General features: G+C 47.8%; 1 protein-coding gene across 1 annotated transcript; it reads right to left on the bottom strand.

The window, feature by feature from the left end:
• Window positions 1-22,133: 22,133 nt before the first annotated feature.
• C12H14orf132 (chromosome 12 C14orf132 homolog) lies at window positions 22,134-87,892 on the bottom strand. Its single transcript, XM_083167086.1, has 2 exons — window positions 87,385-87,892; window positions 22,134-26,408 (listed from the first exon to the last, which is right to left on the bottom strand). Exons 1-2 carry the CDS (start codon window positions 87,409-87,411, stop codon window positions 26,184-26,186), a joined length of 252 nt encoding a protein of 83 aa, XP_083023212.1. The 5' UTR covers window positions 87,412-87,892; the 3' UTR covers window positions 22,134-26,183.
• Window positions 87,893-142,517: the final 54,625 nt, after the last annotated feature.

The following is a 142,517-nucleotide window of genomic DNA, read 5'->3' as shown; positions in this document are numbered from 1 at the left end:
TAACATAAGCTATGGAATCTTAGTAAAAACATGGTGCATGAGAGAATGTGACCACAATAAGACTAATTTAAAAAATGAATCTAATAAACAATATATACACTTAACATCGGCACTCACCTTTCCTAGATTTGGGGTGCCCTATGGCTTGTGGAGCCAGTAAGTTAGGAAGCCGTTGTCCCCCCCCCCCCCCCTATTCCCCTCCTCCCGGCATAAAAGTTATTACTTATTTATATCCCACAAAATGTTTATGACTTGTCGTGTATAGGTAACTATTAATGTAACGATGATTGTGATCATTTGGGTAACATAAGAGGGAGGCAGGGTCAAACCTCATGCCCCAGAAAGATTATTAACACCTTCTCTGTCTACCGTGTCTCCATTTTGTTAAGCCCTAGGATTCTTACTGTATACGCAGCAGCTGAAATCCCGTTATATAGGCCTTCAATGGAAGAAATCCTTATCGCACATTAAAAGCAGAAGATGACAGAGCTGTGAATAATTGATGCTGTACCCAGTAGTAATGCATTCTGTCTGACTCATATCCCTGTTGTGTAGGTGATTAAAATAGAAATGTACATTTAATTCTCAGGAGAACTTCTTATGGTTGAATGAAGACTGTAAATAAACCTTTTAGCTGTTTTCTGACGTCAGGAGTTCAAAGGAGCAGAACGTGTCTTAAACGGTTACTGGTCCCGGGAAGTGATAAGGGAGTACAGAATGCAGCTCTTGGAACCAATAACGCAGAATTAGTGCAGGAGTTACAAAGCAGGACACATTAAGCAGCCCCAACAGGCTCTTCTCCTAATCAATATGTGACATGTGAGACAGCTGTGCACAAAGATATTATCACAGAGCAGATATCCAGCAATCGCGCAAATATCTGTGTCACCCTCTGCAGCACATCCACAGCACCGGGAAGTTTGATTATTTTATTTTGGAGAGAGTTGTCGCGAATCCCGGATTCGCCCAGGACTCTATAACCCCACTTGCACCCCCACCCGTAAACTCCTGAGGCACCATTGTTCTCTCTGCTGATGTGTACATCAGGCTTGCCTACGCTCCCGGAATGGCTGGGAGGCTCCCGAAATTCGGGTCCCCCTCCCAGCCCCCCGGGAAGGTGGGCAAGTCTCCCGCATCAACCACGCTGCCCCCCGCACCTCCCTTCCCTGTTGCACTACATACTGTTTTTCGTGGGAATGACGCAAATCGCATCATTTTGCACCATTTTAGCCCCTCCCCAATCCATGGACCCGTGAATTGCCTCCTTTGCCCGCTATGGGGGTGGGGCTTGGTGCCGTCGGTGTACATATTTAATCAAAGAAGTTATGTGGGCCCAATAACTTCACTGTCCTCATAAATGGGGGAGATCTGCTAAGCATTGGAGTGTGATAACGTAGAAAGAAAGAGATAAAGTACCAGTCAACCAGCTCCAAACTGCCACATGACAGGCTTTGTTTGAATAAATGACAGTTTGGAGCTGATTGGTTGGCACTTTATCTATCTCCACATTACCACTGTCTAAGGCTTAGTACATCTGCCCCAAAGATATACATTGGGGCCGATTCAGAGCTAATGGTAGGGATCTGCACATGCGTATTTTCGCTCATGCACATAAACAAGCCCCCAGAGAGAACGCCTTTGGCGAGCTCATCACTCGCCAGGGCATTTGCAAATGGAGTGACAGGCATTTCATGGGCGTGCCCACAGAAAGGGTGGGTGTGCCAATGGAAATGCTGGACGGACACCTGCAAACACGTGTGGCCCTGCCTGCTTGGGTCGGATGGATGATGTCACATGACATCAGAGCCCGCCCAGAATTCATCGGAAGCGTCCATCAGAAAAGTAAGTATAGGCTTACTGTGATTTTCATTACGAATAGAGGAAAACTCATCCAATGGTGACCATGGCGAGTGTAACTGATACAGTGCCCACGTCGACTTACGTAGACATTCGGTACAAAAAAAAACATGTAGACCTTTTGACCTTCGACCTTTCCATTATCGACCAAATGATTGTGTCGACCTTAGGCCTGTCAACATATTTCATGTGTCGACATAAGCACTGTCGACCTTTAGTAGTCAACCTAATGTATGTCGATCTTCATACTTTGGACCCTCTGACCCGTTAATAACTTCCTGAGATTGACATTCACGGTGATTTTTTTTTTTCCCGAGCAGCCATAACGATGAGTAAATGCATTATATTTTGGGATACTGTGTCATCATTAATCTCTGCAGATGAGGAAATCTCCAGGTGTCCTGTACATAGACTCATTTGTGCTATTGTCCCAATAATGTCACTTCCATGGAGAGATTGGTGAACGAGTTTGTTTTTATTTTTATTTTTTTTGTCAAACAATTTATTAGTAATGCACTCTATGGGACTTATTCTGGTTCACTCCTTCTGGCAAATTCCTTCTTAGATGGAGAAAACCATGTGCACTGCAGATGTAAAACTTGCAGTTCTTTTGTTTCTGTGCAGGGAAAATACTGACTGCTTTATTTTTACACTGCAATATAGATCCCACTTTGAAGTAAAACCCAACCCAAATCTAACTCTCTCTGCACATGTTACATCTACCCCAGCTGCAGTGCACATGGTTTTGTCCATCTAAGAAGAAATTTGCCGGAAGGAGTGAACCAAAATAACCAACCCCCCCCCCCCTAGGAGGTGAAGTACCGCCAGTGACCACTCGAGGCCACTCGACGGAGCAAATTACTCCTTTGTGTGCTCAAAGATTCATAACAGAAAGTAAAAGCAATTTTTGCAGGGACACTGATCTGTTACAAACTTGCTGAATATGGAGAGAGGGGACAGTGGAGACAGAGATTGGAGGTAGGAGGAGATAGGGACTGGGGGTGGAAGTGTCGCCAATAAAGCGTTCCAGTGGAAGTCTGTATTTGCACCGATGGTGAAAAACATGAGAAAAAGATTTTGCCCCAAAAACCCTCCAAAATATGTGCCGACAATTTTTGTGTTGACCCTTTTTTAGTCTGTTGACCCTTTTTCACCTTGTGTCCTTCACCTCTGTCGACCTTTCAACTTTTGACCTTTTGTACCCATGGACCAAATCAGGCCCTTATTAACCAATAGGGTCATCAACCAATGGAGCGCTGTGTGTGTGTGTTAGTAGGCACAGCACGATGGGGGAGGGGGGGGGCGTGTCCATGTGATGGCCATTTTAGAGAGGCCATTTTTGCAGATTCCATGCTGCAAAAGTGGCCTCTCAGAAATGGCCATCGCCCTCAAGGAGACAGATGCTCGAGTTCCTCCTAGATCTCTAGCCTCTAGTGTCTCTCTGGGTAAGGCAGTGTACCCGGCGTTACCCAGAAGTGCAGATTTCGAGAACACTGGTGTGCTCTGAGCAGTAACTCCCGGGCAACAAACATGTTTCCCCCTTGGCAACAAGCAAGAAATCTCAGGCAACGAGCATGTAACTCATGGCAACAAACAGAAATCCCTTGGCAATGAGCACATAACCTCTGGCAGGGGGAGAAGGGACACTTCTGTATTATCTTCTGGTGGCTGGAACCCTTAAACAGGCCCTGGACTGAATGCATGCGCACAGCATTTATTAAGAGCTGGGGGCATGGTCAGATGTTTACACAGCACTAGCCAGGGGTTAAAGTGAAGGGGGAACTGAGCACAAATTCCCTGGCAATAATCTAGGCTCTGCCTAATGAGGAATGGGGGGGGGAGGGGGGTTCTAGGGGAAAGGAGTTCCACCACCTCTCCAGGACCACTTTAAGCCCTGGCGCTAGCCATATGAACGCAAGAAGAGAGCTAATTGACTAATTGTCTTTTCACGAATTTTAGGAAAGAAAGAGAACTCCTCTTTTATGTGTACTCGATAAAGGTTGATGCTTTTATTGAGGGGTGCGGCCTTAGACATTTGGGTTAATGAGATACTTGTATCTCACAGTGCAAGCCATACCCTGTAGTGGCATCCACCTAAGACCACGCCCCTATGACATAGGCCACACCCCATTTTAGGGCACGCTCTCACCGATTTCTAAAAAGGAAATATTGGGAGGCCTGTAAAACTGTGCTGAAGTATTGTTCAGTATGTCACACACAATAAGCTGCCAAACTTTTACTAATGGATATTATTGGGCCCAATGGGTTTAGGTCAGGATCTCTTGGTTGAATGGTATTTGTAGGGGAAGCAGTGCATGGTGAATCTGGTCTCCTGGCAACATTACATAGATGATGTTTTTATGGTATGGAAGGGGGATGAAAGAACCCTTTTAACTTTTTTTAACAGTCTTAATCAAAATGATTTTAATCTGAATTTAACATTTGTCTGGAGCATGGAAAAAATTGTGTTTTTAGACCTGAATATTTATATTAAGGATAATGCCATTTGCACATCAAACCATATCAAGGCTACCGACTCTAACAGTTACATAGAGAGAAATAGCCAACACCACAGAAATTGGCTTGAAGGTATCCCTTACGGCCAATTTCTGAGGGTCAAACGTAACTGCACAGAAAATGTTGTTTATGAGAATCAGGTATCTGAAATGGCGAATCGTTTCCGTGTAAAAGGATACGATCAAAAAGAATTAATGGTTGCAAAAGAGAAAGCAGACACAATCAATAGAAAAGATCTCCTAGGAGAAAAAGTAAAAAAACCTAAAAAGAATACAGAATGGTCTTTTATCTCAGACTATAATCCTGAGCACAAAAAAGTTGAGGCTGTATTCAAAAAGAACTGGCATTTATTAAAAAGTGATCCAGTAATAGGTGCATCTTTACCATGCAATCCAGGCTTTATTTACAGAAAAGCACCATCACTAAAGGACAAGCTTGTTAAAAGTTGTCTTGATGTAATGCCCCGAACAAGTGACCGTACAAAGGGGTTCCACCGTTGTGGAATGTGCTTGATGTGTAGAACAGCTAAAGGCATAAGTAAAACCAAAGAATACACTTTAAATGGCACCAGTTTTAAAGTTAATGATTTTATCACATGTAGATCTAAAAATGTCATATATTTTTTACAATGTGATTGTGGCTTATTTTATGTGGGCAAAACCACAAGGAACCTAAAAACACGTCTAGCGGAGCATGTGTATAATATAAGAAAGGGCTTAGCAACCCACACAGTTCCTGCTCATTTTAAAAAGGTACACAACTCCAAAGAATGTTGTATCAAATCATTTGGTGGTCTCGAAATATTTACACCCACATGGCGTAACAAAAATATAGAAACTCGCCTAGCCCAATGTGAAATGAGGTGGATTTTTAAACTCAATACTCTGGTGCCAAATGGTCTTAACAGTGATTTTGAAATCAAATGGTTTTTATAAATTTTGCCTTTTAGCTGTCTTTTTAGTATCCATTTTATTACATGCTTTTATATATTTTTTTAATATTTTTTAACATATGATGCACAGTATTTTTTATAATGAATGGATCCTGTAAAATGTACCTGACTGCCCTCTATTTTCTCCCCCTCCTCCTTTTTTTGTCTTCTCTATATATGGACTAAGCAAAACAAGGACTATTTGAAAGGAGGAGGTTGTCTCCGTATGGAAATATGGACTATTGAAAAACTTTGGAGAGGATTATATTAAATTGTGTTTACAGATTGTATTACTGTTATGGGCAAATGTGCAATTATGTTATCCGTCTTATCCAGGAAGTCATGTTCCGTCCGTCTGGAACGCATGTGTAATAGAGATGCGTTCCATTCAAATGGGCAGTGTGCAATACGGAGTGTCCCGTACCGGAAGTGACGTTCCGCGACTATGGAACGCATGGGGAGCGCCAGGTGGAACGCAAATGACGGCGTTCTACTTCCGGTCGCGGCACTGATCACTTCCGCTTCCTGTATTGCGCCAGAAGCAGCGTGATCGCTGTTTTGGCGCCCTTTTTCACTACTTATATTCCTGCCAGCCACGGGAAACATTATGCTTCTGAAGAAGGACCCCAATGGTCCGAAATGCATTAAGCAGGTGTTCCCGTGGCTGGAAGATCCTACTGCTTAACTACTGTGTCTATTGGGACGGGACAACCCCTGGAGCTTCTACCCCAAGAGAAAAGGTGTCCGGAGCCTGGCTACTTTGGTGAAGTAATCCCTGGGTGTAACCTCCCACTTGTTATCACCGGCTGGTGATTATATGCTGTATTTAACTTGGAAATTGTGAGTGCATAATAAATTGTTCCCCCCCTTTATGAAAAAAGGTGTTGCACTATTCTTCCATTTCCTTTTTAGAACATATTTCAAAGTCTGTGGAGATTCTGGTTACCTATATGAAACACCTGTGGACCGGCTGAAACTTGAAAGAATTCCCATCACTTCTATGGACACTTGCATAGTCAATAGTGTAAGTTAAATCCTGGAAAGCGCCTTATGTACCAGTAATTTTACCTTTGTATTCCATATTTTTGAAAAGTTGATGAACTTTTCTCTTCTGGTGCTGGCTGCCTCCGGGCATTAGCGCAAATAATTGCACAATTCTTGTCTTTTGAATCTGTACTCAGCACATTGTTCCTGATTATGTCTTTCCCCTAATGAGATAAAAATACTAATTGAACAGCAGATGTTATCTGTATCCTCCCGCCCTGCTTCCTATTAATTCAATTTGCTTTACCAGCACGCCATCATTTCAATTACACCATGGCTCTGCTGCCCACGTCATCGCCCACATCATCGCCCATGTCATCACTGGCAGCAGAACACTGTATGTCTACAGTATAGCAGCCAGAAAGACACATCAGGAGTTTGTTACACTCTATAATAAAATAGTCATGTTCATATAAGGATCTGCTGGCTCACACAGTCATACAGTCATTCAATTCCAGACCGTTTTCTCATCCAAGGATTCAGCAATTCTAATTGCGATAATATAGGGTAGTGAGCTTGGTAGAGGGGTGTATTGGTGTAGGGTCTAAGGGCCAGATGTACTAAGATTGAAAAGTGATAAAATGGAGAGTGATAAACCACCAGCCAATCAGCTCCTACCTGCCGTGTCACAGACTGTGTTTGAAATAAGACAGGTAGGAGCTGATTGGTTGGTGGTTTAGAATTCTCCATTTTATCACTTTGTAATGCTTAGTACATCTCGACCTAAGTTGGAAATTCAATAAGATGGGATTTCTATTTCACATGGGATGTTGCTAAGGGCAACCAATCTACTTCTTATTTATTGAGCACCTTCTAGAAGATAATAGATAGTATCTATTTGGTTGCCTATAGCAACATCCCATCTGAAATAGAATTCCCGGTACTTGTTTAGTTTCACGGCGGCACTTCCCAGCAGATTGCATCGTATGCAAATCGTATGCAAATAGTGCATGCGATTTGCACGCGATTTGCATACGATTCGATCCGCAATGCCATTTAGCACACCCCCACTATCCCGCAAAGGGATGCGGTAAGTGTCCTCCCGACCTGTTCATACCCCCACTATCCACGTCAGCGTAGAGTTGATTTTATAAAGTGTGGCGAGCGCAGCAAGCCACCGAGCCCAAAGTGTGGCGAGCAGACACGGAAAACGAGCCCGAAGCGTGGAGAGCGCAGCGAGCTCCAGGAGGGGACATGGATTACTTGACGTGTATTCTGTGGCCCCTCGCCACACCTAGGGCTAATTTTAAGCGGACCCTCGCGGGGCTCGCTACGCTCCCCCCCGCTTCGGGCTCGGTGGCTCGCTGCGCTCATCACACTTTATAAAGTTAACTCCACGCCGATGTGGATAGTGGGGGTATGAACAGGTTGGGAGTATGCGTACCACGTCCCCTCACAGGGCACACTGCGCTCGCCACGCTTCAGGCTGGCGTGGATAGTGGGGGTGTGTTAAATCGCACCGCAGATCGAATTGTATGCAAATCATATGCAAATTGTATGCAAATATCGCATGCGATTTGCATACGATCTGCTGGGAAGTGCCGCCGTGAAACTAAACAATTACCGAATTCCCATCTTAGTCAATTTTATCCCTAGGTGCTAAATCAGGATCCACAGACAGCTTTTCCGGTGGCACTGAAAACCCCTATTAGGAATATAGCAACTATTGATAGCAGGAAACCACGTGGTTATACATCATAGATTGTTAAAAGTATTCTACATCGGCCATAGACCATCAATGGTTTGAAATCATCGATGAGTGGTGACCACGCTAGGCCAAGCTGGCTCAACTGAGAGCTTGACCCATGGTAGGAAAGGTGAAGGAGAAGGAGTGTGCATCATGGGTGATCTGCATGAGCCATCTCCGCATGACTGCGCCATCACTGACCTTTTCCTACATTAGATTGACACTTCCCTGCCCCATCCATCCAGTGATAAGGAGTCATATAAGGCAGATGCACTTTTACATTTGCGTCTTCTGAACATGCCAATCCACGCACGGTATGCCACGCAAACTGGCGCTTCACTCCGCTCCAGCCCTTAGTCTGTGTAGTGATAACAGCGTACAAACTGTATGATGTATACTAGACAGTGGTTTTAGATTCCACCAAAACTGTCATCAATTAAAGTATCTGCCCCAGGTCAACACCCCTTTCTCCTGCCTTTAATTAGGTTTCCTCTTTGGAACAGTTTGGAAGCAACTAATTGAAGTTCTAGGATCTACATTCCTCTACGACCACATTAAATATTGATTGTCCTTTGAGATCAAAGGCATAAGTGATCAATGAAACATTTAAGTTTAAAGCACAGCATCCAGCTTAATTAAAGCCTTGTAGCCCTATCCACAAAGAAGTATATGTATACTTTTATAGAAACATAGTAAGAAAAATCTAAATTTAAAGAGTCCTTGGAGCTTGGGGACCGTCAGAGGACCAGGTGAGTATGTTAAAAAAAAAATTTAAAATCCAAAATATTCCATTATTCAAAATGCTTGTGGTCCCGAGCATTTGGATAAGGGATACTCAACCTGTAGTTATTTGAATAAAGTTGTGTGTCACTATGCCTTTTCTTAAAATAATATATATAGTTTATTCCCTGTCCCAAAGCTTTGACAGTTGTTGTTAACGTTATGCCCAATAATATTTATTTATTGGGTCTTAGATTTATTGACAATGGATAAAAACAGCTAAAATCATGTGATTATTGCAATCCAAGACATGAAATTCCGATTTAAAATCAGAATTGTGAACTGGGATTCAGTTCGGATCAGATCTCCTCAAACCGGAATGTTTGGTTTGGTTGGGATTCTCAAAATTTGTGTGGGTTCAGATTTGTACAGAACCGAACCTCACATTGAGGTTGAATCAGGTTGGATTGCAAAAGTAAACTCCTTCTTTAATGGATAAAACCATGTGCACTGCAGGTGGGGCAGATGTAACATGTGCAGAGAGAGTGACATTTGGAGGAGTTATTTTGTTTATGTGCAGATTAAATACTGTTATTTTGTTTATGTGCAGATTAAATACTGGGGTGTTTGAACACACCCCACCCAAATCTAACTCACTCTCACATCTGCCCCACTTTCAGTGCAGCACAGTTTTGCCCATTCGAGAGAGATTTTGGTTTTGTGAACCAACCTGAATTAGACCCATTTATAGTTCTGCACACACACTAACTTAATCAGGACCGGAGAGAACTAACCTTATTTTTTTTTTTTTACCTTTCCCAGCCCTGATTGGACAGGACAACAACACACATAAATATGGTACACAATAACAAATGACCCTTCTGGGGTGTAACGATCAGATCAGGTGATCGATCAAATTAACGTATGCCTCCTGTTATGATTATCTGTGCAATCAATGTATGTCTGGTATGTTTGGTAAAATCATGCCGCCTGTGATTATTATGTGGGAGATCAGAACATGTCATGTATTATGTGTGTGGACTATTGGTGACCCAGGGAGTGTAGCCATCTGTGGACTCCTCTGGAGTTAGGATGTAAGATAAGATCTGAGACCCCTCATAAACCAGATTGGGGGGGAGAGCAATAGTGTCCAGCCAACCGGCCAAAGTGGCTCTGGCCCTGCACTAAATGACCTCTTATCACTTGAGGAATGTATAAGATCTACTTCAAAGCAGGGACAAATTCTTTATGGGAAAGATCTAGGGACCTTCACTAGGCTCAGCAAGGGAATGGTTAAAAATCCCAAGGGTGGGAGGGATGAGGGAGGCTGCAGATAAAACCTCTGTACCTTGGGATAGTCAGTGTCACTACCTGGGGGTCGAGCAAGCAGGCTGTAGGCGACGAGAGATTTCTTGTGGAGGACCCCCCCACTTCAGGATTGTAGGATACGGTTCTGTCTTTTTTTTCTTTTATTTTATTTCTGAAATTTGCATTTAAAACTTGTGTGTACTTTTAAAATCATTGTAAAATCTTGTAATTATTTTCTAAAGCTCTGTAGTATTTCTAGGAATAAATAATACATATTCCCAGTTCTGGTTCTGTGTTCCTAAGACTCATTAGCCTCGGAAGAGAACGGCTGAAAAACGTTACCATTGTTATCTTGTATTGTATGGTCAGGGGCGAGCCAAGCCGCCCCTTGCGCAGTTTCAGGCGCTAAAATCAGGTTTTGGCTGGTGGCAGTGTACCTCAAGGAAAGGACCCGAGTGTCCTGAGTGAACCCCAGTCACGGCCGGCGCTGCTCAGATTGACGTATCGGAGCAGGCGACCGGTGGGTCCGTGACATTTGGTGGCAAGCGGTGGGGTGGAGAATTCATTTTTCTCTTTAAGAACTTAAGTGAGTGTGGGTAGAATTTTGTGAGAAATACCCACATCACCAGAATCAGAACTCAGAGCTTTACTATAGTTTTAAAAGTCACACAGTGGATGCAATTTCTGTTCCCTCCCTTCTCTTGTTTTTCTTTCCTATCATTTTATTTGACAAGTGTGAGACTCAGGATGGCTGATTACCAGCAGATGAGGAGAGATGACCTGGCGGTCGTGTGTGTGCGGAGGAATATCCCTTGGTCTGGCCAGAGTAGAAAACGTATGATTCAGGCACTAGTGGATGCCGATCGGACTCTAGCTGCTGGAGGAAACCAGTCCATGGACAATCCTACCCCAGGGGCTCAGTCAGCACTGGACAGTACAAACGATTCCGCGCCAGGGTCAAACACTTCTGCTGGACCCAGCAAGTCTACACTGCCGAGCGACCTTCTAGCTGTTATCGGGCAAATTAAGAATGTGAACCCCGTATTCGCTTTGCAGCTGGTGCAGCACTGCCAAGGCATTGTCGACAGAGAGGCTGCGGAGCGCAAAGCCATTGTCAACAGAGAGGCTGCAGAGCGTCAGGCTGAGCGTGAATACCAGTTGGAACTGGTGAGGCTCAGAGGGCTGATCGCTGTTGGTGAACCAGTGGAGGATGATACAGGGCATCATGATGGCGAACCTTTACGTGAGACTTTATCTGCCGTGGCTACTGAGTTAGCAGGAGATGGGCTTCGTACTGAACTTTTACTGTCTGTGGAAGTAAATAATGTGTTGGATCATGATGTGGACTCTGTTATCAATCATGGGGAGCCTAACAAGGGACAGAGGTCCCAAATGACCGCTGACGCGAATTTCACCGGACCGCGTCATGCACAGTTCCCTGTCTTGGAAGCAGACAGAGGAAGCCAAGTGAGTGTCAGCTTGGTTGTGAGTAATGAGCTGGCCCTGGACACTACCACCGATGCTCAGAGGGGTGACATCTCTGCTAGTACCAGGGAGACTGTAGGATGTGTGGCAGTCAGGGAGACTGCAGAGTACCAATCCCCTACAGCACCAGAAGAGCCCAGTGAGTATTCTGACCCATATGGTGATGATTATCCGTTTAGGCTTATGAGCCCAGAAGAACTCACTACAGAATGTCAGCTGCAAGGTATCTCCTGCCCCAACAATTCCAGCTGGGAGATGATCAAGCGGCTCACCCGTGCACGAAATGATGAGCGCAATGTTTTCGGCATGTATCGCGGTGAGTTTCTAACCTGGGGTCCCGATGCGACTCCTTGGTTACTGCTGAGAGACCTGACGGACTGTTTTGAAATAGCGCAGCAATATGCTTATGATTGTAAAAAGCTCGATACTCCATGGTGGAAAGAGCAGTGCCGCTGGGCAGAGGCTGAAAGGAATCGCCTGGAACAGCTTCTATCACCAGCTATGGATCCAACGACACAGCCTACCGGGGTTTCCCTCATGGACATGGTACCCGGGCCTGCTACAATCGGTGTGGAACCTGTTCCAGAGACCTCACATCACAAGGTCAAGTTTAAACTGCTGGAAGATGTGAGCAGCATGTTCCCTCCCGTTGCTCCAGATTTGTTGCCGGAAGCGGCTGGCTGCATAGTGAAAGTATGCAGGGGAGAGACTATGTCGGAAATAGGAATGGGACTTTCTGACTGTATGCACACAAGTATGTGTGGGACTACTGATGTGGGACTTTTATTAACTCCACACATATCTGTCACTAACCCTTCTGAACCATATGATGCATCTCAGGTAGTATGTAACCATGCTGAACATTGCAATGTTGTTATTTTGTGTGAAGCCCCTGGGATGATCTGTGATAGTGCCGTACCTTTGGTACAGGTGGAGGGTGAGTTAGAGACAGGTATAGTGGGTACTCCTTGCCAGTTTGTGGGGTTAAATGAATGCCCTAATCTAGTTGGGAATGAGACACCCTCACTCACCAGTGGTAGGAGTGCTGCTGGTGATGTCATTAAGGTTGCTGTGCTAGAAGTTAACCCTGTTCTTCCAGTGATGTCTGGTTGTGACATGGTGCCAGGGGTCGCTAACTGCACGAATGGGACCGATCTGAGTTGGTTGCAGGCAGCGCATGTACCTGCCAATAAGTTACTGGTGACAACATGCTCAGATAACCCCATTCCTGCTCAGAGACAATGGGACCCAGATATAGAGTTTTTGCCCCGGTGCAATTGTAAGCCAGCAGGATGGGCCCCATGTGTTGTGGAAGATGCACAGGCTAATTTGCAGGTATTGCAGGATGTCTCCCCAGGTTATGATATTGATGTTACTGTTGATAATGTGATGTCTTGCGCTACTGTGGGAAATGTGGTACCAGGTATAATAAGTGACCTGGTGGGTCCTGTGTGCACTGTAGACCTGTCAGATAGGGAGAGAGTGTCCCTTACTGCAGCTTTCCCCTCAAACCCCCCCTCCTTCCTGTAGACACACAAACACATATACAGGAACACAGCAGGGGTTCCCTCCAGACACTGAGAATCCTCCAGAGAGTGCATTTTTCCAGCATCACTGGATAACGGATGCCTCTCCTGAGAACCTCAGTGGCACCACCCCAGGCACAGAACCTGCGGGTCTGGGAGGGAAGGTCAGGCTCAGGAAGGTGTCCTGGACTGACATGGAAAGCTTGGCTTTCCACGCAGAACTGAGAATCGACCCTGCACAGGCTGCCCCATACCTGGGAAGTGGGAAAGATACCCCTGGGTACAGTGAGAGGGTTGTGTCAGGAATAGAGCCAGTGGCTAGTAGGGAAGCTGCTGTGTGTAACCAGAAGGGTGGGAGGGCCCGTGAAGCACAGGTAAACTCAGCTCCATTAACCTCAGAAAAGCTGAGCTGGGATGTTCCCAAGACAGGGGACAATGACCTGCTGGTATTCCCCCTTGCAGAAACGTGCCCCCCTTCACAATTCACACACACAGACACAGAGGGCGAATCTCCTCACAAAAGGATGAGGTGTGAGGTGTTGAGTGAGTGGACCTTCCCCCCAGTGAAGGGGAGGGGGGGTCAGTCAGCTCAGGAGAGGTGCTGGGAAGACATGTTTAAGTCTGTATATAGTGCTGGGAGAATGCCCCACACCTGTGGTACAGTTAAACGTGCCGAGTTACGAGTCCCAGGGGGATGGCCGTTTGGGGTGTGGCGGAATGGTCTGGTACTGATCTCAGTGAGTAAGGCCAAACTGTCAGCTGCAGGGGAGAATCCGTGCCCAGGAGTCCGACGCCCAGCTGTGGTGGGCTGTGTCAATATCAGCCGGGATGGACACAGCTCCCACTATATCAGTGTGCTCACAGACTATGGGTTCGAGGACACCTGTGTGCTTTTAGTTTGCCATCTCCTGCGAGAGGGACAGGGACTATGCCCATTGCCCACCCTAGCCACGGCTATGGCGTCAGGTGGTGCCATGACAGACGTCAAGTATAGTGAAGTGTTAGTACAGATCCCGCAGAATCAGTGGCAGTCTGTCTCAGCACAGAGACCACTGCTACCTGTCCAGGTGATGTAGTTAATAGCGCACTGATGAGACGGTGACGTGGGTCACCGCCTCTGTGCGCCATTTTAAAAGGGGGAGGTGTAACGATCAGATCAGGTGATCGATCAAATTAACGTATGCCTCCTGTTATGATTATCTGTGCAATCAATGTATGTCTGGTATGTTTGGTAAAATCATGCCGCCTGTGATTATTATGTGGGAGATCAGAACATGTCATGTATTATGTGTGTGGACTATTGGTGACCCAGGGAGTGTAGCCATCTGTGGACTCCTCTGGAGTTAGGATGTAAGATAAGATCTGAGACCCCTCATAAACCAGATTGGGGGGGAGAGCAATAGTGTCCAGCCAACCGGCCAAAGTGGCTCTGGCCCTGCACTAAATGACCTCTTATCACTTGAGGAATGTATAAGATCTACTTCAAAGCAGGGACAAATTCTTTATGGGAAAGATCTAGGGACCTTCACTAGGCTCAGCAAGGGAATGGTTAAAAATCCCAAGGGTGGGAGGGATGAGGGAGGCTGCAGATAAAACCTCTGTACCTTGGGATAGTCAGTGTCACTACCTGGGGGTCGAGCAAGCAGGCTGTAGGCGACGAGAGATTTCTTGTGGAGGACCCCCCCACTTCAGGATTGTAGGATACGGTTCTGTCTTTTTTTTCTTTTATTTTATTTCTGAAATTTGCATTTAAAACTTGTGTGTACTTTTAAAATCATTGTAAAATCTTGTAATTATTTTCTAAAGCTCTGTAGTATTTCTAGGAATAAATAATACATATTCCCAGTTCTGGTTCTGTGTTCCTAAGACTCATTAGCCTCGGAAGAGAACGGCTGAAAAACGTTACCATTGTTATCTTGTATTGTATGGTCAGGGGCGAGCCAAGCCGCCCCTTGCGCAGTTTCAGGCGCTAAAATCAGGTTTTGGCTGGTGGCAGTGTACCTCAAGGAAAGGACCCGAGTGTCCTGAGTGAACCCCAGTCACGGCCGGCGCTGCTCAGATTGACGTATCGGAGCAGGCGACCGGTGGGTCCGTGACATTTGGTGGCAAGCGGTGGGGTGGAGAATTCATTTTTCTCTTTAAGAACTTAAGTGAGTGTGGGTAGAATTTTGTGAGAAATACCCACATCACCAGAATCAGAACTCAGAGCTTTACTATAGTTTTAAAAGTCACACAGTGGATGCAATTTCTGTTCCCTCCCTTCTCTTGTTTTTCTTTCCTATCATTTTATTTGACAAGTGTGAGACTCAGGATGGCTGATTACCAGCAGATGAGGAGAGATGACCTGGCGGTCGTGTGTGTGCGGAGGAATATCCCTTGGTCTGGCCAGAGTAGAAAACGTATGATTCAGGCACTAGTGGATGCCGATCGGACTCTAGCTGCTGGAGGAAACCAGTCCATGGACAATCCTACCCCAGGGGCTCAGTCAGCACTGGACAGTACAAACGATTCCGCGCCAGGGTCAAACACTTCTGCTGGACCCAGCAAGTCTACACTGCCGAGCGACCTTCTAGCTGTTATCGGGCAAATTAAGAATGTGAACCCCGTATTCGCTTTGCAGCTGGTGCAGCACTGCCAAGGCATTGTCGACAGAGAGGCTGCGGAGCGCAAAGCCATTGTCAACAGAGAGGCTGCAGAGCGTCAGGCTGAGCGTGAATACCAGTTGGAACTGGTGAGGCTCAGAGGGCTGATCGCTGTTGGTGAACCAGTGGAGGATGATACAGGGCATCATGATGGCGAACCTTTACGTGAGACTTTATCTGCCGTGGCTACTGAGTTAGCAGGAGATGGGCTTCGTACTGAACTTTTACTGTCTGTGGAAGTAAATAATGTGTTGGATCATGATGTGGACTCTGTTATCAATCATGGGGAGCCTAACAAGGGACAGAGGTCCCAAATGACCGCTGACGCGAATTTCACCGGACCGCGTCATGCACAGTTCCCTGTCTTGGAAGCAGACAGAGGAAGCCAAGTGAGTGTCAGCTTGGTTGTGAGTAATGAGCTGGCCCTGGACACTACCACCGATGCTCAGAGGGGTGACATCTCTGCTAGTACCAGGGAGACTGTAGGATGTGTGGCAGTCAGGGAGACTGCAGAGTACCAATCCCCTACAGCACCAGAAGAGCCCAGTGAGTATTCTGACCCATATGGTGATGATTATCCGTTTAGGCTTATGAGCCCAGAAGAACTCACTACAGAATGTCAGCTGCAAGGTATCTCCTGCCCCAACAATTCCAGCTGGGAGATGATCAAGCGGCTCACCCGTGCACGAAATGATGAGCGCAATGTTTTCGGCATGTATCGCGGTGAGTTTCTAACCTGGGGTCCCGATGCGACTCCTTGGTTACTGCTGAGAGACCTGACGGACTGTTTTGAAATAGCGCAGCAATATGCTTATGATTGTAAAAAGCTCGATACTCCATGGTGGAAAGAGCAGTGCCGCTGGGCAGAGGCTGAAAGGAATCGCCTGGAACAGCTTCTATCACCAGCTATGGATCCAACGACACAGCCTACCGGGGTTTCCCTCATGGACATGGTACCCGGGCCTGCTACAATCGGTGTGGAACCTGTTCCAGAGACCTCACATCACAAGGTCAAGTTTAAACTGCTGGAAGATGTGAGCAGCATGTTCCCTCCCGTTGCTCCAGATTTGTTGCCGGAAGCGGCTGGCTGCATAGTGAAAGTATGCAGGGGAGAGACTATGTCGGAAATAGGAATGGGACTTTCTGACTGTATGCACACAAGTATGTGTGGGACTACTGATGTGGGACTTTTATTAACTCCACACATATCTGTCACTAACCCTTCTGAACCATATGATGCATCTCAGGTAGTATGTAACCATGCTGAACATTGCAATGTTGTTATTTTGTGTGAAGCCCCTGGGATGATCTGTGATAGTGCCGTACCTTCGGTACAGGTGGAGGGTGAGTTAGAGACAGGTATAGTGGGTACTCCTTGCCAGTTTGTGGGGTTAAATGAATGCCCTAATCTAGTTGGGAATGAGACACCCTCACTCACCAGTGGTAGGAGTGCTGCTGGTGATGTCATTAAGGTTGCTGTGCTAGAAGTTAACCCTGTTCTTCCAGTGATGTCTGGTTGTGACATGGTGCCAGGGGTCGCTAACTGCACGAATGGGACCGATCTGAGTTGGTTGCAGGCAGCGCATGTACCTGCCAATAAGTTACTGGTGACAACATGCTCAGATAACCCCATTCCTGCTCAGAGACAATGGGACCCAGATATAGAGTTTTTGCCCCGGTGCAATTGTAAGCCAGCAGGATGGGCCCCATGTGTTGTGGAAGATGCACAGGCTAATTTGCAGGTATTGCAGGATGTCTCCCCAGGTTATGATATTGATGTTACTGTTGATAATGTGATGTCTTGCGCTACTGTGGGAAATGTGGTACCAGGTATAATAAGTGACCTGGTGGGTCCTGTGTGCACTGTAGACCTGTCAGATAGGGAGAGAGTGTCCCTTACTGCAGCTTTCCCCTCAAACCCCCCCTCCTTCCTGTAGACACACAAACACATATACAGGAACACAGCAGGGGTTCCCTCCAGACACTGAGAATCCTCCAGAGAGTGCATTTTTCCAGCATCACTGGATAACGGATGCCTCTCCTGAGAACCTCAGTGGCACCACCCCAGGCACAGAACCTGCGGGTCTGGGAGGGAAGGTCAGGCTCAGGAAGGTGTCCTGGACTGACATGGAAAGCTTGGCTTTCCACGCAGAACTGAGAATCGACCCTGCACAGGCTGCCCCATACCTGGGAAGTGGGAAAGATACCCCTGGGTACAGTGAGAGGGTTGTGTCAGGAATAGAGCCAGTGGCTAGTAGGGAAGCTGCTGTGTGTAACCAGAAGGGTGGGAGGGCCCGTGAAGCACAGGTAAACTCAGCTCCATTAACCTCAGAAAAGCTGAGCTGGGATGTTCCCAAGACAGGGGACAATGACCTGCTGGTATTCCCCCTTGCAGAAACGTGCCCCCCTTCACAATTCACACACACAGACACAGAGGGCGAATCTCCTCACAAAAGGATGAGGTGTGAGGTGTTGAGTGAGTGGACCTTCCCCCCAGTGAAGGGGAGGGGGGGTCAGTCAGCTCAGGAGAGGTGCTGGGAAGACATGTTTAAGTCTGTATATAGTGCTGGGAGAATGCCCCACACCTGTGGTACAGTTAAACGTGCCGAGTTACGAGTCCCAGGGGGATGGCCGTTTGGGGTGTGGCGGAATGGTCTGGTACTGATCTCAGTGAGTAAGGCCAAACTGTCAGCTGCAGGGGAGAATCCGTGCCCAGGAGTCCGACGCCCAGCTGTGGTGGGCTGTGTCAATATCAGCCGGGATGGACACAGCTCCCACTATATCAGTGTGCTCACAGACTATGGGTTCGAGGACACCTGTGTGCTTTTAGTTTGCCATCTCCTGCGAGAGGGACAGGGACTATGCCCATTGCCCACCCTAGCCACGGCTATGGCGTCAGGTGGTGCCATGACAGACGTCAAGTATAGTGAAGTGTTAGTACAGATCCCGCAGAATCAGTGGCAGTCTGTCTCAGCACAGAGACCACTGCTACCTGTCCAGGTGATGTAGTTAATAGCGCACTGATGAGACGGTGACGTGGGTCACCGCCTCTGTGCGCCATTTTAAAAGGGGGAGGTGTAACGATCAGATCAGGTGATCGATCAAATTAACGTATGCCTCCTGTTATGATTATCTGTGCAATCAATGTATGTCTGGTATGTTTGGTAAAATCATGCCGCCTGTGATTATTATGTGGGAGATCAGAACATGTCATGTATTATGTGTGTGGACTATTGGTGACCCAGGGAGTGTAGCCATCTGTGGACTCCTCTGGAGTTAGGATGTAAGATAAGATCTGAGACCCCTCATAAACCAGATTGGGGGGGAGAGCAATAGTGTCCAGCCAACCGGCCAAAGTGGCTCTGGCCCTGCACTAAATGACCTCTTATCACTTGAGGAATGTATAAGATCTACTTCAAAGCAGGGACAAATTCTTTATGGGAAAGATCTAGGGACCTTCACTAGGCTCAGCAAGGGAATGGTTAAAAATCCCAAGGGTGGGAGGGATGAGGGAGGCTGCAGATAAAACCTCTGTACCTTGGGATAGTCAGTGTCACTACCTGGGGGTCGAGCAAGCAGGCTGTAGGCGACGAGAGATTTCTTGTGGAGGACCCCCCCACTTCAGGATTGTAGGATACGGTTCTGTCTTTTTTTTCTTTTATTTTATTTCTGAAATTTGCATTTAAAACTTGTGTGTACTTTTAAAATCATTGTAAAATCTTGTAATTATTTTCTAAAGCTCTGTAGTATTTCTAGGAATAAATAATACATATTCCCAGTTCTGGTTCTGTGTTCCTAAGACTCATTAGCCTCGGAAGAGAACGGCTGAAAAACGTTACCATTGTTATCTTGTATTGTATGGTCAGGGGCGAGCCAAGCCGCCCCTTGCGCAGTTTCAGGCGCTAAAATCAGGTTTTGGCTGGTGGCAGTGTACCTCAAGGAAAGGACCCGAGTGTCCTGAGTGAACCCCAGTCACGGCCGGCGCTGCTCAGATTGACGTATCGGAGCAGGCGACCGGTGGGTCCGTGACATGGGGTATACTGATACAATGAGGACAGTAAAATCACAATTTATATAATCAAAAGCATTTATTAGAACTTCCAATATGATCTTGTACTGCGCAACACATTACAATGCATTTTATTTAATAAATACAGTACATTTACAAAGTACTTCTAGAAATGAAGAAAAAAGTCATTTGTGCAAGTTGTTTGTTATTCCTTCTGTTACTGGCCTGATTGGTTCTTGTACAGTAAGAAAACAACTGTTGCGTACAAGTTAAATACATAAGTATACAAATGTTTTCTAGGGGAATATTCATCATCACTTACTGCAAATGAAAGTACATTTTAATGCAGTCCTCACAACTTCTGCTTATCTGCCAGTCCCGATGCTGTCTGCACTGCAGTCCCTGTACACTAATATGGAAACCTGCCAGTGGCAGAACGTGTGGGTGTTGAGTCCAGGTACAAAAATATAATTTGGGCCTCCGTCCTCCACCCCCAACCCAAGTTCACAATAAGCAACATAGCAGAGGGTGACAGGGAGAGGCAGAGGGGGACAGGGAGAGGCAGAGAGGAACTGAGAGAGGCAGGGGGGACAGGAAGAGGCAGGGGGGACAGGAAGAGGCAGGGGGGACAGGGAGAGGCAGAGGGAGACAGGGAGAGGCAGAGAGGGACAGGGAGAGGCAGAAAGGAACTGGGAGAGGCAGAGGGGGACAGGGAGAGGCAGCGGGTGACAGGGAGAGGCAGAGAGGAACTGGAAGAGGCAGAGGGGGAAAAGGGAGAGGCAAAGAGGAACTGGGAGAGGCAGTGGGGAAAGGGAGAGGCAGGAGGGACAGAGAGTGACAGGCACAAGCAGTGGGTAACAGAAAGAGGAAGGTGGTGACAGGGAGAGGCAGAGTGTGACAAAGAAAACAGTGGGTGACAGAAAGAGGGTAACAGGGGCAGCAGTGGGCCCTTAGTTCCCAGGGGGCCCGGTGCACTGCACCTGCTGCAACAATGGTAGTTCCACCTCTGAAACCTACATTCATCAAACGCTGTAAACTTTCAGTTCTCAGAGTTTGATTGAAGGAACTTCAAGAGCCCCGTTCCTCCCTCTCATCGCTCCTCCCTCCCATCGCTCCTCCCTCCCATCGCTCCCACCCCCTGCGCTGCATGGTGTGAACTCAGGTCGAGCATGTGCACTAACACTGTCAGGTCAGATCTGGCAGCGTCAAATCATTCATTGGTGTGAACCGTAGGGACAGCTCCTTCTCACAGCCCTGGTAGGCACAGTGGGGGGAGGGTATTGGTCATTGCATGGCATAGGTGGACAGTGATGGATAATATGTGATCATTATGGCTCTGCCCCTCTGTACAATACCGAAATTACCAGCATTGGGTCATGGCTGCGATCATGCGATTCATTGCAAAACGCATCATCGGCCATCCGCAATGCCCACTTTTCTTAGGAAGTGGCTTGTGCTGGGCGACTGGTTGAGAGATACTCTTCACGGAGGCACCAGCCAAGTTTCAGATGCCACTCGGCCATTCCAGGGGAGCAGGCAAGTGATAATGATGCCAGCAATAAATCTAAGAGCTCAGGCAGGGGCACAGGTGACCCGGGCGGCCATCAGAAGTTGTGGGGCCCGGTACTGACAAAATAATCACTGGCCCTTTACCCCCTTTCGAACCCCCAGCATGGCTGGTGACACCCCTGGTATTCATAGCACAGCCTGCACTAATCCGTGGGATACACTAAAGATCGACAGGGCTTGAGTTGACACATGTAATAGGTTGACAAAGGAGAAGGTCGATAGTTAAAAAGTCGACATGAATTTTTCACATTTATTTTTTACAACATGTGGTATTTCATACCTTACCAGCCTCTAGGCCAGTACACTGATACGGCGTCCATGTTGACTTACGTCGAAGTTCGGAACAAAAGAATGTGAAAAACCCATGCCAACCTTTTGATTGTCGACCTTCCAACCCTGCTGACCTTAGCCATGTCGACCTATTTCATGTGTCAACCTAAGCCATGTTGACCTTTTTCGGTTGACTTCAGGTATGTCAACATTTATTGTGTCGACCCTGTACTCATTCTACCTCTACATTGCTTCAAGGGAAATGTGAGCTTCGTTTAGGACAAATGGTAGACTCTCGTTCTGGGCCCCTTTTCTGTTTGGGGCCCAGGACTGGAATCCTGTCAGTCTGCCCCTTCCCCCCCCCCCCCGATGGCAGCCCCACAGGTGACGCATAGATGACTGCACCCCAGCATACAGGGGATCACCTGCATCTTTCTTGCCTTCAATTGTGCAGTAGTCCTAAGGTTTCCAAGTCGGGTTCCTGTTCAGATAATTTAATGCCCAGTGTACAAATCGATGACAAACTTTCATTTTCTTGTAAAATAGAAAATGGTAACCAAAAGCGTACTGATCCTTTCAATATATATATATTTTTTTATTGGAGTATATATACATATATAATACACAAAAATACAGTAAAAAGTTTCGTAATCAATAGACGGCACTTAAAAAAAATTCACATGACCTGGAAATATTGTCACCCCACAAAGGCCGGGGATAGTCTTGCTGCAGCGGGAAAGGGAAATCTTGATCTACAGTAGTTTTATGGAAGTAATGACATCATTACAATTCTACGCTCATGCGGTTATGTCATACTGTAAATACCGCCACCGTATTTGGCTTTTGGTTCATTTGTCTGTCACTGTATTACCAGGCTTGTTGGCTTGTTGGCTTCGCTATCCTATTGATTAGGATCAGTTAGAAAAACGTTAGTTATCTATTAAATTCAATAATAAAAATAATTTCAATTCAAAATATTGTTCATCTTGAGTCAAACGTGTAGACTTTAAAAGTTTTGTTAACATGTTCAAACAGGAAAATATCAATTTTACTATATACATTTGAATGAGAACTTTTAAACGAAGATACGGACCCCCTCGCATACTGATTGTTCTTTACAGTAACTCAATTTATATTTTTCCTTTTGATCATCACAATATGATGCTGTCAGGAACCACTGTCAATTAATAATTCCTTGCATCACGCTTTAGGAAGGATGGAGACATGGACCCTTATTCAGATCTGATCGCAGTATAAAATGGGCAAAACCATGCTGCACTGCAGGTGGGGCAGATGTAACATGTGCAGAGAGAGAGAGTTAGATTTGTGTGGGTTATTTTGTTTCTGTGCAGGGTAAATACCGGCTGCATTATTTTTACACTGCCATTTAGATTTCAGTTTTAACCCACCCCACTCAAATCTAACTATCTCTGCACATGTTACATCTACCCCACCTGCAGTGCACATGGGCCCTTATTCTGATCAGTGCGGCCAGATCCGAATATGCGGCCAGCACCGTGCGTCCTAAACCCCGCCTTCCATACGGATCGCCAACTCCGTCCGTACGCGGTAAGAAGCTGTCCGAACGGACCGCACGTGTATTTCTCATGAATACACCTCCTCCATCTCAGGGAACCTCCCCCATCATTCGATGGTCGCAGAACATTGAATGCAGGGCCGAGTGGTCCGCCAGCTCCCGTAACCTCAGACCACTCGGGCATTTCTCGTGCAAAAGCAGGGATCTGGGCGGGCGGCTGACATCTGGCAATGTCATATGTCCGCCCCCTACACGTGCGTCACGGCCACATTACCATACGTACGCCCAGCGTTTGCATGGGAACGCCCATGAAACGCGGGGTGTAAACATATGGTAATGAGCCCAAACAGCCCTTCACACCCCTCTCCACCCCCTGTTCGTAGTGTACACATTTCATGCGGAATGTGGCCGTGCGTCCCGCTCACACATGCGCAGAGACGCCTCTGCACATGCGCGGACACAAAACATCGGCGGCACGAACGCACGTGGATATTACCGCACCAACCAGAATAAGGGCCATGGTTTTGCCCATTTTCAGAACAAATTTGTACTGCGATCAGATTTGAATAAGGGCCATGGTCACTGGGTCAACTCAAAATGTTGACATGAGTTTTTAAAGTTTTTTTTTTTGAGTCGACATGTGCTGACAGGCTTTAGCCATGTCAACCTATTTCAGGTGTCCACCTAAGCACTATTGACCCAATGCATGTCGACCTAAATATGTTCATCCCAATGACCCATACCTGTAATGCGCCTTCAGTCGTATGGCTTCAGATTTTTGGCTTTATTGGTCCCTGTGAATCAGTAATATTTGGAGGGAACAGTTCATTTCACACATTCGCCACTTTTTTTCTAAGGTCCCCCTAAATGTAATATCTAAATATGCGTAAGTGCAAATACTGTTTTGTCCCATCACGTGTCTAGTTTTGAATAAGTGCCCCGATTGTTACGGGATAGGACGGCAGCATCTACAAGCCAAGTTTTAGGTCTGTTCACGGGGTCATGTGTGTGAATCGGAGGGGTGCCTTTGTTATATGATATACAGCAGGAAGTTTTCTTTTTGCAAGCAGAAATTATTTAAATATGATCCAGAGGGAAGGGCATAGGCAAACGCATGGGGGGGGGGGGTTCCAGTTGCCCAGAATCCCTGCTGCACCACAGTCTGGCCAGCATGCACTACATCCAGTATAGAGGGCTGAATGGAGCTATGGCAAATGCCCGGTGGCAGCAGTCATCCTCATTATACACCTCATCCCAGAACATTCAGGAAGCTTCCAAAAATCATGTGGCACTCCCGACCCCACGACAATTAAGATAATTCTCCTGGAGCCAGCCGCACCCCGCCACTCAGCCACCTAATTGCAGACCAACTGTGCAGCTGCGCCCCCACCCACTGCCATTTTTGCGGCATCATGCCACTTTCCAGCCTCCGTTGACAAGCTACGTCGCTCCACATTGCCCGCTGCTGCGCTGTCCTCACTGCCCCCCTTTTGCTCATTTTGTGTGTTTGAATAGTATAGGATGATTACCTATTTCACCCATTTCAGAAGAAGTAGACTGAGTCTTGTTAGGAGGGGGGGGGGGACATATGTTGTGGCCTATCCCAAAAAATCAGGTAATGCCCCTTAGTCTGCTAAATGAAACCTTGTTACTGCGTGTGGTGGAATACTTATAGGTACCGCCACCTAGACCAGCAAACAACAAGTTCTGAGGATTAAAAAAACAGCATTTGCACTATACATTTGCATTCTTGCACTTTTATGAGTCAGTCTTGGGGTCCGATTCAGGCCTGGTGGCTAGGCTGTGTTTATTTGGATCCTAGCAAGCAGGTTAGCGCTCATGCCATGTGACATCATCCGCCCTCCCCGGAGCAGGCAGGGGAACGCCCGCAGTTTTTGTGCCCATAAAACGTCGGGTGCCCACCCTGAAAAGCCCCCTGCCTGTGAATCAGGCAGTGAGCGCCCGGCGATTGAAAATATCACCGAAGGTGCTTGCTGGGGGGTCTGCACATGCCCAACCATCAACAGAGGGGACAAATTCGCTTCCCTACGAGCAGGTGTGAATCGGCCCATTTAGTGACTAGTAGTATGTGATGGACACTGTCATAAATATGGCAGTAGACAGTGAGCAATTTCTGAATTTAATTTTCCGTAAACAGAGTTATTCTATTGCATGATAATTCAGGTCCATCCTTTTGGACAACACTTCAAACTATTGTCTCCTTTCAGGGAGGGGTTTCGTCTTAGTAAAAAAAAAAAAGCATGTTTAGATAGAGAATTCCATTATATAGCCTCAGTAATATTTGGCTTGTATACAATATATCCACAACATGTATTAAAAATAAGAACTATATTTTTATAAGTTTAAAAATTCCCTTAAAGTTGTTTTTTGTAAAATTACTAAAACAAACCGACCATCTCCGACATTCAGTGTAAACGTATTTTTCATACAAATATCAAAACAGCCCCAAAAAAAAAAGCGCTAGCACTGTTATACAGAGCCCTTGGTAAATGACACATATCTGTTAAAAAATAATAAACAAGTTTGGTTTAATTCGGGGATTGCGTTGTGCTGTTCCATTCGGCCTTTGTTTACTAGGTCACATTTCTGAGAGCCGGATAATTAGCTAATTAGACCACGACACATGTTTTGATATGTGTTTCCTATAGTGTACATCTGGAGACCCAGTTAAATTAAAATTCATTAAAGAATACCAAAAAAAAAAGAAATGAAAACTTTACAAAAAAAATGTTTTTGGAAGTATAGTTCTGCAAACACTGATGGAATACATGTCTATGAGAAACACATCAACGATCCTCTCACATTAATCTAATTTAGCATAGGAGGCTTCCAGTTCCGCTAGCGGCGTACCGGTACGGATCTTTAGGCTGCGGAATCAGGGTAACCCCAGAGCACTTAAGCCTGTTTACTCCGCACAATGAAATATCATTCTTTGAGTTAAATGTTTCATGAACTTTTCTTTTTTAGGCTTGGCAGGGTTTAAATAATGAAGAACGTACGAGCATCAATAAAAAATGCTGTTTGTGTCTCCAAGCGCCATTGTCTGCAATCTCAGTCTTCTTAGAAAGTGAAGGCGTAGACCACTCCTACGACCACGATATTTCCAATGGTGGCGATGATGGCGATCCATAATAATATGGCGTCGTTAGAGGAATTGGCCGGCTCTTCTGGTGGGCTTTGGGCGTAAGAGGCTGCGTGAACGTTGGCCGAAGAGTTAAATAAGGAATATTCCGTGCCAAATTCGTCGTTGGGCGAATCCATGAAGGCCCCTCCCATGACAGGGAGCTGCAGGATAAAATAAATAGAAAGCATCAAAATTGGTTCATCTGTAACCTCACTCTTACGGCTAGGATGCATTGAAGTCCAAGTTCGGCGAACATGCGGGATGCCGGTGGAATTCAGGGTTTTTTAAAAGCAGGGCTCATTCTCAAGGCAAAAACCATACAAAAACATCCCGGTTTGGCTGGTATCTTGCATGACGCCGAACTTGGACTTCCCAACATCCCACCTTACATGTTCAAAGTCGTCTGTATGGAAAACGACATTGTCATCTTTAAACTGGTTGCCCACATATTTTATAAATTAAAAAAAAATGTACAACGTAAAACCTGGAAAATCTGGTACTTGATTTAAAAAAAATAAAACACATTCCGAAGAGCAGTTGTGAACACCATTCCAAGAATCGCAATGGCCAAGTAGTGTCTAGTTGCGATGAGAAGACAGAGAAGAGCCTTTCTTAGAATCCCGCCCACCTGAAAATTAAATGAGTTAAACTAAGTGTGCTGCCATCTTTCTTTTTACACTGCTGCTGACTGTGGGCTCATTGCAACCATTAGGGGGAGATATGAGCAGTGCTCTGCAGCAGCATCAGTGTGCACGGCCCAGGAAGTACACAGCAAGGTCGTAACTACCATAGGTGCAGGGGGTGCAGCTGCTTTGGGGCCAGGAGCTGAGAGGGGCCCACTTTGCCTGTCAAAGTATCATGTACTATATACTTTTTCCAGCATTAGTTGATGAATAGGCTCCCTAACAAACTTTTGCTATGGGGCCCACATGTATCTAGTTACGCCACTACACAGCATATTAATAACAACTAACAAAACTTTATTAAACACCCACTGGGAGCTAGAAAACACATAAATCTGCCACCCCACACCCCTATCCAATAAATAAAACAACAAAGAACGCCATTCCCCCAGCCCCTCTGTCTCTGGGAATCGACGCTGTGCTCATGTGCACAGCGTCCATTCACCACTTCAGCACTGAGCAGGCAGGGCTACCAATTGCCCTACCACCCCCCACACACACACACCACGAGACACTGCCAGCTGCGGGCAGGATGCAGGACCGTCCCGCGATTATCAGGCCAGTTGGGAGGTATGCTCTTCAAGGCTTTGTACTTCTCCCTCTTTATCTACCTACACTTCTGCAAGCATTAATTAGTCTGCTCCTTTGTAGCAGAGATATTATAGACTTTCTCTGTTTGGTTATAAGTAAGGCACAGTGCCAGAATCCAATCAGTAGTGACAAAGAGAGATCATTTTGAGCTCAACACAGATCAATGAGACAAATAGATTTATACTTCTTAAAGCTTTATCATATCTGCATATAACACTCTGTTTTAGTACACTGAGATTCTTCATTGCTTACGGTGCCCAGAGGATGTATGAATAAAAATAAACAAGACCATCTTAAAGTATAATCAGGGGTGGCTCCAGAGGGGGTGGGGGCTGCTGCACAGTTCAACATTCAAATAGGAGAACCACACCAACTGCCACTGACTGCAAATCCAATCTGACTCACTGGCAGTGAGTGTTGCTCCCCTATTTGAATTTTGGGCTATGGTAGGGAGAACTGGAGCATTTATGCGCTGGAGGTCACAGCATACCAGATGAATTCCATAGGCAAGCGTAATTACAGGTACAGTAAGTAGGCTGCTGCCTGTAATTACGCTTGTCTATGGAATTCATCTGGTGTGCTGTGACCTCCCCATGTATGTGATCCTTGTCACAATTGTCACACGCTTATACCAATTTTGCAATGCCTCTAAAACCCAGCTTATTGCCGTGATAACCTGGGTCGGGGCTCAATGAAAAAGAGTCCCAAATAAACCCTGGGTCCTGTGATAATCCTTCCTGGGTAGTTACCAGGGTTGGTCTCAGTGTATACTGTCCCTTTACACCATGCCCTAAAAATGATTGGCGCTTAAAAAAAAAAAAAAGACATCCAAATTCGGCCAGGAACCTGCACCTCCAGCCAACTCGGACGTCATTATATCCAGCTCATTGTTGAACAGAATCCAAGGTGTCTCTGTGTCTGATGCGGAATTTCACACACCGGGCCGGGATGTGACAAATCCCACTGCCAGATACTATTAAAATTTCATGGCTCCGCTGATACCTTTCCACCTTCTCCGGAAATCGTGGGTCATGGGAAAATGACGGATAACTCATGACCTAACGCTCTTTCTTCTTAAGAAAGTATTTCCATAATTCCTTCAGAAAACAAAAAGATAACTGAACAGTTATCTTTTATCTGAACAGTTATCTTATCAGAACATTTTGATTCAAAGGTAAAAACATCTTCTTGGCATAACACGTGATATTCAAGGGAAGATATCTGCCTGACGTTATCCTCTCAACCACCACCCGGAGGGAGAAGATGCTGCGCCACCGCTGGTAAGTTATAGCAATTGGGGGGTGCCGACGTGCGAGGGGGGGTGCCGGCGCGCAAGGGAGTGCCGGCACATGATTGCCAGCGCGTGAGGGGGGGTGCCGGTGGGGGCCCGGGCTGAAGGTCAGACCCGGGCCCCAACATTACTAGTGGCGGCCCTGCCCCCATGCCTCGATTCTGGAGAATCACTGAAAGCTTAGTATCTAAGGATATATTCTACCCCTGTGGGTCTATGTTATACATAGTCTGCAAACTGCAGGCTTTAGTGGGTTCCTGGCGAGTCTAAAAGGCCTTTTAAATGAATGCTACATGAAAATATCGGGCATATTCTCTAGGTTCCAAGCAATGACTGTAGGTCGCAGGCTATTACATCTACCTCCATAGGACTGTGAATGCACAGTGAAGGATCAGAACCAGTGGCAGAATTTAACTAGGGGCTGTAGGCATTGTTGGACTAATGGCATGAAGGGCTCAGTAGGAGAAGTCAATGGTAGGGGTGATGCTTAGGTGGTATGGCCAGCAGCCATAGTGGATTGACTAACCACTATAGAGGACATAATGTGTAGACAAAATGGTTACTGCATTGTATGGGCTGTTCATCTATGTTCATACCTTCCAACTGTCCCAATTACCGCAGAACCGTCATAATTTTTCGTGACTCTCCCGCACCCCTCCCACGGTTTGGTTCAGTTGAGAGACTTCCCTGCCACAAGGGAGAATATTCACTGAAGGGAGAGAGACAGGGGGCATGGCCAGCAGCTCCTAGAGCACTGGCCATGCCCCCACAGCAGTAAAACAAGGGCATGGCTTAGCAGGAAGAGCAGTGCTCATAGACCACACCCCCTACTTGTGAGGCAATGCGCCCTAAAATCCGGGCATGCCTACGGCGCACACAAATTTCCCAACTGACAGGGGAAGAAGTTGGGAGGTATGAATGGTATGAATGTTCCTGTTCTAGCAGGTAACTTCCCAATAAAAGAGTAACAATTTATACTCAACTACACCGTCTGAAACTTACGTTAGAAGAGGAGACGGCCAGTCCTGCCCTGGCTCCAGGACTACAACCACATACAGGGACTTCCTAGCAGTGGCAGTGATTTTCCATTGGAAGCACTTCCTGCTGATCACAGCCTCACAGACAGTGCCCCTTTGGGGCTGCCAGTCTAGAATGCAATAGCATCGAGTTTCCCATGAAAAGCCACCCCCCTGTTATTATGGCAGCTCTAAGGGCTGCAGCCCAAGCAGTCCCTAGAAACCAGCCTGTTTGCAAATTAAGCCCCACCTTTGGATTTAGACTCCACCTCCCACTGCCGCCAGACTTAAGCTCCACCTCCCACTTGGCCAGACATGTGGTACCATAGTGCTGTACAGTGCAGTATAGCAGGCCCGAAAAAACTAAATAAACATATATAAACAGGCTGTGGCAACTTAATGAATATTAAAATTGTTTTACGACAAGTATCAGAAAGGCTTATTGTGTGAATTTTATTCAAATAGTTTGGTGGCTATAAGTAAGAAAGACGTAGGGGTTCATTTACTTATGAAGAGGGATGTTGCCCCTAGCAACCAATCAAATTCTATTATCTTGTAGAAGGTTCTAAAAAAGTAAGAAGTAGAATCTGATTGGTTGCGATCATCAACATTCCATCTTCAGTAGAACTCCCAACTTGGTCAATGTACTCTGTAGTGCTCAGATCAATAGTATAGAACGAGGTAACGTCTATCGCAAAACAAAGATCAATGGTACAAATGAAGCTCCTATCTCATTTGACACAATTTGTTGTTGAAAAAAAAAGGCTTAATTTGTGTAATCGATCCTTGGAAACACACACTAACAATAACATATGTCCACTGACTCTGAATGCTAAATTAGCTTAATTAGATTCAAAGGCGTTTCTTACTTTAACCCCTGTGAGTGGCAACGTTGCTGTAAGAGATGTGCAAAATATCCGCTAAGAATGCCCGGGTCAAAGTCGAGGAATATGAAACACTTTAGTTATTGTCGGCAAATGATCTGAAGTCAATTCATTGAAGTTTTGTTAACCATTTGAGTGCCGAGTGAATTGGTCAAACTAGGTGTGAAAATTGCCAAGCAAACATTTTTATTCATCATAAGGACCTGTAATATTCACCTTATATAGAAAATATCGGTACTTGTTTCCTAGCACGGCGCTCCCGATTCTGATCGAAGTGCATCGTATACAATCGCATCGCATACAATATAGCGGCATACGATGCATGCGATGCGATTCGATTTTTAATTGTACAAGCACCCTGATGGGTGCTTACAATGTTAAATGCACCCCCATTGTCAATGCCACCCCCACTATCAACGCCACCCCGAAGCGTGGTGAGCGCAGCGAGCCCATGAGGGGCGGCGGTACGCATCCTCCGACCTTTTCATACCCCCACTATCCACGTCAGCGTGGAGTTGATTTTAGATAGCCCGAAGCATGGCGAGCGCAGCGAGCCCCGCGAGAGGACACAGATTGCTTTACATGTATTCCGCGTCCCCTCGCGGGGCTCGCTTCGCTTGCCACGCTTCGGGCTCGTATTACGCGTCCCCACGCGGGGCTCGGTGCGCTCGCCACACTATCTAAAATCAACTCCACGTGGATAGTGGGGTATGAAAAGGTCGAAGAACGTGTTCCGCCACCCCTCGGGGGCTCGCTGCGCTCGGCTTGGCGTTGATAGTGGGGACAATGGGGGTGCATTTAACATTGTAAGCACCCATCAGGGTGCTTGTACAATTAAAAATCGCATTGCATGCCATTTTCTGGCATGCAATGCTTTGCGATATTTCATTACAAGCACTCCTGTTAATTTAAGGGGAATATCGCATCGCACACCACTACATATAAGTACATTATGCGATGGGCGCCATGCTAGGAAACAAGTACCGAAATATCTTTTTCTTTTTTTTTTACACATTTGTTCATTTGAATTTATATAACAAATTGGAGGGACGCTGGTATTTTTAGCGGATATTGTGCACATCCTCTCACAGATGTTGGCACTCCAAAGGGTTGAACATTGTACCGAAAAAAGAACAGTCGCTGTTATCACTGCCATTTTTTCAGCTGATATTTTGCACATCTCTCAAAGCAACGTTGGCACTCAAAGGGTTAATGAAACCTGAAAGAAATGAGCACTTTATTTAAAATGATAAAAGCAGCACATTGAAAAAATGTTTTAGAATAGCTCAACAAACCACATGCCATATTTACTTATCCTCCCCGAAATGGCCAGAGGGTACCCAAAAATGTCTGGGTGGCACTTGGCCATGCATTTTGATAATTACTGCCCTTACCCTGTTTACTCTGTGGGAGACCACACAGGTTTAGCGCTGCCTCTGATTAAAAACCCTCCCATGATGAGGCCGCTTCTGGTGCTGCCTGAGAAGCATGTGATGAGCTCCACCAATCAGAGCTCAGCACAATCCTCTCAGCCTCTGACTTCTTGTGCAGTCTCATGGGACAGTCTCAACTCCCTGTAATGCACTGCACACTTGTGCAGTCGGTGTACCGATGCTCAGCACTATTAATCATTGTCACATTGGCAGATGGGCGAAGCTGCAGCATTACCCCTCTCCCATGCACAAAATCTTGAGCTAAAAAAAAATGTAATTTTCTTTTTAAATTTATGCCAACCACAGAAGGGCCCTAGATAGAGGGGGTCTAGGGGTACTGACCCCCCTCAGGCCCTCCTTAATCTGGCCCTGCTCAGCTCTGATGTGTACACTAACACAACCCCTTGCGGTTGGCAGCACAGCAGCCGAAAAATTATTCAATGGTCGTTCTCCGTCAAATGATTTTTCTACAGTTCGCTAATAAAAGACATTCTAGATCAAGATTCTGGGTCCAAGCCGGCCTTGCGATCTGAAGGCGGTATTAGAGACCCCCAGGGTGGTGCAGAGAAGAACAGATACCTCCTGGCACCGCTTACCTCAAGTGGTTTTACTTCCACTGCGCAAGCTCCGTAACTGATCACACACAAGTGAAAGCGCTGCAGAGCTGCACGCGCTGAAGCTGTGTTGGCTTTTGACATAGACAACCTTTCGTCCATAAGCAAACGCATGGAGGGGGGGGGGGGCGGAGGTTTCTGGTTGCCTTAAATTATGACAATAGCACTGGTATATAATATGACAGTGACGTGCGGTGAGGTCATTGCCTGGGGAGGCAATAACCTCACCGCACGTCACTGCAGTGCCTGTGTGGTATACAGCACCAGTGTGATATACATCACCTGTGTGTATACAGTCAGGGCCGGTGTCAGCCCTGTCAGCGCCCCAGGCACCCCCCCGCTCGTGCGCCTCCCTCTCCCCTCCGCTCACCCACTCGGAGGGGGGAGGGAGGGTGCGGGCGCTCCCCGCAGGTTGCCGTGGATTGTCTGTCCAGCACATGGGGGATGGGGGCAGCGGGCGCCTGTAGCGAAGATTGCCGCTCTGACTGTCCAGCACGGGGCTCCAGGGGGTGTGGGTGCGAGCGCGGGGGACAGCGGGTTTAACACTGATGCCGGCAGAGAGGGGTGCGGACGCTCCCCGCAGGTTACCTCTCTGCGACATCACAGAGTGGGGATCAGCGGGTGGCTGCGTGGATTGCCGCCGGTACATGCGCCCCCCCCCCTCCCTCCCCTCCCACCACCCGGCGGACTCACCTGTCCTCGGCGGTGGCGGCGGCCAGTCCTTTCGGCGGTGAGACGGGTGAGTGACATCTGCTTTCTCCCTGCAGGTGCCGAACTCCCCGCTGCCCGCGCTGCTGCATCCCTCCAGGGCCCTGCATGTATGTGATTGGACAGCGGATCCAGCACTGGATCTGCTGGCCCAATCACATCTGGGGGCGTGCGTTTATACTGGTGCCGCTGTCATTGCGGCATCAGTATAAGTGCCGCTTCCCCATTCATTTTCAATGGGCTTTTACAGCCCATTGCTGCACCCTGCCCCCTGCCCTCCCCTACCCGCCCCCCGCTGCCCGGAGTTTTAATGTTAACAGCGGGAGGCACCTCTCCCGCTGCCTCCCACCCTCACATGCAGCAGTGCAAGAAGGTGGGAGGCAGGGGGAGAGGTAGAAATGATGAAAATAATAAAAGAAGATATATAAATATCTCCTTTTTATTATTTTCATCATTATGACAGGGGAGGCTCTGCCTCCCCTGCCTCCCCTGACTGCACGTGCCTGTAATATGATCAATAGAGCCGCCACCACATCATGCAATGTAAGGGACAGCGCAGAGCTGCTGCACATGCCCAGTGTACCAGCTTCTTCTACCATATTTACTGTATGTGTGGATCTAAGCCCTGAAACATTGCAGTGGACCAGAGAGCAGCTGCCAGGAGGAAGAGACAGGAGGCTTTCCATGTAGTGGGAGAGTGGGAGCTTAGAAAGTGCAATACTGTTTGTGTATTTATTTATTATATGTTTAATCTTTTCCTGACCACTTATCATATTTAAATGTTTGAAACAGCCTATACTATAGACCTGTACTGTTCAATATTAATACGGTATTCCATGCAGTATGTAGTGTCTAAAAATACCAATTTTCAGGGCTGTTACTGCTCCCCTAGACTTTCTCCAATGCACTGCATATTGGGATATTTTTATAAAAATCCTGCGTTTACCACTGCTTTCACCTTCTACAGAAAACACATATTGCTGTGACATATCTGAGTGACAGATCAGGCAGTGACATATCTGAGTGACAGATCGTGCAGTGACCTAATGCACTCTCTTTACAAGAAATGTGTTTGCAGAGTTCCTAAGTAGAGGAAACTGAGATGAATTTTGGAGGGGGAAGGCAGCCACATGACCGTAAGATAATGGGGCGTCCAGCAATGCTTTTGACAAACAGATTTTGTTATGTGAAATCTTTCACTCCACGGAGAATACTCTATCCCAGGAATGGTTCATGTGCTCAGTATCCAGACAAAGCGGTGGCACACTAGCAAAATAGTGTCATGGGGTGCAGGGCCGGTGTGAGGCTTCTTGTTATCCTAGGCAAACTACAAACTACTGCCACCCCCTACCTTAACCCCACACTTCAACCAATACCCATTTTCCAGCCCCACAAGTGAAAGTGTAAAAAAGACGTTTTAGACGTTCCACAGCCACCACCTACGTTAAGTACAATGAGGATGACTTCCTTATAGACAGTCTTCATTTTGTGGTAAGCAGACTTGGTGGTGCCACCCAGATCCCAGAGCTTTAGGAACCTGCAAGCAGCCTAATAGCAGAGCCAGTCTCATCTTCCATCAAAGGCTTTCTGGTTCTTCTTCTTATCCACCACTAACAGAAGAGAGCAGTGGGGGTTACAGACAAAGGGTGAACTACACATCCCAGCATGCCCTGCAGCAGATTTAGCATGGGCAAATAGCAAAACTGTAGCAGGGCATGGTGGGATGTGTAGTTCAACAACAGTGGGAGAGCTGAAGGTTCCCCATCCCTGGTTTCACAAATCAAACTTGATCTACATGCCGACTGGATGTTGCTACGCAGGTATCTCCAGTTAATCTTGCCAGGGTATCCCCCTTCCCCTAGTCCTGGTGAACTCCTCCTGAGGACCTCCTCTCTGGCAACCCCCACCCCATCATTTCATTAACTGTCTAGTAACTGGTATAACTACAGTATATTTACACTAGGCGGAGGAGGGGGTGGAGATTAGTGTACCAAATCCCAAATTCCCCCTTTTTCCTGGCTTTGGTAGAGAGCTCCCAATCTCACCTCTAACAGTACAGCAAATGAGAGAAAGAGAAGCACCACCTTTAGGGTCAGATGTATCAAGCTTCAAAAAGTGACCAAGTGGGGAGTGATAATCAGCCAGCCAATCAGCTCCTAGATGTGTTTGCATCAATACTGAACTCAACAAGGCCCCCATTGCCATTTCCCCAATCCAGGGATTGACCGTTGTGTTTACCGTGTATGGGGAACCTACAGCCTATATAGGAAGATGTGTGTTATTCCAATCCCTCTGACGGAATTGGAGTTGGGTAAATTTTACCCTGTAATCTCTTCCCACTTTGATTTTTCTCTCCATATAGTTATATTACCTCTTCCGTGCTCAGCCTGAGACAGTGTTCATAAATCATTCCTGTAACTAGTGTGACAATAACAGCACGTTCCCCTACATCCCCCATAATTACCTGGACCTAGATACAACGTACAGTAACTGGAGCATCCAGCAGCAGTCTCACATACAGATACAGTCTATAATAATACCAGCATGCAAGGATTCTGTAGATTGATATTGTGCAAGGTTGGGCACGCAGGTGGGCCAATGCCTGCTGGGGGCTGACATCACATGATATCAATGCCCGCCTCCTCTTCGGTGGACACTGACGGAAATAAAAGTCAGTTTGGACTGAGTTGTGTTCTTGTACCTCCCCTCGCATAGTACAGAGGGGATTCGGTGGTGGTGGTGGTGGGGGGGGGGGGGGGGGGGGGCGACGACATTCTGCAGGGTGCCGGGCAGTATTTCTGGGCTTGCTAAGCAGCTATAAACTGCCGCTGCCTAGTGAGCCTTACTGAATCAGACCCTCAGTGCATCGTACAGTCCATGTTTTAAGGATATCTCTATGCTTGCGCGCAAAGTTACAGTAAGAATAGTTGAGGCACTAATTACATCACCTGGGGCCAGATGCACTAAGCTTCAAAAATGATAAAAAGGAGAGTGATAAACAGCCAACCAATCAGCTCCTACCTGCCATGTCACAGACTGTGTTTGAAAATGTCAGGCAGGAGCTGATTGGCTGGCTGTTTATCGCTCTCCATTTTATCACTTTTGAAGCTTAGAGAATCTGGCCCCTGGTCTGAAGCTCGGACATCCAACAATGACTCAGGTGTAAATGTACTACAGCTTCTATAGACAAAAAGCGATATTGTTCCCAATAGCCACCAATCAAATTCTGTCTATCTATTGCGCCCTAGAAAATCATAGACAGAATCTGATTGGTTGTTATGGGCAACAATACCTCTTTTAATTTGTGGAAGCGTCTTAGAGTGTATTAAAGGCCTTTTTTGGGAAACACTGGTTTAAGGGAAAACCAGGTACCGGAACATGGGATCTCACGTCCGCAAAGCTACACACATTGGGCCTTATTCAGATCTGTTTGTTTGGACCCCTTCATTGCGAGAGGTCACTTCATTTTGCGCACGTGCAGATGCCGGGTGCGTGCGCCCATGGCGAACAGGGTGTTTGCCGTGCGCACGTAACCATGTACAGGGGATAAACCAGAATAACCCCCATTGGCTGTTGAGCTTCAAATATGAAACCCTACTCTGCTCAAGCTTCGCTCCGCCATCAGTGTGCATGCAACAGTGAGTACAGCTATACCTGCTTTCTATCAATAAAACAACACAGCTGTTTAAGCAACTAGGCTGCTCATATGATTCAATCATTGGTACGTGACTATATAGGTCAATATCAGCACAGACCCACAATTTCCAACAATTATAGTCAAATAGACAATAATTATTTGAATGGCTAAAATCGAATGTCCGGGACCGGGTGTTATCCTTCTAGTAATAGGCAGAAATCCTGGCTTCCAGCTAATGTGCAGTCCCAATAACAGCCAATGCTGTTATGATACATTTGGCTTCCTGCAAGGTATAATCTGTGGACCTGCAGGAATCAGACATAACGATGATTTCCCTTCATTCTGCGATTCTAAATGTAACTGTGTGTCTGTAAGTCATTGTTAATTGGTGCTCTCTTCCGACACAGCAACACCGTTTTCCCAGTTTGTTATTTGTGCAACACAGATAGCCCGATATAGCTGGGATTATTCTGCTAAGAAATCTAGAATCTTACGATTTTATATAAGAAATATAAATGTCCTTGTTTTGCTTCCATTCACTAGGTCCAATGATTATTTTGTATCTGGAGAATATCAGATAACAGAGCCTGATTTAGGACACGAGTCTGTGTTGGTGTAAAATGTTCTGAATTATGTATAAATGCTCCGAGGATCTTTTCACATTACATTAGATCAGCAATGGGAACGCTCAGATATTTTAGCGAGGGGTAGTAACTTGAATTTAATTTAATAAAACAGATGGCTGGTTCTGCATTTGAAGCCAGATTGAACATTCTCATTGGTTCACGTAAGTGGCTCTTTCCTGTCTGATGTTGCTCTGGCTTTAGACCACAAGCGCTGTGATCGCTTCTGTTTTTAGGTGGGTTGCTTGTAATAAACCTTCTGTAAATGAAACTCAGCACCAAATGACGTTCATTTGTTTTAGTGATCTGTATTACATGGTACGGCAGCACAGGAGTAGCGGCGGTACGGCAGCACATGAGTAGCGGTGGTACGGCAGCACAGGAGTAGCGGCGGTACGACAGAACACGAGAAGCAGTGGTATGGCAAATGATGAGTAGCGGTGGTATGGCAGCACATGAGTAGCGGTGGTATGGCAGCACATGAGTAGCAGTGGTATGGCAGCATATAAGTGGTGGTGGTATGGCAACACATGAGTGGTGATGGTATGGCAGCACATGAGTAGCGGTGGTATGGCAGTACATGAGTAGCGGTGGTATGGCAGCATACAGTATAAGTGGTGGTGGTACGGCAACACATGAGTGGTGATGGTATGGCAGCAAATGAGTAGCAGTGGTACGGCAACACATGAGTAGCGGTGGTACAGCAGAACATGAGTAGTGGTGGTACAGCAGCACATGAGGAGCGGTGGTACTGTATGGCAGCATACAGTATAAGTGCGGCAACATATGAGTGGTGATGGTATGGCAGTACATGAGTAGTAGTGGTACGGCAGTACATGAGTGGCAAATGGTACGGCAGCACATGAGTAGCGGTGGTACAGCAGCACATGAGTAGCGGTGCTTTGGTAGCACATGAGTAGCGGTGGTACAGAAGCATAGGTACTTGTGTATTATCACGGCGCCCATCGCATACCAGAGCGCGATTTAAGCCCCCTATATGATTTTAAATTGTATAAGCACCCTAATGGGTGTTTTTAAGCACCCTCATGGGTGCTTACAATGTTAAATGCACCCCCCACGCCACCCCCAGTATGAACGTGAACCCGAAGTGTGGCGAGCGCAGCGAGCCCTGCGAGGGGACGCGTATTACTTTACATGTATTCCACGTCCCCTCGCGGGGCTCACTGCTCTCGCCACACTTCGGGCTCGGTGGCTCGCTGCGCTCGCCACACTATGTAAATCAACTCCACGCCGACGTGGATAGTGGGGGTATGAAAAGGTCGGAGGACGCATACCACCGCCCCTCGCGGGCTCGCTTCGCTCGCCACGCTTCGGGTTCACGTTCATAGTGGGGGTGGCGTTTGGGTGCATTTAACATTGTAAGCCCCCATTAGGGTGCTTATACAATTTATAATCGCATTGCATCACAATGTATGGCATTGTATGCCATATACAATGCCATACAATTTTAACATTGTATGACATCGGGGGACATCGCGGAACATCGGGGAACATCGGGGAACATCGCATCGCATAGCATCGCATGCCTTATGGTCTGCGATGCGATGGGCGCCGTGATAATACACAAGTACCGAAGCATATAAATGGTGGTGTTACGGCAGCACATGAGTAGCAGTGGTATGGCAGCACCTAAGTGGCAGTGGTATGGCAGCACCTAAGTGGCAGTGGTATGGCAGCACATGAGTAGCAGTGGTACAGAAGCATATAAATGGTGATGTTAATGCTAAGTGGCGGAGGTGCGGCAGCACATGAGTAGCAGTGGTATGGCAGCACATGAGTAGCGGTGGTATGGCAGCACCTAAGTGGCAGTGGTACAGCAGCACCTAAGTGGCAGTGGTATGGCAGCACCTAAGTGGCGGTGGTACGGCAGCACATGAGTAGCAGTGGTATGGCAGCACATGAGTAGCGGTGGTATGGCAGCACCTAAGTGGCAGTGGTATGGCAGCACCTAAGTGGCGGTGGTACGGCAGCACATGAGTAGCAGTGGTATGGCAGCACATGAGTAGTGGTGGTATGGCAGCACCTAAGTGGCAGTGGTACGGCAGCACATAAGTGGCGGAGGTACAGCAAAGTACAGCCGGAACAGCACAGATCATGCTGTCTAATGGGGATATTTTTATCAACTTGGAAACATGGAAATTTTGCCCTAACTTGTCTTCGGGGATTACATGCGGATGGCCGGCGGTTATGGTATAACTGATCGGCGATGTCTAGATCACATGGTCAACCACTCATGGTCTAACGCATCTGGTTAGACACCTAAAATGGTTAGCAGTGTCTAGATCAACAGCGACAGAAGATTGACACAAGCAAAAGGACGACAGCAACGTGGTCAGCAGTGGTTGACACAGGTCATGTGACGTCAGCCGCCCAAACCGAACAGGCATTGACCCCCTTGTGGTACCAGGGAAACGCTCAGTGTTTTCATGGGGACACCCATGAAATGTCCCCTGCCCATGCGAACACCTCGGCCGGTGTGACACTCGCTGAAGGCGTCCGCACAGGGAGACTCGCACAGTCAGGACAGGGGCTGAATTTGTCCCCTCTGAATCAGGCCCTCTAAGCATTGGCGACAGGCTCCTCTAACAACCGTCTGAATACGTTTCCTCCCAGCTGTGTAAGTCTGCACCATGACCTACAGGCCATTGTATCTCCATAGACCAGGCATTAAGATTGTGCAAGGAATGAGATGCTCAGTGCGGGCCCCTATAGATGCTGCTATACTCCACAACATGCCTGTGATATCTATCCACACCAGGCAGACCATCTCTGTTTACTGGTTCAACATTCCCAGGAACGCTCCATACTTTTTCAAGACATTGCTGACAGTCTCCATAGCAACAGCTCCACTCTACATGAATTGGAATTTTTTTTCGGCAGCAAATATCACTCAACTCCTTGAACATGGGCGATGCATGCAACGATGAATCAGGCCCTATAAGAGCAGCCGGAGACAACAAAGTGACAGCTTACAGAATGCATTACTCTGAGATATCACATCCTAAACTGCCAGCAGAAGTAGGGCAGACAGGGCAGAGGGAACGGCTGCATGGACACTAGCCCTCAGGGTAAGAACATGCAGATCCTGGCTCTCGGGGCATGAGTAGAGGTATTTTACATATTTAGCCACCATGAGTTACTAATCTGGATGCCTGGTCTACATGACTGTGGGTTTTATACCTCTTCCTCTACACTTGTATTATTTGCTGGTAGTGATCTGCGTCTGTTATATGCATATAAAGGGCATGTTGGAAACACCAGCAGGGGGCAGTGTGACACGTTTGAGTGTTTGCCAGTGTAAGTACTGTATGTGGGAGGATGTTTCATTTTCATAACAGAAAAGTGTTTTTTTCAGAAACATTAACCCACATGTTCTCAAAGTCGGTCCTCAGGACCCTGCACAGTGCATGTTTTCCAGGTCTCCTCACAGAAGCATGTGAAATAATTAGTTTTACCTGTGGATCTTTTAAAATGTGTCAGTCAGTAATGAGTGCACCTGTCGGATGACCTGGGAAACGTGAACCGTGGGACTGAGTTTAAGAACCACTGCATTAACCCATACATTTGGATTATGAGTGCATACACCTGTAACCTGTGGATAATGAGGGTATACACCGGTAACCTGTGGATAATGAGGGTATACACCTGTAACCTTTGGATGATGAGTGTATACACCTGTAACTCTGGATGATGAGTGTATACCCCTGTAACTCTGGATGATGAGTGTATACACCTGTAACCTGTGGATAATGAGGGTATACACCTGTAACCTTTGGATGATGAGTGTATACACCTGTAACTCTGGATGATGAGTGTATACCCCTGTAACTCTGGATGATGAGTGTATACACCTGTAACTCTGGATGATGAGTGTATACCCCTGTAACTCTGGATGATGAGTGTATACACCTGTAACCTGTGGATAATGAGGGTATACACCTGTAACCTGTGGATAATGAGGGTATACACCTGTAACCTTTGGATGATGAGTGTATACACCTGTAACCTGTGGATGATGAGTGTATACACCTGTAACTCTGGATGATGAGTGTATACCCCTGTAACTCTGGATGATGAGTGTATACACCTGTAACTCTGGATGATGAGTGTATATACCTCGAACTCTGGATGATGTGTGTATACACCTCGAACTCTGGATGATGAGTGTATACACCTGTAACTCTGGATGATGAGTGTATACCCCTGGAACTCTGGATGATGAGTGTATACACCTGTAACCTGTGGATAATGAGGGTATACACCTGTAACCTGTGGATAATAAGGGTATACACCTGTAACCTTTGGATGATGAGTGTATACACCTGTAACCTGTGGATGATGAGTGTATACACCTGTAACTCTGGATGATGAGTGCATACCCCTGTAACTCTGGATGATGAGTGTATACACCTGCAACTCTGGATGATGAGTGTATATACCTCGAACTCTGGATGATGAGTGTATACACCTCGAACTCTGGATGATGAGTGTATACCCCTGTAACTCTGGATGATGAGTGTATACACCTGTAACTCTGGATGATGAGTGTATACACCTGGAACTCTGGATGATGAGTGTATACACCTGTAACCTGTGGAGGATGAGTGTATGCTCCTGGAACTCTGGATGATGAGTGTATATACCTGGAACTCTGGATGATGATGGTATAAGATGGTCCCGGAAATCGTGTCCCCTTCCTGGCCCCCAGAAAGGGAGGCAAGTCTCCTGGAATGTAGGCAGTCTCCCATGCCCCCCCCCCCCCCCCCCTCGGCAGGGGATCCCGTGGGACAAATGACATGAATAGCTTATTAGTAGCCCCACCACTGCTGTGCAATGTCTGAAATACTGGCATTGCACAGTGGGGGCATGGCCGGGTGCCGGACGGGGTCCTGACAGGCATTTACCCGACGCCGGGATCCCAACTGTCAAAACACCGACAGCTGGGTTCCCGACGGCCGTCGGCTATTTTCTCTTGTGGGGGTCCACGACCCCCATAGAGGGAGAACAGAATAGGTGTCTCGCGTACGAAGCCACCGTGCCCGCAGCGTGGCGAGCACAGCGAGCCCGCAAGGGGCTTAGTTGCGCTCACCATGCTGTCTGGGTCCGGCCAGTCGGGATCCCGACGTCGGGCTAATGACTGTCGGGATCCCGACTGTCGGACCCCTGTACCACACCGCGTGGCCATAAGGACACAATTGCACTGGTCACGCTCCCAAACTTGATGTTCCGTTGGCGGCCTCACCCCATCCCGTCCGTGAGTGGCTCCGTAAAGAACTTCTATCTTAGTATATTAACCCCTGAGAAAATGGACAAGATTTCTGAGGCACCTTAGGCAAGGATTGTACGTATTCTGGTCAGTAACATCGAGGAAGGAGGGGGTGGTGGTTACCTGGGCCCGGGTCTGCTGGAGGGGCCCGGGCCTGCTCCCCCCCCCCCCCCCCCCCACCAACTGCTCAGTGCCCTGTGCTGAGCTGAGGAAAGAGACAGCTGCGGCGGAAGCCTGTCCTTCCTCCCTATTGTTTATTTTTTCCCATGGGGGTGTGGCCCCTCCACTGTCAGCGACCCCTGATTCTGGTTATACTTTGAAGGTAGAGGTGACAGGACTGGATGTGAGAAACAAATCAGGGTTCTCTGTTATGTGTGAAGCCAAGGAAACAAGGACATTATAGGTGGTAAGGGAGAACTGAGGGCGCTAGTGATCTTGTGAGATGGGAATACAGGGAGTTTAGTTGATACAAAAGCAACGGTTGGATTCTGAACTGTGGCCCCTGATTTGGACCCTTGCAATTTTAATAAATCAAAATACACAATCATCCCAATGCCACCCACTAGGAATGTACATCATGTATTATTATACCGTGGGATTGGTAAGCGAGACTGCAGCTCCAGTGCTCCAGTTACACTGGAAGAAGCTCAGGTAATTATGGGGGATGTAGGAGAACATGCAGCTATTAGCTCGCACTATTTATGGGAATGATTTATGAGCACGGTCTCAGGCTGAGAAGGGACCTGCGCTGTGGACGCCACGCTGTATGAAAGCTGTGGGGAGGATACAATATACAGCTACAGTACAAGGAGAGGAAAATGAATAGGTGGAAGAGAATGTGGTTAATATTTAACCAGCTCTGCCTCAGTCAGAGAGATATAAATGACAAAAACTTTTCTCTACTGGATGTAGCCCTCTACATACCTGATACACACCTCTGTTACTGATACCTTTGAAACTCAGCGGAAAGGACACATCGGTTATTGTTTAGGGCTGCATGGGCAGGGGTGTAACTCCCAGAGACATTGGAGGCTCCAGCATCTAGGATCCAAGCCCTGAAGGGGGCACCTGCATGTAAAGCAGCACCTGTGTGGTTCACGGCAGGATACAAGTGTGACCGCTGCTATTGCAATGGAGCGCTGCGGTGCACCTGTAGTTAATTGGCTCTATACCAGAAGTCCTGCAAACACCTGCAATAGGGGACAGGATGGCTCCTGCCTGGCACTGCTCAGCTTGTGCTGCAGCAAGCAATGCTGCTGGACTCTGAGATGACACGCACAGTTGAATGTTGACATCCAACATATTTGGGTTTCGGGGGCGACTTACAGTAGGTGAACTTACACCGCTGAGCATGGGATCTCTCAGTTCCTACTTTTAGTATAATGGGGGGGGGGGGGGGGGACTGTTTATAGTAGGAATTTAATGCACAAAGTTTAATAATTACATTTCAGCAGATACAATAATTAGGCACAAAGACGATAAAAATACATGTGTGCAGTGCAATCACAGCATGTCGACAATTGTATACAACTCTGTATTATACTCATTGTAATATGAAGGGCACTATAATGTTACATAGTAAGAAATGGGGCACTGTGATGTGGCATTATATGAATCAGGGCACTGTAATGTGGCATTATATGAATAGGGGCACTGTAATGTGGCATTATATGAATCAGGGCACTGTGATGTGGCATTATATGAATCAGGGCACTGTGATGTGGCATTATATGAATCAGGGCACTGTAATGTGGCATTATATGAATCAGGGCACTGTAATGTGGCTTTATATGAATCAGGGCACTGTGATGTGGCATTATATGAATCAGGGCGCTGTAATGTGGCATTATATGAATCAGGGCACTGTAATGTGGCATTATATGAATCAGGGCACTGTAATGTGGCATTATATGAAACAGGGCACTGTAATGTGGCATTATATGAATCAGGGCACTGTAATGTGGCATTATATGAAACAGGGCACTGTGATGTGGCATTATATGAATCAGGGCACTGTAATGTGGCATTATATGAATCAGGGAACTGTAATCACATGACGTCAAAGCCCGCCCCAAATTTCGCGGATAGCGGGTCGGAATGAAAGACTGTCTAGACGCACTTTTATTACCGAAAGGGAAGAAAAATCATTCAGTGGTGAGCGTCCATCTAATGATTCTCTTAGTGAACACACCCACTCGCATGTTAGAGAGGAGATTTGCGCAGCGTGGGGGGAAGGGGGGAGTTTGGTCGTGTAGCGTGCAGTGTTACCTGTTCGCTAGGCTGTGAAAATATGCAGCCTAGAGAAAAAGGTCTGAATCAGGCCCAATATTCTGTGTGTACTGAATATTTTGCCTTTAATCTTTGTGACAAACATTGCCAGAAGCCAGAGGCGTAACTATAGTCCCGCAGCCCCCGCGGTGGCAGGGAGGCGCTGAGGGGGTGTGGGCGCCGGCGGGTCTGCGGGACTATTATTACTCACTGCTTTGCCTTCTGCTGCCAGCGCCTGTGCCGGGTCTGGCTCTCCCGGCTACTGCTGCAGTGCTGCTAATACAAAAAGTGACACTCGGAAAATGGCTGCCCCCATACTGCAGACAGTTTTCGTCTGCTGTATGGGGGCAGCCATTTTCCAAGTGTCACTTTTCATTAGCAGCAGTAGCCGGGAGAGATGGGAACAAGTGGAGACGGATCCCCTCCACTGGCAGCACAATCGCGGCCGCGGCTGAGGTAACGGCCACACGTGGGGTGGCGGGGGTGGGCGTGGGGGGTGTTTACCCTAAGGGGGGTACCCCCCTGCATTTTCGGCAGGGGGGCGCAGAATTATTAGTTACGCCACTGCCAGAAGCCACTATCATTTTCGTGTGCCTGCCCCCCACACACAATGATGTTATTCCCTTTCTGTCTTTATAAGGAGTTACTGGGGCTTGCCCATGAAACGCTGGGCATTACCATATGCTAATGAGCCAGCATGCCACCCCCGCCCTCTGTTCACAAGGGTGTGTGCACCCAGCAACCAGTTTGGTCGCCATGGACGCACACAGAAATGCGCATGCGCAATGCAAAAACATTGGCCCCGTGCGAACGCACGTGGGCTTGCAATCGGACCAGAATTAGGTCCATGGTCTGATCTGTCATTTTCACATGATTTAAATTTGCTGCAAAAGCTTGAAAGGTGTTAGCAGAGCCATGAAATTTTAATAGTATCAGGGGGTGAGATTCCTCACATTATGGCCTGGGGTGTGAAGAATCAGACGCATTTTATCGGGTGTGGATTGTATTGGCGAGAAAACTAGGTCAACAGGGTTCTAGGTCGACAGGGGTGGAGGTCGACAGGGGTTGAGGTCGACATTGGTTTAGGTTGACAAATGCGTTAGTTCGGCACGGGTTAGGTCGAAAGGTTGCGAGGTCGACGTGGGTTTTTTTTCACTGTTTTTTCACCCGAATGACGACACAGTCAACATGGACACAAGTCCACAAGTCCATAAGTAAACCGCAGCCCCTCGCTTCATTCGCAATGCTTCGAGCACGGTGCCTTGCTGCGCTCGGCACACTATTTTATTCTCCCACCACGCCCTAGTGGATAGTAGGGCATGAAATACTGCCTGTCGGCACATGTCGGGTCAAAAAACTGTGAAAAACCCATGTCGACCATTTGACCTAATGCAGTTGTCGACCTTCATCCATGTCAACCTAGAACCCAGTCGACCTTGTTGCCTGTCAACCCAACGGTGTCGACCTAATGACTGTCGACCTAAATCAGGTCGATAATACGACCATATCCCATTTTATTCTGTTATCCCGAAGCCTTTTAGACACAAACACGAGAATAACATGCAACAGAACGTTCATTCTCCTAATGGTATAATTCAGTTTATTCTTTTGAAAAATTGCAATGTTTCCACTAGCGCTAGCAGTAACGTCGTTTGGGGGTATCTTGCATGATTTCGGATTTTACGCCTGAGATCACAGCTTTTAGGCCACAAACTTAGCATTGTATTAGCATATCGTTAAGGCTGGAGAAATATGACTGGACAGACGGCGGTCTTGTGTTGGCCCCGCTTGCCGTATTTTTTTAAGATATGTCTTTATATACAGATGTTGCCATAAAATTAACATTATGGAGAACGTGCTTTTTTATTAAGGAAAAAATGACTGTATTTCATACTCTCGTTAGCATCTATGTTTAATGTTTGCATCCTTTGTATTGTTGCTTCATGCCTGGTGTGGTTGCATCTGTATAGGTATTAGCATCTTATTATGGACCTCAAACACATGGGCATAACTATAGATGTTACGGGGGGGGGGGGGGGGGGGGGGACTGTAATGTTGCATCATTGGAACTGGAGCCCACTGTACTGTGTCATAGAGAAACAAGAGGTTAGGTGTACACTGTATAGGGTGTTCACCTGGGGGTGCTCAATATGGGGCAGATGTATTAAACCTTAACAAGAGATAAATGCAAGAGATAAACGTCCAGCCAATCAGCTGCTTACTGCCATGGTACAGGCTGTGTTTGAAAAAAAGTCAGTAAGGAGCTGATTGGCTGGACGTTTATCTCTCCTTATCACCCTTGAATTTATCTCTTGTTAAGGCTTAATACATCTGCCCCAGTGTGTGGTTGATCACAGCAGCTGCACTAGCGGGCTAGTCAAACCCGATGGAAAACAAGGATCCTTGATAAAGCTGCACTCTGGGTAAGCAGCGAAACTTTAGTCCCGCAGCCCCCGCGGTGGTGGGGAGGCGCTGAGGGGGTGTGGGCGCCGGCGGGTCTGCGGGACTATTATTACTCACTGCTTTGCCTTCTGCTGCCAGCGCCTGTGCCGGGTCCCGGCTCTCCCGGCTACTGCTGCAGCGCTGCTAATACAAAAAGTAACACTCGGAAAATGGCTGCCCCCATACTGCAGACAGTTTTTCGTCTGCTGTATGGGGGCAGCCATTTTCCAAGTGTCACTTTTCATTAGCAGCAGTAGCCGGGAGAGATGGGAACAAGTGGAGACGGATCCCCTCCACTGGCAGCACAATCGCGGCCGCGGCTGAGGTAACGGCCGCACGTGGGGTGGCGGGGGTGGGCGGGGGGGGGGGGGGTGTTTACCCTAAGGGGGGCACCCCCCTGCATTTTCGGCAGGGGGGCGCAGAATTATTAGTTACACCACTGCCAGAAGCCACTATCATTTTCGTGTGCCTGCCCCCCACCCACAATGATGTTATTCCCTTTCTGTCTTTATAAGGAGTTACTGTATGGAAATCTAAAGAAGATAGAGTGTGAGGTCATGGGGGTTATTCTGGTTCATTCGCATCCTTGCGAGTGACCCAGATCCCACCTTGAGAATGGTGGTACGCCGGACGCGTACGTTCGCACTGACTGTGAATGGATGTTTTACATAAACATCTATCCGCATGCCACCGGGACCCTCCCACATCTTTCGATGGTCTGAGCAACCTTACGTATGTGTGTATGCTCGGGGGGAAGTGGGCGGGCAGCTGACATCCGGTGATGTCAGCTGCACTCCCCCCGCATGTCCGTCATGGCCTCATTAGCATGAGAATGACCATCGTTCTCATGGGATTGCCCATGAAACGCTGGGTATTACCATATGCTAATGAGCCAGCATGCCACCCCCGCCCTCTGTTCACAAGGGTGTGTGCACCCAGCAACCAGTTTGGTCGCCATGGACGCACACAGAAATGCGCATGCGCAATGCAAAAACATTGGCCTCGTGCGAACGCACGTGGGCTTGCAATCAGACCAGAATTAGGTCCATGGTCTGATCTGTCATTTCCACATGATTTAAATTTGCAGCAAAAGCTTGAAAGGTGTCAGCAGAGCCATGAAATTTTAATAGTATCAGGGGGTGAGATTCCTCACATTATGGCCTGGGGTGTGAAGAATCAGACGCATTTTATCGGGTGTGGATTGTATTGGTGAGACAACTAGGTCAACAGGGTTCTAGGTCGACAGGGGATGAGGTCGACATGGGTTTAGGTCGACAAATGTGTTAGTTCGGCACGGGTTAGTTTGAAAGGTTGCGAGGTCGACGTGGGTTTTTTTTTCACTGTTTTTTCACCCGAATGACGACACAGTCAACATGGACACAAGTCCATAAGTAAACCGCAGCCCCTCGCTTCATTCGCAATGCTTCGAGCACGGTGCCTCGCTGCGCTCGGCACACTATTTTATTCTCCCACCACGCGCTACTTGATAGTAGGGCATGAAATACTGCCTGTCGGCACGTCGGGTCAAAAAACTGTGAAAAACCCATGTCGACCATTTGACCTTATGCAGTTGTCGACCTTCATCCATGTCAACCTAGAACCCAGTCGACCTTGTTGCCTGTCAACCCAACGGTGTCGACCTAATGACTGTCGACCTAAATCAGGTCGATAATACGACCATATCCCATTTTATTCTGTTATCCCGAAGCCTTTTAGACACAAACACGAGAATAACATGCAACAGAACGTTAATTCTCCTAATGGTATAATTCAGTTTATTCTTTTGAAAAATTGCAATGTTTCCACTAGCGCTAGCAGTAACGTCGTTTGGGGGTATCTTGCATGATTTCGGATTTTACGCCTGAGATCACAGCTTTAGGCCACAAACTTAGCATTGTATTAGCATATCGTTAAGGCTGGAGAAATATGACTGGACAGACGGCGGTCTTGTGTTGGCCCCGCTTGCCGTATTTTTTTAAGATATGTCTTTATATACAGATGTTGCCATAAAATTAACATTATGGAGAACGTGCTTTTTTATTAAGGAAAAAATGACTGTATTTGATACTCTCGTTAGCATCTATGTTTAATGTTTGCATCCTTTGTATTGTTGCTTCATGCCTGGTGTGGTTGCATCTGTATAGGTATTAGCATCTTATTTTGGACCTCAAACACATGGGCATAACTATAGATGTTACGGGGGGGGGGGGGGGGGGGACTGTAATGTTGCATCATTGGAACTGGAGTCCCACTGTACTGTGTCATAGAGAAACACGAGGTTAGGTGTACACCGTATTGTAGGAGCCGGACTTGAGGCAAAGCCTAGGGGTAGGATCCCCTGACAGGGTTTGTAGGGAGCTGATTAGCAGGATAGTCATAGAAGGGGTGTCTAAGGAGAGGGTCATAGGGGGAGGGGCTTAACGGGGTGTTGTAAGGGTTTATAAGCAGGGTTCAGGCGGGAAATAGGGGTCACTGGGAGAATTTTTTCAACAGCTAAGCAGCCATGGCATCTCCCATGGCTTCCCCAGGCGACGCTGATGCGGAGGTATCCGCTGCGCTTGCTGCCCTTAGGGAGGCAGCGGGCACTAGAGGGGCTGAATGGCTGCAGCAGCAGATGTCCAGTTTGCTGGGGGACTTGGAGCAGCAATGCAAGAGGCTGCTTCAGCGGGCGCACGGCCTCGGAGGTCTAGGCCTCCGGAGCGCTTCAGCCCATCGGTGTCCCCCAGGGTTCAGCGCCGTTCACGGAGCCCCGTCAGGGACCCTCCAGGCCTGGCTGCGGGCCGAGCACCTTCCGCCCGCAGGACCAGGTCTGGGAGGAATCCAGTTAGCAGGCGGAACCCTCCGCGCGGGGGGGATCCCCCCCCCGTGCATGAAGATCCGGGCGGTGCGGGGTGCTGGACCTGGAACGGCGGGGCATGCTGCGCATGCCGCTGCCCAGCGCGGGGTGAGTCGTGCCAGGGGGGCAGACGTACGGGCTGAGGAACGCAGGCCTGGTACACGGAGCGAGCGGCGCTCATCTGGCTCCGCCTCCAGTGAGGTCATGCCGGCTGGCGCTGTACCTGAGGGTCGCGATGACAGGAGAAGGGAGATGCCGCCAGCAGCAGATGATGGAGAAGTACCTGGTCCTTCCACATTGACTGGGCCCGTCAGGACGCTGGATCTGCGGCTGCTGGGTTCACAGCCCCTAGGCAGCCTGGTGAGTCTGTCTCTATGTCTGTTAATGCTTTAGCGCAGAGTCAGGGGGGGGGAGGGTTAGCCCTCCAAGGGGAGATGAGCAGGGGTTTTACTGAATTGTTGAGTGGTTTTGCAGATTGGTTGGCTGTTTTGCGGCAGGGGGCGGGGCCGTCCCGGCGGCGGCGTGGGTGCCGCAGAATGCGGGCACACCGGCCAGCAGTAGCGTGGTAGTCAGCAGTAGTGTGCCGGTTAGCAGTGGGGTGTCGGCTAGCAGCGGGGTGCCGGCGGCCGGCAGTGGGCAAAGCAGCAGTAGTGCAGGGGCACAAGGGAGCAGTGGGGAGTCGCAGGAAGATAGTGGGAGGCTTAGTGACACTGCAAAAGGGGAGGTGTATGTCTGTTTTGAGGGGCCGTTAGGGGCCCACCTGAAGCAAGAAGTGAGGGAGAAGATTTGGAAAGGGGAATACGTGGATATATTTTCACTGCTCCCTTTGGAGCGTTTTAATCTGGATAGGCCCCGTAAAGAGGCCCCGTAAAGAAGAAGGAGGAGGAGGAGCGTCGGCGGTATCGGCTGATACCGCGGTCATTCACGAACTGGCTACAAGCATTTGCCATTTTAGCTAGTGTGATTGGGGAAAAGGCACCTGACAATTGTTCAGGTTTGTTTTGTTACATGGATGCGATAGGGGAGGCGCACCGGGTGTATGGGGGCCTGGCCTGGCTCCGGTATGATGAACAGTTTAGACAGAGGAAGGCGGTGCGCCCTAACATACGTTGGGACCATAAGGATATTGCTTTATGGTTAAAGGTGACGGCTCCCATGAAAAGCGGGCAGCCCTTTCGTGGGGACGGGGGGGGGCCGAGGGAGGCCACAAACGGGACGGCCATGCAGAAGGGACTCTGTTTTGCCTTCAACGACGGGTCATGCCGGTTTGAGGCAAAATGCAAATTCAAGCATGAATGTTCCTCGTGTGGAGGGACCCATGGTGCAAACAAATGCTTCAGGGGGAAGTCACGGGACGGTAATTCAAAAGGGGGAGACGCCGGTTCGACTGGTAAGGATGCTGGGCTATCTACATAGATATCCCGACCAGCAGACAGCCGCGTTGTTGGAGGAGGGGTTTAAGGAAGGTTTTAAGATACCTTCCGACGTGCGGGTTTCAGGGGTTTTTAGGAGGAATTTGAAGTCTGCAAGGGAACACCCAGACGTGGTTCGGGATAAATTGTTTAAGGAGGTACAGCTGGGTCGTATGGCGGGACCATTTGGGTCGCCACCATGGCCAGATTTGATAGTCTCACCATTGGGGGTGGTGCCAAAGAAGGAGGCGAACAAGTTTCGTCTTATACATCATTTATCTTTTCCAAAAGGGGCGTCGGTCAATGATGGCATTGACCCCGACATCTGCTCGGTGGTTTATACATCGTTTGACGCGGCTGTTCAGTGGGTGAAGCGGTTTGGGAAAGGGGCCCGGTTGGCAAAAACTGATATTGAATCGGCATTTCGTTTGCTGCCGGTTCACCCAGCTAGTTTGCGTTTGTTAGGATGTTGTTGGGACGGGGAGTTTTTTGTTGATCGATGTTTACCGATGGGTTGCTCCTTGTCGTGTGCTTATTTTGAGGCCTTTAGTTCCTTTCTGGAGTGGGTGGTTAGGGATGTCTCTGGGTGCAGTTCAGTTATTCATTACCTGGATGACTTCTTATGTATTGGTCCTGGGGGGACTGGGGTATGTGACTTGTTGTTGAGGACGGTTGAAAGGGTGGCGGCAGACTTTGGGGTCCCTCTTGCACCTGGCAAGACAGAGGGCCCTGCGACAGTGATCAGTTTTTTGGGTATTGTCATTGATACTGAGAATATGGAGTGCCGCTTGCCCGAGGAGAAATTGCTGGGTTTGAAGGCTGAGGTAGGGAGGGCATTGCTGGTGAAGAAAATTAGATTGCGGGACTTACAGTCCTTGCTGGGTAAATTGAACTTCGCGTGTCGCATTATGCCTATGGGCCGCATATTCAGCAGGAGGCTGGCAGCAGCGACGGCAGGGGTGGTTCTTCCTCATCATTTTGTCAGATTAGGTAGTGAATTGAAAGGAGACTTGCGGGTATGGGCAACATTTTTGGAGGCTTTTAACGGCAGAGCTTTGTGGATGTCGGACACATGCGTGGCCACGGAGCTAGACCTCTTCACAGACGCGGCCGGGAGTGGCGGTTTTGGGGCATATTGCCAGGGACATTGGTGTGTAGGCCGGTGGCCCGAGTCTTGGGTGCAGAGGGGCATGGTAAAGAACTTGGCATTGTTGGAGTTGTTTCCTATTTTGGTTGCAGTAGTGGTTTGGGGGGAGTTGTTCCGCAATAGGAAGATTTGTTTTCACTGCGATAATTTAGGGGTTGTCCTGGCCATTAACCAATTGTCGGCATCTTCACCGCCAGTGGTCACTATTTTGCAGCAGTTAGTATTGGAATGCCTGGCGTTGAATTTGTGGGTGGTGGCGAGGCACGTCCCCGGTGCCTCTAACGGTATTGCGGATTCTTTATCTCGTTCACAGTGCGTTTCCGGGAGTTGGCGCCAGAGGCGGACAGGGAGGGGACCGGGTTCCCGAGTCGGCTTTGGGATCTGCTGGACGGGTAGTTGACCAGCTCATCAGGGAATCTTTGGCCCCGAATACATGGTCGACGTATAATCAGGACTGGCGGAGCTGGTTGGAATGGCGTGAGGTAGTAGGTTTGAAGGAGGATGACGATGAGTTGGCCGTTTTGTTATATATAGGCCATTGTAAAGAGATTGGTTGGTCAGTGGCAAAAATCACGCGCTGCATGGCGGGCTTGGCTTTTGGGTTTCGTGCTGGCGGTAGGCCGGATGTCACTAAGAATTTCCTGATTGCGCAAGCATTGAAAGGTTGGAGGAGAGGCCATGTGGTTCAGGATCAGAGAAGGCCGGTTTCCTTTCAGTTGTTGCAGAATATGGGCTTGAAGTTAGGGGCGGTTTGTAGTTCCAATTTCGAGGAACGGTTGTTTGGAGTGGCCTTCTCGCTTGCCTTCTTCGGCGCATTGCGGATAGGTGAGCTCGTGAGTCCAAGTGTGTCGAGGCCAGGGTGCTTGTTGGCGGAGGATGTAGATTTATACTCGGATAGGGTGGAGCTATTGTTGAGGAGGTCAAAGACGGATCAGTTAGGGAGGGGGAAGAGGGTAGTTCTCTTCTCAGTACCAGGGTCGAATATGTGCCCGGTGACGCGGCTAAGGAGGTTTAAGGAAGTCAGAGTGGGCAGGGGAAGTGATCCTTTGTTGGTGCATGCTAATGTAGGAGCCGGACTGGAGGCAAAGCCTGGGGGTAGGCTCCCCTGACAGGGTTTGTAGGGAGCTGACTAGCTGGACAGTCATAGAAGGGGTGTCTAAGGAGAGGGTCATAGGGGGAGGGGCTTAACGGGGTGTAGTAAGGGTATATAAGCAGAGTGCAGGCAGGAAATAGGGGTCACTGGGAGATTTTTCTGAACAGCTAAGCAGCACTGCATCTCCCATGGCTTCCCCAAACGCTGATGCTGAGGTATCTGCAGCGCTGGCTGCCCTCAGGGAGGCAGCAGGCACCAGAGGGACAGAGTGGCTGCAGCAGCAGATGTCAGGTCTGCTGGGGGGACTGGGAGCAGCAACGCAGGAGGCTGCTCCAGCGGGCGCACGGCCTCGGAGGTCCAGGCCTCCGGAGCGCTTCAGCCCATCCGTGTCCCCCAGGGTTCAGCGCCGTTCTAGGAGCCCCGTCAGGGACCCTCCAGGCCAGGCTGCGGGCCGGGCACCTTCCGCCCGCAGGACCAGGTCTGGGAGGAATCCACCATGCAGGCGGAACCCTCCGCGCGGGGGGAACCCTCCCCACGTGCAAGAAGATCCGGCGTCACGTGGGTCTGGACCTGGAGCGGCGGGGCATGCGGGGCATGCTGCTGCCCAGCGCGGGGTGAGTCGTGCCAGGGGGGCAGAAGTACAGGCTGCGGACCGCAGGCCTGGTACACGGAGCGAGAGACGCACAGCTGGCTCCGCCTCCAACGCGGTCACGCCGGCTGGTGCTATACCTGAAGGTCGGGATGACAGGAGAAGAGAGATGGCAGCGTCAGCAGACGATGGAGAGATACCTGGTCCTTCTTTATCTGGGACCCGTCAGGACACTGGACCTGCGGCTGCTGGGTTCACAGCCCCCAGGCAGCCTGGTGAGTCTGTCTCTATGTCTATTACTGCTTTAGCACAAAGTCAGGGGGGGGGGGTTAGCCCCCCAGGGGGAAATGAGTAGGGGCTTTACCGAATTATTGAGTGGTTTTGCAGATTGGCTGGTGGGTTTGCGGCAGGGGGCGGGGCCGTCCCCGGCGGCAGCATGGGCACCGCAGAATTCGGGTACACCAGCTAGCATTAGTGTGCCGGTCAGTAATAGTGTGCCTGTTAGCAGTGGGGTGCCGGTTAGCAGTGGGGTGACGGTTAGCAGTGGGGTGCCGGTTAGCAGTGGGGTGCCGGGGAGCAGCGTGGTGCTGGTATCCGGCGGGGAGCAAAGCAGCAGCAGGGCAGGGGCTGAAGGGGGCAGTGCGGTGACGCAGGATGAGAGTGGGAGGCTTAGTGACACTGCGAAAGGGGAGGTGTATGTATGTTTTGAGGGGCCATTGGGGGCCCACCTGAAGCAGGAGGTGAGGGAGAAGATTTGGAAAGGGGAATATGTGGATATATTTTCATTACTACCCTTAGAGCGTTTTAACCTGGATAGGCCCCGCAAGGAGGAGAAAAAGGAGGAGGAGGAACGGCGGCGGTATCGGCTGATACCGCGGTCATTCACAAATTGGTTACAGACATTTGCTATTTTAGCTAGTGTGATTGGGGAGAAGGCACCTGACAATTGTTCAGGCCTATTCTGTTACATGGATGCGATAGGAGAGGCATACCGTGTGTACGGGGGCATGGCCTGGCTCAGGTATGATGAGCAGTTTAGGCAGAGGAAGGCGGTTCGCCCCAACATTCGTTGGGATCATAAGGATATTGCTTTATGGTTAAAGGTAACGGCCCCCATAAAAAGTGGGCAGCCCTTTCGTGGGGATGGGGGGGGGGGCCGAGAGAGGCCACAAGCGGGACGGCCATGCAGAAGGGACTCTGCTTTGCCTTCAACGACGGATCATGCCGGTTTGGAGCAAAATGCAAATTCAAGCATGAATGTTCATCATGTGGAGGGAACCATGGGGCAAATAAATGCTTCAGAGGGAAGTCCCGAGCCAGTAGTTCAAAAGGGGGCGACACCAGTTCGGCTGGAAAGGATGCTGGGTTATCTGCGTAGGTATCCTGACCAGCGGACAGCCGCCTTGTTGGAGGAGGGGTTTAAGGAAGGTTTTAAGATACCTTCTGACGTGCAGGTGTCAGGAAGTTTTAGGAGGAATTTGAAGTCTGCTAGGGAGCATCCTGAAGTGGTGCAGGAAAAACTGTTTAAGGAGGTGCAGCTGGGTCGTATGGCTGGACCGTTTAGGGCGGCACCGTGGCCAGATTTGATAGTCTCTCCGTTGGGGGTGGTGCCAAAAAAGGAGGCGAACAAGTTTCGTCTGATACACCATTTATCCTTCCCAAAAGGGGCGTCGGTCAATGATGGCATTGACCCCGACATCTGCTCGGTGGTTTATACATCCTTTGATGCGGCAGTTAAGTGGGTGAAGCGGTTTGGGAAAGGGGCCATGTTGGCAAAGACTGATATTGAATCGGCATTCCGGTTGCTGCCTGTTCATCCAACCAGTTTGCGCTTGTTGGGATGTTGTTGGGATGGGGAGTTTTTTGTTGATCGTTGTTTACCGATGGGGTGCTCCTTGTCGTGTGCTTATTTTGAGGCCTTTAGTTCCTTTTTGGAGTGGGTGGTTAAGGATGTCTCTAGGTGCAGTTCAGTTATTCATTACCTAGATGATTTTTTATGTATTGGTCCCGGGGGGACCGGTGTATGTGATTTATTGTTGAGGACTGTTGAAAGGGTGTCGGCAGACTTTGGGGTCCCGCTTGCTCCGGGAAAGACGGAGGGCCCTGCGACTGTGATCAGTTTTTTGGGTATTGTCATTGATACTGTGAATATGGAGTGTCGCTTGCCTGAAGAAAAGACGCTGGGTTTGAAGGCCGAGGTAGGGAGGGCGTTGCTGTTGAAGAAAATCAGATTGAGGGAATTACAGTCCTTGCTGGGTAAGTTGAATTTTGCGTGTCGCATTATGCCGATGGGCCGCATTTTCAGCAGGAGGCTGGCAGCAGCGACAGCAGGGGTGGTTCTTCCTCATCATTTTGTCAGATTAGGTAGTGAGTTGAAAGGGGACTTGCGGGTGTGGGCATCTTTTCTGGAAACCTTTAATGGCAGGGCGTTGTGGATGTCAGACACGTGCGTGGCTACAGAGCTAGACCTTTTCACAGACGCCGCTGGGAGTGGCGGTTTTGGGGCTTATTGCCAGGGACATTGGTGTGTGGGCCGGTGGCCGGAGTCCTGGGTGCAGAGAGGCTTGGTTAAAAATTTAGCATTGTTGGAATTGTTTCCTATTTTGGTTGCAGTTGTCGTTTGGGGTGAGCTGTTCCGCGATAGGAAGATTTGTTTTTACTGCGATAATTTGGGGGTGGTTATGGCTATTAATCAATTGTCGGCATCTTCACCTCCGGTGGTTACTATTTTGCAGCAGTTGGTATTGGAATGTCTGGCTTTGAATTTGTGGGTTGTGGCTAGGCACGTTCCCGGTGTCTCTAACGGCATTGCGGATTCTTTATCTCGTTCACAGTGGGAACGATTCCGGGAGTTGGCGCCAGAGGCGGACAGGGAGGGGACCGGGTTCCCGAGTCGGCTCTGGGCTCTGCTGGACGGGTAGTCGATCAGCTCATCAGGGAATCCTTGGCCCCAAATACATGGTCGGCATACAACCAGGAATGGCGGAGCTGGTTAGAATGGCGTGAGGTAGTAGGTTTGAAAGAGGATGATGACGAGTTGGCTGTCTTGCTATACATAGGCCATTGTAAGGAGATTGGTTGGTCAGTGGCTAAGATCACGCGCTGTATGGCGGGCTTAGCTTTTGGGTTTCGTGCAGGTGGGAGGCCTGATGTCACAAAGAATTTCCTGATTGCGCAGGCTTTAAAAGGCTGGAGAAAAGGACATGTAGTACAGGATCAGAGAAGGCCGGTGTCCTTCCAGTTGTTGCAGAATATGGGCAGGAAGTTGGGTGAGGTCTGTAGTTCCAATTTCGAGGAAAGGTTGTTCGGGGTAGCCTTTTCGCTTGCCTTCTTCGGGGCACTGCGGATTGGTGAACTCGTGAGTCCAAGCGTCTCCAGGCCGGGAGGTTTGTTAGGGGAGGATGTGGATTTATACTCGGATAGGGTGGAGCTAGTGGTGAGGAGGTCTAAGACGGATCAATTAGGGAGGGGGAAGAAGGTAGTTCTCTTCTCTGTACCGGGCTCAGATATGTGCCCGGTAGCACGGCTGAGGATATTTAAGGAAGTCAGAGTGGGCAGAGAAAGGGATCCTTTGCTGATGCATGCGAATGGGTCCTTTTTATCACGGTTCCAGTTCACAAGCGTGTTTAGAGCAGTCCTGCGGACGTTGGGCCTCAAGGGGGAGGAATACGCGGGTCACTCTTTCCGCATCGGGGCCGCAACTGAGGCTGCTAGGATGGGTTTGGGAGATGAGCTGATTAAGCGCATTGGGCGATGGGAATCGTCTCGTTTTCGTTCATATGTTCGTTTAGGGGATTGTTGAGGCTGATTGTGTTCTTTCTAATTTTAGGGCATCCCCCGTGCCTGATTTGGATTTTAGGACATTCATATGTCTTTTGGGGAGCTTTGCGGGCTGATGTCAGACCGAACGGCCGCCAGCTAGGTTTGGATAGAGAGGAGGCAGTGGTTCGATGGCTGGGGAAGCGCGGTATGGTATGGAGTGGAATGTTACAGGAATTTCACCGTTTTGTTCGGCTCGATAGGGCTCCCGACATATTAGTGTTGCACGTGGGAGGGAATGACCTTGGGAGCAGACCATTTAGGGAGTTGATACGGGATATCAAGTTTGATCTCCTACGTTTATGGGCAATGTTTCCAGAGGTGATCACAGTTTGGTCGGATATTGTGCCGCGCCGTTATTGGAGGGATGCAAGGTCGGCTGACAAGATCAATAAGGCACGGATAAAAGTCAACAGGGCAATTGGGCGTTTTATGGCTAGAAACGGCGCGGTGGTGGTGAGGCACAGGGAACTTGAGTCTGGTGCCAGTGCTTTTTGGAGAGGAGACGGTGTGCATTTGAACGCTGTAGGGATCGATGTTTGGTCCTTGGGACTACAGGAAGGGATAGAAACAGCGTTCCGGATGTGGGGGGTCGCCCGGGGTCAAGGGCTTAACCCCGTGCTTGGTGGCGGAGGGGGGTCCTCGAGGTTGGTGGCATTGAGGCTTAATTATGCGGCGGGGAGGGCCCCATGAGGGGGCTGGACTCCCCTGGGTGAGGCTAATTAATGAGCACTGGGTGTTGACAATTGGTGCCCTCGAGCCAATCGCTATCGGCTGGGGGTAACAACTCCTGGAAGTGCTTAGAGGTGTGGATTGATTTATTAAGGGCCTCGGGGACCACCTTCCGTGGGGAATGTTTTGATTATTGTTAATTTTGTATTGTTTCAATAAAGATGGCTGCTGTGGCCAATTTTATCCAACAAGAGAGTTATGTCATTTGTGGGGGGATAATTGGGCACAGCGATTAGACAATACCCTGTCATGTAGGAGCCGGACTGGAGGCAAAGCCTGGGGGTAGGCTCCCCTGACAGGGTTTGTAGGGAGCTGACTAGCTGGACAGTCATAGAAGGGGTGTCTAAGGAGAGGGTCATAGGGGGAGGGGCTTAACGGGGTGTAGTAAGGGTATATAAGCAGAGTGCAGGCAGGAAATAGGGGTCACTGGGAGATTTTTCTGAACAGCTCCCACCCACCCTCCCTAATTTTATAATTTTTAGGAAGAATTATTGATAGGTTGTCTTTTGTCACAGTGGCCTGTGCGGAGGGGGGTCCTCGAGGTTGGTGGCATTGAGGCTTAATTATGCGGCGGGGAGGGCCCCATGAGGGGGCTGGACTCCCCTGGGTGAGGCTAATTAATGAGCACTGGGTGTTGACAATTGGTGCCCTCGAGCCAATCGCTATCGGCTGGGGGTAACAACTCCTGGAAGTGCTTAGAGGTGTGGATTGATTTATTGAGGGCCTCGGGGACCACCTTCCGTGGGGAATGTTTTGATTATTGTTAATTTTGTATTGTTTCAATAAAGATGGCTGCTGTGGCCAATTTTATCCAACAAGAGAGTTATGTCATTTGTGGGGGGATAATTGGGCACAGCGATTAGACAATACCCTGTCATGGGTCTTTTTTGTCACGGTTCCAGTTCACGAGTGTGTTTAGAGCAGTCCTGCGGACGTTGGGCCTCAAGGGGGAGGAATATGCTGGTCACACTTTCCGTATTGGGGCCGCAACTGAGGCTGCTAGAATGGGGTTTGGTGATGAGTTAATTAAGCGTATTGGGCGGTGGGAATCGTCTCGTTTTCGTTCTTATGTTCGCTTAGGGGATTGTTGAGGTTGACTGCGTGTTTTTTCTGTTTTAGGGCAGTTTCCGTGCCTGATTTGGATTTTAGGACATTCATATGTCTTTTGGGGAGCTTTACGGGCGGATGTCAGACCGAACGGCCGTCAGCTGGGTTTGGATAGAGAGGAGGCATTGGTCCGCTGGCTGGGGAAGCGCGGTATGGTATGGAGTGGAGTGTTGCAGGAATTTCACCGTTTCGTTCGGCTCGATAGGGCTCCCGACATATTAGTGTTGCATGTAGGTGGTAACGACCTTGGGGGTAGACCATTCAGGGAGTTGATACGGGATATCAAGTTTGATCTCCTGCGTTTATGGGCGATGTTTCCGGGAGTGATCACGGTTTGGTCGGACATTGTGCCACGCCAATATTGGAGGGATGCAAGGTCGGCTGACAAGCTCAATAAGGCACGGATTAAAGTTAACAGGGCGATTGGGCGCTTTATGGCCAGAAACGGGGCTGTGGTGGTGAGGCACAGGGAAATGGAGTCTGGTTCCGGGGCATTTTGGAGAGGGGACGGTGTGCACCTGAATGCTGTTGGGATAGATATTTGGTCTTTGGGAATACAAGAAGGAGTTGAAACAGCGTTCCGGATGTGGGGGGGGGCGCACGGGGTTAAGGGTTTAATCCCGTGCTTGGTGGCGGAGGGGGGTCCTCGAGGTTAGTGGCATTGAGGCTTAATTATGCGGCGGGGAGGGCCCCATGAGGGGGCTGGACTCCCCTGGGTGAGGTTAAGTAATGAGCACTGGGTGTTGACAATTGGTGCCCTCGAGCCAATCGCTATCGGCTGGGGGTAAGAGCTCCTGGAAGTGCTTGAACGTGTGGATAGATTTATTGAGGGCCTCGGGGACCACCTCCGTGGGGAATGTTTTGGTTATTGTTAAACTTGTATTGTTTCAATAAAGATGGCCGCTGTGGCCAATTTTATCCAACAGGAGAGTTGTGTCATTTTTGGGTGGATATATGGGCACAGCGATTAGACAATACCCTGTCATGTAGGAGCCGGACTTGAGGCAAAGCCTAGGGGTAGGATCCCCTGACAGGGTTTGTAGGGAGCTGATTAGCAGGATAGTCATAGAAGGGGTGTCTAAGGAGAGGGTCATAGGGGGAGGGGCTTAACGGGGTGTTGTAAGGGTTTATAAGCAGGGTTCAGGCGGGAAATAGGGGTCACTGGGAGAATTTTTTCAACAGCTCCCACCCACCCTCCCTATTTTTAGACGATTTTAGGTAAAATAATTGATAGCATGTCTTTTTGTCACAGTGGCCTGTGCGGAGGGGGGTCCTCGAGGTTAGTGGCATTGAGGCTTAATTATGCGGCGGGGAGGGCCCCATGAGGGGGCTGGACTCCCCTGGGTGAGGTTAAGTAATGAGCACTGGGTGTTGACAATTGGTGCCCTCGAGCCAATCGCTATCGGCTGGGGGTAAGAACTCCTGGAAGTGCTTGAACGTGTGGATAGATTTATTGAGGGCCTCGGGGACCACCTCTGTGGGGAATGTTTTGGTTATTGTTAAACTTGTATTGTTTCAATAAAGATGGCCGCTGTGGCCAATTTTATCCAACAGGAGAGTTGTGTCATTTTTGGGTGGATATATGGGCACAGCGATTAGACAATACCCTGTCAAGGGTGTTCACCTGGGGGTGCTCAATATGGGGCAGATGTATTAAACCTTAACAAGAGATAAATGCAAGGGTGATAAGGAGAGATAAACGTCCAGCCAATCAGCTGCTTACTGCCAGGTGTTTGAAAAAAGTCAGTAAGGAGCTGATTGGCTGGACGTTTATCTCTCCATCACCCTTGAATTTATCTCTTGTTAAGGCTTAATACATCTGCCCCAGTGTGTGGTTGATCACAGCAGCTGCACTAGCGGGCTAGTCAAACCCGATGGAAAACAAGGATCCTTGATAAAGCTGCACTCTGGGTAAGCAGCGAAACTATAGTCCCGCAGCCCCCGCGGTGGTGGGGAGGCGCTGAGGGGGTGTGGGCGCCGGCGGGTCTGCGGGACTATTATTACTCACTGCTTTGCCTTCTGCTGCCAGCGCCTGTGCCGGGTCCCGGCTCTCCCGGCTACTGCTGCAGCGCTGCTAATACAAAAAGTGACACTCTGAAAATGGCTGCCCCCATACTGCAGACAGTTTTTCGTCTGCTGTATGGGGGCAGCCATTTTCCAAGTGTCACTTTTCATTAGCAGCAGTAGCCGGGAGAGATGGGAACAAGTGGAGACGGATCCCCTCCACTGGCAGCACAATCGCGGCCGCGGCTGAGGTAACGGTTTACCCTAAGGGGGGCACCCCCCTGCATTTTCGGCAGGGGGGCGCAGAATTATTAGTTACACCACTGCCAGAAGCCACTATCATTTTCGTGTGCCTGCCCCCCACCCACAATGATGTTATTCCCTTTCTGTCTTTATAAGGAGTTACTGTATGGAAATCTAAAGAAGATAGAGTGTGAGGTCATGGGGGGTTATTCTGGTTCATTCGCATCCTTGCGAGTGACCCAGATCCCACCTTGAGAATGGTGGTACGCCGGACGCGTACGTTCGCACTGACTGTGAATGGATGTTTTACATAAACATCTATCCGCATGCCACCGGGACCCTCCCACATCTTTCGATGGTCTGAGCAACCTTACGTATGTGTGTATGCTCGGGGGGAAGTGGGCGGGCAGCTGACATCCGGTGATGTCAGCTGCACTCCCCCCGCATGTCCGTCATGGCCTCATTAGCATGAGAATGACCATCGTTCTCATGGGATTGCCCATGAAACGCTGGGTATTACCATATGCTAATGAGCCAGCATGCCACCCCCGCCCTCTGTTCACAAGGGTGTGTGCACCCAGCAACCAGTTTGGTCGCCATGGACGCACACAGAAATGCGCATGCGCAATGCAAAAACATTGGCCTCGTGCGAACGCACGTGGGCTTGCAATCAGACCAGAATTAGGTCCATGGTCTGATCTGTCATTTCCACATGATTTAAATTTGCAGCAAAAGCTTGAAAGGTGTCAGCAGAGCCATGAAATTTTAATAGTATCAGGGGGTGAGATTCCTCACATTATGGCCTGGGGTGTGAAGAATCAGACGCATTTTATCGGGTGTGGATTGTATTGGCGAGACAACTAGGTCAACAGGGTTCTAGGTCGACAGGGGTGGAGGTCGACAAATGTGTTAGTTCGGCACGGGTTAGGTCGAAAGGTTGCGAGGTCGACGTGGGTTTTTTTCACTGTTTTTTCACCCGAAAGACGACACAGTCAACATGGACACAACTCCACAAGTCCATAAGTAAACCGCAGCCCCTCGCTTCATTCACAATGCTTCGAGCACGGTGCCTTGCTGCGCTCGGCACACTATTTTATTCTCCCACCTTACCATAGTGGATAGTAGGGCATGAAATACCGCCTGTCGGCACATGTCGGCTCAAAAAACAGTGAAAAAAACCCATGTCAACCATTCAACCTAATGCAGTTGTTGACCTTCATCCATGTCAGCCTAGAACCCAGTCGACCTTGTTGCCTGTCGACCCAACGGTGTCGACCTAATGACTGTCGACCTAAATCGGGTCGACAATACGACCGTATCCCATTTTATTCTGTTATCCCGAAGCCTTTTAGACACAAACACGAGAATAACATGCAACAGAACGTTCATTCTCCTAATGGTATAATTCAGTTTATTCTTTTGAAAAATTGCAATGTTTCCACTAGCGCTAGCAGTAACGTCGTTTGGGGGTATCTTGCATGATTTCGGATTTTACGCCTGAGATCACAGCTTTTAGGCCACAAACTTAGCATTGTATTAGCATATCATTAAGGCTGGAGAAATATGACTGGACAGACGGCGGTCTTGTGTTGGCCCCGCTTGCCGTATTTTTTTAAGATATGTCTTTATATACAGATGTTGCCATAAAATTAACATTATGGAGAACGTGCTTTTTTATTAAGGAAAAAATGACTGTATTTCATACTCTCGTTAGCATCTATGTTTAATGTTTGCATCCTTTGTATTGTTGCTTCATGCCCGGTGTGGTTGCATCTGTATAGGTATTAGCATCTTATTTTGGACCTCAAACACATGGTCATAACTATAGATGTTACGGGGGGGGGGGGACTGTAATGTTGCATCATTGGAACTGGAGCCCACTGTACTGTGTCATAGAGAAACACGAGGTTAGGTGTACACTGTATAGGGTGTTCACCTGGGGGTGCTCAATGTGGGGCAGATGTTTTAAACATTAACAAGAGATAAATGCAAGAGATAAACGTCCAGCCAATCAGCTGCTTACTGCCATGGTACAGGCTGTGTTTGAAAAAAGTCAGTAAGGAGCTGATTGGCTGGACGTTTATCTCTCCTTATCACCCTTGAATTTATCTCTTGTTAAGGCTTAATACATCTGCCCCAGTGTGTGGTTGATCACAGCAGCTGCACTAGCGGGCTAGTCAAACCCGATGGAAAACAAGGATCCTTGTTAAAGCTGCACTCTGGGTAAGCAGCGAAACGCGTTGGAACTCACCCCCACCCCCACTGCTGCCCCTGTTGGACACTGCATCGATCACCTGCGGATACAATATTTTCATATTGTACACAATACCACTCCATCATCTCCTTCAAACTGTTGGAAGCACAACTGGAAAACCTCCAGTGGCCGTGGAAATTGACAACTTCATTCCAAGGTCATCTTACTAGAGAGGATCCAGCATACAGAGTATATACCCTCCCAGCCCATTGGGGTAAACCTCCATCTCCGCAAACAACAAGGAGAAAATCCCCCACCCCCCCCCACCTCCATCCATTGGGGTAAACCATCAATCTCCACAATAACCAGGAGATCCAGTATTGGAAACCATTGGTCCATCCATACCCCACTCAGCCAACTGGCAGGAGGACTCTCAACATCAACTTCCCTACATCAGTTGCTTTGGAGTGGTAAATGTACCTATACAATACTAACTGTATTTCACCCATCCAACAGTTTTTCATCCCAGGACTTTATACACAGGTCCAACATGCAGAGTGTATCAATTGTCATTTGTACCAGTATGTTCTTTTAATGTATGTATTTTAATCATTACTGACATTTTTTAGTTTATTAAATTTTTGAATTTATTGTAATAGATCATCCAATCCTTTATCCATAACTCAATACACTTTTTTCACAACAATAATACACATCATCTTCAATAGCACATGCCATAGAACCTTGTGTTCGACCAATTTTCCTCTTTTGTACTGTGTCATAATCTGATGAGCTCATTGTAATGCGGAGGGCACTACAATTTTGAATAAAATAAACTAGGGCTCTGTAATGTGGCACAAAATTAAATGGGGGCACTATCATGTGGCGTAATGTGAACTGGGGCATTGAAAAATGGACTAATTTGAAATGGAGAGCACTATGGCACAATGTGAACACAGGACATGGTAATGTGGCATAATACAAAGTGGGGGAAACTGTTGTCATCATTTGAATTGGGGACACTGTGTGACATAATGTATACTGGGAGCTCTACATGGTAACAAGTAAACTAGGGTTCATATAATAAACCAGAGCAGTACTATGTGATATAATATTTACTAGGGCACTACAGGTTGAGTATCCCGTATCCAAAATGCTCGGGACCAGGAGAATTTTGGATAACGGATTATTCCGTATTTCGGAATATTTTAATATTTCAATGATGTATTTTGAAGTATCTTGCATTTATGCTGTATAAACACATAATATACACACAAATATATTTTATTACCACATAAAATACACACAAACATATTTTAATTGTTCAAAAAACAAGGTTTCAAAACGTGAAACAAAATGTGTGTACTATCTCAGCACTGAATTTGAATGCCAAGCAATCATTGTCTTGCACATATATAGTGCCAGTTACATATCATGTCCCCAGTGATGCTGTTACATATGTCCCCAGTGAGTTTTTAGCAAAAAAAAATTTTTTTCCCACTTTCTGGAATGTCCGTATTTCGGAATAATTCGGATAACGGATATTCGGATACGGGATACTCGACCTGTACTGTGGTTCAGAAAATTAAGTAATGCGCTATTATGGGTTGTAAAACAGGGGCCCCTTCAATATGCTGCTATGGGGCCTACAAAGTTCTGCTTACGCCCATGCTCATACAGTATAATAGTAATACTGACCTATTTTTGAAAAAGCATGTTAGGGAGAGTGTGGATGTGACACCTAGAGGCCCCAGGCAGACCTGGGCCCGCCCCCACCCCTCTGCACCACTGTTGACAGTAGCAATGTGCTGCACCACTGTAACATTGTAACAAGCGCACCTGGCTTTTGTAAGCTGGCTCTGCAGAATGACTGGTTTCCGGGGGCAGCTAGCATCTAAAGGACCCCCAAAGTCACTTTGGGGGTTCAGTCATAAAGCCACACCCCTTATTATCTTCATAGAATTTTAGGACCTGCACCAGGTGTCACATAACTAAGCCACGCCCCCTACCTCCAAGAACCCAGCCACAATGATACAGGAAGGTACAGATGGATATGATGAGTTTTATAGAGAGCAATTATTTGAGATAACCCAGTGTTGTAACCTGCAGAGAGAAACACTGCCCTGCGGCTAAGCACATGCAAATCCTGGGTCTCAGGGCATCAGAAGATGTGCTTTACATATTTAGCCACCATGGGGTTTTTCTAATCCAAAAAGCCTTGTGTCACTGTAGAATTTTAAATCTAGCAGCTGTTTTTAACTGTCAGCATTCTAACCATTGGGAATATGACTACCATGACTTTGTACCAGGCTGCAGCCCCCCAATAAAGTCCACACCTGTGGTGAGCCAGTTGTAGTCTGTGACAGCACTGGCTACACTGGGAATGTCAGTGAATTCTCATTGGAAGTCCTACCTGACAGTCATCCGCAGGGCAAGCAGTCCCATTGGGAGAGCAGGAGCTCTCCTCATCCGGGCTAGGCAGCCTGTCCGGGAGCAGCGCCCCTCCGACACAAAGGTCAAAGCCTCAGATGAAGGCAATTTCCATAGTAGGAAACACATTATATAGACTTAGGTAATTGGTGACCAGTAGCAGTCTTTAACCTATGGGCTGCAGCACTGCAGGCCCTCAGGTAAAATCAGTGACTCTCCTACCAGTGTGGAACTACAACTCCCAGTATGGCCCATGGCCACTGCTTACCCTATACTGTGCAACCATGAAATAATAGGGATAAAACTTTTAGATTTCTTTTTAACAGTTTGCTTATTTTAAAATTTGAACATTATGCAAACAAGGTAAGACACCACCATGCAGGGGCGGATTGGCCCACCGGGAGACGGGCCATTTCCCGGTGGGCCGATGCTGATTTGGCCGCTTTTCCCCTGTCTGGGCCACCGCTTTACCCTGGCTGGGCCACGGGCCTTGGACTGCACTACCACAGTGGTTAGTGCCCGCGGCCGCAGCAATCAACTGCCCAGTGCCCACAGTCAAAATGGCCGCCGCCGGCGCTTCCGGGTGCCGTCACCCTGGACTGAGCGGCTTCAGCGTGTGTGGCCTCCAGCAGTGTCTCACCGTAGCCAGGTAAGTGACGCCCCCCCCCCCGGCCGGCTCATTACCGTGATGAACCCTCCCCCCCGCTCATTACTGTGACACCCCCCGCTCATTACTGTGACACCCCCCGCTCATTACTGTGACCCCTCTCGCTCATTACCGTGACCCCCTCGCTCATTACCATGGCACCCTCCCTGTGGGCTGCTTGAGGTCCTTTCCCCGGGGCACGCAGGGGTGTGTTAAGGTAGGAGAGGGACTGTGTGCACAGTACATTTACTAAGGTGAGAGTTCTATTGCAGATGGGATGTTTCCCATAGCAACCAATCAGATACTACTACTTATTTATTTAGCACCTTCTAGAAGATAATAGATTGAATCTGATTGGTTGCTGTAGGCAACATTGCATCTTCAATAGAACTCCCATCTTAGTAGATTTACCCGCTTGCACCCATTATTGATACACCAATGTACTGCGAGGACTGGAGGATCTTGAAGGGTCCGGGGACAGGCAGCTAGCCTGGCACTTGTGGGCAGTGTCGTCGAGAGGGAGGAGTACTTTTTACCCGGGCCCGGTTCTGCTGGAGGGGCCCAGGTCCTGCATCCCCTTCCATCATTGCAGGGAGCCAGAGAGTGGGGTGAGAGTGACAGGCTGCATCTGCAGCACAGCCTCTCTCCCCAGCTCAGCACATGCTTCTCAGTGCCGTGTGCTAAGCTGGGGAGGGAGACAGCTGCAGCTTGTCCATTCTCTCCCCCTCTTGTTTATTTTTTTTCATGGGGAGCGTGGCCATGCCCCTCTTGGAGGCCCCGCCCAGTGGCCAAGCTCCTCCATGTTACCAAGGCCTGGCTGACCTGTCAGCGGCGCCCCTGCTCGTCAGCACCTGCCTCCTACAATGAATAAAGTTTTTCTTATTGAGACAAGGCACGTGTGAGGGCATGACATCCCAGGCTTTTTTTGTCAGTTCCATCCTCCACCGTTTCTGATGCCAGACCTGGGTACCACTAGGGTGGGTAATGTGTTAAACATATCATTGTAAGCAGGTCTTTAGAACTTCAAATGTCAGCAAGCCTAAATTAAATGATACATTGAGCCATGGCAGTTACAGCATGCTGGTGCTTGTAGTTCCATAAGCTTGAGCAGACTTTATCAACTTTTTATTCTGGTGTAGCTGACATCCTAAAATATACAGGTGTGCCCTCATTATCTGCCTGGGAAACGTCATTGGGATGGTCGGCAGTCATTAGGTCAACACCATTAGGTCTACATGTATTTAGGTTGACATGAGTATAGGTCGACGTGAGTCTAGGTCGACATGCAGGAAGGTCCACATGAGTCTAGGTCGACATGGGTTAGGTCGACAGGGTCTTTAGGTCAGCATGGTCATTAGGTCGATAGTCAAAAGGTCGACATGGGGGTTTTCACATTTTTTTTGAGCCGACGTGCCGACAGGCGGTATTTCCTGCGCTACCATCCACTAGGGCATGGTGGGAGAATAAAATAGTGTGCTGAGCACAGTTAGGCACCGAGCCCAAAGCATGGCGAGTGCAGGGGACACGATGCTACGTTTCAGTGTCCATGTTGACTGTGTCGAAATTCAGGGAAAAAAAGTGAAAAACCCATGTCAACCTTTTGACTTTCGACCTAATCCATGTTGACCTAATGACCCTTTCGACCTAATGACACTGTCGACCTAACCCATGTTGACCTAGAATCATGTTGACCTAAATGCATGTCGACCTAATGGTGTTGACCAACACTGTGGTGACCTAATGATCCATACCCCTCTGCCGTAGCTTCCAGCAATTCCATGTACATCTATGTTATTTAGTGCATAATAACTTGCGGAAGGTAAGAGACCCTTAATATTGATTTATCCATTTTCTTGCTTCATCCAAAACATATTCCCTATTTTTATTGTGCTGAATAAATAGCAGGTGCATGCTAGCTAGAGATATAGCTACTAACGCTAATGAGGACAGGCACTGAGCACATTGTTCTAATTAACGGACTAAGCTCGATTTCCAGAAACAATTCAAATGCTAAGAATTCATCTCCGGAAATGTTTGCTATTGACAAATGCCCCGTTTTAAATGTTGAAAAACTGTCCAATATCAGATTTCTTCATTTGCTTGCTTTGTGCAATTCTCAGAATCAGTGACGATGTTCCCAGTGAATACATATAGGTTGGTTCTATGCCTCGTATTTCCATTATCCCAGACTAGAGACATTGCAAATATTAGCCTGCAGGAGTTGCATACATTTGCATAGATATGGTTAGGTTATGCCCCCAGGCTGTGCCAAGGCTTCTCTGATATTGGTGGTTGCTACGGTTACATGTTCATACCACACCCTCTGGGTCATATTGGGGGTAATTCAATTACAGGAGAAAAAAAAAATCAGTAGTGAAAAATGTCAATTTGGTTGCTCAAATAAAAACAAGGCTGTTTTCGCTCATTACAGCTCATTCCAAACGTATTGGGCATAATTGAATAGCCCCATGGCAAATCAATTACTGTGCTATATTATAATAGCACATATTAAATTATATCTAACTAAATATAGATATTTCATTTTATCGATCAAGGGAGTGGGGTGCTGTGACTTGGGGGTAGGAGTGAAGGGGGAGCTTGTGGGAAAGAGGGGAGAATGAAACAGATGAAGTGGGAGGTGAGAAGAGCATAGGGTTGGTCCTAGAGAAGGGCCTGCCCACAGTAACTACCGACAGACTAGAGGAGGGGGATGCTATCAGTGGCGTAACTACTTTTTATGCGCCCCCCCACCGCAAAAAAAAAATCCCCCCCCCCACTCCCCCTCCCCTCGGCGCCCCGCCCATGCCCATACCTGCCCACTGTCTGCGGTAGGTACCTGCCTGCCGTGCCGTCATGGTCCCGTAGCGCTGGCGCTCCTGCTGCTAATAATGAAAAGTGACTCTTAGAAAATGGCTGCCCCCATACTGCAGACAGAAAACGGTCTGCAGTATGGGGGCAGACATTTTCTATGTGTCCGTTTCCATTATAGAAGCAGGAGCCAGCGCTAACAGAAACGGGACTGTGACGGCAGTCATGGCACGGCAGGCAGGTACCGCAGACAGCAGCGGGTAACTATAGCCCCGCGGGGGCTGCGGAGCTATAGTTACGCCACTGGATGCTATCACTGACCATGCTTGTAACAGCTGCACATGAGTGGTGGTATTTCTGTTACTCACATACCCCTTTTACACTGCAGAGCCGGGTCGCATCTGTGATTTTGTACCCAACTCCAACCCGGTTGGGACCCAGGTTTAGAACACTTTTGTGAGATCCCGGGGGTGGTTAGGTTCTTTTGGTCCAGGGGATTGGATGGCGGTAAATGAGCGCAACTTTGGGAGAACAAATTCAGTTAAACAAACATGGCTTTATTTTCTTCACTTTTTAGCAATAGGCATTACTAAAGCCTCAGACGAGCACATTACGGATACCAGAAGATCAGTGAGATAAGATACAGGAATAAACAGATGACGTTCAACTTATCATAAAACGCTTGTCACAATACTTTCTACAATACTAGTAACCCTAGATCAGAATCTGTTACTGCGCTATCAATAATATATCAATACTGATCCTAATGGATTTCACTTATACTCTAACGTGAGGCTACCTGGTACCGGTACCCAATTGTTGTCCAGAACCTGAGTTTACAATGCAGGGCAAATGTACCACTTTCCAGGGCATGTGCCTACAATGGACAACTCGGCCTTCCTACGAATCAATAGCCGCAATTAGCAGGAATTAGGCCTTCCTACGGATCAATAGCCTGAGTTACCATAAATTAGGCCTTCCTACGGATCAATAGCCTCGGTGACCGGGCTGCCGTGGAATTGCGACGGCGCCCGTCCTAACAGATGGGGAGACCCTCTCTACATGGGTATCCTGCCATGGGGCACTAGCCCTCCACTTGGGAGTAGAGAGGGAACAGGTGGAAATTCTTCTGTCCATTGGTATAGTGGGGGAAGGTAGGAATCCCTTCACCGGTAGGTATGGAGGGGACAGGTGGGTTTTGGGCTACCCCTGCCTCTCTTTCACCTGCCTTACCCTGGTCGGGCTCCACTCTCTCCCTCCTGACACTGAGGGGGTGCTGCACCACTGGGGTTTGGGCCACTGGGGCTGACTCACAGTTTTGTGGGTGGTTGCGTGGGGAGGACACAGCTCCTTCAACTGCCGTGTCCTGCCGGGATACACTGGCCGCGCTGATGCAGCGGCTCCAGGCCGTCTCTGCGTCTGCCCGCCAGCTGCGGAGATGATGATGGCACTGGGACGCACTCTGCTCCTCTCCTACGGGCGCAGCCGCTCTCCGGACCCCCGGGCGGTGTTCACGCGCCTCTCGGTGACCTCTCTCACCCCTCCTCTGCCCGACTCTGCTCTCCCTGATGCTCCGTCTGTGTCCGTGTCTGCTCGCTACCCGAGTTGAAATGCCTGGTCGCTTGACCTGGGTAATTTCCACTGGTTGCTTTTATACCCCTTTTATACCCCTTTCACAACTCCCACCCAGCAATTACCTGGCATTTTTGTCCCAAATGTCGACAATGGACACCGTCCATGCTTCGGGCACTATTTTATTCTCCCACCACGCCCTAGTGGAGGGTAGTAGTAGTAGTACGTTTATTTATAAGGCGCCGCAAAGTGTCCGCAGCGCCGTACATAGAAAAAAAAAACAGATTACAAGGTAACGTACAGGGTGTGTTGAAAAATACAGTAAAAATAGGGGTATAGCTGGTAGAACTAAAATCAGCATCAGTTCTGAAGTAGGTGTCAAAATTGTCGAGGAGACTGAAGATGAAGTAGAGGAAGGGAAGAACCGGGCAGGAGCACAGGTGAGGTAATGAGGTAGGGTGAGTACGTGAGGAAGGAGGACCCTACTCATAAGAGTTAACATACTAAAAATAGGTGGGTGGACGAACGAAAAACAACAGGATAAGTAGGAACGGAGGGGAACGGAGGCAGGATAGGAGGATCAAAAGAGGTTAGGAGGAGGGATAGCCTAGTCGAAAAAAGTGGGTTTTGAGGGAGCGCTTGAAGGAGGTAAGGGAATCAGAAAGCCTGATGAGTGGCGGGAGGTTGTTCCAGTGCAGGGGGGCAGCGCGAGAGAAGTCTTGGACACGGGAGTGGGAGGAGGTGATTAGGTGAGAGGTCAGTCGGCGGTCAGCGATGGAGCGAAGAGGACGGGAGGGAGTGTGGATAGAGATCAGTGAAGAGAGGTAAGGAGCGGTGGAGGAGGAGAGAGCCTTGTAGGTGGTGGTGAGGAGGGTAGGGTATGAAATATCGCCTGTCGGCACATGTCAGTGAAAAAAACATAAAAAAACTGATGCTGACCGTTTCATTGTCAACCTTCCCATTGTCGACCTAATGATTGTGTCGACCTTCCAACCCTGTCGACCTTAACCATGTAAGCCTATTTCATGTGTTAATCTAAGCCCTGTCGACCTTCAGTGGGCGACCGAAAGCATGTCGACCTTCATGTGGTTGACCTTGTACAGGGTTGCCTACCATCCCCGAGAGGCAGAGAGGCTCCCGAAAATCGGGTCCCCCTCCTGGCCCCCCGGAAGACTCCCTCCTGGATACCGCCGGACCCCCTGCATCTCCCCCGCAGCAGCATTACATTTTCCAAGATTGGTGGCTTTTTGGGGCTAAATATGCAAATTGTGTCAATTTAGCCCTGCCTCCTCCTCCTCCTCCTCCTCCTCGAAGACCCGCTAATTGCAGGATTTTCCCATACTGAGGGCGGGGCTTGATTACGTCTATATCTAGCCCCTCCCCCAGAAATGCTGCTGACAGTCTCCTCTCCGGTGTATGACTCAGTGACGGTAGACCCGATAGACAATAGTTGATCAGGTTAGGAAAGTGGTGTATTTCCTGCACACAAGTGATATACTGTACAGATGGAGCCAGCCTCTTCCTTCTATCGCCAGCCCCCGCCAGCAGCCGGCTCTCGCCAGGGGCGCGTGCACACGAGACGCTCCTGCGCACCCCATGGCCACGGAGCTGGCTCCACCGCCCGCTGCCTCCCCCGATGCACCTCGCCAGCCCGCTGTCCACCCTATCCCTGCCCGTCTCCATGGAGTGGAGACGGGCAGGGACCCGCAGCGGCGCCGTCCTGAAACTGGGATGCGCGTGCGTGTGAGACGCACGTGCGGCCCAGTCAGATGGAGCGCCTCTGTGCCGGCGATCACCAGCGGAGACATGCTGGCGATCCCCAGCCAAAGAAGAGAGGCACTCCATCTGTATAAGTGATTCTCTAGCAGCTGGGTGACCAGGCACCTCTTATTTACCGCATTCTATGTAGCGCACGTTCCCCTGTTGCTACGATGCAATCTGTTCCACTCTTCTGATCACTTAGTGCACTAACAGTTCATTTACTTTTGTGATAAAGAGCTGACAGTCCGAATCGGCATCACTGTAGCTCTTTCAGTTCATGCTGACACGTTCCTCTGTGCCCTACATTATGATGCACATTGGACAAGACACAGAGAGACTCAATGTCAGCAAAGGTCTTCAAAATATCTTAAAGGAAAATCTATGAAGCTGAACGTGGACGATATTTTTATGACCAGTTCTCTGTTTCTCAGTAAGTAATGAAGACCTTCTAATGCTCCTCTGTGTCTTCTATTTAACATTCTGTACATATAAATGTTCCATATGGAACATCGCTTTAAGCTTTTGGTTGTTCCCATTCTTTAACAGCGCTACCTCTTTACCTCGCTACTTTAAAAAGCCATTCACAAGTATCCGACATGAGAGCAGATGTACCAAGCTTTGGAGAGAACATTTTATCCAATCAATTCCTATCATTTCTCAAACAGTAAAGGAAAGAGCTGATTGGCTGATCTCTCTTTACTGTATCTCTCTCCACTGGTACATCTGCCTCATGGTCTTTCTGCACAACACACATTACATCGGGGCAGTACAGATGGCCTCCTCTAGCACCCTTAAAAACGGTCTGCTGTATGGGGGCAGCCATTTTCCGAGTGTCACTTTTTTGTATTAGCAGCGCTGCAGCAGTAGCCGGGAGAGCGGGGACCCAGCGCAGACAGAAGCACCGGCGGGAGAAGGCAGTGAGTGCTGTTTGTTTACCCTAGGGGGGCGCCCCCCTGCATTTTCAGCAGGGGGGCACAGAATTAATAGTTACTCCACTGTGGTGACCAGTAGGGAAATCATTTGATAGTTCCCATCTACTCACACAGCGCACAGACTGGTTCGCAAGGCTGGATTGCGCACTGTCGGTCAGGCCTGTAAAGTGGACGAAGATACGGTAAAGTGCCTGACATTGGCAATTAGGAGCTGATTGGCTGGTACGTTATTCCCATAAAAGATATGAGCAGCTTATCATATAAACTCCAAGATGAACAAGGCCCATAATCACCACATATCAGTGTAGCCCAGAGGACCATTCCCTATGAAATATTCATACTAATAAGCTTGATACCAGCAACATTTGTGTTTCTTCAATACAAAACCATGGCCCTTATTCTGATCGGTGCGGCCCGATCAGAATATGCGGCCGCAACCGTGCAGGCGAATCCCCGCCTTCCATACGGATTGCCACCTGCCGTCCGTATGCGGATATGTGGCGATCCGCATGAAATTGGACGGGGATACGCCTCCTCCGTCTTGGGAGCAGCCCCTGCATTCGATGGTCGCCGAACATCGAATGCAGGGCCGCACGCTCCACCAGGTCCCGCAACACAAGACCACACGGACACTTGTCCGTGTGAAATCATGTATGGGGGCGGGCAGCTGACATCCGGCGATGTCAGATGCCCGCCCCGTACCCACGCGTCACGGCCTCATTACCATGCATACGCCCCGCGTTTGCATGGGAACGCCCATGAAACGCGGGGCGTATGCATAGGGTAATGAGGCTAAGTAGCCCCTCACGCCCCTCTACGCCCCCTGTGCGGCGTATAAAGAATCCGTGCGGCGAAATCGCCTGCACATGCGCAGAGTGACCTCTGCACATGCGCAGACGATCAACATCGGCGGTCCGTCCGCATGCGGGAATTTCCGCACCGATCAGAATAAGGGCCCATGTTAGGACTGAATTGAGTGCCCGGCAACAGAATATAAATCATTTATATGCTCCAGAATATCATCAATTTCTTACCTTTCTGCTGTACACAAGTCACCACTGGAGCATACTTGCCTACCCTCCCGGAATGGCCGGGAGGGTCCCGCAAATTGGGTCCCCCTCCCGGTCCCCCGGGAAGGGGGGCAAGTCTCCCGCATTTCCCTACAGCCCCAGCTCCCCCTCTCCCCGCGGTCTAAAAACTATGACTTTTGCGGGTCCGCGGGGAGGGGGCGGTTCTAAATGACGCAATTTGCGTCATTTCGCGCCATTTTTAGCCCCTCCCCCCACCCACGGACCCGCAAATTGAGGCTTCAGCCCGTCATGGGGGCAGGGCTTGATGACATCACCCGTGCCCCGCCCCCAAAACGAAGCCTCTACCCGCCCCCTTTCACTCCTCTCTGGGCTTCTCCCAGATAGGAGTATGCCAAAGTCGGCAAGTATGCACTGGAGCCTGGTCATACACTGGCCCTCACTCTACTTGATCCACCCCATTGTGGATTCGCAACGGGGACGGATGTTGCAGATCGGCTCATGTCACTGCAGACACCCTTGGAGACTTGCATAGTCTTTGAGGTTGCTCGCAGCGGGGGTGTTGGAAACCGCTGGGCGTCCGCATGCAAATGGGGGCGGCTTCCTGCCTTCCGTGGGTGGGCAGCTGGTGTCACCGAATGTCAGCTGTCCGACCTGTTCACTGAGAAGGGTGCCGCTAATCTAAGTCACCAGAGAGTCACTCAGATTATCGAATGATTTTGGGTCCCCACGCAAAGATGCGAATAGATGTTTATGCAAAACATCCATTCGCAGGCCTGCGGGGACATTCGATGTCCAGCCGGGGGCGGCCGTACGTGCATGCGGTGGGCAGCGCTAGTTGGCTTTGCTGCTGTGCGAGTTAATCAGAATGAGGGCCACTGTGTAATTAAGTCCAATACTCAGGGGTCTTATGGGGCGTAAACACAGTTCAGTTTTACACATTTCCGATTTGATTTTGCTTCTAGAAGCAAAATTGGTTCAAAATCAAATCTAAATCAAACAGTGTTAACTGCCTTCAGTCCAGATTCGATGCCTGGCAAGTCGAAGGCAGTTGCATGCTGCTCCCTCCCCCCACGCGCCGTCCTTGTGCTTTCCCTCCCTCCTCTTCGATGCCGGCACCTACTGGGTCCCGGCGGCTGACGGTATCAAATTGGTATCAACGGCCATCACATCGAACCATGTGTACGCCCCATTACAGGTAATGACCGGCTTTATAATACCAGCGAAGACAGAGAGAATGCCATTGAAATGTTCTAAAGAAATCTCACTTTGGGGAGCATTGGTACCTCGCTCTGACATCACGTAACAGGTCATTTTGTCCCTCAAGTGGGGAGCAAGAGGATGGTGGAGAAGTCCAGCTCATTAACAATAAAAAAAATACTTAAGACTAATTCAGAATTCCTCTTGCCCACACACAGTAATGGGTACACACGAGCCAGATGCCACAGACATTAACTTGGGGGAGCAAGCTGGCGGTCCCGTTGCCGGCGCAGCTCCGGCGCCATGCTATCTTCCGGCGCCCGGAGCTTGTGCTCCACCAGCTCCGCCCTCACTACCCGTCTGGAAGGAGCTCACCTCCACTGGCTATCCTGCTGCCAGGATCTCCCCTTCACTGTCTCCTGTGTTCCACGGCTATTCTGTGTGTGGGAGGGGGGTTAAGTTTAAGCGGTGGGAACGCAGTGTGCATGTAATTACCCCCTGGGCAATGAGCATGTAATCACCGCATGGCAACAACACTGAAACCCCCTCATAGCAACAAGCATGAAACCCCCCATGGCAATGAGCATGTTATTCCCCTGGGCAATGAGCATGTAATACTCCCATGGCAACAAGCATGAAACCCCCATGGCAATATGCATGTTATCCCCCTGGGCTACGAGCATGTAATCCTCCCATGGCAACAAGCATGAAACCCCCCATGGCAACAAGTATGTTACCCCCCCCCCCCCCCGGGCAACAAGCATGAAACCCCCCATGGCAATGAGCATGTTAACCTCTCCTGGTCAACGAGCATGAAAGCTCCCATGGCAATGAGCATGAAATCCACCATGGCAACGAGTATGAAACTCCTGGCATTGAGCACGTAACTCCTAGCAACTAGCATGTAGGTAAGTGGCACTTATGTGGCATAATGTGTAATGGGCATTATGGTGCAGGGCATAATGTGAAATGGGTATTACGGTGTGCAGCGGAATGTGTAATGGGCATTATGGTGTGGGGCATAATGTGTAATGGGTATTAGGATGTGGGGAGTATTGTGTAATTGCCATCACAGTGTGTGGCATAATGGGCATTATGGTGTGCGGCATAATGTGTAATTGGCATTATGGGTAAACAGTGTATAATGATTTAAGAAGCCTTTAATTGTACTAGGGGGTTTATTCTTATTCCTTCGGTCCTCCGTGCATTCGCACGGAGGACCGATGCTGCGCGGAGAAGGACGGGGGTGTCGGGCTGCCCCATTACCATATGGGAACACCTAGCGTTCAAGGTGTGGGGCATAAGGTGTAATGGGCATCACTGTGTGGGGCGTATTGTTTAATTGGCATCATGGTGGGGGAATAATGTGTAATTGGCATCATGGTGTGGTGCGTTATGTGTAATTGGCATCACGGTGTGCAGCATAATGTGTAATTGGCATCACGGTGTGCAGCATACTGTGTAATTGGCATTACGGGTAAACAGTGTATAATGATTTAAGAAGCCTTTCATTGTTTGGGCTTGATTTGTAAGGCATACTAGGGGGGGTTATTCTTATTCCTTCGGTTATCCGTGCAACGGAGGACCGATGCTGTGCATCTGCGCATGCGCAGGCGCGTTCCGGCGCATGTGCAGACGTAGGGTGCATGCACCCACGGCAAACTTTTGGTTCGCCGGGTGCACGCACCCTAGATGGTGCGCGGGGGGCGGAGAAGGATGGGTGCGCCGGGCTGCCTCACGCTGGGCATTATCATGGTAATTAGGCGGTGACGCAGGTGCGGGGGGTGGCAGCTGACATCACCGGATGTCAGCTGCCCGCCCATATCCGACCCAGCGTGCACGCATATGGGAGTGACTTGAAAGCCACTATTATATGCGTGTACCTTCCACAACTTCCGATGGTCGGTGAAAGATGTGGGAGGTTACCTGCGGCATACGAATGGATGTTTATGCTAAACATCCATTCGCAGCCTGTGTGGGCGACCCCGCACTGCGAGGGAGGCTGGGGGGTCACTGTGTGGGTGTGTGGGCCTTTATGTTTATATGTCACTGTGTGGTCTTCAGCCAACCAACTGAAGCACGGGAGGACAACAACCATTCCTGCGGTAACCAATGTCTGGTCATGCAGGTTGCAAAAGTGAGGTGTAAGGAAATTATTTTCCTGCTAGAGCACAACACACCCATTATAACTAAGCCACGCCCCTTATATTAAACCACAACCATTTTGCGGTGTGCACGCCTCCGGCGGGTGCAATTTCTTCACTGACAAATTATGTATGGAGGGCGCATTTTTATTTATTTTTACACTGGTAGATAAATTGTTTAGGAATGGCCCTGCGGTTGTGCACAAGCTCAGGCATGTCCAAACTGTGGCCCTTCAGCTGTTGTAAAACTATCCATCCCAGCATGCCTTGCCATAGTTTTAGCATTCCCTAATAGGGCCATAGTTTGGACATGGCTGAGCTGGGTGGTCTGGAAATGTGACAGTTAGTAATGACTGCACCTGTGCACCAGCTAGGTGGTCTGGTAATGTGACAGTTAGTAATGGCTGCACCTGTGCACCAGCTAGGTGATCTGGGAAATGTGACAGTTAGTAATGACTGCACCTGTGCACCAGCTAGATGGTCTGGGAAATGTGACACTTAATAATGACTACACCTTGCGTACCAGCTGGGTGGTCTGGGAAATGTGAAAGTTAGTAATGACTGCACCTGTGCACCAAAAAGGACGTCTGGAAGTGTGACAGTTAGCAATGGCTGTACCTGTGCATCAGATAGGTGGTCTGGAAGTATGACAGTAATGATGACTGCACCTGTGCACCAGCTAGGGCAGTGGTTCTCAAACTCGGTCTTTAGGAACCCACACAGTTCACATTTTCCAGGTCACCTGACACGTGCACTCATTACTGACTGACACATTTTAAAAAATCCACAGGTGGAGCTACTTATTTCACTTGATTCTGCGAGGAGATCTGCAAAACATGCACTATGTGTGGTCCTGAGGACCGACTTTGAGAATCTGTGGGCTAGGAAGTCTGGGAAATGTGGCAGTTAGTAATGATGAATGCACCAGTGCACCAGTTAGGGGGTCTGGGGAATGTGAACTGTTGGTAGATCTTGAGGACCGGTTTGGCCACCCCTATACCACCAGAACTATATGTGTCACTTCCCTTTTATAATCCACTAAAACAAACTCTTGAAAACACATTAGGCCCACTCTGCTTAAACCACTAGTGTCTATGGGGACGTAGGCGGCCTTGTAGTATGCCACCCCCAAACAAGTGCTGACCCTAGGCACCTGCCTCAGCTGCCTAATGGAACATCCACTACTGGTAATAAGCAGATAATAATCTGCAATATACAATAGTAAGGTTTAGTTTGCTGATACTGTGACATTCTATATAAAAAATGTCCCATGATTTGATGTGTCAGACGTGTTGCCAAGGCAGACGTCCACCAGTGGATCCCCTGGTTCACGGCCGGACTGCAAAAGCCCTGAAAGCAGAATGTGACTGACAGCCCAGAGAGAAGTGAGATTTTTATGCCTTCTCAGTACTTATTTTATTTCTCACAGCATTAAATAACATACAGTTAGAAGCCCATCAAAATGACGGTTTCTGCAATGTACTTTCACTTTGAGATGTGACAGTTTTTTACTTTCACTTTGGGCTGTGACCATTTTTAAACTCTAGCTTCTATATCCTCTTTTTTGCTTTTAGAAAGTCAGAATTACATGTCAGGCCTTCTATAGTAATGCATACAAAGTTGACAACAGTACAGGACAAAGAATAAAGGAACAGCTGAACCCTGGGGCCGGTACAGCCGCCTGGTAGCAGCGTATAGACAATATCTTTTTTATGGAATGTTTACAGATTCATAGTTGGGGCAGCTGCTGCCGTAATGACAGGGTTGTTCTGGTAATGCTGCACCATGGCCGGCAAAGCTGCCCTGTGCAATACTATTGGCGCGGAAAGTGCGTTGGCAGATATGTCTCAATGGACAGGGCTTGTGAATCAATATTGGTCGGTGTAGTCCCAAGCCCAATAAAGCCATGTTGACATGTTACAGTACTTGTGTCGTTACTTTTTTCACTGTCAGACTAACGCATGTCTAATGTAGGGTACACGCCAGAATGATCAGGATTGTGAGCAGATAGGGAGATGATCGTACGATGGTTGCACGATCTGTATGGAGCACACGATCTGAACTCAATCTGCACACGATCTGTATCCATCAGAAGGGATCTTTTACAAATCCTGGCGGCAGCAGGAATGATCTCCAAAATGCCCAAAAGACTGGAGGGGACGGAATTGGATCTAAAACATGCTAAAACTTCCCCAATTTACGTACAATCGGTCGAGATTGTATCGAAATTGGGGGAGTTGAGGCCACATCGTTCTTGTGTGTACCCAGCATATCTTTTAATTATGTCTAACGAATGCATGTCTAACGTTTGTCAATGTCTAATTAATGCATGTCTAACTTTTGTAAATGTCTAACTCATGCATGTCTAACTTTTGTCAATGTCTAACTAATGCATGTCTAACTTTTGTCAATGTCTGACTAATGCATGTCTAACTTTTGTCAATGTCTGACTAATGCATGTCTAACTTTTGTCAATGTGTAACTAATGCATGTCTAACTTTTGTCAATGTCTGACTAATGCATATCTAACTTTTGTCAATGTCTAGCTAATGCATGTCTAACTTTTGTCAATGTCTAGCTAATGCATGTCTAACTTTTGTCAATTTCTAATACATGACTAACTTATGTCAGTGTCTAATGCATGTCTAACTTTTGTCAATGTCTGACTAATAGATGTCTAACTTATTTCCATGTCTGACTAATGCATGTCTAACTTTTGTCAATGTCTGACTAATACTTGTCTAACTTTTGTCAATGCCTAACTAATGCATGTCTAACTTTTGTCAATGTCTAGCTAATGCATGTCTAACTTTTGTCAATTTCTAATACATGACTAACTTATGTCAGTGACTAATGCATGTCTAACTTTTGTCAATGTCTGACTAATGCATGTCTAACTTTTGTCAATGCCTAACTAATGCATGTCTAACTTTTGTCAATGTCTGTCTAATGCATGTCTAACTTTGGTCAATGTCTGACTAATGCATGTATAACTTTTGTCAATGTCTGACTAATGCATGTCTAACTTTTGTCCATGTCTGACTAATGCATGTCTAACTTTTGTCCATGTCTGACTAATGCATGTCTAACTTTTGTCAATGTCTGACTAATGCATGTCTAACTTTTGTCAATGTCTGACTAATACTTGTCTAACTTTTGTCAATGTCTAACTAATGCATGTCTAACTTTTGTCAATGTCTGACTAATGCATGTCTAACTTTTGTCAATGTCTAACTGTTCTAAGGACAAGTTGGACCTAATTGTCCCGACATCTCCCCGGGAGGGGGTCACACGTGATAGGCTCTCCATGTGCCAAGTTTTGCATGTGATAAACCGGCATTTCAGGCACTGCACAGCGGGTGGCAGGGCTACAAAGACGCAATTCACGTCAATTGCTCCCATGGACCCCCCTGACGAGGAGATTGGCCACATTCCGGGAGGCTTGTCCCCCTTTCTGGGGGGCCAGAGGGGATCTCTATTTCCGGGACCCTCCCGGACATTCCGGGAGGGTAGGCAACCCTGAACTTGTGTCAATGTCTAACTAATGCATGTCTAACTTTTGGTGTCGACCTATTGACTGACAAACTAGACATTGTCAGCTGCCTAGAACCCATACAGGAAATACAGTTAAATCCAGAAAACTTGTTTTTTTTTTTATTGCATTTCCCTGTTAGTACATCTCACCCCTAATGTTTTATGTGCTTCAAACATTAATATATTGTTTTGAGTCAATACAGTAAATATGGTAGAAGAAGCTGGTACACTGGGCATGTGCAGCAGCTCTGTTCTGTCCCTTACACTGCATGGTGTGGTGGCAGCTCTACTGATCATATTATATACCAGTCCTATTGTTGTCACAATAGCACTTGCCATGAGGAGGGGGGTTTCCGGGCAACCAGAATCCCCCCTTGCATTTGCATATGGTTTCCCATACCAACCAATCAATCAGAATCTATCTAGAATCTGATTGATTAATATGCCACTTTATCTTTGTCCACTTTATCTCTCTCCCAAGCCTAGTAAATAGAACCTTAAATTACACATGTCATCGTTTTAAGTTTATGGGGAAGATGTATCAAACCTTTTAAAGAAAGAGCAGACAAGTTGCCCATAGCAACCTATCAGATTCTATCATTTTCTAGGATTCAATAGAGAAATGATAGGCAGAATCTGATTGGTTTCTATGGGCCACACCACCTCTTTGAATTTTTGGGAGCAGTAGTAAATGTACCCCTAAGGCTTAGTAAATCATCCCCTTGGGCCACTCTTATTTGCACAAGTTGCATTAGAGGATGCAGTATATAAAGACACTGCTATGTCTGCACTGGAGGCAGTGGCGGAACAATAGCCCAGCAGCCCCCCGCGGTCGCGGGGAGGCGCTGTGTAAGTGCGGGCGCAGGGGGGCTGCGGTGCTATTGTAATGCCCCCCATCCCATGCAGCTTTACCTGTATTCGCTGCGGTGGTCCCGGCTCCCCTCCCGGCTTCATTCTGATTCCATCATAAAATGTCCGCCCCCATATAGCAGACAGTTCTCTGAAACTGTCTGCTGTATGGAGGCGGACATTTTGTGATGGTCCGTTCTTCATAGCATCAGAATGAAGCCAGGAGGGGAGCTGGGACCACCGCAGAGAATACAGGCAAATCAGCGGGGGAAAGGGGGGGGGGGGCATGGGACATCCGGAACCCACCAGCAGCACTGACATCCCGCCCGCAGCGCTGACAGGCAGCCTGGCTCCCTCACGCAGCACTGACATTCTGCCTGGCTCCTACCCGAAGCTCTGACAGCCCAGCTCCTGCGGGTGGCGGGGGCACCAGAAACTTTTGGGGGGGGCATATTTCAAGTTACACCACTGACTGGAGGCTCCTTCACTGTGACAGGAGCCAGGTGCTGCATGTAATGTTACTGGCTCCTATCACTGAGCAGGAGCCTCCACTGAAGGCATCCAGGTAGCATGGGTGACTTCCAATACTGACGTCGCTGTTGTCGGGTGACTCTTATATGAACAACATACATGTTTCCATCAGGGCACGCAATCATACAAATGACCAACCACAGCACTTTCACAGAGAGATACAGTAACTGGGAAACAATAGAAAAATGACGTCATGCAGAGTGGCCGAATATACGAGTGACACGACCAATCAATAACCTCTGAATAATACATCTCCTCATATTACACCGCCCTCATGTTATTCTGCTGGATGAATTGCATGAAATCTAATTGACTTCAGCCACATGTCGTGGTTCTAGTACTACAGCATATACTGGGAAACAGCCGGGCCGATTGCATGTGGTATGCCATGGGGCAGAGGTACTAAGCAGCAGAGAGTGATAAAGTAGAGAGAGAGAGATAAAGTACCAGTGAGGAGACCACATGGAAATCTGGGAGGGATCCGATTTCGAAATGCAGTAAAAAAAAAACAAATCCTCCAACACGGTGACATGTGACTGAAATATATGAGGTAAATTTACTAAGATGGGATGTGATGTTGCTATGGACAACTAGCTACTTCTTATTTATATAGCACCTCCTAGAAGATAATAGATAGTGGGCCAGATTCTCTAAACTTCAAAAGTGATAAAATGGAGAGTGATAAACAGCCAGCCAATCAGCTCCTACCTGACATGTCACAGACTGTGTTTGAAAAATGTCAGGTAGGATCTGATTGGCTGGTTGTTTATCACTCTCCATTTTATCACTTTTGAAGCGTAGAGAATCTGGCCCAGTATCTGATTGGTTGCCCATAGCAACATCCCATGTAAAATAGAACTCCCATCTCAGGGAAATGTACTAAGATGGGAGTTCTATTGGCAATGGGATGTTTCCTATGGCAACCAATCAGATTCTACTTTTATTTTGCATCTTCTAGATTCTAGAAGATAAAAGATAGAGTCTGGTTGCTCTGGGCAACATCGCATCCTCAATAGAACTCCCATCCTAGTAAATTTACCCCTACGGACAGGTGTTAATAATTAGGTCCACGGTGTCTAGGTTGACAGTGATTAGGTCTACAACGAATGGTCGACGGTCAAGAGGTTGACACAAGCAATAGGTAGACAATAAAATGGTTGACTCTGGAAAAGTTTGACATGAGTTTTTCACGTTTTTTTTGCTTTGCTTCGCTCAGCACACTGTACCGTTCTCAACAGTACTTGACCGGGATCGTAAAGTACGAACAAGTTCTTTGAAAGAAAAAAATGGTGAAAAAACCATGTCGACCACTGGTATGTCGACATTTAGCATGCGTCAACATTTTTATCAATGTCTACCGAATGCATGTCGAACTTCTGCCTCTGGGTCAAAGTGTTTCCACCTATTGACTGTTAACTTACTGTAGCCCTAACAACCAGGGCCACTATGTACATGATGAGAGATAAAGTGCATGGAGATAAAGTTCCAAACAACCAGCTTCTAACTGCCATTTTCAAGCACAGCTTGGAATGTGACAGTTAGGAGCTGGCTGGCTGGTACTTTACCTTTCTCCACTATACCTCTCTACAAAGCTTACTAAATATACCCTTTATCTCACTAACAGGCACTTCATCTCTTTCCATTTTATCACTCTCCCCGATTGCCAGATGTACTAAGCCTTGGGGAGTGATACATTGGATAAAGTACCAACCAATCAGCTCCTGTAATTTTTCGATCACAGCCTACAACACAGCAGTTAGGAGCTGATTGGCTGATACTTTATCTCTCTCCAAAGCTTAGTACATCTCACCCACAGTCTGCCTTCCTATGTCTCTAGAGATTCCAGGACATTGATGCTACCACATTGATAAACAACCATTAAATGTACTTATTTTATGATCCAGATATACCAGCCAACCAGCTCCTAACTGCCATTACCCTGGCAGTTACAAGTAGGGTGGCCAATCCCGGGATCGGGATCGGCGGGATCCCGGGATTTGGCCCCTAAAACGCCGGGATTTCAATCCCGGGATTGGAGTTTCCAATCCCGGGATTTCGGGATTAGACTGCGCATGCGCAGTCTAATGCCGGGCAGCGTCTGAGCTAGTGCTCAGACGCTGCCCGGCTTCTCCCGTCCCGGGCAGCGCGGCTCTGCGCAGCGTGACGGCGTCAGAGGTCACGCTGCGCAGGCCACACAAACAGCCGCCTCATCCGTGCGCACCACGCTGACCTCCAGCCGCCTTGATGATACCGCCCACCCACCCACCCAGGCTGCCTGCACTGGCCTCTTACTGGACCCCGAAGCATCGCCCGACGAACCAGCCAGTCACCCACCCAGGCTGCATCCTCCTCCATGCCCAGCTCCATCGCCCACCGGCCCGGCCGCACCGCAATTGTAAGTAAATATACGGGCGGCCGGGGCGGGATTTTGAATAGGAAGCCAATCCCGGGAATCCCGGGATTGGGCATTTTTCAATCCCGAATCCCGGGATTGAAAAAATGCCCTGGGATTGGCTTCCCTAGTTACAAGCCAATTGGCTGGTTGTGTATCACTCTCCATTTGATCACAGTTTGAAGCTTGATACATCTGGCCCTAAATGAGCTCGTTGAAGCATTTAACCAGATGTAACAACAGGAACCATGAAGGTGAAGGCGGCTTCTAGACTGACCTTCTGGTAACCAGTTCTCATTTCCAGTGCGATGCTTTACAGCATGGATCCAACAATATAAGGCAGCGAGTCACCGAGAGGCGCCTGCAAATAATCCACTATCCCCAACACTTGGGATTGTAATCACGCAGGATGCACAAGTGGTTCATTCAGAATTGTAGCAATCACAAGAGATGACTTCATTAAGCACCATCTTAACCTAATTATTTAAAGGACTAGTTGGGTTTGTTCAACTACATTATTTGGCTGCTGTATGTAACCAGAGCAATAATCTGTTGCCACCATATATCATTTACACCAAGGATGATAAACACTTGCTAAGTAGGTTACACAGAAATGCAGGCAGAAGATACAACCACGGCACTTTCTACACAGCTTACCTGGGCTGCCATGAAGGAGAGGTCCATGTTTATTGTTTGGGGTGGAAGATGGATCTACAGAGTCTTCTCCAGATAGACCTCAGCTGATATCATCCTCCCAGTATCTTGCCAGCGTTGGATGGGAGTGTGCAAGTGACTGGTATGGGGACCAGTATCATCCAGGCTGACTGTTCTCACCAGATTACCGGTCAGCTCTGACCAAGCACAGTGTCTCTCGCTCACACAGTTTGGGTAGAGTAAGCCCCTTTGGTTAAGTGGCAGCATTACCATCCATGATTAACTCTTCGCCCGCCAACTTCATCGCACTGTAGGCAGATGAGCAGTCATCCAAAAGTGGGGAGGGGGTCACCAGGCGACGGGAGGGGACAGATGCATTGTTTAGATGTTCCTCTGTAGCAAGCTATTCCAGAGCGAAAGCCCTGGCATGGATTTGTGTTGTGTGGCAGAATATTGTGAAGCCGGCGCTGAACGGAGTTTCATTTCCAAAGTGATGTGATGGTTAACTGCGTTCCTATGGAAACAAAAGCTCCTTAGGGACGGAATGAACGAGCATCGCTACTGACAAGGGAAGTTCCGAGCAGATGCAGTCTGTGTTTGGAAGTTGGTGGCGATCGTCGTTTTGGTCCTCGCTACAGGGTCGTAATCCCATGTGTACGCTCATTAGGCACAGGGAATTCAGCGGGGATGCGGACAGGGGTAGGGGCATTAAGGGGTAAATGTGGGAATTCTATTGACGATGGGATGTTTCCCCTAGCAACCCATCAGATTCTAATTCTTATTTAGCACCTTCTAGAAGTTATTTGACAGAATCTGATGGGTTGCTAGGGGAAACATCCCATCGTCAATAGAATTCCCAATTTACCCCATTGTCAACTGATTGCAACATTTGCTTAAATTCAACTCCGGTTGGAACCTGTTTAATGTATTTGCAATGATATTGATGTATGAAAAGGAAAACAGAATCCTTTAGAAGCAGGTTCAACACAATGGTGAAAATAAAATCAATTTGTTTTATGCTTTAATAATGCCAGTTAGATGCTATTGATCCGCATCATTGAACAGCATCTTGGTATAATCTTATTGCTGGCTAAAAATGAGATTTAACCTGGTTTAAAATGGCAATAAATACAGTAATATAGTTTTTAACAGCAATCGGTATCTTAATTGTGATTGTAATGGTTAAACATGTAGCGTTTTAAAATACAATCGAATCGCTCTGGGGGGAGATTTATCAACGTTTGGAAGAGAGCTGGCGGGAAATTTACTAAGATGGGAGTTTTATTTTACATGGATAAATAGATCTGAGTGGTTGCCCATAGCAACATCCCATCTGAATTTGAATGGTTTCTCCTCCGTTGGTAAAGAAAAGTCAGCCTATACTTTTCTCATGGACAGTACCTGATGAATTTGGGGGTGGTGGGCGCTGTGGTCATGTGACATCATCCGCGTGCCCCAAGCAAGCAGGGGGCACGCCCGCATTCGCATGTGTCTGCCAAGCAATTGCATGGGCGCGACCACCATTTTTGTGGGCATGTCCATAAAATGCTAGGAGGATCCCAATGACCGCCAGTGTAAAATGCGCCGGTTGCGCTCGCTCCGGGGGTATGCACATGAGTGAATGTGCGCACCAGGGCCAAATTCGCTGCTCACCGAGCAAAGTACCTGCTTCTAACTGCCATGTTACTGGCTGTGTTTGAAAGATGACTGTTAGGCGCAGTGTGCAGCTGGGTACACACGATACGGTTTGTGGCACTGATAACAATATTGCCGGCTCTGCGGAAGAACAATATTGCAAATGAACCAGAATAAGGGCCTCAGTATGTTTGACTTACGGACGGGGTGTCAGAAGACCGACAGCATCATCCTACTGAACAGAATCCAGATGCAGTCTGGGTAACTATACTATTCTTACCCTTGAAAAATATTTTGGGTTCCTTATTACTTCTGATATTATTGGAGAATTACTATTCCATTTTTTATAAAGGGGGACAATCCAATTGAATGAATTGGGATTAGGGAATATCAAGTGTGGTGTATATATATATATATATATATATATATATATATATATATATATATATATATATATAGCCATGATTCACAATGTTTCAGCATAATACTTAACATGTTCTACATGTTTAACATAAATACCATATCACCTTACAGGGTGCCGACGTGTTAAATGTCAACATTCACAATGCTGCCATGTGTTCCGTCAGATTGTTCCGTCAGATTGTTCCCCTGCCTAATCCCAGTGTACTGCAAACCGCGCTTCCTCGTGTATGACCCGACCTGACTTTGGACTTCCTATTGCCTTATCCTTCGGTTCCTACTTTGCCTGTTTTGATCTCGTCCCGGCTAGATGACCACGAACTCTCTATATCCTGTTTTACGCAGTATACACCAGCTCTAAAGGGGAACCTGAGCAAGGGACCGCAAAAACCCAAATCCCGCTTGGAGGGGTCACTGGCAGAAAACCCCCGACACGGTAAAACTCTGCGCCTTTGTGTCAGGTCACACCAATCCCTGAGCCGTAGCTTCAGCTGCTCGTAGTTCATCATGTGGCGGTAGACTGCAGTCCTGGATAAGACTAGGGATAAACTGCAGTTAGGGTTAGGAGGAGAGATACTGTAGACTACAATTAGGGGTAGGATAAGGGGTAGGCTGTGGTTAGTGTCCTGATTAGGGATAGGCTGCAGTAAGGGTCAGGGGTAGGCTGTGATTAGGGTTCTGATTAGGGATGGGCTGAAGTAAGGGTCAGGGGTAGGTTGCGGTTAGTGTTCTGATTAGGGATAGGCTGCAGTAAGGGTCAGGGGTAGGCTGTGGTTAGTGTCCTGATTAGGGATGGGCTGCAGTAAGGGTCAGGGGTAGGCTGTGGTTAGTGTCCTGATTAGGGATGGGCTGCAGTAAGGGTCAGGGGTAGGCTGTGGTTAGTGTCCTGATTAGGGATTGGCTGCAGTAAGGGTCAGGGTAGGCTGTGGTTAGTGTCCTGATTAGGGATAGGCTGCAGTAAGGGTCAGGGGTAGGCTGTGATTAGGGTTCTGATTAGGGATGGGCTGAAGTAAGGGTCAGGGGTAGGTTGCGGTTAATGTTCTGATTAGGGATAGGCTTCAGTAAGGGTCAGAGGTAGGCTGCGGTTAGTGTTCTGATTAGGGATAGGCTGCAGTAAGGGTCAGGGGTAGGCTGCGGTTAGTGTTCTGATTAGGGATAGGCTGAAGTAAGGGTCAGGGGTAGACTGCGGTTAGTGTTCTGATTACGGATGGATGGGCTGCAGTAAGGGTCAGGGGTAGGCTGCGGTTAGTGTTCTGATTAGGGATAGGCTGCAGTAAGGGTCAGGGATAGGCTGTGGTTAGTGTTCTGATTAGGGATAGGCTGCAGTAAGGGTCAGGAGTAGACTGCGTTCAGTGTTCTGAATTAGGGATGGGCTGAAGTAAGGGTCAGGGGTAGGCTGCGATTAGTGTTCTGATTAGGGATAGGCTGCAGTAAGGGTCAGGGGTAGGCTGCGATTAGTGTTCTGATTAGGGATAGGCTGCATTAAGGGTCAGGGGTAGGCTGTGGTTAGTGTTCTGATTAGGGATAGGCTGAAGTAAGGGTCAGGGGTAGGCTGCGGTTAGTGTTCTGATTATGGATAGGCTGAAGTAAGGTCCAGGGGTAGGCTGCGGTTAGTGTTCTGATTAGGGATAGGCTGCAGTAAGGGTCAGGGATAGGCTGCGGTTAGTGTTCTGATTAGGGATAGGCTGCAGTAAGGGTCAGGGGTAGGCTGCGATTAGTGTTCTGATTAGGGATTGGCTGAAGTAAGGGTCAGGGGTAGGCTGCGGTTTGTGTTCTGATTAGGGATAGGCTGAAGTAAGGTCCAGGGGTAGGCTGCGGTTAGTGTTCTGATTAGGGATGGGATGAAGTAAGGGTCAGGGGTAGGCTGCGGTTAGTGTTCTGATTAGGGATAGGCTGCAGTAAGGGTCAGGGATAGGCTGTGGTTAGTGTTCTGATTAGGGATAGGCTGAAGTAAGGTCCAGGGGTAGGCTGCGGTTAGTGTTCTAATTAGGGATTGGCTGAAGTAAGGTCCAGGGGTAGGCTGTGGTTAGTGTTCTGATTAGGGATAGGTTGCAGTAAGGGTCAGGGGTAGGCTGCAGTTAGTGTTCTGATTAGGGATAGGCTGCAGTAAGGGTCAGGGGTAGGCTGCGACTAGTGTTCTGATTAGGGATTGGCTTAAGTAAGGGTCAGGGGTAGGCTGCGATTAGTGTTCTGATTAGGGATAGGCTGCAGTAAGGGTCAGGGGTAGGCTGCGATTAGTGTTCTGATTAGGGATAGGCTGCATTAAGGGTCAGGGGTAGGCTGTGGTTAGTGTTCTGATTAGGGATAGGCTGAAGTAAGGGTCAGGGGTAGGCTGCAGTTAGTGTTCAGATTATGGATAGGCTGAAGTAAGGTCCAGGGGTAGGCTGCGGTTAGTGTTCTGATTAGGGATAGGCTGCAGTAAGGGTCAGGGATAGGCTGCGGTTAGTGTTCTGATTAGGGATAGGCTGCAGTAAGGGTCAGGGGTAGGCTGCGATTAGTGTTCTGATTAGGGATTGGCTGAAGTAAGGGTCAGGGGTAGGCTGCGGTTTGTGTTCTGATTAGGGATAGGCTGAAGTAAGGTCCAGGGGTAGGCTGCGGTTAGTGTTCTGATTAGGGATGGGCTGAAGTAAGGGTCAGGGGTAGGCTGCGGTTAGTGTTCTGATTAGGGATAGGCTGCAGTAAGGGTCAGGGATAGGCTGCGGTTAGTGTTCTGATTAGGGATAGGCTGAAGTAAGGGTCAGGGGTAGGCTGCTGTTAGTGTTCTGATTAGGGATAGGCTGAAGTAAGGTCCAGGGGTAGGCTGCGGTTAGTGTTCTAATTAGGGATAGGCTGAAGTAAGGTCCAGGGGTAGGCTGCGGTTAGTGTTCTGATTGGGGATAGGCTGCAGTAAGGGTCAGGGATAGGCTGTGGTTAGTGTTCTGATTAGGGATAGGCTGCAGTAAGGGTCAGGGGTAGGCTGCGGTTAGTGTTCTGATTAGGGATAGGCTGCAGTAAGGGTCAGGGGTAGGCTGCGATTAGTGTTCTGATTAGGGATAGGCTGAAGTAAGGTTAAGGGGTAGGCTGCGACTAGTGTTCTGATTAGGGATAGGCTGCATTTAGTGTTAGGATAAGGGTATGTCTGCGTTAGTGTTAGTTAAGAGCCATATGGAAAACAATAGAGACTCCAGAAAATATTTATCGAAATGGATATATAAGGCGTCTATGAGCTGAGCATGGAATTATTTATGATACCACATGAATAATGGGCAGAGGGAAAATGAATAGCTCGGAACCCAGAGTGATCCTGTTCAAGGTGTACACTGCTTAGATGAAAGTGTGTGAATGTAACAGGTACATTGGTTATGTAACACATCATTCCTGTACCTTGCATGCAAACTCTGAGATCGCCCTGCAACTCTGTTACCATGGAAACCGAGTTAACAATCAGCGATCTGCAGGTAAAATATGGACTTGTTGTCACATCCTTTCCGCACTGATATGAATAAACCATTTGGCTGCCAACAAAATCTGCTCGCAAGAGAGAGAAAGAGACAGAGAGAGAGTAACACTTACTGTCTGGGGATTCATGATCTGAAAGGAACGAATACACTAATTACTGCACCCTATCATGTGACCATTGCCTCAATAGTGGTGGATCCAGGGGGGGCAATGAGTGCGCTCTTTCCCAACCCCCTTCACATAACACTTTGCTCTTTCCCACTACCGATGACCGCTATAACGCAGTGGCAAATCAAGGCCCGGATTAAGGGCCATGCGTGCCTGGGGATGAATATATTCAAGAGCCTATTGCACACCCATCAATGTGACCCGTCCCTTTAGGCACAAAATGCTATGTCCTGGACTTGCCTGTCAGTGGTGGCTCCAGAGGAAGGGCTGCACCACTGTCCAACACTCAAATAGGGGAGCCACACCCACTGCCAGTGAGTCCCAGGCAGTGATATTTCCGTTGGCAGTTGGTATGGCTCCCCTATTTGAGTTTTGGACTATGCTGCAGCCCCACCTGCATAACTCTCAACCTTTCAATCTGTATCGGTGGGACATATGCACACGCTGGAAATGAGGGGGCATGGCCTTATAGTTGGGGGTGTGGTCTATGATCATGGCACTTCCCACGAGACAACGCCCCCATTTACAACACATGGTCAGCGCACTATGAGCAGCTGGCCTTGCCCCCTGACCCTCTCTCCCAGGAAATAGACCCTCATTTCGGGTAAAGGCGCAGGCTTTTGTCCCTTTTTTTTGGGCTGAAAAGTTAGGCATTATGACCTAGTCACTGGTGCATGTTGACCTTTTGATATCAACCTACGAATTGTTGACCTGGACATTGTACATTGGGCCTTATTCTAGTTAACTCTTTCCGACAAAATCCTTCTTAGATGGACAAAACCATGTGCACTGCAGGTGGGGCAGATGTAACATGTGCAAAGAGAAATAGATTTGGGTGGGGTTTTACTTCAAAGTGAGATCTACAGATGGAGCCGGCCTTGTCCTTGCTGTGGATGGCGTTTCTACTGCCATCCACGCCGGCAGTCGGCTCCCACCAGGGGGTGCACGCGCGCCCCGTGGCAACGGAGCTCGGCGGGGGTCCCCAATGCCTCCCCTGCCGTCTTCACCGGTCCCTCTCGCCGCCCCCCCCCGAACTGGGCAGCATCTCCCCGAAGCGGAGACGGGCTGGGAGACGCTGCCCAGCCGCCGCAATTCTGGGACGCGCGTGCGCTGTACGCGCATCCCAGTCTCTATCCCTGGCGCCGCCAGCGCATGGGATCTGGTGAGCTCCGGGGATAGATAAGGCCAGCTCCATCTGTATATTGCAGTGTAAAAATAAAGCAGCCAGTATTTTCCCTGCACAGAAACAAAATAACTCACCCAAATCGAATTCTCTCTGCACATTTTACATCTGCCCCACCTGCAGTGCACATGGTTTTGTCCAGAAAGAGTGAACTAGAATAAGGCCCATTGTCCTGGTACCGCTGCAGCTGGCATGAAACCAATGAGGGGAATGACTTTCCACTTGAAAAGATCTCCACATTAGCCCTACAAAATATCACTTCTGCGTCACTCAGCTACATTCAACGGGCAACTCAGAATCAGAACCAAAATGTGTTACGTTAAACAACCGTTGTATTCTGTGCAGTATATGCAGCAGCTCATCGATCACTTATGTGAGTGCTGTCTCAGTAGAAAGTTGGGGCGGAAGCTGAATTTGTAGAGAGTAGAAACTGGAGCGAGAGGGGAGAAGGCTCCAATTAGCTAAATGTGTGTCCTCTTACTAAACTTTGGGCATCATTCAGACCCTTTCGCAGCCTAGCGAACAGAAGCCCACCGCCCGAGCAAACACCCCCCTTAACGAATCCTCTCACAAGCATGCGTGTTATTCTGTAACAGGCAAGTATGGAGTCTAGGAATACAATCTATTTTCAGCGATCAGCATTTTTTGGGGGGTAATTCAGACCTGATCGCTGCTCTGTAAAATTGCAGAGCCCTGCGATCGGACAGTTGCCTCCCCGGGACTATCTTTAAAAACCTGCCCTGTGCAAGTCTGCGTATGGCTTGTGAAAATCATGCCGATTGGTGGCTAACTGCGAATCCATTCGCAGGTCACTCACCAGTGCGCGCAGTCTGTGCCTATCCCAGGACATACTCAGCCGGTGCGATAGAAACAGGCTGATCGGGGCTGGAGCTGACGTCACACCCTGCCTGCAAGTACCTGGGCACGCCTGCGTTTCCCCGGACACGCCCAGTTTATGGCCAGGTGACACCCACAAATACGGGTGTGCCAATCAGATATTAGCTATTATCCTCTAGCAGGAGGTAGATAAATAAAAAGTAGTAGTGATTGGTTGCTATGGACAACAGATCTCACTTTTAAAAAAGTCACACGTTAGTACATTCACCCCTGTGTATTCGTACCAGGTTTCAGCACCGACCTTGTGGACAGCTCCGTACAAACTCCATACAGGAAGTGCTTTCCTGCAAGATACAGGCAGCCTGGAAATCTCCAGCGGTTCATGCCCATCAGAATCACCCGATTCACTGCCATCCCTGATGGTACTTGTAGTGCCAGGTCATCTGGCAAACTTTAGGCTGTCAGTTCTGCAGAGTGAGCAGCTTAAACATTTGAAAATGGGAAACGGTTACTATTTAGGTTGACATGCATTGAGTTGACAACTGAAGGTCAAAAAGGCTTAGATTGACAATGGGAAGGTTAACATTAGTTTTTTACGCTTTTTTGAGCCGATAGACCCGAACTAGCCATCTGGCACTTATGGCAAAAGCCAGAGGGGTCAATGGGCAGGTGGGCCGATTTGTCACTGAAAGGTGGAAACTTTGCCTCCCGATCGGTGCATATAGACTCACGGCGGGTTCGGTGGCTCTCTGTGCACCGAACGGGTCTAGGAGAGAGGGGGCATCACATGCGACTATTCCCCTCTCTCCTGCACGCCGCAATGAACAGCGCATGCATGCTGGGCGTGTGCGTGCGCATGCCCGGAATGTGCATGCTCGTGAGTTGCATTCGGCAGCCCAGTCTTTGTGGTATTTCATGCCTTACCATCCACTACGGTGTGGTGGGAGAATATAATAGAGTGCCGAGCGCAGCCAGGCATCCTACCCGAAGCATGTGAGGGTTTGCGGTACACGTAGATAATGCCCATGTCAACTATGTCGACAATTTGGACAAAAACGTGAAAAACTCATGTCGACCATTTGACTGTCGACCTTGCCATTGTTGGCCTAATGCTTGTGTTGACCTTCCAACACTATCGACCTCATCCATGTTGACCTATTTCAGCCCTGTTGACCTTCAATGGCCAACCCAATGCATGTCTACCTAAATTGGGTCGACACAATGACCCATACCATTGAATACAGCACAAAATAAATACAGACAGTCTTTATATTTTCTAAAGCAAAGGTAATTTTACTGTATTCCGTCTACATTCTGTAATATGGACCCTTTATATGGAGGGGATGTTAGTTTGTATAATGTCGTATGTACAGATGGAGCCCCTCTCATTCTTGCTCAGCTCTCGCCAGAACATCCCCACTGGCGAGAGCCGGCGGAGACGGACTCCATCAGACTCGTGTGCGTCTCACGGGCGTGCGCGTCCCAGTCTCTTGGCGGCTAGGTGGCGGGACCCTGCCCGTCTCCTCTTCAGGATTAGGGGGGGTGTCGGGGGAGCAGTGGGAAATGGCGATGGAGGTGGTGGACAGCAGCAGGGAGCTCCGTCTCCACAGGGCATGTGCGTGCACCACTTGGTGACGGCCTCTGCAAGAACGAGCAGTGCGCCATCTGTAGATCAATCTCTTCTTGTTACGTAAGACCATAAGTTTCCCTATATGTGATGCTTTGTTCAGATGTATGGCCGTGTCGTCAGTTTCTTTATGGTTTCATAATAATGCAGCCACTGGGCATACTATGCTATCTGTGGGTTCTCTTATCTGCAGAGAAACCAATAACTCAGCACATTGAAATAACTGTAATCCCATAAAGCCATTGAGTCTTGTAGCACATGGTTACACTGATGTTGGTTTAGACCTGGGCTGTTTGTCTGCTCTGACATGATATAAACCTAAGCCAAGCGTCTGGCATGGCCGAGCGTGTAGCTATATCGTATTCTGCTGTAGGTGGCTGATAGCAGTAATGGATGCAGTGTGTACAAATAACATTCTTTATGATGGACAGTTTAAACCCACAGGTTTTATTTATCACTTATGGGGCGGGATGTATTAGAATACATCGCCGCCCCTCGCCACACCGCCGCAGTGATATGTATTAGTGCATATGCCGCCAGAGGATGGGACTCGTCCTCGATATCCAGCTCACACGCTGACTGCATGCTTGCGCTGTGCTGCCTCGTAGTGCTGGATCCCCAGCCAGGGTAAACAGGCACCACATCGCTGCAATGGGAACCCCCAACTGCGGCTCTACACACACAGCTATCCCTTGCTGCTAGGAGCTCCCTCGGCAACTAGCATGAAACCCCCTGTGCCAACAAGCATGAAACTCATGGCATCGAGCAGGTAGCTCCTGGCAACTAGCATGTAGGTAAGTTGCACTTATGTGACATAATATGTAATAGGTGTGTGACATGGGAGGTTATTCAGGTTCACATGTAAAGCTTTGACATTTGCAGTTTTGCTGTGGTTTAAACACCGCCTTCCACCTGCATGAACGCCGCCCCCCCTTGCCGGTTGAGTTCCCACCACCCCACGCCCCCGCTCGCACTGCTAGGTGTGAACGGGATGGAGGATAAGCAATTTGCCATTCTTGCTCACGCCAAGCGGCTGCACATGCGCATAAATGCTTATGCGCAGTCACCAAACATCGCTCCCCTGTATGCGGGGCCAGCCAATGGACTTGAATAAGGTCCATAATGTAAAATGCGCATTATGGCATGTGTTATAATAAGTAATGGGCAAAACGGTGTGTGGTAGATATATGAAGTGGGCATTACGGTGTCGGACATAATGTGAAGTTGGCATTATGGTGTGGGGCAAAATGTGTAATGGGCATTACGGTGTGGGACATAATGTGTAATTAGCATTACGGCGTGTGCTATAATGTGTAATAAGCATTATGGCATGTACTATAATGTGTAAGGGGCATAATGGCGTGTGGTATGATGTGTAATGGGCATTATGGTTTGTGGCATAATGTGTAAGATTCATTACGGTGTGGCATAATGTGACCATGCCCCTATTGTCATCTAGCCACTCCTCTAGTTTTATATGACCACACCCCCTCGCAGCATGTGGCCATGCCCACTTTTGGTGCGCGCTTTTAGTAAAACTAAGAAATCATTTCTACATGTGCCACTGGGTACAGCATTCCCTTTGGAGGCCACAACCATATTTTATTAGGCCATACATCATTTTCAAGAAACTTGCTCACACAACGGCATTCACGTACCCTCCAACATGTTCCATTCCATTAGGTACAAAATGCTCTGCTTCTGGACTCCTTCCTTAATTTAGGATTGCCTTCACCTGTGCTGGAACACCGTTATCATCGCTTAACTAGTCCAACACAGGTGACTGCAATTATCAATTGAGAGGAAAGTCTAGGAACAGAGGAATTTTTTCCTGGATCCGCCCCTGCTGACATCATAGACCCTCCCCAAAAACATCTGGGCACACCTGAGGTCTTTTTTTAAACACCCCCAGAAAACGGCAGGTTTCCACCCAGAATTGCCAGCTTCCTGTCAATCGAACTGTGACTACATAGCGATCTGTAATTTTGTTGCTAATTGGGGCCACGCCTGCACCATGTGACCGTTCTATAATCAGCTGAATTGCGATGTCGCTGATTGGCGATCCATTCTGAATTAGGCCCCATGTGTGCAGACAAAGTGTGGCAGCAGGACCAAGCTTTGCATAAGACCCATATTTTGGGTGTAGAAAAAGTGACTCCTTTCAGGATGTTCATCTCTATGTCAGAGCAGTGATTGAGCTCTGCGATTGCATAACACATCCCCTGGGGCTGCTCAGTCTGTTTCTTATTCATTCATGAAAAGTGCAATAAAATGTTTATTAAAAAATTATGCGGTTCCGGAGCCTGCACAGCGCAAAACCACTCAATATAGGCTCTGTAAATGGACGTGGATTCATTTCTGTATCAGGGAGGTGGTTAATTAAGCTACAGTAACATTGTAACCCGACCAGCAAGAGGTCATCGAGTTTAAATTAAAATGCCTACACAGTACAATGCTTTAAGTAACATTTCTACTATGCTGGCATACTGTGCCCGACATTGCGCTGCCGACAGTGTGATTGATGACATTGCGACTGTCGGCTCAACTTACTGATTCCATGCGTCAGACCCTGTGTATTCATTACGAGATCCTGCACTCTGAGAATTCCTACAGGCTGAGAAATACGATGGGTTCTAGGTTCTTGTTTTCCCAGTCACACCTGGAACGTAACTGAAAAATAAATTTGCCTAATGTAAGTCATTGTTCAGATGGCGGCATCTCTCCTGTAACTTGAGATAAGATCTATTCCTGAAATTTCCTGGTTGAAACAGTCGTCATACAAGGGGTGATTCAGAACTGAGTGCAAATCTGCTTTACAGTACTCATACTTACCGACTTTCAAAGTGGCCTCTGCTGGATAAGCCCGGAGAGGAGACCCAATGCTGCACGTCAAAGGGCGGGAACAAGGCTGACGTCACAAAGCCCCACCCCCAATCCACACATACTCTGTGATTTGGGGGTCCGCGGGGCTAGCAAATTCCCGGAATTTGTTTCAGTGGCTCGGGGGTGCAGGGCTTTGGGGAGCATGCCGGAGACTTGGCCACTTGGCCTCCTGGCCATTCCAGGAGGGAAAACAAGTGTGGCTTACATGGTACTCATGGATCTTACACCAATTATACACAATTTTGGGGAACTAGCAAGATTAAAAGCTGTATGTGTTCCCAAAGTCCAGAGATTTTGGGCAGTTAGAAGGGGTGTAAGACCAGTGGGAATGGACAGGGCTCTGGGGGCAGAACCGACTGACAACACTGACAACAAGCATGTAACCCTTGGCAACAAGCAAGAAACCCCTGGCAATGAACATGTCACCCCTGGCAACGAGCCTGTAACCCCTGGCAATGAGCATGTCACCTCTGGTAATGAGCATGTAGCCCATTGCAACAAGCATGAAACCCCTAGCAAAGAGCTTGTAGCCCCTCTAGCAATGAGCAACAAACCCCTGGCAATGAGCATGTAACCACTGACAACGAGCATGTAACCCTTGGCAATGAGCATGTCACTCCTGGCAATTTCCTGTAACCCCCTAGCAATGAGCATGTCACCCGTGATAATGAGCATGTAGCCCATGGCAGCAAGCATGAAACCCCTGGTAATGAGCATGTAACCGCTGACAATGAGCATGTAACCCTTGGCAATGAGCATGTAGCCCCTGGCAACGAGCATAATGCCCCATTCAAACTCTGATAAACCCGCTGCCCATCTAGTGTAATGAAGCCAGACGGAGATGTGTGCATACCCGCTGCATGATGTGCTGCCATCACACCGCGATTCTATTACTGTGGATCTCCCAGCATGTCTTGCCACAGTTTTAGCATCCCCTAATAGAACAACTATAGAAAGGCATGCTGGGACTTGTAGTTTCATAACAGCTGGATAGCCACAGGTTGGACTGCTCGAGAATCTTGCTCTTGAAGAATCCATCAGTATCCACCTGATGCTAAAGGTTATATGTAATAAAGTGCAATGGGGCAGATGTATTAAGCCTTAACAAGAGATAAATGCAAGGGTGATAAAGAGAGATAAACGCCCAGCCAATCACCTGCTAACTGCCATGTTACAGGATGTGTTTAAAAAGTCAGTAAGGAGCTCATTGGCTGGACATTTATCTCTCTTAAAATACAGAAAACTCATGTAAAACAAGTTATTGTGGCTAAGGCTGGTCATATAAATTATTAATAACACAGAACGGAAATAATAATTAAATCATTTGTTTAATAAACACACAGGAAAAAAAACTTTACCCCAATTTATTTGCAAGCCACAGTGTGTGTTAACGTGTCAGAAATAATGACGGGATTCTTCAAGATAATATTTTTTGCCGACTCTAAATGGATGAGAAATGTCGGTCAACAGATGTGCCCAATCTCTGTAGATTTTGCAATGTGGACTCTATAAGGAATTCTCTTTTTTAGCAGTCTGTAGAAAACTGCGGTATGCGGAGATGTATTTCTTATGGTTTGGGAGAATACCCTTTGTGACCCAGCGAGATCAAAGAGAACAAGTGCTCAATAAGTAATGGTGTTTGAGTCTCACTAGAGAGACCTCAGGCTGCTGCCCACATACAGTACATACTAGCTCATGCTTAGATATCAGAGCGGAATGAAAAATTTCTTATTTTTTTCTTAGTACTATCTCCTTGGATACAACACTTATGCGGATTTAATTCTTACCTTGTTTCTGTTCCGAAAAAAGACAATTTTGAGAAAAAAATACAGAAGCTCAGTAGGAAATAAATAGCATTTTTCTTAGTAGGTTTTTAAGGATTTTGCGAATATTCAGTTCTCAAATAAAGCAATTTGTATAACATAAAAGTCAATATTAAGACCAATAAATGGTTTCAGTAAAATGGATATAATATCAGGGCCAGATTAAGCCTTCGGGGGGCCCGTGGTCAATTTAGACAGAGTAAATGCAGTATAAACTTAGTCAATAGGTAACGCTGAGGGGGGGGGGGTTTAATATAAACACACACACACACATATATATATATATATATATATATATATAAAATACCACATGAAAAATAAAAGGCCTGTGTACCTTACTCTGTAGGAACCCTGACAGGCTCAGCTCTGCCTCTAATTACAAACCCTCCCATGATGAGGCTGCTGCTGCTGTCCTCCATAGGCCTGAGAAGCTTATGATTAGCTCCACCAAGCAGAGCTCAGCACAAGCCTCTCAGCCTCTGATCTCTTGTGCAAAGTCTCATGGGACTTAGTCAACTCCCAATAATGCACTGCACACAATGTATATTGTATGTAATTATGTTTTTTATATATCATTTTTGTTATTATTGTTTAGGAGGATAGATAGGAAATAAACAATGTATGTTTAATGATTGAAATCATTTAAATTATTTTGGCAAGACAGCGCTTTCTAAAAAAATATTGGTACTCTTTACCTAGAACGGCGCCCGCGATTAGCATCGCGGGCGTCGGGGGTAAAAAATCGCGGGCATCGCGGTCATTGTATGCACATAAAAAAACGGGTGCGACGCGATGGCCGCGATGCCCGCGATTTTCCCATAGGGATCAATGTTAAAAGTCAGATTGGACGCGATTTTAGTGTTAAATGCCTCAATGGCCGCGATTTTTACATAGGAAACAATGTTAAATGGGCCACAGAGCCCTAATAGTCCCCCTGAAGTCTTAAATGGCCCCCACAATTTTTAATGCCACCCCACGATCAACGTGAACCCGAAGCGTGGCGAGCGCAGCGAGCCCGCGAGGGGCGGCGGTACGCGTCCTCCGACCTTTTCATACCCCCACTATCCACGTCGGCGTGGAGTTGAGAATAGAATAGTGTGGCGAGCGCAGCGAGCCACCGAGCCCGAAGCGTGGCGAGCGCAGCGAGCCCCGCGAGGGGACGCGGATACCTGTGAAGCCCGCGAAGGGACGCGTTTACCTGTGAAGGTATCCGCGTCCCCTCGCGGGGCTCGATGCGCTCGCCACGCTTCGGGCTCGGTGGCTCGCTGCGCTCGCCACACTATGCTATTCTCAACTCCACGCCGACGTGGATAGTGGGGGTATGAAAAGGTCGGAGGACGCGTACCGCCGCCCCTCGCGGGCTCGCTGCGCTCGCCACGCTTCGGGTTCACGTTGATCGTGGGGTGGCGTTAAAAATTGTGGGGGCCATTTAAGACTTCAGGGGGACTATTAGGGCTCTGTGGCCCATTTAACATTGTTTCCTATGGAAAAATCGCGGGCATTGAGGCATTGAACACTAAAATCGCGTCCAATCTGACTTTTAACATTGATCCCTATGGGAAATCGCGGCCATCGCGGGCATCGCATCGCACCCGTTTTTTAGTGCATACGATGGTCGCGATGGTCGCGATGGGCGCCGCTCTAGGTAAAGAGTACCAAAATATTTGGTACTTGTGTCTGGGCGCCTGATTTTTTCATTGCATGCCACTACTTAAGGCATGCGATGCAATTTGATGCAATTTGATGCAATTTTTCATTGAAAAGACCCAATTTTTCTTTGTATAGTCAGCCATGGGTGATTTCATACCCCCAGTATCCAACTACGCATGGAGTCGATTTTATATAGTGTGGCGAGCGCAGCAAGCCACCGAGCCCGATGCGTGGCGAGCGCAGCCGATAGAAGCCAGCTAGAGCTGCATGGTATGGCAGGGAGTGGCTTCCTACAGGAAGCCAGCTCTCTACCTATTGCAGCCTAGACTGGCAGTCCCAGATGGAGGGAACATCTCATAATGGGACTGACTTACTGTGGTTGACTTCCGATGGGAAGTCACTGCCAGTCACAGTGAAGCCAGTAGTCTCATGGACTGCATTTGGCTTCACTAAAGGTGAGCAGGGTGGCCAATTTTACTGGGGGGGGGGCTCCAGTTCTGCATCCCATAGGTAGCATCCGCCACTGTCTGGAAGGATGTTCCTGACTTAGAAGGTGGAACTATAGAACAGAAGAATATGCTTATTACACATCCACAAAGGTTGCAGAGATTGGGAACTGGAGTAAACTGTCAGTATAGATGTAGGTAGGTGGTGGCTAGCTTTTGCTGGCTGCTCACGAGGTGAATGACACCCTGTGGGTGTTTGGGGGCAGTAGCTCAGTGTTTTCTGGGAGTGCCCCAGAAAACGTTGGTGTTCCTTGTCCGTTGAGAGGGAGGGATGCAGACGTCATCAGCAGCCTCCTTCTCCCCAGGGCGCTGCGAGCAGGGGGAAAAAATCATTCAATGATGAGTGATTTCCCCCCTGCGTTCAAAGCTGTGCACAGGGGCAGGGGGTGGGAACTTGGCGGGTGGCATTTGCCTGCTCGCTAAGCTCTGAAAACTCTCAGCCCATTAAGCAGGTCCGAATCAGACCCAATGTGTCTCGTAAATGTCACAGTCGTGATACACTTGTAACTATCTATACTGACACCTTTGTTCTTAAATAGGCCAGTCCAAACTAGCTGCACATGGGCAAATCCACCATAGACAGCTCAATAAATCACCTGTGCAGCATATAAATCTGTCGCAGAAATGCTCTCTTATGTCAATTGAAATCCTCCTTTTTTCTTTCGTAATCAGATTGCATTTTCAATACTTATAAATAATGGGAAATGTGATCTGGCCAAATTTACTTAAATAAAATGTAAAAAAAAAAAAAACCACCACAGTGAGCCCTGTCATAATAACGCCAGATTCAGCTGCCGTTATTATCACAGGGCTCACTGCAAATCTTGGTTTTTGCACAGCTTTCTCTGTGGGATGCTGTCAACAGATTGACACTAATTAGGTTGACAGTCAATTGGTCGACCACTGTTGGTCGACAGGCCATAGATGGACACAGGAAAAAGGACAACATGGCATAGGTTGACAGGGTCAAGGGTCAACAGATACATTAGGTTGACATGGGAAATGTTGACATAAAAGGTCAACATGAGTTTTTTAACTATCCACGTGGACATAGAGGGAGAATATAATAGTGTGCTGAATGTAGCAAGCCACGCAGTACACTTATACAGTGTCCATGTCGATGTAAGACAACATGGACACCAAAAAATGTGAAAAACGTATGTCAACCTTTTTCATGTCGACATATTGCTTGTGTCAATATGTTAACCCAGTCGACCTAAGCCATGTCAACCTTTTTACTGTGTCGACTTATGACCTGTCGACCAATTGGTGTAAACTTATTGACCTACTTATTGTGCTCGCAAGCTTTGCGCCTGCATGTGATAATTGTTAAATTCATGCAATGTACAGTAAGCAATTATCGCATTGCGAATCTGGCTGATATGATCACAGCACGTGCAATGAATGCACCTGTGCACCTGCCGGATGATCTGGAAAACGTGAACTGTGTTGAGTCCAGAGGACCGAGTTTGAGAACCACTGTTTTATTGTTATGAGCCTCCTCTGCCTGGTCTGTGTTACTGCAGCCTGACTTCTGTATGTGCAGTCTCACCTGTCATAATCAGGCCATTAGCACTGTGCGCTTGGCTGTCCAGCTGCTGTGATTAGGGGGCTTGTTCTTCATGGTTATTTTCATTGAGAGTTGCTCCCTATATTACCCAGTCTGTCCTAAGCTCTGTGCTGGTTATACTGCTAGTTTCTAGTGCTATTGCTGGTCATACCTGATTACTCCTGTAGTCTCTGTACTGTATAATCTGTTTCTTTGCATGCACCTGTTATTGTGTATATCATGTTCTTTCCAGCCTGTATGGCTGTCCATACACGCTGCTTTGTTGGCGTGCTGTACTAGCACGGATCACATTGCATTGCATTGCATGTGCATCCGTTGTGCATGCAATGCGATGCAATGTGATGAATCCTAAGTACAAAAAGTATTGAGCACCCTAGAAGATAGTAGACAGGATCTGATTGGTTGCCTATAGCAACATCACATGTGAAGTAGAACACACATCTTAGTAAATTTCCCCCAAAGTCTCTTATAATGTCCTGTGTTTTTGTCATAATGGAGGAGATGGTATAAAGTTGCAGATATGGCACAATGGGGTAGATTTATTAAGCTTGGTTAAGTGAGAAAGTGTCTGTTTTTTATCACCAGCCAATCAGCTCCTAACTGTCATTTTTCTAACCAAGCCTGTAACTTCACAGGTAGGAGCTGATTGTCCGGTGATAAAAACCAGACACTTTGGGTGAAATTTACTAAGATGTGAAATACACTTCACAGGTCATGTTGCTATGGGCAACCAATCACATCCTGTCTACTATATTCTAGAGGGTGGTAAATAAATAAGAAGTAGCTTCTGAATGGTTACCCATAGCAACATGACCTGTGAGGTGTATTTCACATCTTAGTAAATTTCCCTCTATATCTCTTCACCAAGCTTAATAAATCTGCCCCAATGCGTGGTATGGATCACCTGTATCTGTCCTCGGTCCTTCCTCTTCTTACCCAGGTTAGCATCCCACTTTCCTACCTGACCCTCTCCATGAGGGAGAAAATAGGGATGGCCATTGACCATCGATGATTCAAAATGTCGAATATTTTTGCCATCGATGGGGGAGAACCAGATGGACAGAAACTAGAGTGAGGAAGATTCAGGGGAAATGTGAGGAAGAATTACTTCACAGAAAGAGTAGTAGATAAATGGAATAGCCTCCCATCAGAGGTGGTAGAGGCAAATACAGTAGTGCAATGTAAACATGCTTGGGACAGGCATATTGATATCCTTACAAAGAAATAAGGATCAAATATGGTTTGCGGTAACATGCTTAAAAAGGGGCAGACTAGATGGGCCAAGTGGTTCTTATTTGCCATCACATTCTATGTTTCTATGGGATGGGGGGAGGGGTTTGTAGGGAGGATGTTTTCCCAGAAACAGGGGCCCCATGGTTCAGCCTGGTTGTGACCACCAGGGTGCTGAGAAGGTGGGGGTGGGCCAGTTGGAGATGCTAGATGGGGGGCCGTGGCAGTTGCTTAATATTTTCATATATATGAGCGCATGGTCAGGCCTCTGAGTCCTGGCTATGCTTTTTGGGAACTGAGCCCACTTAGGGGCTCTTAATGGCCCTGCATACACCAATAGAATCAATCGTAAGAAAAAAATATGTTGGGCAACTTGTATAAATGTATCTGCTGAGAATTGGTGTTTGCTTCCTAGAAACTGTATTATGCACTAAAAACATAAGTACATGCTTGAATACAGAATAATAATATCCAGTGTCATGCAAGGATTAAAAAAAAACATTATATCAGATTGTATATAATATTGATATTGTCTACAGGGGGATATTCAATCCCGGGTCACGACTGTCGGGGCGTTCTGACAGCTGTGACCCTGTCCCGTTCTCGGCCTGCTCGACTGGTAATCAGCAGGCCGGATTCAATGTCCCTCCTGCCGAGCGCCACGAGAAACGGCCGTGGATCATCGAGATCTGTCCGTGAGCTCGACAATCCACATCCGGTCTCGTCAAAACAAGCGTCGACTGCTTTTGAAGTCGTGCTCCTTTTGCTGAGATGTCTGTCGGGAAAGACAGCATTGAATTGGCACCCGCCGCTATTTTCCCCGTCGGATTGAATACCCCCTTAGACTGTTCTAACGTAACAACAAACAATGAATATTGCGTTGGTCCATGGTGGCTGTGCCACTACCAATTCTTAAAGAACTGGTAACCCCATCGCCAAGGGGCCACGCCCGATAGCCATGCAATAACAGCCACGGGTGGGGGGGGAGGGGAAGGGGGAGTGGGATGGGATGGGTCTCTTTGTCTCAGGTTCCCAAGCCTGTATGTGGGTCTCTTTGGTCTCAGGTTCCCAAGCCTGTATGTGGGTCTCTTTGTCTTCGGTTCCCAAGCCTGTATGTGGGTCTCTTTGCCTCAGGTTCCCAAGCCTGTATGTGGGTCTCTTTGCCTCAGGTTCCCAAGCCTGTATGTGGGTCTCTTTGTCTCAGGTTCCCAAGCCTGTATTTGGGTCTCTTTATGGTTCCCAAGCCAGAGCTGTTGCTTTAATTCATGGCAACAGTTGATTTTATATCCTGCTGTCCACCCTCAGCTATAAGATCCAAAAAGACCTGGGCGAAATAATGGGGGTCAGCATGGATGCGGAGCATGTTTGGACTCATTCGGTTGATAACAGGCATGCAACGGCTCCAAAAGGCGTCTATTGAGCTTCCGAGTAGGAAAGGCGTAATTGGGCAGGCGGTCTCACTGCCCACGTATGCATAGGATATGTAGAGACATGTTGACAGCGATGCCTTTAGTTCCTGCACACTGTCCAGTTTAGCTGAAATGACGTCACGGCATAGCATATAGAGAAACACTATGTTGGCCGGAGTGATGAAGCGGCCTTCCTGCCAGGGTCCAATGAGAGACTTGTCTAGCGCGGTCAGCCATTCAGCAATGTTTGCTGGTAATACATGCTGCTTACACCTGCGACAGATGAACTCCGCAAGACATGTCAGCAGGTCACTGGTGGATGCCTCCACCATCTTGCATTTTGGCGGCGAGTCCTCACGCTGATCTTTATCAGGGTCATAGTCATTAGATGCAGGCTTCTTGGGTGAGACCTGTGTTTCGGTTGGTAAGAAAACACTATAGTCGGGATCCTGCAGTCTCTCACTGTTAACATTGATAGGTACAATTTTGGGATGTCTTCGTATAGCCAAAAATGTACTAAAGCGCGAGATGAGTGAACGTCTCTCAGCGGATCTTCCAGTCTGGTTAGCAGTGCACTGGGCCCCACTTGATGAGTCTATATTGGGGCGGCTCGCCTTGCGGCAGCCCGGAACTGGCAAGCAATTCCACATTCCTAATCACTGTTCTGATCTTTATGGCACCTGCAAGCAAATCTGTCTTTGGTTTGTGATCTGCGGTGGTTCTGATTGCAGAAATCAATCTGATAGTCACAGTCTGTTTCCAGCACTATGTGAATGATGCTTCCTGGTTCTATCCCAGATAGCAAATGAGTCCTGGCAGTTGTAGTCAAGGGTTCTCCCTGCTTCGTGACATCACAAGCTGATTGTGATGTGTTGTTTATGCAAATGAGCTACTGATGTCATCTAGGCAATTCAAACAGTTATTGTGGTATATAGTATATAATATAGTGGGGAAAATATAGAAGGAGCCCTATAAGGAAGGGAATGGGATAGAAACAGCTGACAGAAAAGTAGATAGGATTAATATACACCAATCTGATGCGCATGGGACAGCGCTTCGGATCGGATCTAGGATCTTAAGGTGGCCATACACACGCAGATTTATCTTCAGATCTGGCTGGTTGGAACAAAAACATGGTTATGGATGAGAGCAAATGACAGTTGACCATTTGCCTGGAAATGCTGGAAAACTGACAAACTGTCACTCATCCATTACCAGGTTTTTGTTCCAACCAGCCAGATCTCCATGCTACGCTCGCCATGCTTCGGGCTCGGTGCCTCGGTACGCTCTGCACACTTGTATTCTCCCTCCATGCCATAGAGGATGGTAGGACATGAAATACCGCCTGTTGGGAGATGTTGTCTAAAAAAAAAAAAAATGTTCATGGGGGAGAACCAGATGGCATTTTTTTTCTTTCCAGAGGAACACGGAGCACCTGACACCCATAAAGCCCTTCCCCCACATTCTGATTGGTCAGGCAAAGAAAATGGATGTTCATCGATAGGTTAAAGTATCGATGGTCATCTGTCACATAGTTTATAACTATTTATGGCTGGTTGCAGTATCGCCATCAATAGCAACCATCGATGGCGACTGCACTGATGGCCATCCCTAAGCAGGGGTCAATGTAATACATACGTATGTAAAACAATATGGCTGGTTGCAGTATCGTCATCAATAGCAACCATCGATGGCGACTGCACTGATGGCCATCCCTAAGCAGGGGTCAATGTAATACATACTCAGGGACATCTCTTGGAGAGAAGTAGGTGGGAGGTGGGGCCAATCTAATTGCATCATTAAGCATATGGGAATTGGTGCAGATTTGTATAAAGGCGGATGCAATGACAGTGGACTCTGGACTGCAAATTAGCTTCTCCCCATTCTACCAACTTCACTAGGAAGTGGGTGCCCACTTGGACAGTGGTGGGTAAATATGATTTGACATCTGGTGAGTCAGAGACAAATGGTGATAGTGGGAGACAAAAAGTTGGTACAGCCTGGGTGTTAATTTTAACATGTGCAAATATCAAAAAGGGGTGCCAGACAGGGTCCCGACAGTCAGGATCCCGACAGGCATTCACACGACCTCGGGATCCCGACTGTCAAAACACCGACAGCCGGGTTCCCGACGGCCGTTGGCTATTTTCCCTCATAGGGGTCCAGGACCCCCATAGAGGGAGAATAGAATAGACTAAACACAAGAGGGTTGGAGTAAAGTGCGCTGCTGTTTAAATGATTTTAGTAACTGTAACACATTGGCTGTCTGAAGAGGAATGAATTATGGACACACTGTTGCTTTTAGGAAATATTTATCACGAGTAAAAAAATATATAAAACATGCAAATAAATACACAGCATATACAAAACAAGACAATTTTAAAATAAAAAGAATGGGATCCCAATCAATTAATTAATGATGGCTTTGATATATTATCAGTAGTAATTTCTTTACTGAGAAGATTAATGTTCTCCTGCCAATTGATAGAGGTTAAATATGGGTAATCAGATAATGTAACAAAGTTCCAGTTTAAGCGAAGTGATGTAGCTTAGAAAGCTAGTTGGTAACTTTATAATAGATATAGTCACAGTTTAGATGGTATGCTCACCCGTATGGTAGACCTCAATCCCCTGGATGTAATTGCGGGGAGAGGGAGGTGGTGTACACTAGCTGATGTCCGGCAGCTCAGATGGACGGAGAGCTGCACTTCAGCTAGAATGTATAGAAGCACCTTGCAGTAATCTGGAATGAATTTAACCCGGTGGAAGAAGGTCCCACTGCAGAGGTCTCCGTCCCCTTGATGTAATCTGGGGAGAGGGACTGGGTGCAGCTGCTGATGTCCGGCGGCTCAGAGTATGGAGATGCCGCGCTTCAGCAGGAAGAAAGCTGGGTGCCTGTCAGGTACCTGGTTGCGATGTGCCGCGAAGAGTTCAATCCCCTTGATGTGGCTTGGGGAGAGGGACAGGATGCAAACGCTGATATCCGGCGGCTTCAGGAGAGATGAAAGCCGCGCTTCAGCGAGGTCGTGGTGTGCACCTGTCCTAGTGCGCGGCAGTGCTTGTATGCAGTCGGGCAGCGTGGGGCGGCTAATTGCCGGCTGCTGGAGAAGGCTCACGCTTGTACAGGGAGGCAGGAGGAAAGTTGGTGTTAGTTGATGGGATCACCGTCTCAGGTGAATGAATTGCGTCAACGCTTTTCGTTCCTTAGTCAGGCTGGAACTTTATCAAGACGAGAATAGAATAGGTGGCGAGCGTAGCGACCCACCGTGCCCGCAGCGTGGCAAGCGCAGCAAGGCCGCAAGGGGCTTTGTTGCGCTCGCCATGCTGTCTGGTTCCGGCCAGTCGGGATCCCGACTGTCGGACCCCTATACCACACCCATCAAAAAGATACATGGGGATCATAGTGTATGATAAACATATAATACCAAGCTGAGTTAGGGGACGGGTTTGGGCAGGGGTCGCTGTGGTGATGTTATAATGAAAGCTACGACTTCTTAAATAGTAATACATTTTAAATATATTGATTCTTTAGAACTGAAAATGTAAATGTGCTACATTATAGTTCTTTGTATGACAGTCATGTTTACCCAGAAACTCTTCACTAGATGCTTCCATATGTTTGTAAAAAGCTAGCCCACATCTAATGTCACTCACTCACTCACTCACTCACATAGAGTAAGAGTTATAGACATCTACCTAGCATTCTCTGAGAAGCTGCTCATCCTAAATTACAGTACATGAGCCAAGCTGAGGGTTCCACCAGTAGCGTATCTACCGTGAGTGCAGGGGATGTGGCTGCTATAGAGGTCTGTAGGGCCCGCCCGCCGCTCCGCTGCACCCAGATACGCTGCTCCTGCATAATAATGTTGGCAAGCAGCAGGTGGCCACATAATAGGGAGGGCCATCGACTATCGATGATTCAAAATCATCAATGGTTTATGGCCAATGTTGAATACTTTTGCCATCAATGGGGGAGAACCAGATGATTTCCCTACATCGATGGCATAGTAGAAATGTTTTTTTTTTTCTTCAAGGTGCTGGGACACGGAGCATGGCCCCTCCCCCTGACACCCCGCCCCACATTTTGATTGGTCCTCTGGTCATTCAGTCAAAGGTGATGGATAACTATCGATAGCTAAAACTATCAATGGTTATCCATCACATAGTTTCTGACTATCGATGGCTGGGTGCAGAATCGCCATTGATGGTAAACATCGATGACAACTGCACCGATGGCCATCCCAACTTAAAGCCCCGCCGCGGTGCCGTGCGCACTTTTCTGTGGGAGGAGGCATGGAGCATCTGCAGCAGCTGATGATTGGTGGTCGACTGGTCTGATCTTCTCTCCCTTGACGGGGCCCCACAAGTCCCATTTTCCTACTGTGGACTGAGCTCTGCTTTCAGCGTGTGCTGCAGAGCGTGGAGGTTGCCAGACACTGCAGTCCAGAGTAGAGGCTTGGATGCAGGTAATGGGCAGCGTTGGCTGCGGGCTGCTGGGTGTATGGAGTTTTATGTGGTGCCTGTGCGGGTGGGGGGGCAGGAAAGGGGGGAGGGGCAGATGAGGACCATGAGAGAGCAAACGTGCTGGACTAAAGGCCCCCCCATACATTAGGCCGACTTCGCGGAGAACCAGGCATGGGGACCCGGGAGCCAAGCTGCAAATAAAATAAAAACCCAAATATTCAAATGAATGGGAAGCCAGTGATTGGCTGAGAGCTCTTAGCCAATCAGTGGCTGCCCAGTCATTTGTATGGGGGTTTTTTTATGTTAAGTTTGCCCACCGCCCAGCTTACCCTAGGGATGGTCATCGGTGCAGTCGCCATCGATGGTTGCCATCAATGGCATTTCTACAACCAGCCATCAGTAGTTATAAACTATGTGATGGACAACCATGTTTTTGTATTTAAATCTACATTTTTATTTAAATTGGATCTTTATAAAAAATGATCATGTGAACAAATAAACCAAGTAAGGGTGTGGATTATTAGGTCGACAGTGAATAGGAAAACCACTAATGGTTGAAATTGAAACAGGAAAATTAAGTAGAGTGACATTGACTAAAGGTCGACATGCCTCCGGCACTGTTCTCAATAGTAATCAATATGGATCGTAAAGACTGATCAAGACAGATAAAAGAAAAAAATCATGAAAAACTCATCAACCTTTTTAACTAGGTCATTAAGCAGGGTTGTTGTTTTTTTCGGAACTTGACTAGTGTTGGTAGAAGAGTATTTTTGAATGTGGATATTTTTCCTTGGCAAAGATAAGAGCTTCTCATTTTTCTTCTGCAGTTTTATTTCAATCATAATATAAATCCGATATAAAGGACACCGTGAAGTATTGCACAGTTTGTAGAGGTGTATAATTAGTGGTCACATGGAAAGGTGTGTGAGTGACAAATGAATAACGGTACTTGTATATTTTGGCGGCGCCCCCGATCTTCATTGCGCGATGTGTTAATCGCATCGCATCGCATGCCATGCACCCGATGGCATGCGATGCGATTTTTGCCCCCTGTGCGATGAAAGATTGTATAAGCACCCAAATGGGTGCTTACAATGTTAAATGTACCCCCACGCCACCCCCCCACTATAAACGTGAACCCGAAGCGTGGCGAGCGCAGCGAGCCCGCGAGGGGCGGCGGTACGCGTCCTCCGACCTTTTCATACCCCCACTATCCACGTCGGCGTGGAGTCAAGAATAGAAAGTGTGGCGAGCGCAGAAAGCCACCAAGCCCGAAGCGTGGCGAGGGGACGCGGACACCTGTGAAGCCTGCGAGGGGACGCGGACACCTGTGAAGCCCGCGAGGGGACGCGGATACCTGTGAAGGTATCCGCGTCCCCTCGCAGGGCTTGCTGCGCTCGCCACGCTTCGGGCTCGGTGGCTCGCTGCGCTCGCCACACTTTCTATTCTCAACTCCACGCCGACCAGGATAGTGGGGGTATGAAAAGGTCGGAGGACACGTACCGCCGCCCCTCGCGGGCTCGCTACGCTCGCCACGCTTCGGGTTCACGTTTATAGTGGGGGGGTGGCGTGGGGGTGCATTTAACATTGTAAGCACCCATTAGGGTGATTATACAATCTTTAATCACATCGCATTGTATGGCATTGTATGCCATATACAATGGCATACAATTTTAAAATTGTATGCCATTGTACAGTATCGCGCGATATCGCGTCGCATCGCATACCATTGTATGCCTTATGGTATGCGATGCGATGGGCGCCGCCAAAATACACAAGTACCTGAATAACTACAAAGTTATGTAAGCAACCGGAAGAGTATATAGTAAAAGCAAAGTAGCATAGCAAACAGCAAGGCGTAAAGAAAAGCCAAGTTGGATTTACAAACATTTCACACATTTTTGTTTGTAGACAAATTTTTATTAATTGATTTATTCTGTTTAAAGAAGTGAAATCTGCACCTCCCTGTTCAAATGCACTTCATACATGGCTACATACAGGAAATGAAAGATCAGCCCCTTAGGGCAGTGGTTCCCAAACTGTGTGTCTAGGCTCCCTGGGGTGCCTCAGAGCACTTGCAGGGGTGCCTCGGTTTGGTGGTCCAGAATTGATTCAAATTATTTATGGTCAATGTAATAGGCAAAATCAGGGCTTGTGGCTTCCAGTTTTAAAATATGTGGATAAACAGAAGTGAATCCTGTCCCTCACCACATAACTGGACCTAAAGATGAAATATAAGCACAACTTATTTAATTTAATATTGTTTTCTGAAATTCTCGGTAGCAAACTTTGCACCTAGGGGTGCCATGACAAATATTCTGATAATCTAGGGTGCCATGATGCAAAAAAGTTTGGGGACCACTGGTCTACATTGATGTGGTCTTTACTTTTTTGTATGGTATTTGGTGCCCCCTTGTGGTCTAAACAAATAATTGCATGTAACTGTTATAAATGTTAGCATGTGTGTGCGTATATGAGACCCCAGAGGGAGGTAGATGCATCGAGAACTACACCTCCAAGCAGCCACCTTTCCTCCCAGCAGCTCTCTTGCCTCCCTTATAAGCCAATCCGAGCTCGCGTACTGGCAGCTGTGGTTAGTGATTGACTGCCAGGCCGCTACCTACTATATTTGAAAGGGGTAGCGAGGGCTAAGGTCTGACAGTAGCTCCCTCTCCACCTCTCAGAGACACCAGCCGTAGTAGCAGTTTCTTCTAAGGTCTATGAGGGGTAGACAGCGCCAGACTGGGACGTTAATTGCTCACCGGCGGATACTGCTGGGGAGTCCAGCGCATGATGTCATGATGTGACGTAACGGCATGACATGACGTTGTGACGTACAACCACCCACCCGTCCGCATGGCACCTCTTGCAATGGAGCCCAAATCACTCACCTAGTATACAGCTGCCGCCGCTGGGTTATTTACTAGAGCATGACTGGTGGGCGGGGATAACAAAGTCATTTTGAAGTCACCGGGACATTCAGCAGCAGATAACTGTCAAGTGGCCTTGACATTAAAAGTTTGTGTCAGACCCCGCCCCCCTGAAAAAAGTGGGCAGGGCCATAAATCACCGGGGCATACCGTTAAACCCCCAGTACCCCGGCGGGCCAGTCCGAGTCTGAGGGCACAGAGTTATTGTTTGCAGGGGGCACCGAACACCCTAGCACGAGCCCTTGCTCCACCTATTGGGAGTGGGGGTAGATGGCATGGGAAATTAGTTTGACAACCTCCAGGACCACTGTAACGACTCTTCTGCAGAAATGTAGAAGCTTGTCTATTGATGTATTGAACTTGAACTCTCATACAATATGTGAACGTAGTGATTTTCTAATAAGCTCTCTCAGCACAAGCAGATTAAGTCTCCGCTTCCCACGGGGTTCAAGAGACTTAGAGGTATATTCACAGATGAAAGAACAGAAGATGCAAAATATTCTAGCCTAGAACTCAGCCTTCCCCACTCGCACATCTGGGGATTCTACGTCATATGTGTAAAAAAAAAAAATACATTACTTTACTTGCATTTACTGCAGGATTTGGGAGGGTTTTTATCTGGACAGTCAGGGACCCATAAGGCCCGAGTTCCACCGACAGATGTATACCGATGGAGCGCCTCTTAGCCAGTGCCGGGACTCACCAGAATGCCCCCGCTGGCGAGTTGGTGCTCCAGTCTGAGTTCATGTTGACCTTAATTTGGTCAACCCAATAAACCATGCCCCATACAATATGTCATGAACCCAGAGTACCAGAATCCAACACTTTACCTACCAGAGTTTTACTCCTGGGTGATGTTGTCCCCGGCCTGGCTGATTGGCAGATGTCATAACTACCCCTGGGACCTTCCATGACTGTGATTCACATACTTGGGCATAATTCTTTCTGTGAACTGATAATCTAAGATATGGGGCATCCATTTAACTCATTGCAATTTGACTAGCAATATGAATAGAAACATGGGTGAAATGTAATAGGATGAGAGATTCAGAAAGTGAGAGATTTGGTAAGAAATCTCCAGTTTTTTTAAAGAGGCAATTATTTACACCGGAGGGGGAGGCGGCGGGGACCGGCAGCAGGCTCCGTTGCCACGGGGCGTGCGAGCGTCTACCCCTGATGGTAGCCGAATGCTGGCGGGGGCTGGCGATAGAATCGCCGGCCCCTGCAAAGATGTAGCCTGCTACATCTGTATGTTTGCACAAACATCCATTTGCAGCCTGACGGGGGTTGCGCAGAAGGAAGTGGGTGGGAAACTGACATCGGGTGATGTCAGCTACCTGCCCCTGGCTCCCACATCACCGGGCGATTTCCATGGGGACGCCTCCAGCGTTTTCATGGGAACGCCCATGAAACACTGGGCGTTCCCATGGGCGGGTCCACTGGCCCATGTTGGGTGCGTGCACCCGGTGAACAATCTGCTCCCTGTGGACACACCCGGCGCATTTCAAAAACATTGCGCTTGCATGTGAATTCGGCTTGACCTGGTTAGCACTCCAGTGTTGCCTTGTCTGGGTCCACCCACTAAATGGTCACCGCTGATTATGCAGGGAACTGGTGCCAGAAGATGAAAAAAAGCGCTCTCTCTCTTTGAGTACCCACATCCCACATAGCCACTAGGGATGTGCACCGGGCACGTTGCGTGTTTCGCGAAACGCGTTTTGGTTCTGGATCTGTTCCAATACACCACTATTTTCGTGTTTTGTGTTTCGTGTTTTGGGTTCTGATGGGGTTTTTTTTGCTCCTACGCTATTATTGACCTCAATATCATTAATTTCCACTCATTTTCTGTCTATTCTGAACACCTCACACCTCACAATATTGTTTTTAGGGCAAAAGGTTACACGAAGGTTACACGAGGTAGCTGGATAACTATGCTAAGCCACTCAAGTAGGCGGCACAAAAACTGGACTGATATGGCACACTTAGCATCACCCCTGGACTGACACGACAGACTTACCATCACCACTAGTCTGATACGGCACACCTAGCATCACCCCTGGACTGATAAGGAACATTTTCCATCACCCCTGAATTGACATGACACACTTAGCATCACCTCTGGACTGATACAGCACAGGTAGCATCACCTCTAGACTGATACAGCACAGGTAGCATCACCGCTCTGGACTGATACGACACATTTAGCATCACCCCTGGACTGGTACGGCTCACCCCAGGAATTATACGGAAGACCGGGCTCACCCCAGGAATTATTCGGCACAGATGGCAGCACCCCTGAACTGATACGGCACACTTCGCAACACACATGGAATTATATGGCGCACATGACAGCAATCCTGCAATTAAAAAAAGAGAAAAAGTTTTATTATTTTAGTAAAAGGGGCAGCTCCCCAGGAACTGTATTTGCCCCAGAAATTATATTACACACTCCGCTCATCCCAGAAACTATATGACACACTTGGCTGACTCCAGGACTGATACAACACCCCTGGTACGATATGGCACACTTAACAGCCCTTGCAGTTTAAAAAAAATAAAACGTTTTTTAATCAAAAAATGGTGGGCAGCTCCCCTGGACTGGACACTGGGCAGCGCAGCTGGATTGATATGGGACACGTAACACCCCTTGCAGGTGAAAAAAATTTTCATACCCCTACTATCCAACTACGCATGGAGTTGATTTTATATAGTGTTGCGAGCGCAGCGAGCCACCGTGCCCGAAGCGTCTCGAGCGGACGCGGTCTCATAAGAAAAACGGGAGCCCAGATATTACATAAGTACCCATTTTTTATTTTAATAAAAAAAATGGGGGACAGCTCCCCTGGACTGATACGGGACACTGGATAGAGCAGCTGGACTGATATGGGACACTTATCACCCCTTGCAGGTAAAAAAAAAAAAAAAAATTTTTTATTTTAATAAAAAAATGGGGACATCTCCCCTGGATTGATACGGGATACTGAGCAGCACAGCTGGACTGATATGGTACACTGGGCAGCACAGCAGGACTTATAGTGGGCAGCCCTGGAGTAAAAATAAGAAACTTAGTTGTCCCCCACAGCAGTCCCATATTGCAGCCCCCCTTAGTAGTGCCCCCCTTCCCATTCAGTAGTTCCCCCTTACTAGATGTACACTTTAATTTTACCCGTCGTAGTTGTCCCTCATCAGCAGCCTCCAAGTTAAGCAGCGCATTAGCCCCTTTAGTTTGTGCCACCCCCCCCCCCCTGCAGCCCCCATAGCATCCCCCTCTGCAGCGTCCCCCGTCCCCCTCTGTAGACAGTAGATGGCGGGATGGCGGCGAACTGCTCGCGAGCGCCCCAGGACAGGTAACTTCGGGTGTGTTCAGATCTCTAGGATCTGAACGCGCTCATCTCCAATAGCCACCCTCCTTTTTTTGTAGTCAAAGTTAGAACCTTCTGGAGAATCTTCTTCTCCGGAACACCTTGATTGCTGACAACTTGCAGGCTACATTTTTCGGCATGCTTCTCCATTAAGCTTGCAAAATATAGAGGTAGAATTTAAGTTGACATTCATTCACTGTCTTGCCTGTCCAGGGTCATCTACACAAGATCCCTCGGTGTCCAGAGAAGTGGTTTATTTTCCATGGTCACTGTCAGGTCTCATTTTCTGCAGAACACCTCCAGTATTGACACCTCTCCTATTCCCATTCTCCTCATACTCCACCAGTAAACCAGGTGCACACCTGCAAGAGAAAGCAGGATACTGTAGTTACACTGACATGCTTTACAGTAGCGCACGCATGGGGGGGGGGTTTCTGAGTACACAGAAACCCCCCCCCCGGAGTCTAAGGGCCCTAGGCTGAAAGCTGAGGGTCCCCTCTTTCCATGGGTACAAGAATTTTAAAAATCAGCCCTTGGGAACCGGAGATATCTGACTTCAGAGCAGTGATCCCCATCAAAGCCTGTTAATTGCTCTTCCCAGTCAGATATTTCAGGTTCTGTCTGAGGGTATATCCAAAAAGCTGGGACTCTCCCCCTTTGATGGACACTAGACGTTTGTCTCTACTGTTCCCAGAACCAGATATATCAGCCTTCCAGCAGCTGGTTACTGCTCCAGCTCCACACACCTGGTATGTAGTTTTATATACTCGTTGGCAGATTGCTCTGCCTCCTGAACTCTGATCCCCTAGTCCCCAGTTGGTAGGTGGGATTCTCTAGTTTTTAATTCCATTAAATCTATTTCTGGGAACTGGAGATATCTGCAGTCAAGCAAGCTGTCCTCCCACCAGAAAATTATGAATAATAAGCCCACTCCACTATACACCCCTCCTCTGCGTATTAAACATCCTCTACCACCCTGGAAGTTATGTATCAGGGCCCCTTCATTCAGCCCAATGCCCCCTTCTCCCACCTCATCTCCCACTATCTGTGCAGGGGATGCGGTCATTTGGTCGAATGCATTATGGTCGAATGTCATTACATCGAATCCATTAGGTCGAATTGCTAAAAGGTCGACATGATTCTAGGTCGACATGGGAAAAGGTCGAAATGATTCTAGGTCGAAAGGTCATTAGTTCGACAGGTCATTAGGTCGACAAGGTCATTAGTTCGACATTGTCTAGGTCGACATTCACAAAGTCGACATGGGGTTTTTCACTGTTTTTTGAGCCGACATGTGCTGACAGGCGGTATTTCATGCCCTACCATCCACTAGGGCGTGGTGGGAGAATAAAATAGTGTGCCGAGCGTAGCGAGCGGATGCAGTGCACTTTAAACTGTGTCCATGTCGACTGTGTTGACATTCAGGTAAAAAAAACAGTGAAAAACCCCATGTCGACTTTGTGAATGTCGACCTAGACAATGTCGAACTAATGACCTTGTCGACCTAATGACCTGTCGAACTAATGACCTTTCGACCTAGAATCATTTCGACCTTTTCCCATGTCGACCTAGAATCATGTCGACCTTTTAGCAATTCGACCTAATGGATTCGATGTAATGACATTCGACCATAATGCATTCGACCAAACGATCCCAACCAAACACACATGGGCAATCAACATTTCAACTGTTTTATGAGCTTTTGTTAAGATTACGGAACAAACAGCAATATAATGACCACTCACCAATATATAGACGGTATCACTCTAGGTTGCTCTCTAGTTACTGAACCGTTTGTAGTCTGCAATTATCTTAATTAAATTAGTGAATATGTTATACTGTAATTATCACAGTCTGTTTGTAATTATGCATTATATGCCTTTAAATGACAATCTCCTGATCAGCAGGTCTTTGTACCGCTGTAGACTTGTGTCTGCCGGTGGGCCTTATTTTAGTTCACTCTTTCTGACAAAATCCTTCTTAGATGGGCAAAACCATGTGCACTGCAGGTGGCGCAGATGTAACTTGTGCATATATAATTAGATTTGGGTGGGGTCTTACTTCAAAGTGAGATCTATATTGCAGTGTAAAAATAAAGCAGCCAGTATTTTCCCTTCACAGAAACAAAATAACTCACCCAAATCTAATTCTCTCTGCACATTTTACATCTGCCCCCTGCAGTGCACATGGTTTTGTCCATCTAAGAAGGATTTTGTCAGAAAGAGTGAACCAAAATAAGGCCCTGTGAGACACAACATACGCTTTAAACCGAGGGTCGAGCACAGTGGCCAGAATGTATTCCTCTGACTTTAATAGACTGACCACCCTCATATACTGACAAAGCATATGTAGGGCTTCATCCACAAGAGCAACATGCTTTACGGAATCGCAACTCTTTAGCTCCTCCTTCACTTTCTCCAGCTGCTTCTGCAACAGCCTGATCAGGGGAATGACGTGACTCAAGCTGGCAGTGTTGGAACTGACTTCACGTGTGTCAGTTTCAAATGGTTTGAGAACCTTGCACAACATGGAAATCAGCCTCCACTGCGCTTGAGTCAGGTGCATCCCTGCTCCTCTGCCTGCTCCTCTGCCTATGTCGTAGGTGGCTGTGTAGGCTTGAATGATCTTTTGCTGCTCTTCCATCCTCTGCAGCATATAGAGGGTGGAGTTCCAGCACATCACCACCTCTTGTTTGAGCTGATGGCAGGGCAGGTTGAGGAGTTTTTGCTGCCGCTCCAGCCTTCAGCAGGCAGTGGAAGAATGGCGAAAGTGTCTCGCAACTATGCAGGACACCACAAGCATCTCCTGCATGCTCCTGTCACTTCTGATGAAATGCTGCACCACCAAATTTATTGTGTGGGCAAAATATGGCACATGTTGGAAATGCCCATATGTAATGTCTGCACAATGTTACAGGCATTATCCGACACCACAAATCCCCAGGAGAGTCTAATGGGGGTAAGCCAATGAGCCATGATTTCCCTCAGTTTTGCTAAGAGGTTGTTGGCATTGTGGGCGGGATGTACCAAGCTAAAAATTCGGTGAAACCCCCGTTTTTGCAGCATCACCTTTGGGTGGTGATACCCTATAGAAGCCTATGGGCTTCTTATCGCCACCCATCTCCTCCGCCGCAATCCCGCTGCCTCCGCCGACCCCCCTCTCCCCTTCCCTCTGGCTTACCTTGCTGCAGGTCCTCCTTGACCCGGAAGGACATCCTTCTGGCTGCAAGGGGGAGGAGGAGGTGCCGGGGACAGCAACGCTGAGCTGTCCCGGCATAAGAGGAGGAGGCGCCCAGGGGGGTGACCGAGACCCTCCGCACACCACATTACAGGTATCGCGGGGGGTCTCCGTCACCGCAGTGCGATGCTAGCCGCATATGTTAATACATCCCGTCCCGTGCCTCTTAGTGAAACCGGTGATACACAGCGTAGCCTGCCTTGGAGGGAGCTGGCAGATGCTGCTGCTGTTGCTGCGGAAGGCGATGCAACCAACCAGTGGGCTGTCACAGTCATAGTCCTTAGTTTGCCCTGTGCCACTTGTCCACATGTCCGTGGTTAAGTGGATTGTGGGTACAGCTGCATTTTTCAGGTCACTGAGAACACTTTTTCAGATGTCTCTGTACATCCTGGGTATCGCCTGCCTAGCGAAGTGGTATCTAGATGGGATTTGGTACCAGTGACACAATCCCTCCATCAATTGTCTAAATCCCACTCCACTGATGGTGGACACCGGACGCACGTCTAACACCAACATAGCTGTCAAGGCCGCAGTTATCCGATTTAATATAGGCTGTCTGCTGTTGTATTTCGTCCTTATCGCAAATGACTGTTGGATGGTCAATCTCCTCACCAACTTCCTTCTCAGCGCCAGCTACACCAATATCCTCCTAGAGTGCTGCTTTCTTCTCTTTTTTTTCTTGTTTATCTTTTATAGGGAGCTGACTACTCTCTCCAAAGTAGCCGCTTCGAGTTAGCAGTTAATGACAAGCGCTCATAATTAACCAAAGTAAATTTCTTTCCACAGAGACACAACCTCCCTCAACCCTCACCAATGCTGGAGTCAAGATGGCGGCCGATAGCGGGGGACTTATATCGAATTCGGATCTCACAAGACTATGACGCCGGGATGATGACACTTTGCCTCATTCTGCGATCTTGGCGGGAAAAACCGAACAGTGCTCGGATTGCAGTTCGGATCCATGCCGTTCGGTAGCGTCCGGATTTCAGAAATCCAGACGCACTTATCACTAGTACGCTATAACAATATTCACAATAAACCAAACTGGCTACAAAAGTATCCCCATAAACCATTTCAAGAGGATCAGGAGGAATTACACTTAATTAGAACACTATGAAACACTGGACACAGATTTGAAGCAAAACTTAAAGAACAAAAAATATGACCAAAAAAAAGTGGACGAAGGTTTGGATCTGGTTCATTGGTGCAGTATGGAGAGAATGGGAGCAAGGGATCTTGTTACAATGAAGGTGATGCCACATAAATGCAGGGGCAAACGCAGGATTTTCAGAAGGGGGCTTCCAGAGGGGCGGAGCAAAGCACAGAGATGGACACTTAGGTGACCCAGTATATGCCGGTCAGTTAAAGTATTATAGATAGACCAAATACATATATATATATATATAAATATATATATATAACTATATATATATATATACATAAATACAGGGGCATCAACAGCAGTGTAGACTCCTGGGCATAGCAATGTATTGGGGCCCCTACCGATCCTCCAGCGGTAGGGGTGGGGGGTGCTTTGAGCAGAAGCTTTGATGTCCTGCGGGTGGTAGGGGGTATTATATCAACCGCTCAGCATGTAGGGCCTGGATCAGTAATTTCCACTAATTACCCCTTTACTGTTATATGCTCTGTATACCATACCAGAGTGCTGCAGTGCCAGCTATACACACACATACACACATAACCACACACACACACACACACACACACACACATATAAACAAGTCATATTAATAGTCATGTCATGACATTTCATAGCACATGATTAATAATAAAAACTCTTAACTGCATACAGGGCCGTCAATAGGCGGGTGCTGTGGGTACAAGCTGTCCCGTGCCCCGGCCTCTGAAAGAGCATGGACACCTAATTTTGCCCACTGCAACCCCCCTTGCCGCTTCCACTGAACAAAGCAGGAGCACAGGCCAATTAAATTGCTGAACCGGCTTTTGATATAATCAGATCTCACGTACCAGCAGTCAATCAGAGCGGCTGCCGGAAACAAGCTCTGATTGGCTCACCAGCCGTTGCTGCATTTTAATTGGCCGCTGGCATCCTGACTTGGAGAAGCCTGCGTTCTGAGACCTCCTTTGTTCAGCACACTGAGCGCATTGCAGGTAGCTCAGCAGAAGAGGAGATGGGGGAGCAGGAGCTGGGTTGCGGTAAGTAAAGTGAGGAGGGGGGGCCCGGACTGGAAATCAGTCCCGGGCCCCAAAATTCCGGATTACAGCTCTGACTGCATAATTTCTTCAATTGTCATTAGCATGTACTGACTTCTATCTAGTTCATGTGCACTTCAAATTACTGCTGTTGCCTATTGCCAACTGGCCACTAGATGGAGTAGATGATTACACTATTGGAGTTACTGTTGTTTCATTTTCCGATCGTCAGTTTCAATCTACTCATTTTATTTCATTATTTACTTACGCTTACAAAGAACTGACGTACACAATAAAAAAGGATGTATATTCAAATGAACATGATTGACACATGACTATAAAATAAGTCCTATATATTTTAGTATAGTAATTGTACTTGAACAAGAAACTGCCATATACGACCCTACGTGATATTGATAGAACTATACAGCACCATACAGATTGCATACATGAAAAGGGGACTGAAGATGGCACATGAGAAAAGAGGGGTAAAGAGAAAGGGCCAGATGTATCAAGCTTCAAAAAGTGATTAAATGGAGAGTATTAAACAATCAGCTCCTAACTGCCACATGCAGGGTTTGAAAATAACAGTAAGGAGCTGATTGCATTTCATTACATTTCAATTTCTTGAATTTTGGATGTACTGTATTCTGTGTAGGGATGGCATCCTTAAAGTGACCCCATTCCTATAACCGGCGATTTCTATTAATTTAAATCTATCAAATTGGCCATCCTTCCAACCCTGTCGACTTTAGTCATGTCGACCTATTTCCTGTGTGGACCTAATCCCTGTCCACCTTTAGTGGTCCACCAAATGTATGTCATCCTTCATAGTGTGGACCTAGTGACCAGGGGGTGCAAGAGTGTCAATAACAAAAAGCCGGATAGCGATGTCACTGCGCATGCGCAAGTTTGCGGCATGACATTGTGATATCATGGCACCGCATCCCTATTAAGCATGACGCAGCGGTGCGCTGTTCTTCAGAGGACGGGGCGCCGCCGGTGGGACATGCTGATGCAGCTCAGCCTGATAAGTGAGGAGGATAAGCATTGGAGCAATATAATTGGCCAAAGTCTCCCATTGAACGCGCCATTTAAAGCAGCTAGAACCAGTTAGGATAAAGCATGATACAATCCGCGGATTAGTAGAACAGGCATAAAGCATGATAGAACCACACAACCAAACAACTGCTAATCGGTTCTAAAGGACCCCATACACTAGCCGATTTTGGTCCGATTTCGGCCAGATCAGTCGGATCTGGCCGAAATCGGACCAAAATCGGCTAGTTTTGATGTCCCCTCAGATCCGATGCGCGGTCCCGTGCGCATCGGATCGGCGTCGGGTGGTCGGACCTGCTGCACGTCCGACCACCCGACTTGGGACCTAGTGGGGCGGCGCAGCGGTGGAGGGACCAGGGGGGGCTGGGGATGCTGCGGGGGACACAGGCGGCATAGAGCCGGGCAGGGGGAGCCGGGAGCTGTCAGTACTGAATTAAAAAAAAAAGCCCATACAATGAATGGGCGGCCTGTGATTGGCTGAGCGCTCTCTCAGCCAGTCAGCAATTGGCAGAGAGAGCGCTCAGCCAATCACAGGCCGCCCATTCATTGTATAGGCTTTTTTTTCTAGCACTGACAGCTCCCGGCTCCCTTTGCCCGGCTCTATGCCGCCTGTGTCCCCCGCAGCGTCCCCAGCCCACCCTGCTCCCACCAGCAGCCCTGCTCTGTAGGCCCCCCCTGCTCCCCGGGTTTTTTACATGTGATAAATCGAGACGATTTATCACATGTAAAAAATGGCACATCAAGTGCCAATCTAATCAAGCTCCCCCGGGGAGCAGCCGGGGAAGCTCAGGGAGAAGTCGGGGGCGACTTGTCCTAAGGACAAGTCGCCCTAGCCTTAAGTGTTATAAAAGGGTCTGGCTACAAACCGCTACAGATTTTTTGAATGTTCACTCAGCTGTCATTTGATGACTGTCAATGTGAAGTGCATCAGTTGTTGGCTTTTACTTACATAACTCCTTAGAGAACTGTCCGGACAGTGTGAGCAGAGAATAACGCTGTGTGCTGGCTGTAGCTGCTGCCCGTACTAATATGTGTCGTCCTTTTCTTATGTGTGGGGTGCACTGTGTAGGGCCGGCAACAAAAATCTTGGGGCCCTGTACAATGATATTTCTGGGGCCCCCCACCTAATCCCAAATCCATACAACCCTCTTCTGCATGAGCCTCATTGAACCTTTCACTGCTCCAGATTGTGCTTTCAGGTGCAGACTTCACGGCTGTGCACACACACAGAGTAGATGTCTCTGAGCACCGAGTGGCAGGGCACACACATAGTAGATGGCAGTGGCACACAGTGTGTAAGTCACAGTCAGCCACACACAGATGGTGCAAAGTAGATGGCTGGGCCGCGAGGGTCACTGACAGGCCAGCTAGTACAGGGGGTAGTCATGCCAGGACATGGAAGCTCTGGGGCCCTTCAGATCGCTGGGGCCCATCACACTTGTCCCCCTTGACCCCTCCTGTCGCCGGCCCTGGCACTGTGCCCTGTGAAACAGACCAGCTCTGGAGGCAAGTTTATTTCTGGTAGCAGTCATTGGAAATATTCAATAAGCCATAGGCCCGGAAACCCCACTACTCTTGGCAAGTGCCTTAAATGATGACAACAATAGCACTGGTATATAATATGATCAATAGAGCTGCCACCACATCAGTGTAAGGGACAGCGCGGAGCTGCTGCACATGCCCGGTGTACCAGCTCCTTCTACCACATTTACTCTATGTGTGGATCTGAGACCAGAGAGCAGCTGCCAGGAGGAAGAGACAGGATCCTTACCATGGGGTGGGAGTTTATTGCTATGTTGGTATGCAAGCTTACCTGTAAATCGCAAAGCACAGAAAACACCTCTCTGCCTAGTCCAGAGTGCAAAGAAAAGTGGCTGTAAATTTGGTCATGCCCCTTTTACCGTGTAGCCACTCCCCCTTATATCATATGGCCACGACCCTGACTACACACATTTTTCGATGTGCGCCTTTGGCTTTTGGAGCACAGCACGGTACCACTAAGTAATTTTTTTCTTCTAGAGCCACTGCTAGTGACGTATATCCCCTATATCCCTGCTCTCCCTTGGTCCTCCAACATGTGCTCTGTAAGTTGGTGGCCAAGGGGGTTTTGTGTGTCTAGCTGGGGATGATGGTGACCTGACAACCTTTCCAGAGGGCGACCACCCAATAAATGCAGCTCCACTAACGCCTCTGGCTAGCAGCATCCTTCTGCGTGCACAGGAACTTTCTATGATACAGTGCCCCAAAGTAGCCTATCATCAATTTTCTGCTGTACCCATGCTGGTTGTGTGCTGCTATATATACTACCCAGGAAACAGAACATACCACTACTTATACCATGTTCTATTGTGTAGTCTACAGGTGGTCACTGGGGGTAATATAGTAGCGTCAATTTTATTGGATGGGGGTCCCACAATCTAGTTTCCCTGAGACTCTCACAAGCCTTAGTATGGCCCTGCTGGTGAATGGGTCCCCCCCCTGTCTATGCCCTACTGATAACCCCAGCGGAGTAGGCATGAGGCCCAGTCACAATCATTGCACTGTCCCAGGTCAAGGAAGGGGGGATAGCTAAGGCTGGGTCGAAGCAGTTTTAGCCAGGGGTCCCTGAGAATGTGCCCTACGTTGACCCCCCCTAATCCGGCTGTTGCTCCAACAGATTTAAGAGTGGAAGACCAGCCACTGGGGTAAGTATGTGATGGGGGGAGGCGGAGCAATAGGATATGGTTGTGATCAGGCAGGCAGGGTAAATATATATATATATAAAGATGGGGTACCCTTTCAATGTGCTATTATGAGAACTGCTATTATGAGTCTGCAACTCAATTTGTCCCCCCTGTTAGTGGGGGAAAATGGAAATGGATAGAAGACAGAAACAGAGTGCGCCACTAATAAAGATCTTCATCACCAGAAGTATAAAATACTGTAATAATTACAGACACATATTACAGTTAAAGAATTTAATATACAATCTTATAAAACAATCAGTTAAAACTTTCTTATTTGTTTGAAGTTTGTCGATTTCATATGACAGCGATAACACCCAACGCGTTTCGTCACAATGACTTCTTCAGGGGTAACAATGCTAGGTGGTGAAGGATAAACAAGATGGAGGAGATCACATTAACTTATGTGTGTCGGAAGCTCATTGGATCAAGACAATCATTGTAGATGTACATACCAATATGTTGATTGTATAATGGACATACATAATCGTACACGTATGTCAGCTTCCGATAAAAGAGACAATAGGGGGATCTTCTATGGATCCTAATAGAATGCGCAACTGGGCAGCATCTAAAAAGTATTATACAATAATATAAGGAGGAGAGCGTATTTACAAATAACGATAAAAATAATGATTAATATTGGGAAGGTTCTACATACTGATTTTCATAAAAACTCTAAAATCAATTAATTCGGCAGAGGGACGAATAGAATTTTATAAATATATTTTGCAGGCTGAGGGCAGCATTCATTTTTTATTATTATTTATATATCTGTACGGACGTGCCGTTATTTGATACGTATGCGTTCATAAATCTATCGATTTCACTGGTGTCAAATTGTTGTTTTGCTTGCAGTAAAATTAGACTCCGTTTGACTTCAGGGTTCTCAATTAAAATTCATATTTGTGGCAAGTTATTTAGTAATCAATTAGTGCGAGAGACAAACAAAGTCACAATTTCCACGAGAACTGTCTAATCGCAGGGGGAGGACTGTCAGCACCGAGCAAATATTAATCTAATTAATCACTGTCAACTTATCAGTCACATTAAACAATCTCCCAATTAATTATGCAAATTGTTTCCTCCTCCAGAGATCGTGGGTGCAGCAAAAACAGGGTTGGCGCGTGAAGGTCACGCTTTGCATTCTAGACTCTTTTGAGGCTGGGGAGGCTTGATCTGTTTGATGCTTCGTGGAGTCTTTCCCATCTGCGGCCTCACCGTCACTCTCTATGAATGAGATGTTATCTTTGTCTCTCGGAAGAGAACATTAAATATGACCTTTGAATAACCTCCAATTAGATGACTTTAATAAATATCACTGTTGGAATCGTTTTGACAACTGTCTTCTGTTGCGGCACCAAAGTACTCCCAGCTGAGAGAGGATGAGGTAAACGAACCTCTTTGTTCCTTTTTTTTCCACAGGCTTTCATGTTGAGAGTAATTGAAAGGTTATTCGGAATAATGAGTCATGTGATACGTGAGGGATACATTTTTAAAGGGATTTAAAGATAATATCAAAATATATTGTTGGAATACAAGGTCAACTGATTTTGTGTCAAATGTGGCAATGTCCTTCCTTGTGCTTGGGAAGTCAGTGAGAAATTTCCCTTCACCTAGTACAGACCATAGCGCACCCTAGTGGTAGGGAGGCTACATCGTTTCGCCAGCACTTTCAGCAGCTTTTACGGTAACTCATTTCTTGGTTAAGCTCTTTATATTTCAACTTATATAAGTTCCCGTACCTGGGAATCAATGCAAGAAATGTCTTTCTCAGAGATACTAAAATTATTTTAAGATGTTCTATTAAATTTGACTGTTTCAAGGACTTCCAGCTTGTTCATGATATGCCAGAGGGTGAATTAGTAATTTCAGTTCAAAATTCAGGTTTGGAGCCTTATGTCTAACTAAGTTTAAACAGGATGTTCCCTTGTGTTCCTATGTATTTTTTAGCCCATATTAGTGGCTGTTTTGCCTCATCCATGGTGGCGGACATTTTGTTGAGGACACTTATATACAGTTGTACACTTGTCACCAACCGCAGAGGTGGGCTGGACTTCCTGTCTGGGACAAAAGTATCTGCATTCCCCCCCCCCACACCTCCTGATGGTGGTTCTGGGTACGAGGCCACATCTGTAACATTAGGTAGCTGTACTATACTAAATAATGTTATTATAACAAAATGTATTCAGCATAGCATCCATATCCAAATGTTGTAGAAGATAGAAACTAAGGGCCTGATCCTTGGTAATGGGTCTCCAGTGTAATTTGCGCTGGGGACCAAATGTGCGGCTCTGCGCATGCACGTATTTGGGCTGCTGTACGAACACCTTTGGCAACTATGACAGTCACTGAGGTGTTTGCATGGGTAGGGTAGGGAGCAGTGGTGCAACAACAAATTTCGTGCCCTCCCACCGGAAAATTTCACCCTGCCCCCCATTTAAGATCCCCCACCTCCTGCCCTGCCTTACTCCTCCGAGTCTGCGGCCAGGACCCGCAGATCTACTATTCTGGGTCTCGGTGCTCCTCCTGGCTCCCTATGAAAAATGTCCCTCACAAAATGGCTGCCTCTAACAGCAGACCGTTTTTAAGGATACTAGAGGAGGCGCCACATTTTGTGAGGGACATTTTTCATAAGGAGCCAGGAGGAGCTCCAGGATGCAGACTAGTAGATCTGCGGGTCCTGACTCCTGGCCACAGACACGGTGGCAGACGGCAGCATAACAATAGAAAAAGTAGTCAGTTTAGGCTGACTTTTATTTTTTATTTCCAAAGGGGAAAGAAATCATTTGATTGTCGGCCAGCATCAAATGATTTCTATTCCCTTCATGTGAGGGGATGTGTTCATGTACATCCTCTAACACAGGGTACCGAAGGGATTCAGCGGCGGCGGATGGGGGGGTGGCGGTCGTTCGGGCGGGCAGCGATCGCATCAATGACTGAATTTATTTACAGAAAGGAGTAATTTTCTTTGTAGAATTGTTTCCCCCATAACAATATCCGCCTTGAATATGATCAGATTTGTCCATTACTGAAACCATTGAAAAGGCCGACATGAAGGTCACTGTGTTCAGTTCCGTAGTAAATACTGTAGAATAAATGGAATTATTTCGAAAGCATTGCCCAGTAATTCTATTCCCATTCACTACAATTCCCCATTAACAAAATGGGGCATTGAATAAAAACAAAATGTAAAAGGAGAACAAAAGAAACCCAGAATGAAACTGCATTTGTGTGAGCGGGACTGCGCCTGTCAGATCATATAACCAGCCCCGTAACACAATGTGACTGATAAAACACAAAGTGAAGGGTTGCAGTCAGTAACGCCAGATGGAGAGACCTAAGCACGGAACACAGGCCAAGACAATGGATGTGGTATGAAAGATGCAGATCAATTTTATTGGATGGGGGTCCCACAATCTAGTTTCCCTGAGACCCTCACAAGCCTTAATATGGCCCTGTGAATGGGTCCCCCCCCCCCTTGTCTATGCCCTACTGATAACCCCAGTGGAGTAGGCATGAGGCCCAGTCACAATCATTGCACTGTCCCAGGTCAAGGAAGGGGGTATAGCTAAGGCTGGGTCAAAGCAGTTTTAGCCAGGGGTCCCTGAGAATGTGCCCTACGTTGACCCCCCCCCCCCCTAATCTGGCTGTTGCTCCAACAGATTTAAGAGTGGAAGACCAGCCACTGGGGTAAGTATGTGATGGGGGGAGGCGGAGCAATAGGATATGGTTGTGATCAGGCGGGCAGGGTAAATATATATATATATATATATATATATATATATATATATATATATAAAGATGGGGTACCCTTTCAATGTGCTATTATGAGAACTGCTATTATGAGTCTGCAACTCAATTTGTCCCCCCTGTTAGTGGAAGAAAATGGAAATGGATAGAAGATAGAAACAGAGTGCGCCACTAATATAGATCTTCACCACCAAAAGTATAAAATACTGTAATAATTACAGACACATATTACAGTTAGAGAATTTAATATACAATCTTATAAAACAATCAGTTAAAACTTTCTTATTTGTTTGAAGTTTGTCGATTTCATATGACAGAAATAACACCCAACGCGTTTCGTCACAATGACTTTTTCATGGTGAAGGATAAACAAGATGGAGGAGATTACATTAACTTATGTGTGTCGGAAGCTCATTGGATCAAGACAATCATTGTAGATGTACATACCAATATGTTGATTGTATAATGGACATACACAATCGTACACGTATGTCAGCTTCCGATAAAAGAGACAATAGGGGGATCTTCTATGGATCCTAATAGAATGCGCAACTGGGCAGCATCTAAAAAGTATTATACAATAATATAAGGAGGAGAGCGTATTTACAAATAACGATAAAAATAATGATTAATATTGGGAAGGTTCTACATACCAATTTTCATAAAAACTCTAAAATGAATTAATTCGGCAGAGGGACGAATAGAATTTTATGAATATATTTTGCAGGCTGAGGGCAGCATTCATTTTTTATTATTATTTATATATCTGTACGGACGTGCCGTTATTTGATACGTATGCGTTCATAAATCTATCGATTTCACTGGTGTCAAATTGTTGTTTTGTTTGCAGTAAAATTTGACTGCGTTTGACTTCAGGGTTCTCAATTAAAATTCATATTTGTGGCAAGTTATTTAGCAATCAATTAGTGCGAGAGACAAACAAAGTCACAATTTCCACGAGAACTGTCTAATCGCAGGGGGAGGACTGTCAGCACCGAGCAAATATTAATCTAATTAATCACTGTCAACTTATCAGTCACATTAAACAATCTTCCAATTAATTATGCAAATTGTTTCCTCCTCCAGAGAACGTGGGTGCAGCAAAAACAGGGCTGGCGCGTGAAGGTCACGCTTTGAATTCTAGACTCTTTTGAGGCTGGGGAGGCTTGATCTGTTTGATGCTTCGTGGAGTCTTTCCCATCTGCGGCCTCACCGTCACTCTCTATGAATGAGATGTTATCTTTGTCTCTCGGAAGAGAACATTAAATATGACCTTTGAATAACCTCCAATTAGATGACTTTAATAAATATCACTGTTGGAATCGTTTTGACAACTGTCTTCTGTTGCGGCACCAAAGTACTCCCAGCTGAGAGAGGATGAGGTAAACGGACCTCTTTGTTCCTTTTTTTTCCCCACAGGCTTTCATGTTGAGAGTAATTGAAAGGTTATTCGGAATAATGAGTCATGTGATACGTGAGGGATACATTTTTAAAGGGATTTAAAGATAATATCAAAATATATTGTTGGAATACAAGGTCAACTGATTTTGAGTCAAATGTGGCAATGTCCTTCCTTGTGCTTGGGAAGTCAATGAGAAATTTCCCTTCACCAAGTACAGACCATAGCGCACCCTAGTGGTTGGGAGGTTGCATCGTTTCACCAGCACTTCTTGTCCAATCAGCAGCTTTTACAGTAACTCATTTCTTGGTTAAGTTCTTTATATTTCAAGTTATCCCCCGTACCTGGGAATCAATGCAAGAAATGTCTTTCTTGGAGATACTCAAATTATTTTAAGATGTTCTATTAAATTTGGCTGTTTCAAGGACTTCCAGCTTGTTCATGATATGCCAGAGGGTGAATTAGTAATTTCAGTTCAAAATTCAGGTTTGGAGCCTTATGTCTAACTAAGTTTAAACAGGGTGCTCCCTTGTGTTCCTATGTATTTATTAGCCCATATCAGTGGCTGTTTTGCCTCATCCATGGTGGCGGACATTTTGTTGAGGACACTTATATACAGTTGTACACTCGTCACCAACTGCAGAGGTGGCCTGGACTTCCTGTCTGGGACAAAAGTATCTGCATCCCCTCCCCTCCTGATGGTGGTTCTGGGTACGAGGCCACATCTGTAAAATTAGGTAGCTGTACTATACTAAATAATGTTATTATAACAAAATGTATTCAGCATAGCATCCATATCCAAATGTTGTAGAAGATAGAAACTAAGGGCCTGATCCTTGGTAATCGGTCTCCAGTGTAATTTGCGCTGGGGACCAAATGTGCGGCTCTGCGCATGCACGTATTTGGGCTGCTGTACGAACACCTTTGGCAACTATCACAGTCACCGAGGTGTTTGCATGGGTAGGGGAGGGAGCAGTGGCGTAACGAAAAATTTTGTGCCCTCCCACCAGAAAATGTCATCCCACCCCCCATTTAAGATCCCCCCTCCCCCTGCCTTACCCCTCCGAGTCTGCGGCCAGGACCCGCAGATCTACTATTCTGGGTCTCGGTGCTCCTCCTGGCTCCCTATGAAAAATGTCCCTCACAAAATGGCTGCCTCTAACAGCAGACTGTTATTAAGGATACTAGAAGAGGCCGCCACATTTTGTGAGGGACATTTTTCATAAGGAGCCAGGAGGAGCGCCAGGATGCAGACTAGTAGATCTGCGGGTCCTGACTCCCAGCCACAGACACGGTGGCAGACGGCAGCATAACAATAGAAAAAGTAGTCAGTTTAGGCTGACTTTTATTTCCAAAGGGGAAAGAAATCTTTGATGGTCGGCCAGCATCAAATGATTTCTGTTCCCTTCAGCTGCATGTGAGGGGATGTGTTCATGTACATCCTCTAACAGGGTACCAAAGGGATTCAGCAGTGGCGGATGGGGGGGGTGGCGGTCGTTCGGGCGGGCAGCGATCGCATCAATGACTGAATTTATTTATAGAAAGGAGTAATTTTCTTTGTAGAATTGTTTCCCCATAACAATATCCGCCTTGAATATGATCAGATTTGTCCATTACTGAAACCATTGACAAGGCCGACTTGAAGGTCACTGTGTTCAGTTCCGTAGTAAATACTGTAGAATAAATGGAATTATTTCGAAAGCATTGCCCAGTAATTCTATTCCCATTCACTACAATTCCCCATAAAAAAAATGGGGTATTGAATAAAAACAAAATGTAAAAGGAGAACAAAAAAAAAAGAAACCCAGAATGAAACTGCATTTGTGTGAGCGGGACTGCACCTGTCAGATCATATATCCAGCCCCGTAACACAATGTGACTGATAAAACACAAAGTGAAGGGTTGCAGTCAGTAACGCCAGATGGAGAGACCTAAGCACGGAACACAGGCCAAGACAATGGATGTGGTATGAAAGATGCAGATCAAATATCATAGAATAATGTCTCCCAGAATAAAATAGTGCCGTCTCACAGGAATACCATCCATTGGAGGGAACCACAAGGCTCAGCGTGGTTACTCACGTTTCCTTATATCTCAGTAATTTGTGGGACTCAGCAAAGAACAATTGCATGATCATTGAAAGATTCTGCTTTGTTAATACAAACAGGGCTGTTCTGTGCAAAGGCGGAACTACCATTAGTGAAGCAGGTGCGGTGTACTGCTGCCCCTATCACCCTCTTCCTGTCACCCACTATTTTTCCTGTCACACTCTGCCTCCCCCTGTCATCCCCTGCCTCTCCCTGTCACACTCTGCCTCCCCCTGTCATCCCCTGCCTCTCCCTGTCACACTCTGCCTCCCCCTGCCTCTCCCTGTCATCCCCTTCCTCTCCCTGTCACCCACTGTTTTCCTTATCAAACTCTGCCTCTCCCTTTCATCCACTGCCTCTTCCTGTCACCCACTGTTTTCCCTGTCACACTCTGCCTCCCCCTGCCTCTTCCTGTCACCCACTGTTTTCCCTGTCACACTCTGCCTCCACCTGCCTCTCCCTGTCATCCGCTGCCTCTCCCTGTCACCTACTGTTTTTCCCTGTCAGTCTCTGCCTCCTCCTGCCTCTCCATGTCACACTCTGCCTCCCCCGTGCCTCTCCCTGTCATCGCCTGCCTCTCCCTCTCTAGAAAACTATGAGACTCCTATTGTGAATGGGGAAGGGGGGATTCAGAGCAGACATCACTGATGGCTACTGTGTTCCCCCCCGTGCAATAATATTTGTGAGTACACCATGGACCTTATTCTGGTTCACACACAGCACTGCGAAGTTCGCAGCGCTTCATGTGGTTTAAAGCCCGCCCGCTGTGCGCATTCAGGGGATATCCTGAAAACATGATTTGACAGATATCCGCATGTAACCCTTATTAGCTATAGCGCAATGACATCATTACGCATAGCTAATGAATTTTAAGGCGAGGATTTGCACTAAGGACCCATAATGTGAAGGTTGCGAGGGCGCAAAATTTGGGGGGGCCATTTTGTGAGGGACATTTTTCATAAGGAGCCAGGAGGGTGCAGACAAGTAGACATGCGGGTCCCAGCCACATATGCGGAGGGGTAAGGCAGGGTGGTAGTGGTGGGGGGTGGGGGTAGTGTCTTAACTTTACTGGATTGCGGGGAAGCAACATTTTCTGGCAGGAGGGCGCAAAATTTGTCATTACGCCACTGTGTGTAACTCAGTCACACACCTGTGCCTACTGTAGAATAAGTTGTGCATTTGATTTGATACGGTTCTTCACGTCCTTATCCAGAACATACGTCTATTATACTAATGTTTATTATACCTTAAGATATTGATTCCCTAAGCAGGCATCACCTGCCCATCGCCTCGTACACTTTTGGAATGTATTGAGTTTGTGTCTCCATGGCTGACAGGTCCATTTTCCTTGGCATGTGTGATTTTTGGGCTAGGGCTACCCTACACCTTGGGGAAATTTCTGGACTTCACTTTGAAGCAAAGCTTCAGAATGAAATCTACATACACCTCTCATTGTATTGACCAGCGCTGTGATGTTGCTGGACAACTGAAAGAACGGGAGAGCGCGTCAGCTGCCTTCTCTTACCTCTGAGCGCTTCGTTTGCAGCATCAGATTAATAAACAATTCAGTGGGAATTCAGTCATTGTCTGTGGGGATATGCTGAGCGCACTGTGAGATGGAATAATGAAAGAACAAAATACAATGTTAGTAGGGAAGACACTAATAGTGACTATATAGCCCAGCCCACTACGCATGTGTCCCCTATCCCAGCAATGAACAGTGATGTCTGTATTCATTAGTTTTTAATGAGCTCTTCCAAAACCAATAGCTGATTTTACAGTTTTATGCTCACTATGGGGGTTATTCTAGTCCATTCTTTCTGACAAAATCCTTCTTAGATGGACAAAACCATGTGCACTGCGGGTGGGGCAGATGTAACTTGTGCAGAGAGAATTAGATTTGGGTGGGGTTTTACTTCAAAGTGAGATCTATATTGAAGTGTAAAATAAAGCAGTCAGTATTTTCCCTGCACAGAAACAAAATAACTCACCCAAATCTAATTCTCTCTGCACATGTTACATCTGCCCCCTGCAGTGCACATGGTTTTGTCCATCTAAGAAGGATTTTGTCAGAAAGAATGAACTAGAATAAACCCCTATATTATAATAGTATTTTTGCCCCATCGCTTGCTGTTGTGGCTTGCCATACAGGGTTTTTATTGTTCTTTTATACCCTCCTTTCCTTTTTTTCTGTTTTTCCTCCATTTCTTATTCACTCTCTCTTTCTTATTCTCTCTCTCTCCCTCTCTCTAGCACACCTGCGGTCCTGCCGTCTCCGGCTCTTAGGGACAGATGTATTAAGTCTAGAGAAGAGATAAAGTGGAAAGTGATAATGCAGCAGCTAGTCAGCTCCCAACTGACATTTTTTCAAACCCAATCTAAGGACCTTATTCTGGTTGACTTGCAAGGCTGCACATAGGTGCTGATTCTGTGGGTGCTCAAGGTCCCGAGCACCCACAGGAATTAATGAGCACCCACGTGCCCGTAACTCCAGAGTCCCAATGCCGGGCCACTGTATTTGCTTGTTGAGCCTTTCAACAGGCTTGAGCACCCACCAGCAAAAACATAAATCGGCACCTCTGAGGCTGCACATTTCGCAGCATATATACAGTTCACCATGCCCGCTCGCACCAAGCATCTGTGAATGCGCGGTGGACCAATTAAATCAGAATAACCCCCTATATATGGTCTAGTTTATCTCTTCTCCAGGATGAATACATCTGCCCCTTAGTATTCAAACAATGATGCTAGGAGAAGGAGTGGCCATGCTGAGACATCGCAGGACCTTGGACATGCCTCCGACCAGCATCAGAGGGGATGGGAAGTTGAAGCAGACAAGTATAAGATGAGGGCAATATATTTGGGTGCAGGGGGAGGGCTGAGCCCTGGATGCTCGGGCCCCTTAGAAGCCGCACTCCCTCCACCTACAACACCTTGGACATTTCTTTATCACATACCTCCCAACTGTCCCGATTTTCGCAGGACAGTCCCAGTTTTTTGGTGCCGACAGTGTCCCACGGTGGGCGGCAATTGGGTGTCCCCCCTTCCCGCAAGTGCACAGCATCTATTTGGTGTAGCAGAGAGGCTGGGGAACATGGACATCAGCTTACACAGTGCTGGCCAGGCCCGGCGACAGGGGGGGTCAAAGGGGACAGCTGACCCGGGCCCCAACGATCTTAGGGGCCCCAAGATCAGCCACCATCCCAGGCTTGCCTCCCGCTGCCCCGCAAACCCCCGTTTTTTAATGATTCCCCCATAAAAAGCGCATACTTGCGTCCGAAACTGGTGGGGGCGGGGCCTGTGCGGTGAAGTCACAGCCGGCCACCGATACCCACAACCCCGCGGTGGCTGTGCGCACAGACCGGAAGTCTGTGCTCCGGGAGAATGAGAGCTGACAGCCGAGGCTTCTCTGAAGCTGGACCCGCCCCCACACTTTGTTCCGTCTGACTGTGTAGCAAGACTGCACTTCCTGCTCCTCAACTTGTGCTATGCTGCCTCCCCCCACCACATGGCTCCCTGGAATGAGCAATAAACAGGTAAATGCTGTGTATACTGAGGGAATGGGGGCTGTGTGTGTGTATATTGTACTATGGTAATACAGTATGTGCTGTGTGTACAGGGTATACTATGGGGGGGCTGTGTATATTGTCATACCCTCCAACTGTACCGGATTTGCCGGTACAGTACCGTTTTTTAACGGTCTGTACCGGCAAATAAAACCTGTACCGAATGTACCGGTTTTTGTGCCCAAAGCCGACTCCCCCAGGCTGTCAGTGGTGCGCCAAGCACCCGACTCACCCAGGCTTGCCAAGCACCCGTTCCAAAGGGTGCATTGCGGGTACCGACTCCCGGACCAGCATGTGCGGCGTCGGCATGATGTCATGACGCACACAGGACTCCGGGCGCGCGAAGTGGAGATAGCTGCTTTAGGCTGAGGAGAGGACTCCCGGACCAGCGTGTGGCCGCGGCGCGTCATAACATCATGACGCGTCGCGCACAGGGGACAGGACCCAGGACGGGATGTACTAAGTTATTTCGCCGCGGCTGATCTAGCGAAGAGAAAGCTGCTTCAATCAAGAAAGCTGCTTCCACACAGCGTGGAACACAGCGGCCGCGGGACCCGGGTCATCAGGTGCAGCCAGCCGAGGCTGGAGCACATAGGTTAAACAATCTCTTCTCATTCTAGTTACGTGCTGCAGCTCAGTCCTATGACATGTGATGGCTGCTGGCATATTAAATAATGCATTTATTTTCAATCATCTGCCTACAATATTATGAATAATCTGAAATGTTAAAAAAAAAGATTATTTATAAGTTATTGTAGGCAGAACATTGAAAATAAATTCATTATTTGATATGCCAGCAGCCATCACATGTCATAGGACTGAGCTGCAGCACGTCACATTAAAGGAATTTAAGTGCTCGCCTCCTAAAGTTAAGTGTCCCCTTATTAAAAAAAAAAAAAAAGCCCAGTACACATTTGGAACGGAGGCATGACCACACCCCCATTTACCCATGACCACGCCCCATTTACATGTGGCCACACCCCCTTTCTAAATGTGTACCGATTTCTGACCCTCAGATGTTGGAGGGTATGTATTGTACTGTGCTGTACTGTATTATGTGCTGTGTGTATGGGGTGTCCTATGGGGGGGGGGGGGGCTGTGTATATTGTACTGTACTGTATTATGTGCTGTGTGTATGGGGTGTCCTATGGGGGGGGCTGTGTATATTGTACTGTGCTGTACTGTATTATGTGCTGTGTGTATGGGGTGTCCTATAGGGGGGGGGGGGCTGTGTATATTGTACTTTGCTGTACTGTATTATCATACCCTCCAACTATAACGAATTTGCCGGTACAGTACCGTTTTTTAACAGTCTGTACCAGCAAATTCTAAGTACCGAATGTACCGATTTTTGTACGTCTGAGCTGGCGTCACAGTCACTCTCATGTGCGCCGCTTCCTTCTCCTGGCTCCCGGTCCCCAGCTCCCTCTGTGGTATGCCTCCTGTGGTGCGCTGCCGGCTCCCTGGCTTTCCCCCACCCGTTCCCAATAGTGCAGCATTGCGCAATGCGCATGGTGCCAGGCGTCATGACTTCACGCGCCAGCACCGCGCACAGTGACACTCTTCAAAGCTCAGCCCTCCCTCAGTCTCTTGGCGTGAATCTGCCGCCCTGAGGGAGAGGGGTGCGGTGGCAGGCCAGCCAGCCCCGGCGCACGTGACTGGGGGGACATCTTAGCATCGGAGGAGGCTCCTGGCCCGGCTGCCACGTCTCCAGCACTGTAAGCACTGCCGCTTAGGCTACATGTAAATAATAAATCTCCACACAAATTATAAATCTGTGTGAGGCACTACCTGCTCTGGCTGCAGCTCATGGTGGCTTGGTGGGCTGCTCTGGTATATTAAATAAGTATACTTAATATACTTATATTTATTAAATAAAAGTATATTAAATATACTTATTTATATTAATATGCCAGCAGACCACCAAGCCACCATGTGACATGAGCTGCAGGCAGCAGCTCATGTCACGGTGGCTTACTACAGCTGCCAACTGTGACTAGGGCCCTGTCCCACCCCCTGTCAAAGGCCTGCCCACACATCACAGCAATCAGCTGGTTATTTTATTTTAAATGCCCAGCTCATACACATACGAAAAGAGGATGGCCACGCCCCTTACAAGTGGACACACCCACTTTACTCATGGCCACGCCCCCTTTCGAGTGTGTACCGATTTCCCTTCTTCAGATGTTGGAGGGTATGTATTATGTGCTGTGTGTATGGGGTGTCCTATGGGGGGGGGGCTGTGTATATTGTACTGTATTATGTGCTGTGTGTATGGGGTGTCCTATGGGGGGGGGCTGTGTATATTGTACTGTGCTGTGTGTATGGGGTGTCCTATGGGGGGGGTGTATATTGTACTGTGCTGTACTGTATTATGTGCTGTGTGTATGGGGTGTCCTATAGGGGGGGGGGTGTGTGTATATTGTGCTGTGTGTATGGGGTGTCCTATGGGGGGGTGTATATTGTACTGTGCTGTACTGTATTATGTGCTGTGTGTATGGGGTGTCCTATAGGGGGGGCTGTGTATATTGTACTGTGCTGTACTGTATTATGTGCTGTGTGTATGGGGTGTCACATGGGGGTGGGCTGTGTATAATGTACTATGGCATTATGTGCTGTGTGTGTATAGGGTGTAATTCGGGGGTTGTCTATAATGTACTATGGTGTGTGCAATGTGCCGCGTGTACTGAGTATAATATGAGGGGGGGCTGTGTATAATGTACTATAGTGTTGTGTGCAATGTTTTGCATGTACTGAGTATAATATGGATGGCACAGTGTATAATTTACTATTTATACTATAATTTACACCCAACCCCCCCCCCCCCTCCTTCATAGGTACCGCTCTCCTTCTCACTCTCTCCTGACATCCCCATCTATGACGCCCAAGCCCCACGCCCCACTCACGGACTTCCCTCTCCTGCTCACTCTCCTTACGTCCTGTCCCCAACCATGGCACTGAGGTGTGAGCTGCTGCTTGGAGTGTTGTAGATGTACATTCTTCATTGCTCTCTCCTTCACCAAGGCATGATTCCGGCATGAAAGCGACCTGGCTGCTGACTTATGACATCGGCCGGTCCCCACAGTCACCTCCATGCTGCCTGGTTAGTGCTCTCTGCGTATCTGCAGGATCTGACTCCTGTTCGGATTGCAAGGGTTGGTAAAAAAGAGCTTGAAAGAGTGGGGTTTGTGTGACTATATTCAAATGCGCCTTTCCCAGCTGCCCAATTATAGAGCTCCCCGCTGGTTCAATCAGCCAGCATTAACATATGAAAAGAACAGTTTTTTGGGGGGATTCTATACAATAGGGCGCTTAGGTGGAGAGAACAATTAGTTTTTACCCTTTTCTTGGTAAAAAAACACAATTTTATTCACAACTTGAAAATAAGTCGACATGAAAAAATGTTGACATCAATAAAAAAATTCTAAAAAACACAAGAAAAGTCTGTAGATATATACAGTGCTGTCCGTATATTTGACACTGAAAAGGACAAGGCGTGAGAGGGAACGGGGTAGGAAAAATAAGATGTTATGAAATAGTACCTCTACTCCCGTCTCTCAGAGTCCGTGTTGTATAGCGCTTCCATATAAATTGTCTCCGGCGGAGATCCGAGTCCTCAATCACACTTTGTGTCTGCAGCCGTGGTCTCGGCTTCCAGCCAGCAGGGTATGTTTGTAAATCCTCAGGGTATTTTGTCCGCTTTTGAAGAAATATGGGTCAGCGTGAAGTTAATCCTTATTGGTGCGAAAAAAGTTTAAATGAACTGTTCCTGATAAAAACGAAGTGAAAGTTTAAAAGTTCTGGGTGACCACGTCCACCTATAACCCGCCAACGCGTTTCAATCTTCCATGAGATCTTTGTCAAGGCTCAGGTGGAGGTGGTCACGTGGTCACCTTTATACCACTACTTGGTGGTTGTTCTGGATACATGTTGCCGTTTACCGGGGTTCTCTAAAAGAGGTATTGACTTTTCACATTAGATTTGTCTCTCCGTACAGAGATG

Source organism: Crinia signifera, chromosome 12 (assembly GCF_055691185.1).
Source record: "Crinia signifera chromosome 12, ASM5569118v1, whole genome shotgun sequence".
Taxonomy (NCBI): Eukaryota; Metazoa; Chordata; class Amphibia; order Anura; family Myobatrachidae; genus Crinia; species Crinia signifera.
The sequence above is the reverse complement of the archived record's forward strand: the minus strand, read 5'-3'. Positions and strand labels throughout refer to the sequence as shown.

Excerpts from the sequence above, each read along its gene's own strand:
- C12H14orf132 (XM_083167086.1), bottom strand. The coding sequence starts at position 87,411 with ATGGACCTCTCCTTCATGGCAGCCCAG. Across the intron at positions 26,409-87,384 it reads TCTCCTTCATGGCAGCCCAG|CTCCCTGTCATGGGAGGGGC; the intron begins GTAAGCTGTGTA and ends TTTATCCTGCAG.